Source organism: Echeneis naucrates, chromosome 19 (genome assembly GCF_900963305.1).
Source record: "Echeneis naucrates chromosome 19, fEcheNa1.1, whole genome shotgun sequence".
Lineage (NCBI taxonomy): Eukaryota > Metazoa > Chordata > Actinopteri > Carangiformes > Echeneidae > Echeneis > Echeneis naucrates.
This window is the reverse complement of record NC_042529.1, coordinates 9783901-9926588: the sequence shown is the minus strand read 5'-3', so window position 1 is coordinate 9926588 and position 142688 is coordinate 9783901. Positions and strand designations below refer to the sequence as shown.

General features: G+C 40.8%; 9 protein-coding genes and 1 non-coding gene across 13 annotated transcripts in view; 6 read left to right on the top strand and 4 right to left on the bottom strand.

The window, feature by feature from the left end:
- Positions 1–20956: 20956 nt before the first annotated feature.
- Positions 20957–21028, bottom strand: trnae-cuc (transfer RNA glutamic acid (anticodon CUC)). The gene has a single exon. It is a non-coding gene; the product is annotated as a tRNA-Glu (tRNA).
- Positions 21029–26756: 5728 nt separating this feature from the next.
- Positions 26757–30209, bottom strand: sbk1 (SH3 domain binding kinase 1). Its single transcript, XM_029528391.1, has 3 exons — positions 30056–30209; positions 29083–29285; positions 26757–28570 (listed from the first exon to the last, which is right to left on the bottom strand). Exons 1-3 carry the CDS (start codon positions 30207–30209, stop codon positions 27743–27745), a joined length of 1185 nt encoding a protein of 394 aa, XP_029384251.1. The 3' UTR covers positions 26757–27742.
- Positions 30210–40967: 10758 nt separating this feature from the next.
- Positions 40968–45015, top strand: LOC115059704 (retinol dehydrogenase 13). Of its 2 annotated transcripts, none has more exons than XM_029527345.1 (7): positions 40968–41119; positions 42061–42179; positions 42295–42450; positions 42543–42644; positions 42787–42999; positions 43145–43246; positions 44345–45015. In XM_029527345.1, exons 1-7 carry the CDS (start codon positions 41055–41057, stop codon positions 44602–44604), a joined length of 1017 nt encoding a protein of 338 aa, XP_029383205.1. In that variant the 5' UTR covers positions 40968–41054; the 3' UTR covers positions 44605–45015. The 2 variants fall into 2 exon arrangements, with proteins under 2 accessions (XP_029383205.1, XP_029383204.1); XM_029527344.1 differs by having other exon boundaries at positions 42540–42644.
- Positions 45016–46057: 1042 nt separating this feature from the next.
- decr2 (2,4-dienoyl CoA reductase 2, peroxisomal) lies at positions 46058–50382 on the top strand. Of its 2 annotated transcripts, none has more exons than XM_029527841.1 (10): positions 46058–46201; positions 46685–46786; positions 46969–47037; positions 47728–47779; positions 47879–48014; positions 48447–48571; positions 48880–48973; positions 49052–49156; positions 49644–49832; positions 50060–50382. In XM_029527841.1, the coding sequence occupies exons 2-10, from the start codon at positions 46686–46688 to the stop codon at positions 50092–50094; spliced, it is 906 nt and encodes a 301-aa protein (XP_029383701.1). In that variant the 5' UTR covers positions 46058–46201; position 46685; the 3' UTR covers positions 50095–50382. The 2 variants fall into 2 exon arrangements, with proteins under 2 accessions (XP_029383701.1, XP_029383702.1); XM_029527842.1 differs by having other exon boundaries at positions 49644–49895.
- Positions 50383–51050: 668 nt separating this feature from the next.
- On the top strand, positions 51051–74727 carry rab11fip3 (RAB11 family interacting protein 3 (class II)). Its single transcript, XM_029527613.1, has 13 exons — positions 51051–54000; positions 59833–59926; positions 62167–62243; positions 65393–65565; positions 69092–69292; positions 72091–72126; positions 72237–72330; positions 72410–72654; positions 73151–73232; positions 73336–73473; positions 73589–73744; positions 73845–73985; positions 74065–74727. Exons 1-13 carry the CDS (start codon positions 52357–52359, stop codon positions 74176–74178), a joined length of 3195 nt encoding a protein of 1064 aa, XP_029383473.1. The 5' UTR covers positions 51051–52356; the 3' UTR covers positions 74179–74727.
- Positions 74728–78863: 4136 nt separating this feature from the next.
- Positions 78864–85918, top strand: telo2 (TEL2, telomere maintenance 2, homolog (S. cerevisiae)). Its single transcript, XM_029527673.1, has 21 exons — positions 78864–79006; positions 79323–79696; positions 79782–80059; positions 80166–80234; positions 80670–80817; positions 80915–81017; positions 81095–81163; positions 81242–81383; positions 81506–81642; positions 81734–81825; positions 82119–82205; positions 82283–82371; positions 82464–82555; positions 82725–82841; positions 82946–83017; positions 83119–83289; positions 83377–83465; positions 83565–83664; positions 83945–84009; positions 84284–84399; positions 84881–85918. The coding sequence occupies exons 2-21, from the start codon at positions 79356–79358 to the stop codon at positions 84997–84999; spliced, it is 2496 nt and encodes an 831-aa protein (XP_029383533.1). The 5' UTR covers positions 78864–79006; positions 79323–79355; the 3' UTR covers positions 85000–85918.
- Positions 85919–86282: 364 nt separating this feature from the next.
- ift140 (intraflagellar transport 140 homolog (Chlamydomonas)) lies at positions 86283–107299 on the top strand. 2 transcript variants are annotated; one of them, XM_029527907.1, is made up of 30 exons: positions 86283–86410; positions 86828–86991; positions 87126–87347; positions 87507–87628; positions 87745–87875; positions 88420–88595; positions 88738–88829; positions 88903–89009; positions 89223–89365; positions 89482–89685; positions 89802–89874; positions 89968–90059; positions 90183–90310; positions 90428–90545; positions 90694–90815; positions 90912–91044; positions 91254–91385; positions 91966–92210; positions 102654–102831; positions 103322–103512; positions 103617–103712; positions 103820–103952; positions 104105–104248; positions 104374–104502; positions 104685–104867; positions 104969–105172; positions 105385–105597; positions 105823–105986; positions 106136–106277; positions 106410–107299. In XM_029527907.1, the coding sequence occupies exons 2-30, from the start codon at positions 86845–86847 to the stop codon at positions 106587–106589; spliced, it is 4344 nt and encodes a 1447-aa protein (XP_029383767.1). In that variant the 5' UTR covers positions 86283–86410; positions 86828–86844; the 3' UTR covers positions 106590–107299. The 2 variants fall into 2 exon arrangements, with proteins under 2 accessions (XP_029383767.1, XP_029383768.1); XM_029527908.1 differs by lacking the exons at positions 86283–86410; positions 86828–86991; positions 87126–87347 and having other exon boundaries at positions 87544–87628; positions 87731–87875.
- tmem204 (transmembrane protein 204) lies at positions 92927–101835 on the bottom strand. Its single transcript, XM_029527909.1, has 3 exons — positions 100574–101835; positions 99874–100029; positions 92927–95740 (listed from the first exon to the last, which is right to left on the bottom strand). Exons 1-3 carry the CDS (start codon positions 100851–100853, stop codon positions 95496–95498), a joined length of 681 nt encoding a protein of 226 aa, XP_029383769.1. The 5' UTR covers positions 100854–101835; the 3' UTR covers positions 92927–95495.
- Positions 107300–119585: 12286 nt separating the features above from the next.
- metrn (meteorin, glial cell differentiation regulator) lies at positions 119586–125202 on the bottom strand. Its single transcript, XM_029527784.1, has 4 exons — positions 124931–125202; positions 123616–124049; positions 122121–122180; positions 119586–121502 (listed from the first exon to the last, which is right to left on the bottom strand). Exons 1-4 carry the CDS (start codon positions 125035–125037, stop codon positions 121189–121191), a joined length of 915 nt encoding a protein of 304 aa, XP_029383644.1. The 5' UTR covers positions 125038–125202; the 3' UTR covers positions 119586–121188.
- Positions 125203–139583: 14381 nt separating this feature from the next.
- The window catches only part of stub1 (STIP1 homology and U-Box containing protein 1), a 5578-nt gene continuing 2473 nt past the window's right edge, over positions 139584–142688 (top strand). The window contains exons 1-6 of the mRNA XM_029527579.1: positions 139584–139706; positions 140510–140725; positions 140908–141106; positions 142078–142243; positions 142397–142472; positions 142581–142637. Of these exons, the coding sequence (XP_029383439.1) occupies positions 140612–140725; positions 140908–141106; positions 142078–142243; positions 142397–142472; positions 142581–142637 (612 nt within the window). The 5' untranslated portion in view covers positions 139584–139706; positions 140510–140611. The remainder of the gene's footprint in view (positions 139707–140509; positions 140726–140907; positions 141107–142077; positions 142244–142396; positions 142473–142580; positions 142638–142688) is intronic.

Sequence of the window (142688 nt, the reverse complement as noted above, 5' to 3'; positions counted from 1 at the left end):
GTAACTGAGGAGAGGCTGAACTGACCTAAACCTAAGATGACACCCCATTAATCAGCAGTGACAGAGCTTTATGTTAAACAAGTGACGGTTCCTTTGCCTGTGAAGAATTTGCACTTATGAAATTCTCAGCATTTTCTGAAGTGGTCTATTGTTTTTTACTTAAAGATCACATTAAATGAGCCGGCTGTGCAAAAAAAAAAAAAAGAAGCATCCAACTCAGCACAACACACAGGAAGTAAATTTCTACTTGGACAAACGTGCTGTCATGTGACTAGTTTGATGGCAGTTAAGAGCGTGACAGTGATTGGACATGAGCACTGAGTCATTGTGTTGGAAGTGAAGGCAGCCAGCATCATCTCTGACTAAGTCATGAGATGAATTTTCAGCAGCGGCAGTCGAAGGATGGGGAGGATGTTTTCACCCTTTGAGACTATGTGACTAACTTTGAGACAGATCAAATACAGGAGAGGGGGCAGTTCAGTATCACAGAACTTCCTGCCCCACCATCCACACGGCACATGGCACAGCACATTTCCTTCAGGTGTCCTTGTGGAGAACATTTCTGAAATCCTGAGCCCGGCTCGCCTCAAAGTTTCTATCTTTTAAAAGGAAGTTTTTCTATGTCACTGTCCCCAAGTGCTTTCTCAGTTGTGATTGGGCACTAAATAAATAACAGTTGGCTAGACTTGGATTGTGCTGTATGCTACTGATACCTTTTGTTTGGATTGATGACTCCATAGTTTCCACTTTCAGTCCTTTAAAGATTTCAAAGAAATAAAATGCATATAAAGTGAGATGGAGGTTTATCATTGTCACAGGGAACTTGTTGTTAAGATTTGGCTGGTCTTTCTTCCTATGAGATTTGTTTGCAGTCGTGGGATTTATTATTTTTTTTGTTATTCTTTTTAACTGCTGAGCCAACTTGTGACTCCATGACCTGGACCTTGATGACATTGCCCAACCGAAATGACAGTCATTGCTGATCTTTTGCACTTCCTGCGTATAAATACACAATTCCCTATCTTCAGCTAACTCACATCAGTGCACACTGCTGACCTGGTGTGCCTCAAGCTCATTTTTCACCTCATTAGCCCGGACAAACAGACAAACTGGGACACCAAAGCAGGTTGGTGTATATGTGTGTGTGTGTGTGTGTGTGTGTGTGTGTGTGTGTGTATGTGTATATATACGTACGTACGTACACAAAGACCATGGATCATGGAATAAAAAGGGCAACATAGCCATGTTTGTGTGTGTGTGTGTGTATGTGTGTGTGTAAGAAATCCCAACTACATGTGTCGATATATGACTGCATATATGTTCTAACCAGGAGATGAGGGCATGGTTAGACACTGGTGAATAATATGGGCAGGACTGATTTCTCCTCTCTCCCTCCCTCCCCCTTATTCTCTCTCTTTCTCACTCTGTTCCTTCCTCTCTGTCTTGCAGGCACAGAGGAAGCTTTCTCCTGCTTTTCCTTTTTTTTTTTTTTTTTTTTCAAGAAAGCACAGAAAGAACCTCATCAGCATTCAACATGCATCGCCAGCTCTCTGCATCCAATCACGTGCATTTAGAGTGCGTGTTTATGTGCGTGTGTGTCTGTGGATAATGGGTGCATGTGTTGATGGAAGGAGAGAGACAGCGACAGACAGGGAGAATCCCCTCGTGTTCCCTGTGAATGCCCAAGGTCATGTACAGGCACCCGTGAACACATCCAAGACAGACACCAGGTGTGAGGCAGTGATGCTATCTGAGGTCAGAGTGCAGGATTAATGTGCGGGATTTTATTTTAGTTTATTTTTAATTCATATAGATTAATGTCACCAAATGCTTCACCAATCTGCTTCTGGTTGACCAGATGTGAGTTGGATTATTGATCTAAAGTGATGCTTCAGCTCAGTTCTCATCATCAGCAGAGCTTCGGCAGCTCAGTCGGAGCTTGTTTTGACAGTATCAACATCCTCGGCTGACTATTCCCGATCCATCCCCAGGTTAACTGCTGAGAGGCGATGAGAGGTAGGAGAGCAGGAGCTTGGCCACAAGTCAATTTCTCAGAGAGATTGCAGTCATGTTTGATACCCAGTTCCCATGGCAACCAGTAACCATGATGAACCTGACCTACATATGTGCTCTATGTACACAAACAGGCGCTAAACCATCTGTTACTGGTGCGTTGTAAAGCAGCTTGTGGGGACTGTGAGTGGCTGCTGAATGTCTATCACAGATTGTAAGAACAAACAGCAGAGCCAGGAGCTGCTCACCGTTTCTGAGAAGCTGTCATTGAGTTGAGTCAACAAAGGCTGCAAGTCATATTAAGACAAAAAGCCATTCTCTGTTTACAAAAGCCGCTGTAAAACATAACACTAATATTATAAGTCTGTTGACTTCTGATTTGTGATGAGATGGCAACACTTGCAATTTAAGAAGCACAACAATTGGCTATTATAAAGTGGATGCATCTATTTATCTCCAGTGCTATTTGAGTAGGTGGTTTGATAGTAAACTGAGAAGACCACAAACTGCAATGGAAACATGGGCACATTCAAAACAAAACAAGTTATATGTCTTATAAATTAAATAGTTTCAGAGCATTTATAAAAGCACTCTGTCAGGCCAGAGGCATGGCCCCCAGCCATCTCCACAATGTGTCTCCTCAGGATGAATTGTAATAACTTTGGTGGCCAGCTAACTTTTCTGCTAATACCACCATCAAGTCGACATTTTAATTTGTCCAATACTTTGGTTTATGACCAAATTCCTGCAAACACTAATGGCATGCTCAGCAGCCTCAGGGTTACTTTGTGTCTAATGCAAATAAGTACATTTTAGCCTGCTGACACACTAAGCTAAGGCGGAACATTGTGATAAAGCCTAAACAGTTACTGCATCCTTTTGGTCTATTTCAATCTCTTTACAGACACCTATAGACTATTTCTTATTTGTCAAAAGATGCATCTGATGATATATTTTTCTGACATCTGGCTGTGGATGGCTTTTGTGACACCATCCATCACTTACACAGTGACCAGCAGAGAAAATTACAAAGTAGAGTCTGCTGATAGATTTCCAATAGCTGATATATGAAGGGATGGAGATCAAACTGAATCTGAGCGGGAGTTCAAGTGTCAGGATTTATGACCAAATAGAAATATGTGATATTGTTGACATGATGATTTAGAAGGACTGGGTGTCCATGCTTTGTTGTGACACTTAACATATGTCATGTGAAGGAAATATTTCACACTCACACATGACACATCACAACACTGTGCAAATATGAGACTTGGCTATAGCACAGATGTTCCCAATTTCCTTGTCAGAACTTGTCATTGCTCTGCAAGATAAAGGACAAAAGCAGGACAAAAACAGGTTTAAATGAAAATATTTATATGTTTTAACATATGCATCGGTGTACAGTTGTTCAGTCGGCTGACTGAAATCAGTGTGTGAGTGTTGAGAGTGAACCTGTGGGATAACAAAGTGGTGATGGTGCTATAATGCTCAGCACAGCCAAGGGGAACTACAGATTTAATTCTCTGCGGTTTAATCACAATGAGCGACCTCTTTCACATTCAAAGAGTTATATAACCCATTATTAACATAACAAAAATATTTAGTAGGCCTATAGCGGCTTTAAATAGAGCAGTCTCTGTTTGGTTGAATGGTTCACCACTCTGTGTGTACCTGCAGCTGTAACCTACGGATGGGGGCATCATGTAGCCATATATTTAGAATAACTTTTGGACCTTCTGCACTCTTCGCCCCCTTTTCTCCTTTTCTCTGCATTCTCTTTCCTTCAAGATGTTCTTGCTCTCTCTCCTGGGTGCGCTGTATTCCAAAATAGCTGTTAATTCTCCTCTTTGTCTTGCTCTTTTCTACTGCTCTGCTCTCCCCTCCATGTTTCATCGATTTCGCCGAGACAGGGCAGGGGACAGTGTTCCCCTGTCGGGCATTCTGGGTAATAAATCTAATTCCTGTCTACATGTGGCGGCTCATGGGAAGGTTCTGGCCCACTTTTCACCCAGACAAATATATCCTCAAAATGGAGGAAAGTGGGCCAAAAAAAAAGTAGCGTAGATGTGCAGCTGAATAGTGTGCTGGCTAAAACCGGGCTAGTTCTTTTATCGAATTAAGATTCAGTCATCAAATCATAACAATGTGGTTTGCTATTATCACTCTAGGATTTAATACTTGTTTCTTAAATCACCAGTAAAAAGTCCCTTCATACACAATACTTTTAGAACATTGTCTTCATTATCACAATCTCACTATATTCAGATATTAATAACTCATTCTCATGGAAAACTGCCCTTGTCCAGTTTTGTGAAGTTAGTGTTTGCACTGCAAAGGACAAGAGCTGATGTGTCACCCATTTATTCATTAAATAGTTGACCCACCTCAAAATGTTTCCATGGATACCCGGGAATCTGCAGCTGAAATACCCAATGAGGTGCCGTAAATAAGTAGTTTCCTTATATCATCTGATTTTGAATCAAAAAATGTAATTGGATGTTGAATTTTCTATTACTGGAGCATTGTGGCTCCTCATATCTTGCACATTTTCTTAGATTATAAAGGTGTGTATGTAACTGAATATTGAAAAGGTTAAAGGTTAAAAAACATTGTTTTCTGCACTTTCTTGGTCTATCTTTTAATGATAAGCTTAGTTTTCTTAGACCTTTCCTCCCACCTTCCTCTCTCATTTCTATCCATCATTAATAAGTGGGAAAGAACTGCCTCAGTCTATGTCTCGTGGGACAAAATAAATTAAATTGTGGAACAGAGATCAACATCATCACATAAGCAGCTGTTCTGCTGACAATTAAGCCGAAAAGAGTAAAGCTCACAGATTTCTACGAGTGTATACAGAAAGCTGTATCTGATTTAAAAAAAAAAAACAAAACACAACAAAACAAAACAACCCACTGTACTGCACTGATTGGAAAGTCAGATTGGAGATGAAAGTGCACTTTGGCACAGCAAAGTGAAATATCCTTGTCAGATTCAGTTATGTAAAAGTGGAGTGTGCTGCAGAGCACCAACTGCCCAAAACAGTTCCTTTCTCTACAGCAGGTTGCTTCCAATTATCTCCTGAGAACAGGAAATTTTTTTTTTGTGCTCCACGTAGAAACTGCATTTTGTTTACACAGGGCTAACTCTCTTAATTGAAGCTTAGACGAGACTAGACATGCAGATTCAAATGTGAATTTATTTATTTATTTTTACACTACACTCAGTGAGACACTTTTGTCCTGCAGCTTAAGCATTAGCTGAGTATCAGTGTGGCTTTGCGCCATAATTGCAGATCTTCACCTTTGTTTTCTCTTCTTCCAGGAGCTAGTTTTATATCTTGGGCAGTTCAGCTGCCGCTGCCCTGGAAATCTCTCTGCGTGAATGCTTCATGATAATTAAAAATGGAATTTATAGTCTGGAGAGCAACCATTTCTGGGGGTTCATTAATTTTTAATGGTTTTCCAGAATGGGAATGTGGGATATTATGTAAGATAATATACCATAATTTGGACGTCACAGCACAAACAGCAATAGGTGTCACTTTGTCAGTAAGTTTACTCTTGTTTGAAAGTACATTCTTAAGACTGTAAAATCTTAATTTGTCTGCATTTTGACCTCAAGAAAAAAAAAACAAAACAAAACAATACCATGACAGTCCCAGCATGTCAGAACTGTCTTCATGAAGAAATGTTGGGTATGGTTTCATTTTAGATACAGTCCATTTCCTCACAGCTGCCCACAGGAGACTGTTTCTCCTGGCACGGAGTCTGCAGACACAGCGTCATGCCTGCTGATGCTCTATGTATGAGCAGCTAGCACAATTAGCCTGGAAAGCTTCCTCTCTCCCTGAAGTGCTTTCTTTCATTCTTTCATCCCCCAGTTTGCAACATGAGCGAGCTATTTTTGACTGGCTCACCACTGATGAATACCAAAAAAAACAAAACAACAAAAAAAACAAAACAAAACGAATGGAGACGACCTTCTTTGTTTTTCACCCTGAGCGGAAGGCGAGTTGCTTCACTTGGCAACCGTTTTAATCACATTGGAAAGACTTCTTTCCTTTTGTATCTTTCTTTCTTCTCGTGCACATTGTTTTTCATACGGTTGTCATAGTTTTCCTTCAGATTTACCACCTCACTTTAAACTACAGTTTGATATCATTGGCTTGGAGTGTGACTTTGCATACATAAATACAAGTTTTGTGCAGAAATGTAATTGTGGACGCAATTTGGATTTGCAGTCCTCATGCATACAAATACATAAATGCTCTAACATTTACATATTTAGTCTGTCGAGGGGGAAAATACTCAGTGCTTTTGGACCAGGATATGAAGAAATGTTTTTCCAACCGTTCCCCAACAAACTCATTCACACTTTTTTCTTGACGTAAACCTCTGGACGCATCCATAAAATATGTGTCCTGTCTTTGTCATGCCACAAATCTCAGTGTCTTCAGTGGTGAGGAGAATGCTGATGTAGCATAATAAGTCATTAATTTACTGCAGCTGTTTTAAAATCCTCTGAAAACCTTTGTGTGATGATGGACCAGCATGTAAAAAAGACACTGCTCCGGGCTAGGCCTGGAATCGATTGTTGAGTCTAACTCTACTGCTCTGGTGACAGGGGTCCTGATTGTTCACCACCCTGGGATTTGTTCACAGCTGTAACTGGGATAGGCTGCTGATGTTTTTGTAGTCTGCAAGGTCACAGGCTCACAAGCCGTTTACTCGTCTGCATATTCAATCACCGCTGCTTAATGAGTTGTACAAATTTAATCATGTAGAGGGTTGTTTAGTTCACCATCAGGTCCTCATTAGATTGTTAGACGACTCGGGACTCATTTCACTGCTGCCAACCACGCAACCCTTCCCTATGAATACACAGAAATATAGCCCCAAATTTAAAAAAAAAACAAAACAAAACAAAACTGATAATTATGGTCTCAGTAGAGGATGTCATTGTTAATCTCACAGGCACACACAGGCTGGAGATAATTGTACATCAATCACCCTGATCTTTTAAACATATTTGTCATCCCCTTCACTCTGTGCATTATTTTTATGGCTGCCTTGTTATTTCTATGCAGCATTTTCTCTTGAAACCGAAAACATACCAGCGCAATGACTTTATGTGTTTATACCATTGCCTGCAGTAAAAACTGCCTCTGCATATGCAACTAGCTTTTTCCTGACATATACTTCTTATGAATTCAGCCAAGTGGTTTGCATTAAATTGCTGAACTTCTCTCACGATGCTCATATTTTGTTAAGCAAAGCCATCACCTCCCAGTCCATTCTATCATGTCTCACTGCCTGGTGGTGCTGTTTATTTATTTAAGTCTTCGCTAAAAAGGCAAAGTTCCTCCGGGAACACAGGCTGCTGTCTGCGTCTATGTCTTGCGTGTTTGCATAAGTGCTTGTGTGGATGAGTGCCGGTGTCCAGAGAATGGACATGAAATATTCACTGGTAAATGTGTGTTTTTATTAATGCCAATGCAAACACAGATGTGGAGATTTATTTTTATTTTTTTACACAGAATTAATGAAAGCCAGAATTTGTGACAATATCTAATTACAGCTCACCATTTTCTTGCACTCGTTCATGTATATTCACTTTTCAGCCTAAATTTTCAGGTCTTGGATGTTAAAACTTTCCACTTCTACTAATCCGTCTGTCCATCCATCCATCCATCCATCCATCCATCTACTCACAGACTAGTCTGTACTTAGTTTCCATGGCAACTGGCTGATTAGCGCCACCCAGGCGTCCTTTCCCTCAGCGACATTCAACTCCCCTTAGGGGTTCCCAAATGCTCCCCGGCCACAGCGAGCCCTCAGAGAGTGCAAGATGGTGCCCCAACTGTTTGCACCTGTGCTCTCAGAGAAGATCCATCGTTGAGAGCAGCACTATCCTGTTTTTAGCCACAGAGGAGGTTCAGAATGATGGCAGATGAGAAAATTACGCAGCCAGTTATTAGAAATCTTTGTCATCACAACAGTCTCATTGACAAAAGAAAGCTATTTCTTTACACTCTCCAGGCCCGAGCTGCAGCTGAATATACTTTCTCATTGTTGTAATATTAGGCAAAGGCAAAACCTCTTGTGTGTGTGCACAATAGGCTTATGGTGCTTTATACATAATGCGGTGAGCATTAGTGAGCTGACAGCCCAGTTTGGTGACTACAGGGCTAATCGAAGAGACTTGACAGTGTTAATGACTGTGTATCACACTGTTCACAGAATCTGGCAGTGAAGTAAATACAAACACCACACAAATCTCTACAAGTCATCATTTTGATATGAGTAATTGGCAAACTGATGGACTGCTCCAACTCGTGCCTGGAGAGAAAGACTGTTAATTGTATCTAAGCAGACCCACGGAACAATAAAAGAAACCAGAGAAGCTTAGTTAGGCAGCCGCACTTCAACAGAGAAGTACACCTGACACGTCCTCATCTTTGAAATCTTTTGTCTTCAGCTAAAAAATGCATTGTGGATGTATCTGTGGTATTGATACCCACACAATGTCTTGTTTTGAGTGTGATAATAATATCAAGTGGATTGATACCAAATATGTAGCTGTGTTTTCATTACTCATGCTGCACCACGATGTGCATGTGATGAGGCAATAAGAAGGCAACAGTAAATGGAAATGCCTAATAAAAATGATTTTATAGCCTATTAATGTCCATTTATCTCCCAATTTATGTTATATTTCTCTGCTTTTGAAAATAAAATCTGAGAGTAGAGATTTCTTAGGCAAATGTATGGCCGGCATCCCCACCTCCAGTAAGTTGCGGGGAAATGTCCTGCTCCATCTCTTATGCAGTGAGAGAGCCTTAAGCCACTCTCTGAGGCTGCGTTTTGGGTTACCAGGTCATCACTAACTGCTGGGCCTCCTGACTTTTCAATCTCATCACCCCTTTATCACTTTGCCTCTCCTGCTGCTCTTCACATGTGGCCTTATCTACTGCCCCAACAGCCTGATTGGGCCAAGGTCAGACAGGGACAGTGAAGTGGGACCATGAACCACACAGCCGGGTCAGTTTACACACAGACTCCTGCACTGAGGGATGAGGCTACTCACTGCATAAGGGAAATCACTTGTCCAGTAGAGTTACACTGAACTACAGATGAAGATCTGGTGATCCCACAGTGGGAGACGTGTGTGTGTGTGTAGGTGTGCGCACAGTGGGAGGAGGGCTGAGTATTTAATGCATAGCTGTATTTTCCAATGATGCAGTGTCTGTTATTGCTTGCTTACCTTCTGGATTATCACTTAAACATTATTCTCTTTTGGTACATAAACCAGCAAAATCAATTACAATCATTCCTGCAATTTCACATGATGTATGAAAACCACATTTGCATATTGACCAATGTCAATATTGACATTACCACATTTCAAACGGCACATATCACAAATATGTCGGCCTATTTCATCTTCACAGACGTATGTGATTCCATCACATATGTCCTGATTGTATTTATAGTCTCTCTTCAGAATCAGCGCCAGGATGAAGTCTGCCAATGACAGATGGCACTTCCACAGCTAGTAAGCCACAGCTTTTTATTAAAGAGAGTGGCATAAACAGCAAAGACTGAGAGATAAAAAGCTGAAAAAAAGCACATGAGAAAGAAAATATATTTGGTATAAGCTGCCGAATAAATCCAAATGCTGTAAGGCAGAATAAAACAAATACTTTTTTTCTTGCAATATATAAAGAAATGAATAAATAAAACAAAGACTTGAGGTTTCAGTCATAGATTCAACGCTCTGAGGGTCATATTTACAGTCAAATTCTCCCTGTTGATCCTTTTAACTACCATTGATTGAGTGTCCAGCTCCCTGTTTAGATTTTCCTGGCAATTGTGCAGAGGATAGGGTTTTTTTTGGGTCGTCTTTGAATAACTGCCAGTTTAGATGCAATCCATCTTTAGCAGTCGAGACAGGGGCATCTCTGACGCTGGTGATGATGTAAGACCTTCAGTGGGCTATGACTCTGAGGACCCATCACTTTGGCAGAGACGGCAATATGAAAATAACCCTTCATACAGGTTTATATTAAATACCTATAAATGACTATAAGTTAGATTTATTTTCGCTCCCATTTCATCCCAAGATTTCAGAAAATATTTAAGTTATTGCTTCCTTCAGCTGTTTTCATAATGGCAAATTAAAATACCTCACCATTTAGAGGCTGCAACTTCCTGCCTTCACTGCCTCTGTTTCTTGAAATGGTTTGTCCTTTGAAGATAAGAGAGACACAGCTAATGAGAGATAAGTCCCTGAGCAATAATAGCGGACCAGACTTCAGGATCAGGGTTGAGCTCCCTCTCTGCTTCAGTCATCAACTTCCAGCTTCCTTGACATTTAGCAGTAAAAATCATTTTTCATGTGATTTTTAAAACTGCATTGGAATACACATTACTCTTGTCATCTTGAAAGCAGTTCTACTGAATATGCATCCAACCCACGCTAATTGGATGGTTTCTCAAATATCTCTGTTTTTGAGATGGGGGCCAATCCGGGATGGATGAATTTATATTTATATCCCACTAGTTTGTCACTGAGAATTTTGAATATGTTATGCATCTTAACTTCTACATCTGTTAAATTGTGCCTGACTCTGTTCAAGAAATATATATTTTTTTCTGATTCAGCTCCTCTAAGCCCACATTTGTTTGCTTTCAGGACAAATCATCCCACCATGCTCGAGGCTCTGCATAGAATTGGAAACACACAATGTTATTTAAAAAAATTGGCTCGAAGACTCGAACTGGTATCAGAAGCAAAATATTTGATCAGTTTCCTTCAAGTACAGTATAACTGTGTAATTGACTGTACGTACAGATGGCACAAAGGAAAAATACACAATATGTACAATATCCATATCGTTTCACCTCTCCTTTCCCATCCTTTCTAGTTACTTTTAACCGTCCTCTTCATACTCCTGCCCCACTCTGCTTCTTCCTCCTTCTCCATTACCCGTATTACTTTTGCCCTATTCAGCCCCATTTCTTCTCTCCACACTCCACATAACTGCCTTCATGGATGAGGGTGCATCACAAAAAAAAAAAACACCCCCCCAAGGATCTTTAAGTAGGTCTGACGTAGCTGCATGAGAAGAATGACGCAGATGTATTCATAAGAGTAGGTGGTGTAGTCCTGAGGAGAGAAGCAGACAGGGGGAGGAGGCATTCGAAAGGGAAACAGGACACTGAGTAAGAAGGCAGGGAGAGGAGTGAGAAATTAAAGGAGACAAGGCAATGGGAGGGGAAAGGGTGGCGACTAAGGGAGACAGATGAAGAGGGGGAATGTGATAGGGGACAGATTGATGAATGGATGTTTATGCATGCCATGGTGAGGCAAATGTCAATTTACTACACTAAGCAAGTGTTTCGAATTGAAGTGATGTTTAGAGCGAAGTTGGAAGGGGATCATCTTGGATTTATAGCTGTCCCTTGTTTCATCTTCAAATCCCTACTGAGTCTGAAAACCACCAAAATAAACTCAGCTAACGACACTTTTACACTTTTATAGTGATTTCATTTCAAATAACTCCAAAACAAGAAAAGTTGCACTAAAAACAGCTGTTGTATCAGAAGCATCACACTTGACCAATTCAGCTTACAAGGTTTTTGTCAATTTTTCCTCAAAGTACTCTGGTTTCCTCCGTGTTGTCCATATTGTCCGCAGGTCCGCAGGTCTGAGTGTGAGTGGTTGTTGCCTTTGATGGACTGGTGACCCCGCCCTCACCCAGTGTAAGCTGGGATTGGCTCCAACCCTCACCCCCAAACAAGTGGTAGAAGATGAATGAATTAAGTCGTATTTCCATCAACTGGGAAAATGTATTTCATCATTCTTTCTACCAGCTCTCTACGTCAATATCTGGCTTCCCTGTGTTCACCAGTCACTCGCTGTCTCTCTATATTTTCATGCAGAATAGAGAGATTGGCCCTGAGCTTCTTCACTGAAAAGTGGTTGGTTTTGACTCTTAAGGAGACTTTGATGGTGTGAAACCAAGCAGTAAGTAATTTAGTTGTGAGCTGGACAATTACACAATGAGCTGGAAGTTACCGTAAGATAAATGTAAAGCCCAGGAAGGCTGCAGGTAATTCTCTCTACAGTATTCAATAAAAACGACTCAGTGTTTTCACATTGTTGCTTTATGCGCTGTAGTTGACAAAATATGAATTAAAGCCTCTGTAATGTCAAATACGCTGGCCTTATAGCAGCGAAAGGCTTCATTACAGGTGACACCTCCTGCTGAGTTTGTTTGAGAGCACAGTGAGCAAAAAGAAAAGGCTCCAGTTAAATCAATTTCCATGATGAGAGAGTGTGTGTTGCGAATTACATTGAAATATGCCTATTCAAACAGAACCAAAGTGAATGAAGCACAAGCCTGTTTAGACACGAATAACTGCAACACAATGAATGCAGCCGTGTTCTGTAATAGGTCTTATACCCAGGAATGCTTGTAATAATATAGTGGACATTCAGCAGCCCGGTTCCTGCGTTTTATGTCTGTGTGTCTGAGCATGAAACAGCCTTGTTATTTTATTTTCCCAGGACAGTTTGTCTTGATAAAGCATACATTTATTTTCACAGAAGCTTCTTAAACAGAGTGAGTTTGATTTCAAGAAGAAGGGATTTGGTGGTGAGCTACTTGTGAGACTTGTGAGACAGCTAGTTCATATCTTCTATTAAAAACTGACATTCACAGAAATACTCATTACTTGTATTTTTAGCTGATTTTGCTAATGATACTGAGCATATTGAGTTTATTTTGTTCATATATCCAGTCACATCCAAACAATGTATTTTCGCCCACCAGAGTTTTAGACAGGATTTTAGAAATACTAAGCCCCCTTTCATTTGTTGCTAAAATATCCAGTGCCTTGTAAGTTACCTGCACCCAAAAGTTAGGTACAGTGGTTAGCATCCTTACACTCAGCAGATACTGATAAGATACAGTTTTTCATGCTCCTCAGGGCTTGGACTAATGAACCCTGTACTTTGATGAATTAACAGACCAATGCTCTTTGAGAAGGTGCAAAGAGCACATCCTGAGATGAATGTGATCCAGAACGTGAGCTGCTGCCTGGAACAGCCTGTGTAAACAGAATGGCTGTGTGCAGAGCTGTTGTACACTCTCTGTGACTCTGTGCCGGGAACGCTGACATGTGTAACTAAGTTATTTATAAGGTTTAGCTAATGATGAGGAGGATGATTGCAGCAAAGTGCCACAGTGTTTCACTCCGTCCAAAACAGAAGTGTGGCAGATTCACTGGGATGGCATGAAAACACAGTTTTTCAACAGAGCTAATCGGTCAAGTGTCAAATGATATTACTCACGTCAAGTATATTGTATGATATGGCATTCAAAAATAACACCTGGGTATAAAAGCTGGATGCATGCAAAGGAAGGCAAAAAGGAAAAACATTATGAAGCAGTGGACGCAGAGGATACGGATGGGATCTTGGAACTTTTGTCATCCTTGAATATGGTTATATTCATCAGATTCATTCATCTCATTCATAAGGAACAAGATATAAACTTTTATCAGGGTAAAGAGATAAAAAAAAGTTGAATAATGCACAAACATTGTGAATTGATGTAAATTAATAAAAAGAAATCATAGTGCATTACTAGAATCATTTTAATTTTGTTATTTGTAATCGTGAGCATGATTTGTTGTTGTTGTGTGAAACGGAAAATAAACCACATTAATCTAATGCAGTTGGCCATGTTGGCAAAGAAGGATTGTATGCAGACTCTTCAGCTTAACAAACCCTCATTTGTATATTTTTTTTCTGACAAGAAAAGAAAATGATCCTTCACCACAGAAAAATGGTGATATATAAAAAGGCTGTCGTATCAAAGCGTTTCTCCTGTGGTGACGACAAACATTTGGTGGAAGCATCACAGTAGAAAACGTTCTCGGGATTATAATCACCACAATGAAATGCATAGATCTGTGCAGGACAAAAGGGAGATGCCCCTGGCAGACATCACTTCTGATTCCATTTATCACACACACTTATCCAAAACAGTGGCTCCTACAGCAGCGCGGAGGGTTTACAGAGAGGAAGCTTGTTGGCTACCTTTTGTTTGCTGCTAGGCAACCTCAACTTTAAAGCTGTTGATTGGTGTGTGTGTGTGTGTGTGTGTGTGTGTGTGTGTGTGCATGATGTGTTTATCCTTCTTTCTCAAAGCTTTATTTCCTGTCTTTGAGTTTCATAATGGTGAACATTCACTTGATGGTTCTTCGAAATGCTACATCCTTCCAAACTGTTTTCAGATGAGCACCGCCTTAAATGTTTGCAGCCGGGGCCGCTTTTAACTTCCAAATGACTCCCCTGCATTGCCCCATCTGTTTTGATTTTTCGATTCACGAAGACTCTGCCAGTTTGGTCGGACAAGCCAAAGTACTTTAAGAATGATTAAATTTTAAACTCTTTTTCCTGTTGCTAACCATTGTACAATGTCAGCAGCCCAGCTTTCAAGAAATGCTTACATAATGTGACAAAATTTAATCAACTACTGAGTGTGTTGTGTAACAAGCTTACTCCAGAAGCTCAGAACATATTCTAATTATATTGAGGCCACCTGATCCCAATATAGAGGGCATAATGGGTCACTTGATACATAATCAGATGCAGTTAATATACTTTATTTTTGTCGCATTGACTGAGCTCCTCCCTGTTGCAGACAGCTCAGGCCTGTTGGAGTTTACGTAAAGAAATCAACATGTTAATCCAGCAAAGTGAAATTTAACATTAGGTTAGATGTTAACATGTTTGGTTACCAACAGTGGACTGAAAGATTAAGGGTTAAAACTGTAGGAGCAACATCATACAGAAGATGTTTTCAGTTTTCAGCTGTAGGTAACTAACTACATACCGTTTCCATCATTACAATCGTGTTACTGTTACAGACAGTAACAATTATATGGGACCTGTTATCGTATTTGACTTTATTAACCTGTTGTCAAAGACAGCTCCCTCAGCTTAAGAGGAGCTGCAAAGGTTTTTTTTTTTTTTCAAGATAGACAAGTCAAATAAATACAGTTTATTACTACAGTGCTTTTAAGTCTCCATTTATAGAACTACTACTTCTGCAAAACTGTTCCATCTTCCCAAACAGACACCAAGCGGCACAGACAACTAATGAAATATATTTGAATACATTTCTATGAAGAAGTGAGCTGCAATAATTTTGATTATCCGCTTTCTGAGGCATCAATTCAGTTCAGTTCACTGCCAGTGTACTACAGGTTGCACATGACCAAAAAATACTCTTGATAAAAATTCTTGCTCATGCAACATATGCGATAAATTTGGATTTGCATGTTAAACACTTTTTAACCTGAATACAAAGTCTTTTACAAACAGATATAGACACAGACTGTGAGTCCACACAAGGGAAATGCAGACAGCAGAAGTCATCTCTTGAAAGAGGTTATCACTCGTTATACCATGTATATCTATTTATATGTTAACAGGTACTTGCGGATCTTGTAGCATATCTGTGTTTCCAACTTACTCAGAAGCTCAGAAACCATGGAAATCATTTTTATTTCTATTCCATGATTCTTCAAACAATGTCAAATGCTGGCACTTACATTAGCCACGATTTCACTGGCTGACAGCAGCCTCAAGCCTCTACGGTGTCAAGCAGAGTGAAGGAGGAGGCCACAGAAGTGTGGAAATCTCACTTCCTTCCACCAAAGTAAGCTTCAGACTCTTAGGCTTTGACTGGTGCCAGCTTCCATCACAACACTTTAGGGCATTTATCAGAGGCTACATTTCAAGACAATAACATGTCTGACAAAGGTTATAAATTATGTAGGTAAATATTGAATTGTTAATAGTAAACATAAAGCAGGTTGAAGGGTATATATGCCTGCATACATGAATAATTCAATGTCAATGAGCTAATCAAAACAGTGATTCCAAATCTGGGTATTTTTTAATCTTATCTATCTTTTAATTCATCGGTTAAAAAAAAAAAAAAAAAGGCCTCTTTTGTACAGAAAACATGCCAGAGTTGAAATTGTTAAAATACCCTCAGAAGAAAACTATTAATATCTCCACCTCCTCAAGGGCTTCAGCTCAATGCAGATGCATCTAGGGGAGAGAGTCAGAGTCACACTGGTCTTCAGGACAACTATTTCTGCTTGGCTTTTCTGGGATTTAAGACTTTCTTTGTTTTCCAGCAAATAGATTACATTTTTTAGGGGGCATGTTTCCCCTGCTTGATGATAAAGCTTGATTTTAAACATTTACGTTTAAATTACATTATTGCCAGATTCCACTTATATCTAAAATATTAACTCTCCATTACCAAAGAAAAACAGCCCTACTTTTGTGTTGGTTTATTTTGCAATGTTGCTGCTGATTGATTTTGCTTATATTTCTCAACCATAAGGGAATAAATAATATTTCAATTTACCTAAAAAAAAAACAACAACTGAGAAATGAACAAAAAAAGACAGAAACAGCAACACTTAATTCTTCTTGGCTATTAATTCATGCTTTTATGGTGCAAATTTTATAGCTAAGAGGACCCTTCAATTAAATATTTCAAGGCAACTCAAGAGCCTGATTAAGAGCCTGAATCTGTAAGTATTAATATATGAATTTATTAGTCTTTAACAACCAACAAACCTTTCATTTGGTTCACTTTATTGTAAAGCTTTAACTTAAAAATCAACATTTAAACTATTTGTTTATAGATTTACAGTACTCAGTAACGTTAGCCCGTTGCTCATCCAAAGTATTTTCACAGCTTGTCAGTGAAAGACAGTAATTAACTGGACACGCTCTCACTCTGATAAGTATTATTTCTCATTGTGTTGAGCAGCGATATGGAGATGAATTAAGTGTGAAGCCTGAGTGCTGGTTTGATGGCAAACAAGTTGAAAATGAGGCAGAGAAATTACCTTCCCTCTGGGTCTGAATATCGCAGATATGAGGGGAAGAAAGAGCATCACATAATCACTCTTGCTCTTTGTGCACTGTCTCTTGCCTGTTTGCTGCAAAACTTGATGATTGATGATTTGATGAATGCAATTTTTGACATTTCTGCTCTGAGATCAGATTCAAGGGATCTTTACCTTCAATTGACCCTCAGCACCTGAGGGGACCGTCAGCTCACTTTAATGATGTGGTACCGTTGAAGCATTGCTTACAATTTCATAATTAATGAGATGGTCTATGGAGCCATGTATTTTTAGTGTTAATGCAGATAATTAGCTTCCTCTTTTTCTCTCTTTTTCCCGCTGCTTTGAGTCAGCGGGTCATGTCTTTAAGATATTCTCCAAGCTGCTTCTTTTTGCAAAGCATCTCATCTTCTTTCATGATCTATTATTTCCTACGGGAAATGGACAGCTCTCCAAGTAGAAATCTTGTTTTTCTCGGTAAAAGCCAATTCATGAGAATTGTTTTAATCATCTCTTGAAAGCCAGCAATGTTTGCCATCACCCCAATCAAACCTGTCTCCTTTACAGAAACCAAGATTACAGGTTGCTCCGAGAGAGCCAGAGTGGTGTGAAGCTGTCGGGAGTGAAATCAGTAAGTGTGTTTCGCTTCTCCAGTACATTCACAGAGGTGTAAATATGACTCACTTCGGTCACAACCTGTGGAGCATAAACATACGTCAAACCTTTTCTCTTCTAAGTTATTTACAGCCACAGAAGCCTCTGAATCTGTCTGGATCTGAACCATGTCAGTGCAGCAGGCGTACAATTCACTATGCAGTAGCACATATTATCGTTATTTTATAGTACAGTGTAGTTTATTATTTTGTATAACAGTGTTAATATTATTCCTGCAACTACTTCCTGTAGTAGCCAGATCAAAAATAATCATCTCTGGCTCCTCTAAGTTCAACTATCTCCCGCTAAACCACCTCATCATGCACAAAGTCTGAGGCATCTTCATCTCGATCGAGACAAACGAACCTGCCTGGTTGTTAAAAATAGGTTAGCAAGTTTAGTTAGCCCCCATCTTTACCCCCAACCCAGTTCTGCCTTCCCTCAGCATAGAAAATGTAATTCATGTATTCATCGCCTTACGATTGGACAGTTATAATTTGAGCCTCCTATAATCTGCATTAACCTCATCTGCTTCTCTTTCTCTCTTTCCTTTATTTAAGAATCCAATTTAAGATCATTTTGAAAAAAAGTGCTGTCTTCTATCACCTTATTGTGTGGCACTAAATATGACAACAAATCCCTCTTGTATGTGCCATGGTCACACCTAAAACCAACCACATCGCCCTCATACTACTGTATGCCTCAGCTGTGCGAGGTCACAGGCTTTTATTTCCAATTCCCTCTGATGGATCTGCATTATTGCATACTTCCTGTAGCCATTTCAGATTAAAAGCCCTCTGGTGTTTTCGTGGGCAGACAAGCTGACAGAGCTTCTATTGCCGATGTGCTGCAGTGCACCGATGTGCCATACGTGGTCCAGCTGCAGGTTTTATACCCAGTGTTATCAAATCTAACTGCTCAATATGACCATGACAAATGTAACTTTATGAAATTCCAATGCCATCTACTCTGACTATGGTCCTCTTGCACAAGTGTGCCACACAGGAACTGAATAGATTCATTCTTCTGCGTTGGGTCATCACTGCTCGAATCACCTGCTACATACAGGACCGACTTTATTCCCAGAGAGTCTCAGGTGCACGCATGCATGGCTGGTGGCAGTGCCATGGGTGTTGAATCTTTCGCATCAACACTGAGGCTTTGTGATGTCTGTCGGCGCAGTAAGCAAGCACTGTGCGGGAAAAAAAGGCCAGCCGTTGTTGACACCAAGAAGGCTGGCTTACTTTTTCCAATCAGATCACTTCAGCAACTTCAGGCAACACAGCTGCTTGCAATTTAGGAAGCAGGTTTTTTATTTTGGTAAGAAATGTTAAGGTACAGAGCTGAGGACAAATAAAAACCCATTTAATATTTCCCCAAGATCAAAGGTACCAGTTATATCAGTTCTTTGGTTCAAAGCTGCACAGCTAATTGTTAATAAAAGCACCTTTCACTAAAATATATGGAGGGGCCATGTTTACTGACTTTTTTCACTTTTCCAAGAAAATATCGGATCCTGACTGCAAATACATAATTACACTAGAACAAATTCACCTCAATTTACAGGGAATGCTGCTGAATTCTCACCAACTGAACGTTCCCAGTGTTTCTTGGGGTCAAGCTGTTTGAGCTGTCTGCGTTACCTCACATCCACAGATCACAGATTTGAGACTTTTGAGCTGATACATGACAGGGCAGGGAAAGCACAAATCCCATGAGAAGTCTGAAGAATGCTTTGCTCCTTTACTCATGTATTCATTTACTCAACTCGGTAGTAGCTTCTCAAGAGTTTGCTTCTTGTGTCCTGCAGTGTAAAAGCTCTCTTATGATGTTTTTTTATGTCTTCTTTGCAAAGCTCCTGCATAATATCATTTACATCTCATAAAAAATGTGTACGGCTTCTATGCCGGATCATAATTTCCTTGTCCAGAGATAGGAATATTTCTCCTTCCGACTGTGGTTTAGGTCTTGCCTGGCAGGTTGAAAGGATCTTTTCTCCAGCAGCAGAAATAAGTTGCTCAGAATTTTCTTCACTAATTAAGGACACTTTAAGATTAAGGACAAAGATACAGATTTTTGGGGAACAGGCCAAAAGAGCAACTCATTTCACATTCTCTTGTTCTCTATAGCTAAGAATCTGGGGGTGATGAGTGAGCTCCTTGTGGGTTGTATTTATAACAGATCGCATGCATTCTGATGATGAAGTACTTGGGTTCATTTAGCTGCTGACTCTGGAACAGTCTTATCCTGGTGTTTCCAATGGGCACCTCGCTTGAAACTTGACGCAAACCTATTTTTTTATATTGCTTTTACTAAGATACTTTTATCTAGAAACCCTTTCTTGTTGTATAGAAATACTGTAAACAAACCCACTCGTGGAAAATGTGAACTGTTGTAGCTACAGTGCTTTAAAACGGCCCAGCTGTGGAAGTAAACATTTTAAAACTGGCTTCCTTAAAGAGAGTTGGTGTGTCTGTATCGAAACACGGGAAATTATGAATCCCTCCCTGTCTTGGCCAACTAAACTGCCATTTAGATGGTTCGGTCAAGACAATGCAGGAAATCATTTCCACCATGTCCAGCTGGTTTTCTGTGCTGCTACAAATTCTGGTGGACGTGAATCATCTCTGCTGAGCCTCAAGCAGTAATTCTTCTGTCACAGCTGCATCTCTTGTTTCCCCACTTGTTACCGAAAGTCATTAGCAGATAATTGAAAGTAACGACACTGATTATGAGAAGCGCTTGAAAAGCATCCCTGGGGTCTTTGCAATTTACAAGCTGGCAATGACACGCAGAAAACGCTATTGTCGACCCGAATCCATAAGGAGTCTGTGCTGTTTACAGACAATAACAAAGTTTTGCTCTATGATTAATGATTATGTCCTGTTTTAGCATATCTTCCGTCTCTGTTTCACCAATGCTGACCTCAGATTTTACTTTTACTTGGCGTTGAAATAAATAAAAATAAATAAAAAAATGGAAAAATACAATACCACATTTCAGATAAATGCATGCATTTTGTATACACTGTAAGGAATGTTGCCATCCTCTGTTAAGATGGAAGCATTCCTTACATTGGAGTGATCATTTCATTGTGTATGTGATGAGAATGGTATCCATTTTATCTAAGAATTAAAGCAAATAAGCACAAGTTTTAACTCCAGAATGTCAAATTATTGTTTTAAAGTGAGGACATTTTTATGTAATTATCTATTCAAATACGGAACAGTGACTCTTCTTCAGAAGACAAAGGAAAAGGAAACTGTCAGGGCAGTATGTCAATGTAAATGTGTGCAAACTTCAGATTATCCTTTATTGGTTCCTCGCTGGGGGATAAAATGTTCCCTGACCGGGAATCGAACCCGGGCCGCGGCGGTGAGAGCGCCGAATCCTAACCACTAGACCACCAGGGACACTGTCCTGCAGTGCGAAATCCATCCAAGATGCCGCTGGTCTGAATGATGTTTTCTTCTAGTTTACAAGCAGGAACATTTTGAGTGGCTGTTGCAATTTTTGGAGCATGAATTAAAATTGCTATGGTTTTCTTAAGACATAAGTTTATATTGTTATATTTTTTATACTGGCAGAATTAAATTTTTTAATTACATTTTTAATTACATTTTGAAACATCAGTTTAATTCACACAGAGATGACAAAAACAGACCACAAATAACAGACAAAAAAAAAAAAAAACAAACATTTTGTTTGCGATTAATATAAAACTTTATCTCTGATGTTTTTGAAGAAAAGCTCTAAAGTAAAGTTCCTGTCCTGTAATATTTCACATATTTCTTTGAAGTAATTTTTTTTTCTCTGATGTTTTTGTCTGCTTTTTCTTGTCATTCAACTTAATGTTTCAAATATAGATTCAAACATTGTCTGGTACGTGGAAAATATTTCTGTTAAAAAAACACGGTAGATTTGTCCTTTTGGGTGGGGATACAGATTTGGAAGAACTGAAGCATAGGAAATAACAGATGTTGGTGGGTGGCACATGAAGGTCTCGTGACAGCAGACAGTGAACATTCAGGCTTCAAACTGCAGGAAGAATTTCTGCTCCGAAGGAATAAGTAGAACAAAGAATATGAATATGAAGCTCGTAGTTTTCATTTAGAGCCTCCTAGAGTCTCTTGAGTCTGAACAACAAAAAATCTTCATGATTAATATTCAAGTGTGTTGTTTTTTGTGGCCATCTGAGCATATTACAAATTCAATGAACAGACTAGTTTCTCAAAATCAGTTTTACATGAAATTTCCACAGTTTTAATCTTGAGGTGTTTATTTCAGGATTCCTTTAACTATAATGAAACATTATTCCATAATGCACCTAAAATCTTTCTAAAATGCTACACACATGCTACACAAAAACTGCTTCTTAGATTGTGATAGATTATATTTTGTGGGTCATTTTTTTCATTTTTGGTATTAGGTAGACTGGAACAGTTTCAATGTCAGACCGTCTTTCTGTTAGATTTGGACCTTACTTTGAATATTTTGGTGTGTTTGTGGCACAGGAGGAAAGATCAGGATTTTACAACACAAACATTCATGGCTCACACATATGAAACATGAGTATCACATCCAATTTGATCAGAATCTATGTGCTGGTCAGAAGGTGATCAGATTTGTTATGTATCATTCACTGAGGATCAGAGCATACTGTAATTATTGAGATATTTAATAATTACAGTATGTCTCAGCCTGGAGATATTTAAAAAAAGTATCAAAAATTATTTTATTACATTTGAGAAATAAACACATCTGGATCTTAAGTCACAGTGTATAGCGTGCTCATACATGGCTACACACTGCTGTTGTGCTAATGGTAGCTGCTGGATATGTGTTTGTGTGGAGGAAGCCGGTTGTTTGTGAAGTAGAGGTATGTTAAAATGCAACACAAACAGCCTCCACTGGTTTAATGAGCCATCTGTACTGGAGACAGAAAATCCACTCCAACATAAAGAACAAAATGTTTCAGAAGGATAAACCTAAACAAAAAACACACGAGTGAATATTCAGAAAGTGCTTGTATCGTGCCCCCGCAGCAAGAAATGTGGCGCAGGTTTCTAAAACAAGAACAAAAATTCTGATCTCTTCTAAACCAAGACCTTCTCAGTTGCTATAGCAATGGTGGCAGACGACCACACTCTGTCTGAGAGTTTATGTCTGGCATGGAAAATATTTTGTGGCACACCTCAGCCAACACACATACATACAGTACATAAAATAGGTAACTGACTGAGTACAGGTTTGGAGTGACCTAAAAACAGCCCACATTAGTGATCAACAAAGGTTGTTTTCTTATGACTCCTGTGATTTTTTTTTTTCCCTCCAAGCTCTCCAGCTGGGATCAGATAATATTTCACATGTCAGCTGAGTGTGGATCTGACAGAACCTGGAACATCCCTTCACTGATAACCCCTGCTGAGATCACTATCACTATCTGAGTTTCCAACTTTGGAATCTCCGACAGCATTTCCAGCGTTATGCCTGCAGCTGTTTTGCCGAATGCATCAGGGACGGAAGACTCAGTTCACGGTGGATCAGACAGCTTCAGAGTGATTCATCTGTAGGTGCAGAGGCAGGAAGCTGAGGTGATGCAGGAGGTTTAATACTGTACAATATGTTCCCTGTGGTGTTAGAATGAGCAGAAAATAATATTACTCCGCAGTCTGCAACTTAGACAGCTTAAAAATATCAGCTGCCTTTGTTTACTATGCATTTGCTTCATCTGTGCTTGTTTGTCCTTTCACACAGCTGAATTTCCACTGAAGAAGGGAAAGACAGAGCAGCTGCATATCTTATTTATCCACCAGGAAGAATGAAATGTCCAGTAAGTACATGACAGGGATCTCAAATCTATCCTCATCTTCTTTGTCTCTACTACGGTTATTTTAAAGGTGGTGACAGGCTGCTCCATGTACAGCCAGATGTTTGGAGCTGACCACTTACTGTCCATGATTTAAAGACGCACACATCTTTTATTCCTTTTCTTTTTAAATGTACTGCAAATACACCTGAATCACTGAATTAATTGTTCTCCAAGTTCACGTTCATTCATAAACCCAAGTGGCACTACAGGCATTTGATGATCAGCCTTTCTGTCTGACATTTCACGCTGTGAGTTTTGATCATGGGGGGGTTGTGAGGGTTCGTCTGGTGCTTACATGTAATTTTATCCAAATAATACATCATCGTAATCACCTGAAAGCTGGTTATAGATGTTTGAGATGTGCTGACATGGATTGGGACATAAAGTGGTCTCTCCCTGTGTCACACATTCGTCTCATGTTGCCAACATTAGCCCTTGCTGAGAGAGCATAACTGAGACGGATTTAACACTTGATCTTGTAGAGACAGCTGCATCCTGGGAGATCACTTTCCTAGTTGCCCGTGCTCCTGGACCACTTACTGAATGAAGGCTTAAAATCCAACTTCCTTCAGTCCTGGGAATCAATACAGTTTAGCTGGTGGTATTTTAAAAGGGTGAGGAATAATCCAGTAGCTGCTTCTTTGCTGGGCCAGTTAGAATTTTTTTTCTTCATAACCCAATAGGTTTCTAGCCATTTGGATTGTTAAGGAATAAATGCGGCAGTAAAGTGTCAACATGTCTTTGTATTTTAGATGACAAGGTACTTTCTAATTAAGCGTGACCTGTGATGACTGCCTCCTCTGGAATCTTCCATTTTATCAGCTGACCACTTGACTTAACACAATATACATTGCCACCAGGCTGTTAAAGCCCTTTAAGGGTAGAGAGCATACTATCACAAAGGACAAGCTTCCACTTGATACACAAGCCCTGCATGTCACGGTTGACCTTTCCTTTCTCTTGCACTGTCCGGACTGATTAGATTTTCTCTGTGAGAGCTACACCACAGCTTACCGCCACTGTCTAAACTCAGCCTGATAACAACTTGAGCAAACTCATCCACTCTGACACAATAGCTGAAATGCAGTCAGAAGGGCCGGTGGACTCATTACTACGCTCATCCTCACTGCCACATCCTAACCGCCCTTGAACTCATTCACCCTTTGAAGGCAGGAGATAATTCCTTTCTACAGATGTGTTAATTGGGCTTTCAGAAGGAAATCGGCATATTAAAGTAGTCTGGGGGCTCGCTGCTGAAGCAGACCGAAGACTCACAAAATCACATGTGATTCAAGCTGACCTTCATTTAATGTGCAGTCCAGGGACCATACAAAGCTGGGCTGATCTAGCTTTGCCAACACTGGGAGAGTAAGATTCCATCACTGTATTTCCAACTACCCACAGAAACACCCAGGAGCCACGGCATGGTGCATGAATTTATTTTCACATATATTAACATTTTGTTCATTTTTCTTTCTTTGTTTTTGTTAAAGACACAATACACATAGTATTTACATTAGATTCTACAACAACACTTGCTGGCAGGAGACAGTTTGATAATTGTAAAAGGATAAACTGGACGAGGAAGGCTATTCTCTAGAGTTTCAATAAAACATTATATAATTTGACACCTTATCATTAAACAGTTCCTGTTATAATGCTCTATGAAAAACAAATAGGAACACTGATAGCAGTCTAATGATTATAATGGATATGATGTAGAATAAGCTGTCTGATGCTGTGAAGTTGGGGGCTAAATGTGCCAATACGGTTAGTTATGGTGCATCATATAAAGTGAAACAAATGATCCGCCCTATTGTGTTGTGTTATGCCACACATGGCTATGCTATGTTTCACTGGGTTAAGTTGCGCTAACTTGTGTTACTGGATCTGTTACTGCACATGAACTGAGGAGCCATCTAATCGCTGCCTCCTTGGAGTAAGGCAGGGCTGATTCACACGCCACTACAATCTTCTGATGAATCACCTTTTGACAAATGCTCTGAGGCAGCAACATCTCTGTGTACAATACATCCCCCTGACAAAGGCTTCAGCCTTAATCAGGTCACCTTTACACAATAAAGAGTGAGGCTGAAAAGACACAAGGAAAATGATGAAGGACCATCATCAGCTTCAATTATGCAGGACCAGAAGGAATAAAGACTTTAGTTTATAAGTTGGCTCATAAACTACAAGAAAATGTGTTTATGCAGAAATAGGCTCAGAATAATAAACTCAGCAACTATCATGAGAATCTGTGGGTGACCTGGGAGGGGGGTCAGTGGCCTCATTTCATTTTACTCAATTATACTTGATGATCAAGACAAGGACAAAAACCACTAGTACTGTCACTATAAACAAACCCACATTCACACACACACACACACACACCTGACCAACACGATAACAAAGCAATTGAAGCAGGAAAAAGTATTGGTAATGAGCATGCATTGAACCGTACACACTGATCACCGAGTGCTTCTTGGATGCTTTCATAATTATCGGTATCTCGTCAGAGGCTGAAGCTGGAGCTGTGTGTTGGTCGGGATCAATCAGGAGCAGAGCATAATTGGCTGACACAAAGGCAATTCCTGCAGACAAAAAACACACACCTGGGTTATGCTATTCATATGACACATTTGGTTGGCTTCCCAGAGACAGACAGGAAGATTAAATTAAAGGAGAGCACAGGGGGTACAGCAACATGTTCTGAGCAGTTGGGATTGTGTGTTTAATGTTGCATTTCAATAATCAAATATTGAAACACTCTTTATGATGCTGAGAAAATTAATTTGTACACTGTCGACCTGCTAAGCAGCTCTGAGCTTTTACTGATTGAATGGAGAAACAATGGGTTGCACTCACTGGCAACATTTACATACAATGATTACACAAAGAGACTGGATGTTTCTCATGACAAGGTTATAGAGACGGGATTATGTGCCAATTAGTGATATCTGTTTACCAATTTGGGTAAAAAAAAAACTTGGTCCAGTTCAAATAAAACACGAAGCAGTAAAGAAACACTGAGAATAGTTAACTGCTACCATGTTATATACTATGATCATACGTCTATTTTTCCTTTCTTGGTAGTGGTAGACTGTACATTCTTTCATATTTTGGTGCTACATACAGTGCGTTGCTCCGACAGTAAAGGTAAAACCCTCGAACCCACTTTCCCTGTCGTAGAAAATTAGTACAGCTACATAGTTGAACTACCTGATATAACAGAACACTTCTAGAAATATCAAAGTATTTACAATAAAGAGTCACAATTTTCTCCTCCTTTACAAAAACCTTGTGCTTTAGCTTTTGAAACACACACATACATGTCCAAACACACACTAGGTAGAAAAGAAACAGCAACCTTTGTTCCGTTACCCTTTCCACTCAGAAAATGTACAATCCCTGCGTTACATTAGAAATGAATCTCAGTAAGAGCAGTTGAGACATGGCATATTTGTTTTCAGCCAATCAATTATTTCTGATTCATAAATGATGGACAGGAAGTGACCCACTGAAGTGTCATGAGGAGGTGTCTATCACTGAAGATCTCTAGCCTGCATGAAAAGACGTCTCATACAAACTGCTACATTAAGCTTTTTTTTCTTTTTGTCTTTTTTTCCTTAACACTTTAACACTTCTTTTTTTTTTTTTTTAAGTCAAGGACAAATTTTAATGCACTGGAAGTTGGCGGACAAATGCAGTTGCGTAGATTGCTCTCAGATCACCAGCCTCTGACTGAACAGCATCACCTGATCAGGTGACGTTTTGGCCTCCCTGGAGCTTGGAGTTGAAAAAGAATCAACACTGAAGTAAAGCGACGTGGATTAATGAGTGAGAAAAGACAAAATTTGTTTTCACGAAGTGGTTCATTATAGAATCATTAGCACCACCACAGTGTATGAGCAGAAAGTACAAATGTCTGGATGGCAGAATGAGCTGCTGAGAGGAGCATCATCAGTGGACTGTGAAACTCGTGGCTGCGCGTGGCTGCGCGTGGCTGCCCAGATTAGGAAGCAGTCTTTGGTCACAAAACAAAACTTAAACAGCAAGTGTCAATGATTAGCTGTCCAAGTGTGTCCCGCTTGTTGATGTGACTGTTTCCACAGCGGTGGATGTGATCCTGAGCTTTTCTTTAATAGTTAAAGTAGATCTTTTTCATCTGAGTGTCTCTGATACTTATTAACACAGGTTCACAGTTTGTTATTCCTGTGACGAGCCATCTGAGTTCCAAGCTCGGGCATTTGTCTGGTCACACACAGATTTCGATAGCAGTTGCCATCACCATCTGGCTTTTGTTCTTGTCTCGGCCTGGAGACTGGTGCTGTCCAGACTCTTCTCTGGGCAACAATGGGTCAGATAAGACACTTCGCTTGAGCGGGGCTGGGCGAAGGCAGGATGTTCCTGGAGGGGTGGAGGGCTCAGGGTGCCGATGGGAGGAACGTGATGAAGTGGAAGATGAGGAAGATGTGCAACTGCCAGTACACACTCCCGAGCTTGACCTCTCACCCCTCTTGGCTCGGCAAGATGCCCTGCGCCTGAGCTCACTGACCAACTCATATTTGACAAAACAGAAGACATCCTTGACTCCACATCGCTTTTCTGGCTCAGCAGCGAGCAGCCTCTGAAACATGCGCAATGCATCATCAGTGAATCTGCGCCACTGAGACGGGTAAGTTCCCACAGGACACCCTGCTTTCTGCCAGCGCCGAAACTCCTCGTAGAAGGCGTCAGCGGGCAATGCTGCCTCCCAGGGGAAATTGCCCGTCAGCATGCAGAAGACCAGCACCCCAAATGCCCACACATCAAGGCTGGTCGTCACAAGGAAGCCTTCAGCACGATTGGCGCGGCAGACCTCTGGTGCCGTGTAGGGAATGGTACCGCTCACCCGTTTCACACGGCAGCCCACACGCCTAGTCATGCCAAAGTCTGCCAGCTTAATGCGGCGGCACTCTCGGTCAAACAAGAGCACATTCTCAGGTTTGACATCCCGATGTACAAGGTTTTTACTGTGCATGAAGTCCAAGGCCAAGCCCAGTTGTTGCATGCAGCGTTTGACCATTTCCTCTGGCAGACCCACCTAAGAAAAGAACAGAGTGGAGCAAGCAACAGAAAGAGTTGGGAGACAGAGAGAGAGAGAAAAACTTTGAGTTCTATTAACACCGACAAGCAGGTACAGTACGCTGTGTAGGAGGTGAGACCATAGGAGGCGATACAAGAAAAACCAGCTTCATGATGATTTGACAATGCTGCTTAAAAGAATACATGATGATTGCTGAACTGAAACGACAAATGACATTAAACAATCAAAAGTGATAAACCTTTCCAAAAAGGAAAACTAAAACAAAAGATTCTACGTTCTCATTTTCAATGAGTCTTCAGATGATCTTTAAATCAAGCACTCCCAGCACATCAACTGGAATAGCGCTAAGGCAAAGTAAGAGCTGTGCACACAGAGAAAAGCAGGACAAAGATGAGACTCCCATCCCACGAGAGCTTGTTAAAACCGCCTTGTCCGAACATGGCGGCTGATTGGAGCAACTCTGGCTGAGTGAGGATGGTGATTGGTGGAGGCAAGGATGATAACGTTACCTGTGGGGGGATGATGTCAAAAAGGTCGCCTGCGGGGGCATATTCCTGTCCAAACACATAGCTGTCCTCTGTCTCAAAAAGTACGTCGAGGACTTTGATGATGAAAGGGCTGCAGCTAAGTGAGCCCGTTAGACTGTATTCCCGCAGGAAACTCTTCAGCTTCGTCTTGTTCTTAGTAACAAACTTCAGCGCCATTTTGGTGCCTACAAAAATCAGACAGAAATATACAGAACACATGAGCCGACATCTTTATCCCTGGTGTATTAGATCTGTATATATGATATTACATCAAGTGCCTGGGAACCAAGTTACTTTTTACAATTGGAAATTTCCCTAACCCTAACCCTAACCCTAACCCAAATTTCATCAAATAAAGACTTCAAAAATGAATTTGGAAGTATTTCCTGATACTCTTCATTCATGAATCACCCAGCCCTGTGTCTCTTCATTCATGTAACACATACGCACTGAGTGAATGTCACCTCCATTACACATGTTCAACCATCCTCTCATGATAATAGCTCCAGAAATACAGGGGCTCTTTAGTGTGCACACAGCACTCTTAATCTCCATTGCCCTGTCAGCCTCTCAGACTCCCTCTGCACTACTCTATAATGCTTAGTTATACAGCTTTCAGTCTGAGCCAGCAAGCTCTCTAACCTTGATTTTCTTAAATCTGAGGATTAAACAGTAGTCCCCCCAAAAAAAAAAAAATCCTTAACAAACCCTTTTAACTGCGCTGAAATTAATTTCTTGGCACAATGCCTCACGTCTTTATAACATACTGATCTGTTCTAGCTGGTTGTTGTCAGCTGTGAGGCATGCTAGCATAATATGCATGTTGAGATCAGAACAATCTGTTTTATTACATTTCCTTTTCACATTTATGCTTGACTGATAAATGATGAAAAAGGAGTTGACAGTCCAGACACAATAGACAGGGTCATACAGACAGGAACCTTAACCAGCTCACCCTGCGTTCTGTGTGCCACCAGGTCCACCTTGCCGTACGTGCCCTTCCCCAGCTCACGGATGTGCTCATACTGTTTGGCTACATCTGCTGCCGACAGAGATGTAATGGCCAGGGCCTGCATGTCCTCCACTGGCACCCCTCCACAGTAGCCCATTTTGGATGTAGGGGAGCCCCCGCCACTGCCCACCCGTCCTAGCCCAGATGGAGAAAGAGACAGGCTCGCCTTGACGCTGTGGGGCAGACTGAATAAGGAGAACAAAGCTTAGAGTCATCTTTTAATCTGCTGTGATATTAGCAGGTGATATAAATTTTATGTGTTAATGTGTTTATGACTGAATGCTCATCAGTATCTTTTCATCTCCTGGCACATATCCATATATCCTTGTCTGCACAGGATGTCTCAGTTGGGGGCTAAAATCACAGAAGCTTTAACAGACTTACATTTCCATACAATCACTTCAGGGAGGACATCAATGGCAGGAAATACTTTCAGTAAATGTACTGTACTTTCTGCCGTCCCTCTAGATCACTCTGGCAAGCTTGCAGATATAGTCTCAGACAGCACTTACTGGCAGACAGCTATGGGAAAATTATTATGACCAGGTAGAGGACTAACAAATGGAGGGAGCTGACAGCTTCAAGGTATTTACATGCTGAAAAGGCAAGTCACATAACATCTGTGAACTCACTGAGGTGATCATGCATATACATTTTCTATACAATAGAAACAATCAGCATGAGTGTATGAAAAGAGTTCCCTCAGTTTGATTTCAGTCAGATTGCTGAAGTTTTTAAAAAGAATACAGCAACAGAAAAGTTGCTGATTTTCATAAGTGCCAAGTTTGAAATAGGTCAAACTGATCCTAGGAGGCAAAAAATGCAGTTTTAATTGCAAGTTCAGATGGAGTCAGCCACACTTCCCGCATCAACCGACAACGAATTAAAAATCAGATGAGTGACTGTGCACGCGATCCTCTGTCACAGTGTTTGAGCAACATTAAAGGAAATGAAAACGATTGAACAAACAGAACAAAACTGACCTTAGCGATAAAATGAACCGGATCACACTAATGATCCTACCCACTGTCTCTCTCCAACACACTGTCCATACACACACAATGAAATGTAATCATCCAATCATGCACTGCACACACACACATATCCTCTAATAGGCACTAAATCAGCACAAACAGTTTTGCTGATGGCCTCCTTCATCCATCATTCAACAGCAACTTTTTTGGTCTTTGTTCCCTGCAGTGCAACACCTAAACAAGAGCAACTCAAAACTGTGTGTGTGTGTGCCCACTGTTTGACACACTTTGTGGGGAATTAATGCACAGTAGATAATGTATATGTAATGAAAACATGGAACAGGAAGTTGTTCATTCTGAAGGTGTAGAGGTTCCTATCTTGTGGGAAGAGTGTGATAAAAATAGCTATTAGACAGTGAAAGCTAAAATAGGATTCGACCATTTGCAGCCTTGTGTTCTTGGCTCAGCACTCTTTGTCGAAGAAAACCAACAACAACAAAAAAAGCAAAAAAACAACAGCAACAAAACAAAACACTGCAAATAGAAAGACTGCCCTGTGTACTGTATGTATCTCTGCAGATCACACTTTTCTTGATTTTATCACAAGTATGGTGTTGGTTATATAAGAGAACATGAATATTGTAGCCTACTCATACTGACCGTGCCCACTGTATAGCCTTCAGCAAGTCAACAAAAAAGTTGATCACTATCCAGACCAGTCTGTGGTCCAGGTTTGGTGATTAAACATTTAAAAAAGACAGACAGATACACTGGAAGCACATTTCCTCTGATCGCCCGCCTTCGCAGGGCCCCATAACCTCTATCAGAGAGAGCGAAGGGATTGCTTGTTTACTGGCACTCCTTCCAGTCGGTTCCATGGGTAGAGTGTGCAGCACTCTAATATGGATCTTAATCACGTTACTCAGCTCCCCCAAAGACAAAAGCAGTGCTTTGCACTCATTTCCTTTGCAGAACTGGCTTAAGAGTCCTGAAAATGTGATGAGTGGTTGGGAGGATGCTCTCTGCAGCTGCAATGACGCTGTAAATGTGATCCAAAAACTGCAGTGTAGCGAATCTCAGGTGTGGAGATGAAGTTATGAGGTTTCTGGGAGATGATTGTGTGCTAGTGTTATGCATGAGTGTATGGGAGGAAAGTTGGAGAGGAGGGGTGGTCTGGTGTATCATTCGCACTGGGATAGTCTATCAAAGGCCCTTTGTGTTCCCACCCCTGAGAGGGAGCAGCTGTGAGCCTCGCACAACTCAGCTCTCGTGCTCAACCAAAGCCACATGCCTCACTGATCTCCCAAGCTGCCCTCTGCTCCTGTCCTCTTGGGCGGCTGAAGACATGTTAAGACAAACATCGTCCACATACTGATGAACATCTGGCTTCAGACACTTTTTAATGTGTGCGGCTTTTTTATTCAGTCCAACTCATTATTGAACATCAAACCCTGAAAAAAAAAAAAAAAAAACAGCTTCCTCAGCTGCCGGCTAATTCTTGAATAGTGTTGTTGTTGTTGTTGTTTTTTTTTTTACTGTTCTTCTGGTAAGACCTTCCCTGTGGTTAGTTCAGTTTTGGAAATTTTCATGCTTTAATTATGATTATCTGGATTTCAAATAATGACATCCAATGAGATTTCATTACATCAATAAACTCAAATACAAAGTGCAGAAATAAGGTTCATCTAAAAAAAAGCTTTTTTACTAATTCCTGAAAATAATAGATACAAACATTTCACTCAGCAGTAACAATCTGTTCTTTCTGTCACTAATTGCCCCAAAAATACAGATCTGCAACTGTGCTCCATTTAGCAGTTACTCAATTGAGATGAGTACATTCCCAGTATAACCCAATTAAAACCTGTTTGGTCCCAGAAAAAAAATAAAAACACTGTTTTATGTTCCAACTACCACTCTGTCTGGCTGACTCCATGTGTCCCTGCATGAGATTAAACTGCAAAAGCAGCTGACCTTCTCTTCTATAAACGCTTTGCTAGAAATGAGAGCAGAGATGAACTCTGTGATGCCACTGGCAGCCACTTGTCTTGTGGCAGGCAGGCTGTCTCTTTCCAGCCTTAGGGTGTGCTCTTGCTATGTTCTTTATTCTGCATGTTCCCGGCCTCTGAATGTGAGGGTTGCATTTGTAAGTGGACGTCTTCAGCTGGCACTTTTGTCTCATGTCAGAGACGCAGTCAGCTTTTCGAGCCATGCTCTTGGCTGTAATGAGAACCATATTGATTAGTTCACAACTATTGGATATATTGCGATGAATCTTTGTACTCATGGGTGAAGTCTATGAACTTTCTCTTCTTCTCACTGTTCCACTAGCATCAGCATGTGGTCAACTTTTGCCCTTATCCTTTGAAACATTGCAACATGTGTGCGAAAAGCCAAAAGATTGGTTCTTAAATGATGCAGCTAAATAACTTCATTGAACTCCATTTCCTCTAGTGCCACCAGAGATAACTTTTCTTGATTTTAACAAAATGTGTCCCAAACAGTTGGATAAATTGTCATGAACGTGGACCTCAGAAATTCATGTTAGTAAATGATCTCTTAATGATCCTGTTAGTCAAGCACTACCTCTGCTATACCTTGGGATTAGTGCTGCTGTTTCCATCGTATGGTGGCAAATGTGGTAAAAATTGTATCTGCTGAAGATAAGCTTGTGAGCATTGTCATTCTTAGCATGCTGGGGCTGTCATTAATCTCAAAGCACTCTCTTTCTTCACATTTAAAATCATTCAAGGATAATTTCAATAGCAAGGACTGCTCTCTGCAGACTAATAACAATTAGGTTAACAGTCCATTGCCAAAGGAAACCAGAGCCTGCAAATGGCCAAAAATGATCTTTCACAGCATCATGTGACTCATCAGCGACAACAATTGTGTATTCAGTGAGCTATTGTGATATGTGATACAAATGCAATGAACTGTGACATGTCATTGATTACCACATACAGACTTTAAAGAGGTGAGGTTCAACCCTGAATACAGAGTCTCATCTCAGAAATGAGTTGTGTAAAGGCTTAAAATTTAGGTATTCAAGTTCATATTGCACCTTCATTCAAGTTTGATGAGAGCCAGCAGTTTTGCACTCAGGTTTTGTTCACTTTAGTCCGTTCTCCTACCCTCTCTCTCTCATCTGTTGCTGAAAATGTAAACAAGGAACTAATGAAAGAAATAAATAGATTGCTGAGCCGGCCTCACGTCTCTACCTCTCTCTAGCTGCTTTGCTCTTGGCAGAAGAGTCATTAGGGTGAGGGCTGATCTCCTGTGTCCAATTTACTGTCAAAATGCCCGATCTGTCTGGCCCCCAGGTCAAAGTGAAACCAGTGAGTGAAATATAATGTGACGGACTGTGTCTCTCAAAATAAACCAGCCGTATGTATAGACACACATATACAGTGGAAAATGTGTATGTTCTGTGTCCGTCGCCCTATTGTCTCAGTTTGGACATGTGAAAGACAAAACAAATGGCTGTGTTCCAAAACAAATCAGTCATCCATCATTCAATCAAAATGGGTTACACCATGACAGCCCATGGCATCCAATGAATACTGTTCCCTACACATGCCTAAAAAAGTTCAATCACCTTCCTCAGTGGTACAGATCAAAACTGCCAGTAAGTTGGTGGGCTTAGTGCTCCCTTCAACACGAGGTGGGAGACTGCTCCTGCTGTGCTGTGATGGGTGAACCTGCAGCCCAGGCCACGGACACTCGCTTTGACAAATCACCTCCACTCATCCGTACCTGGCTGCCTGCAGGGAAGACGCCTGCTGGGACCGAGTGCTCTGTAACCCTTCCTGATTTGTCTCACCTCTACTCCCCAGCACATCCTCCTTTGCTCTCTCCTTTGTCTCTCTCTCGACTGTAGGACACATACCCCAAGGAGCTACAGCACACTGAAAGGTCCTGGCCTCTGCCAGCCTCTGGCTTCCTGCTGGAATGACCCACGATCCCGGAATGGGTAACCCAAGGTTAAATGGATTCAACAAAGACTGAGAATATGAGATTATTTGAGGGAGGTGATTTCACAAGGGCATTTAGAATGATGTCAACAACAAATGACAATCAAGGAAAAAATGGGTACAATGATGAATAAAATTGAAATACAGAATATGAAGTACAGAGGGGTCCTTCAGTATTGAGGATGAAGGCTTTGATATTAGACTCCAGCTCATCTGATTGTAAATGATAATCATAATAAATGTCATCTTCACCGTCATTGTAATCATGTCCTGCAGAAAATCATTGGACAGTGAAGTATCACTGCAATAGGATATCCAGGGAACATACTGTACCTAACCCCCACTATCACAACCCAGTAGCCTCAAGTTCCAGTAGGAAATCTTCATGTTGTGTGTGTGTGAGAGAGAGAGAGAGCTGGGAGGAGAGGGGGGTTGGGGTCCAATGAGACTGAACTGAAGCATCCCTCTGTTTGTACCACATGCTATAGACTGTGCCCCTTTGATGTAAAATACATGGGGAGATGCGCCTCTAATATGGGCTCAGTAAAATGGGGTCTAAATGGGGGTGTGGCTAAATGATGTAACAACACTGCTATGAGGACCAATTCAACCCTCCACTTCAAGCCAAGCTAACAGTACATGGTCTTTAACCACAATCAGCGCACTAATGCTGATTGCAGAAGCTGCGTTCACCCCCCCTCCCCCACAACCACCACAGAAAAGCCTCTCCCAGTCAAATGTAACTTTGCTTTAATTGTTGTGTTGAAGGGTATTACCCATCCCTTCGAGAGAAAGTGTGAGATACTGAAACCAAAAAATAGCATGCATAGTGTACAGAAATCAAGCACGAACTAAATAGAATAGAATAGCTGAAAGTTAATGACCATGACAGGTCAAATACAAAACATATGACACAATTAACACAAGCATAAATGCAAACCGCATGCAGTGTATGCTGCTATTCATACCATCATCACATCCACACAGGCTGTATGTAGCCTGAGTGAGATATCTGTGCCGTTCCAAAGACTTTTGGACAAGCAAGTAAATAACACTTCTTGTGTCCTAATTGAGTGTTTGCATCCCCTCTTTTCTGTGGCAGACATCTTTTCCTGTTGCAGCTCAGTCTGTTTTCCTTTTATTTTGGCAATTGTCTCTGTAAAACTGTAGCCTATTGCTGATCTCCATTTATCTGAGTTTTGTGGCAGTGTGAAGATGGGTTTTTTGGTGTTGGAGTGGCTTCTATAAAACCTTTTATTCTGCAGATGACCCCTCTGTTTGCATTAACAACTATCTTTGTTCTACTACTACTACTTTGTTCTGTGAGCTGTGGTTTGGACATGTATTTGGATGTACGCTACGTTTTGATTAAGGAAAAACAGGTCCTATTTAGACTGAGTTTAATGCTTAAATGTTTCTGTCATATAGGAGGTGTCCGATGATCATTTCCTGAAATTATAATTCCCATTGTTTATGCAACATTGGGAGCATTCTGTCTGTGTTTCACAGCGATAGCATTGCACATCACTTGATTCAGGTAGAGCTCTGAATGACACAGATGTTGCCATCACTGATCCAGCCCACACCAACACAATGTTTGTGACAAAAGGACTGTGCTGGACCCTGCCTTGTTCCATTTAGAGTCCATTACCAGCCTCCCGGCTTTGCTCGATCAAGTCAGCTGCTCATTTAAATGCATTAGACGGCATTAAGGATGAGATATCACCTGTCTGCCCTGGACAAAGTATAAAAGGGCCATTAAAGCTGGAGGGCCCCGGATGCCCTCGCATCCATCAGGCACAGACTGAATCACAAAAGCAGAGTTGGAAACAAATAGGTCCTGATATCACGAATAATGTGGGGGGAAATAGAAATGAAGCTGCAGCTCAGTCATGAACACTAGTTGGAGTTAATCATAGGCCGATGGTAAATAAAGCTGTAGAGCTCTATAATGACACACGTTTGTCTGTGAGCACTGACTGTTTAGACTGGGCCAAAGTTCAGACGTTAAATTAGCCTCTTTCTGTATTTCTTTGCAGGCCACGGTATCATGTAGGTTGACCCGGTTTCGGCCACCCCAGGGTGCACCTAGGTGTTACTCACTCACCTGCTGGCGACCTGTCTCTCTCCCCCATGGTCCTGCATCCGCTCGGCGAGCAGAGCTGCTGCGCTCCGCTCGGGCTGACCAGGAGACGGACGGACGGCTCTCCTCCTTTCAAGGAAGTTATCGATCAGTAATAGATGCGGAGAAAACTGTCGACCCTTCAAGAAAAAAACAAAACAAAACAAAACAAAAACAACCCCACCCCCCCACCCTCCCCCCCAAAAACCAAAACAAAACAAAAACTGGAGCTCGCAGTCTCACAGTTGACCAAAGCCTGGCTGTGGTCCGTCGCTCCGCTTTGCTTGCTGCCCGCCCAGGATGATGCTTCCTGCCTAGTTTGTGGAGATGCTCTGCAGTTTGTGTGACTTTGTTAGGAGGCGGATGGATGATATCAAAGCATCATCTGATGCTGGATGCTGAGATGAGGACGCAGGCTGGGATCCCTCCTCTGAGCGCCCACCATCTCACACTGCCAGGCAGCCGGAGGAGGGTGCGTGTTTATCTGTCGCTCCTCCAGCGGTCCGCATGACCCACTTCAGCAGCACACACACTGAGCCCAGCCCATTCATTCACATCCACGCTGATCCTTCAGCGAAGCTCTAGTCTCTGCAGTCTGCATGGACACCATCTACATGTTCCCTCTAAACTCAGCGGCGCGTCCTGCCCTCCGCTGGTCCAGGGGGACTCGGTGGGTTGAGGTGGGGGGTTGGTCTGAGATGTTGCTCCTCTGCTGGTCCTACCAGTCAGCTCCTTCATTGTTCACCGTCTCCACCCTCTGGCAAACTAATACGCTCACGTGTCCCGGGTCCTAGTGCCTGGACTCTGCCATCCATCCTCCATCCATCCCCCATCCATCAGCAGTTTTACTGTTGATTCATGCGCTGAAGGAACAAGCTGCTCCTCTCTTGCATAATTCAGCAGCTTATGGCCCCAAGTTCTTCAAACAGTGACTTTGCCAACTGTCCTTAGGCTGTTAGGTAAGACTTTCAATTAATTCATTGCCCTGGTGCCTCCCCTTTACTGTACATGTTTATCCACAGGACTCCTGCCAGGCATGTTTGCCAACCAGAACAGATTGGACTAAGAAAACAGCATCAACATAACAAGGATAACCTCAGTGCTTCATCACAGAGGACAGCTGATGGAGTGAGTGAGTGAGTGTGTTTGGAGAGGTGAAATGATTGGAAGCTTGCTTTTAAATTGAAAAAATAAAAAAAAAATCAATAATGTGGACTGTGTTGAATTTCACTCAGTCTTTTTTATGTTACTTTCTGCCACTGAACTCCCCTCAAACCCCAAATGTCCTATGATAAATACACCAGGGAATCACTTCTTTTTTATTTTGCCTGTGTTTACCTTTTCTGTCTATAACTATATTTTACTTTCTCTTTTCCTCAGATTGATCCCACCCTTGGGCTCAAAATCTAGAGCAAAACATCAGCTATCCTTTTAAATCAGTCCCAGTTCAGTGAGAGAAGATTAATATATCCTGAAAGCAGGTATAGGACAATATGGGCTTTCAGTTTGGCTAAACAAAACCATTTGACCTGGGGTGTTTTTATCAGTGTTGTGGATACATGTGGATATTAAATAGCTTAATCTTTAGCACCTCTAAGGCATTAAGGTGTCTCACACACAAAATATCAATGAGGCAGAGAGAGTTGCCTTCGGGTTATTTTGGCAACAGGGCTGTCATAAATCATAGGGAGGGTCAAGGGCTGTGGACTGACAGGAGAGAACACCGAGGGTCAAACACACCAGGACAACACGCCTCTGAGCTGTGAACAAATAGAGCAGGGCTGCTCCTCCTGCTATTCCCCTCTCATCCTCACTTATTTCTCAGATACCAGACTCATTTCCTAGTTTCTACTTTTTATGTGTCACCTCAAGTTTTCCACCTCTTGTTGCGAGAGGGTGGCCTTGTTTTTTCACTGTTCTCATATTTCTCTTCATGTGGAGTTTGCCCCGTTACTTTGTGTCCTGGCTGACCTATAAATTGCAGTGTCATAGTGAAGGTACATTTACATAGTGCCTCCATCTGCTCTGTTTGCAGAGTTGGGATAAAATCTACAATGTCATTAAGAGATAAACCTAATGACATTTTTGATGGTACATGCTGAGTCATTAAAATGTGATACAGAAACTGGGAATATCAGACAAACAGGAGGGAGCAACCAAAAGACATTTCAGTGTTAATTCAGATTTGATACTAACTGAACACGTCTGCAACAACGTGTTAGTGAGAATATGTATCTCACCCTAATAACTGTGAAAATGCTTCCAATAGACGGTCAAACTGAACCCTTGCAAGAATTTCCCAAACATTTGCTTTCACAGCAGGTAATTATAAACTTTAAACAGAATATTCAGAGATTTTTCACTCTGAAAAACATGCGGTGCATTTAAGCTGACAAATGTGGAAGTATTAAATTAAAAATAAACTGCTCATGTACAAAGATATACACCCCACCTTCACACCTCCAGGCACTGGTCCACTTTAGCTCCTTCTTCCCTCTGCTGCTTTCACTTTCCCAATTTCACCTGGCTTCCGAATGCTTGAAAGACTTTCTGACTGCAGTCTCAACAGTGGAGCCATTTCACATCTTTTTTCTTTATTTAATCCAAAAACAGAAAAAGCCACATCACCCTCTCCCACTGAATATAGTCATCTCTTCCTCTGCAGACTCCTCCAATAACACCCCCAATATATCACCTTGGCTCTTTTCATATTATGTTTGCATGGCATTTTTATCTTATTCCAATATGCCCATTTGCATTGCCCTATTTTTTCAGAATATGGCAGATGTGCTGTATTTTCTTTAACTAATTACACCTCCATACATCGTTGTCAGAATAAACTGTAAATATGTTTATCATATTGTTATGATAAGCCAGCTCACCTATTATATGGCACCATTCAGACATGGGGTGTTTTACAGAGCCATAGACATGTAAAAAGTATTTTTATAATGAAGGCAATCAAGAAAGAAAACTGAAGTTTAAACATACATATAAATAAAGATGGTGGAGCAAATGATAATACTTTCAATGTTTTGATCCTGCAAAAAATGCCACAGACATGCTGAGGGTGTGGATGCTTTGTATAAGTAATTAGGAAGTGTTTTCATGCCTTTTAGTCCTAGACCTAAAGGAGGATTTTAATATGTATAATTTCACACACAGGAAGCCAAAGCAGTGATTTAATGGGACTGCTGTGATGTGCTCCACTTTCTTGGTGTTGGTGAGGACTCAGGCGGCAGCAGTCAGGTCGAGATGGAGCTGTGGAGTTTTATATATACGTATATATGTTATATATATATATATATATATATATATATATATATATATATATATATATATATATATATATATATATATATATATATATATATATATATAACATATATACATATATATATATATATATATATAACAGTCTAACCCTTTGAAAATAAAAATATGAACAAATCTTCCTGCATCCTATTCAGACAAAAGCACTTTTAGTTCTCTTTCTTTTTTTAGGGAGATTGGGGGCTGAATTTGTCTTTATGTGGTAGTTGAGTCACATACGGTTACCCACAAAAACAAACACAAACGCCTCGTGGCAATATTAAACACACACACACACACACACACACACAGGCACACAAGTATAAGCTATTGCTTGTGTGAGAAGTTTTCATATACAGCCACATTGTAGAGGACGGTTTAAAAGTATGACTACATTTCCCATAAGGCCGTTGTTCTATCTGCGCTTTGCGGTTGGTCAGGACTGGTTGATGACGGGAAAACTATGCGCGCCTAACCTTGTGTGCTGTCAGATGAGCTTTTGAAACACCGGTAGATAATTTTGATCGTGAAGATTAAACATTGGTAAACATTTTTCCGGAGACATGAACAGATACATTTTACCGGTCTCTGTTATCGGGACAGTGGTCGGAAGTGCCGTTTTAATCAAGTGAGTAGACCCCCGCACACAGCCACTGTCATCACGTAGCTGTGTATTTTACACTGCATGTATGTGCTAATGAAAATATGTTGAACACATCAGCATCTAAAAGTTAAATACACACAACCCTGTTAAATTTATCCGATTTAATTCATTTAACTGTAGTACTGGAGTGAAATGTACATTTTGGTCTAATATTGCCAAGTTACTAACCCAGGAGTATTTTGTCCTCCAGTACGAGGACATGAAGCTGCAACTGAACGTTTCAGTAAATACTCTGTTATGGCTTTAGTCATTTATATTGTATTTTGTATATTCTTGATGGACGTGTTTGTTGTTGTGTGCCCTGTTGGGCAAAGACCCATGAGCTCAGCTTTATATTTTTTCTCAAATGAACGAGGTCCTTGTACTGGACTGAATAAATTCTTATGGTGTGTTTTGTTCATCCATTTCATCAGTAAAGCATGAGTGAACCTGAGTTCTGTTAAATCAAGTTTAGACTGAAACAAAGTAAAGAATGCTAAAAATGAGCTCTTTGTCCCCTAAACCTGCTTCTCCTCCCATTTGTGCGATGAACAGTATCCCTCTTGTGGAATATTAAATTGTCCTCAGTTTGATATGTGGTAGGTTGATAAGACACATTATAAACCACACGCAAATTATGTTAAAGGAAAAATATAAATCCCAAATTAGTGATTCAACTATATTTTGGCAGAGACTGGGCTGATCACACCTTTGCTCAGGTTGAGAATTAGGTGACATCAACTTGATGTTGTATCTAATGAGATAGTTATTGAAATCACAGATAGAGGGAATTATGTGTCAGTTAATATTGGGCTGTTCTATTGTGCTACTCACCCTCAATGTCACTGAACTACTTGGATTTGATGTTGATTCAGGAGTTTTTGTAATATTTGCCTAAATAACCAAGCACTGAATTTTATTCATAGGAACCAGGTGACGGGAGGCCGATGTCCTAGCAAGGCTACCATTGCTGGAAAGACTGTAGTTATTACAGGAGCTAACACGGGCATCGGGAAGGAGACTGCCCAAGAGCTGGCCAAGAGAGGTGCGCAGGAAATCTAATGTCACTCTCATTTGGTGCAAAAAAGCACAATATAAAAACCCAAAAGCATCTAATTTGCTTTTGCTGATAAACTCCTTTAATTATTCTCCCATATTAGGGGGTCGGATCATTATGGGATGTCGGGACATGGAGAAATGTGAGGCAGCTGCAAAGGAAATACGAGGAAAGACTCTGAATCCTCATGTTTATGCACATCACCTCGACCTGGCCTCATTGAAATCTGTTCGAGAGTTTGCAGAGAGGGTCAAAAAAGGTGAGGAAGCAAAACATTACCATGTCCATAATAATAGAGATTAAGCTGTCTGATGCAATTTGTTGAATGTGACCTCTACTGTTTTACAGAAGAGCAGACAGTGGATGTGCTGATAAACAACGCAGGGGTCATGAGGTGTCCAGCCTGGAAGACAGAAGATGGCTTCGACATGCAGTTTGGGGTTAATCACTTAGGTACTAGAATGAAACAACACGCCGACATTAGTGTTTGCTTTTCAAGATATTTATAAAAAAAATACATTAAACTATCCTTAATATTACATAAACTCCCTAACTCCATCACTACCTGATTTTGATAGTTTCTTTCTTCCTCCAGGCCACTTCTTGTTGACAAATCTTCTGCTGGATAAGTTGAAAGAGTCCGCCCCCAGCAGAGTGATCAACCTGGCCTCACTCGCCCACCTTGTTGGAAAGATTGACTTTGAGGACTTGAACTGGGAGAAGAAGAAGTTTGATACCAAGCAGGCGTATTGTCAGAGCAAGCTTGCCAATGTTCTGTTCACCAGAGAGCTCGCCAAGCGATTACAAGGCAAGTCTACTGGCTGTTGCATATGTGGGCATGTGTGGGAGGGAGTGTGACCGGGGTTCTTGTTTGTAATTGGCCATTGGATATATATTTTTAAACAATGGAGGGTGCGTATGTGTATGTTTGTGTGTGCGTGTGTTTTTAACAGGCACAGGAGTCACGGTGAATGCTGTACACCCAGGCGTTGTTGCCACGGAGCTTGGGAGGCACACCGGCCTGCACCAATCACACTTCTCCAGCTCTGTGCTCAGTGAGTATCTTACTTCCTTATTGTACTCTGAAATGAGAGTAATCAGTAAATCCTGTCAGGTTTTGCTTACCCAATGTAAATACAGCAATAAGCTCAGGCTGCACAGACTTGGATATTTGTCTGTACAGCCTCAGTCAACTTCTTCCATTCTTTTTTTATAAATAGGCAGAACTCAAGAAATAATAAGCAGATTTCTGTTTTCAAAATTTCTTACCAACAAAATATTCAACTGAAAATTTGAAAAATTAACTTAGTTTTGTGACTGTGCTTAATGGTCGTGGAGTAAGTGTTCAGATCCATCTCCTGTGTGACCACACTGTGAGAAAACCACTCTATTACATGAGTCCTGTCATGGAAAATATTTTTTTTTATTAAAGTACTAGTATATTAATAAAAAGTACTTGAAGTATAGTAAAACCACAAAATTATTACATATTTTATTATTAGATCATTATTAATAATGCACAGATGAGTAAAATATCTTTTACTGTTGTAGCTGGATGAAGTCCAGCCTCAGATATTTAATTATGTTGTATACTTGTGTATTGAATAGTTTATAATCCTCATGTAAATGTTAATAATCAGAGGCTTTCTATGTAAAATAGTAATGTGTGAAATTATTACTGAACCAAACTAGTGAAATGAATTAATTTAAAACAAAATGGACGTGTTTAAATGAGATCTAATCTCCCCAGTATCCCAGTGCCACAGCTTCTCTGTAATTGTTCTGTGAATTTTCTTTTCTTTTTTTTTTTCTTTTACGCTGCAATAATCTGTGATTATTATGTTTTTAATTACAAGATATGCTCTGGGGTAATAAACCTTCTGCACTGGAAGTGGGCTTGTTTGGTATTGAGATAATTTACAATCAGTGAAGAAAATAATAACAATCCATAATACAGCATGTGTGATTTGCATATGATGCACCTCCATGAATGTGTTCCATTTTTTCATACAACACAGTGTGGCTCCAAACTGTACTTGAGTTTGAACTTTATGTTGGTTGAATCATTTAATGACGTATTTTAATGAACTTCAACATTAAACTGTCAAGCCTCTGTAAACTTTAACCCCTGCCTACTCTACAACACTCCACAGGTCCATTTTTCTCCCTGTTGGTGAAGAGCCCAGAACTTGGGGCCCAGCCCAGCATCTACCTGGCCGTGTCTGAAGAGATGGAAGGTGTTACAGGATGTTACTATGATGTCATGACAGAAAAGGAACCGGCACCTCAGGCCCTCGATGAGGAGGTAGCTCAAAAGCTGTGGGAGGTCAGCAGCAGGCTAGTGGGCCTGGAGGACAAAGGACAGGCCGGCAAGTCAAACCCTCCAGCAAAAGGCCAGAGCAAAGCTGCATAAAGTGCAAAAACATGGACAGAGCATAGGAGCAACTATCAGTGCTGTGGGGCTTTAGGTCTCTTCTTTCCTCTGGACCAGAAAAAGATAATGGACATCCATGACTTGAGCTATGTCATGCTAATTGCAACAGTTAGCGGAGTCTGTGATTCTGGTTGTGTATATAATGGCAGGCTCTTGTACGTGCCTTTATGTTCCTGCATCAGGACCACTTCTTTAACCCTGTACAACAAGCAGCCTTTGACATGGGACTCCTTTTCTGAACATGGCTGTGTATGCATTGAAAGACTTAATAAAACTGTAAATGAAAACTTGACATGTAATTGCACCCTGACTTCAGTACACTTTTCTGATTGAGCCTTACTTGGTCTGTTATGGTCAGTAACTCATGTTGACTCATGGTTAGCTGCAACATTGGACATTGATCATTTAATGATTGAATTAGTTTGTTTTGTTGAGTCTAAGGCTTTTCTCTATTTGTTTTCCTGTTGCATAGTCCTTGCAAGTAAAAAAGTTACACAGTCTTGCATCCCTTGATTCACTGAAACATATTAACATGAACAGACATTTATATCAGAAGGCACTCTTCAACATCACTGCAGCCTCACATTCATACTGAGCGCAAGGTGTTTTCATAGATAATTCAGACTGAAAAAGCAGCCACATAGTGCCATCTGGCTGTTAGGCTTTAAAATGGTTGGGAGCTAATCCACATCAAACCATTTAATAGAAGCGCTTGATCGAAGATTCCTTATTTTTCTGTGTATATTAGGTCTGAGCGTTTTCATAGTTTAGAATGTTTTAGATTATTATTATTCTTTTTATTGTCACGTCACTCAAGTTAAATCTGAGGTTAAACAGCCTTCATGTGCACTACAAGGCAAAATCAAATAAATAAAGTTACAAAGTGCCCATCTTACATTTCTGATCCTCTCAGGCATGTATCAGAGGATAAAATCCACCTAATATCCCCAAAGTCTTTGAGGGATCCATTGCATAGGGCTTTTTCCAACAGTAAATCCCAGAGTACAGATCAATATGGACCACTCCCTGCTCCAATGCACACAGATCAGCCTCAAACCTGAAACCTTATCCCTCAGATCGTCTATTTCAGTGTTAGTTTACCGGAAAGCAGATTTGCTGGAGCCATCCTATAAGATGATAGGTACTGGAGACGAGCTGCAGGATTTTCCTGTGCTCCCTGGGCCGAAAAGACATTGTCAGTCCCTTGAGCATGTTGGTGTCTGATATCCTTTCTCTCTCTGGCATGATTCAGATCAATCCTGACCTTTAAAGTTTTGGACTCGCACTAATTGCTGAGTTTAAAGCTGTTTCTTTTTTGTATTTTTTCATATATCTTATGTTAAACAAATGAGAGACAATGCTGTTCTTGAACGCACGCATTCACACACGCCTCCAAGAAGGACTTTATTACCCATAATGCACCACGGAAGGACGTCGAAAACATAAGTGTCCAAAGTACTAATTCTGTCCTGAAGGAACAAAAAACGACTTATGGCTGAAGAATAATCTAAAGGAGCCTCCATAGAGTAGACAAGGGCTTCGTGTGCAGAGAAAAGCAACGTGTTTTCTTCAGCAGGTAAAACGACATGAGCCTATAATTTTACGTTGACTGTAACTCAACTTCTCCTGCAGCGCTTTTAATAAGCGTCACTTCATTGAAGTTCACTCTGTCATAACATCAAAGTCTGCTAATGTAGCATGTACTGCTAATATGTAACAAGTTTTATATCCCTGCCACAATTCTAATACTATTTGGAATGATTTGGTGAGTAAGAACGCAATAATCAGAGCATAATATTCTCTATTATGTGGAAAAATGCAAAGAGCAAACAAGTAGATTGTTACGAATGATTACTGAAACATTCAAAATCAGCCTTTTAAGAAATATCCAGCAGTAACATTTAAACTAAACACGAGTGGCTAGTTCCAGGCTCATGCTCTGTTATACTCTGTGTTCTTTTCTCTGACTCTCATATTTACACACCAGTAAATTTCTGGATTTACAGAATTAGGTTACAGTAATACCAATGTGGTTGTAACGGTTTTATATGTTTAACAGCATGGCAGGTCTGCAGATAAAGGGAGAGCTGGTACCTGAGGACGTTGGCACAGATGACTGTTTGACTTCATACGTGCACATATACAGTCCAGATTTACTAAAGTATGTGTGAAAACATAACTGATTAACTTTGCCTCACCGTCATTGGTTGATTTACTGGGTTTCACACAACTGTCTGTATTTGGCATTGTGTATATTATTTGTAGATCCCTTTTTGTGGAGTTGTCATTCTATGAGGGTAGCAGTATGGGGTGACCGTTGAGGATTTGCACTTAATTTTTCAGGGATCAGGTTGCTTTCATCACAGGTGGAGGATCTGGAATTGGACTCAGAATAGCAGAAATCTTCATGAGGTGAGAGAGTGCTTTATTTGTGCATACCACGACAATTATTTCACAAGTAAATTTGCTATGTTTTGCACCCCTCATCCATTAATTGAAAGGAATGAAACTGCAATATGTACAGTAAACTTTGTGTTAGAATTATGTCATCAATAGTCTAAAATTCATGAGGGAGGTAGGAAGTAGATAAACCTTACACCTGCATGTTGAGTAATCTGATTATCAGTTTTATCATTTTGTGTGTGTCCGTATGTGGCAAAGGTGAAAAGGTTAAAGGTTTTGTAGTGATCCTGTCTATTCAAGTATATATATTCATAAAAAAAAACAGTCCAATTAAGAAAAATAAGGAAAAAAAAATCGAAACCTATTTTTCCAATTTTTTTTCCTGAATTTGCTGTTTGTCAAATATCATTCATCTTAAATATATTGTTTTTTCTCAAGACAAAATGTAGCACTAAAACTAAGAATTCAGCAGAAAAAAATCTTATGTGACATAAATGGGGCTAGTTCTTCCAGCTCTGTAAAGCTGGTAGCCAAATATGCGGATAGGAAGATCATCCTTAACACTTGACTTTCTACCCCGTTTCAAGTTATCAGCTCTTGTCTTCCTCATCTTGTCATAACTTAAAAAACCACCTCTGTCTCAGAGTTAGCGTCACTTATATGCTGGTATTCATATTCATTCTCTACTCTTTCTCTCAGGCACGGCTGTGACACAGTTATTGCCAGCAGGAACTTGGACAAACTGAAAGAGGTTTTATGCTCAGCATCAAAAATACGTAAAGCTATGCATTAATCCATGACTCAATCTTAATATGGTGGTCTCATGTGATATGACTTTGTGCCTCTCTAGGTAGCTAAAAAGCTGTCAGCTGTGACAGGACGCCGCTGCCTCCCTTTGTGTATAGATGTGAGGCAGCCTGAGAGCATTGCAACAGCTGTGGATGAGACACTGAAAGAGCTGGGCCAGATAGACATCCTCATTAACAGTATGTGACCTCTCATGCATAGTTATTTAAAAAAAAAAAAAAAAAGGTGTTTGTGCTGGTGTTTTGTGGTGTGAACCACTAACCCTTCTGGAATGCATCCTGCTAAGTTGGGCAAAATTACATTTTAAGATATCTGTAAGTTGAATAGTTAGAAAATGTACTTTGAACTAAGGTCAAGTGTGAAATGTTTAGGTTTAATCATCAACTTTTCTGTCGTGCATCTATGTTTATCTGTCTTTGCCCACTACTCCCTGTGACAAGTGGTTACATCACTACATGTTATTACATAATCAAACGTTTGCCCATATCCCTACTGAGTTGATGTACTTAATGGAATTGTAGAAGCACCAAAATATTAAGAATGCATTAAAGAAATCCAACTCCAACTATAACTGTGGTCTTGGTCAGAATCATAATTCTGTTTTTATACAGATGCTGCTGGAAACTTCCTCTGCCCAGCTTCAGCCCTCTCCTTCAATGCCTTTAAGACAGTGATGGAGATTGATACAATGGGTACTTTCAACACCAGCAAGGTGGTTTACGAGAAGTGGTTTAAGGTGCATTGGACTTATCATCTGTCTGCATAGCTAAATATTTATTAAGTTAAAGTTTCGGAATGATTATATTGTGTAGTGCTATACAGTGCGTAATTGATAATATGGTATGTACAAGAGGAAAGTTGGATCATTGATCAATAATATGATTCATTTTGTGCAATTCACCCCAATGACCAAAAGAGGGCAGTGAAGATCACAGATCACTGAGTGGCACATTGCAGCGAAATGGCATCAAGCAAGAGTAATGGCAGCTTAGTCTCCATGATGCTGATTTCATTTGAAATCTCTCTCCTTAATTCTGTGTGTAGGATCATGGTGGCAACATAGTTAACATATCTGCAACACTGGGATACAAGGGGCAGGCCCTCCAGGTGCATGCTGGCTCTGCAAAGGCTGCTAATGGTGAGAGCATTTCTGGTGTTATATAACCGATTTATAAATGAGTATCTAACAACTCTATGTTCCCTTTGCTGTCCCCAGATGCCATGACTAAGCACCTGGCAGTGGAGTGGGGGCCAAGTGGGGTGAGAGTCAATGCTGTGGCTCCAGGTCCTATCTCTGGCACAGAGGGATTCCGCAGATTGGGTAAACACAATGTTCACTCAATGGATAATTCAGTGCTTGTATGTTAAACAACCAGTTCTGTGAAGTATGACAGCTCAACCGAATTAAAGTGATGGAAAATAATGTGATGCAAATTTGCATTTGTTAGGAAGGTATCCATTGAGCTGAATTAGTCCGAACACATTAATGTTGAATTTGAGCGTGAAACCTAGTAAGCAACATAGAAATACAAATCTAATCAATAAACAATAGATACATTTGATAAACAGCAGATATATGCCTGACACAGTGAGTAATATCTTCAAATATTAGCTGATTTTAACAAAAAATTTATTCAAGTAATTAAACATAATAGATAAATGGTTGAAATGCACATTTGCAAAGAACAGTGCAAATGTAACTTAATGCAAAAGCAACCTTAACATTGACAGTTTAATTGGTTGTAAAATATACTATTTATATAATATTTGTTAGAACAACACATTTTCTATTTTACTTTTAAAATCAGGTGGTCCCACAGGGGAAGCTGTTGGTGCCTTCCAGTCCATTCCTTTACAGCGGGCAGGGAACAAGACAGAGATGGCCCACTGCACCCTCTTCTTGGCCAGCCGGGCATCCTCCTATGTGACTGGAACCATCCTGGTAGCTGATGGCGGGGCATGGTTGACTTCTGCTAATGATGTCTCCATGCTGTTGGGTATAGCCTCCTCTAAATCTGCTAAACTCTGATCAGGGTCACTCCTGTCCTCCTCCTGGCCAGGTGTGTAGGAGGAGGTATAGATTGAGGTCCTCTTGGACAGACTGTATGACTGAGAATGAAGAGATTGTGTAGTGGATGGTGTCTTATCAAAGTTTAAGAGATTGTTTAAATGCCAAGAATGTAATACGCTTACTAATCCACTTGTATTTCTTATTGTCTTTCAGGTTATTGGTCATCTGAAAAGAAAAGAGACAAATAAATGCTGAAAACAAAAGATTAATTTAAGGAACACTTGCAACTGATGTCCTACAGGTGTTTGTGGTGTATTTCACCCATTGCTGTCTTAAGAGCTTACTAGAAAAGTTAAACACTAACATAATGGACTTTCTATATTATATGTTTCAAATCTTAGTAGTGGAACTAATTGTATATTAATTCAGGGATCACTACCCACTACAGTGCTGTGTATTATAATCATGCATTTCCTGTATAGATGTGTATTGCTTGGCAGCTCTCATTTCTTAATAAATCTTTTGTATTTGGTTAATGATGCCTGTAGTTTGCGTTTACAATTGCAAGCCATTTTTGTTTTGTTTGTTAATTAAACAAAGATGCAACTTCCTTGGCTATTGAAACAGATATGACCGTCCAAATGTATTTGCTTCAAATTTTCTTGTGGACTACAGAATATATAAAAAATTTAAAATCCCATGACCCATCCCCATCAAAAAGAATTAGAAGGAGCTCTTTGGATTTTCACTTGCAGCACATGAACGCCACTAACTCACTAAAGTAAGTCAGATGGGGGCGCCAAAACATTACAATTGCATCCACTAAAATAATTTTCTCCAAATGATAAATCGCCCCCATTAGTTGCCTCTCAGTATGATGTTGCTCATACATGTTAGACCATAAAGAAGAAAAACAAATTGAGAGTTGATCAGATGGCTTCACAGAGCACACCCCCCTGCTGAAGCGTCAATGGGCAGCTGAAAACCCCCCTTCGCACCTATTAGCTGAACTTTGACCTCTGCTAACCTCAAACACCTTCATTGCGCTGACATACATGTGATTGTTTTAAATAGTTTACAGACATCATAAGATGACATCTGATCGCTGCCATAAAGCCAATGATACTGCGGGTGTCTTGTACGCTTGCGTGAAACGTCAGTGGTGTGTATGCGGCTGGAGGAGGAGGAGAGGCGGAGGATGGGACACTGCTGATGCTGATGCGAGAGCTTTCGGTGTCTGTGATGTGACCACCATCGGTGGACTGACTGACCACATAATGGACCTCATCGGTCTAAATTAACACCCGTTTTCGTTTTCTTGTGGATTTCGACGGGAGTGATGTGTTTTTTGGACGGGAATAAGAGAGGAATTTGAAGCCTCGCCTCGTCGCTCGCCTGGCCTGTCCTGTGGCTGACACAGGTGGACTGCTGCTGGAAAACGGCATCAAACTGGAGACGCAATATTGGACCATCACGGAGGCGACACATCTCGTACCTGCCCCACGTAATCCGGAATATTGACTCTGAAACATTTGGTTTAGTTTTCTCTGAGGAGGAGGAGGGGGTGGGCCGTTTGGTGTGTTAGCTAGCTAATAGGCTAATTTCGCTAGCTAGTCAGTTAGCAGCCTCTCTGGCCAATGGCACGAAAGGAGCGAGATGCTCGAAGGAGGAGTTAACGCTAGTTGCTAGCAAAGATTCATTTGAGACAAGCCAGTCGACAATATATAGAGTGAACCCTGAGGACTAGAAAGAAATTTACCATGAGCCATACAGGTCGAAGTTAATTCACGTTTGAGTGACGCCGGTCTGACAGGTTTTTTTCCGCCGCACTTCTCCTGGGCTAATTAGCTTGCGATGGATGAAATGAGTTAATCGGCTAAAAGAAAGCTAATGTTGACAAACACTGCTGCCTTAACGCTTTAACTTGTGTTCTTTAAACGGCTTCGTTACCGGAGCTTGTTTTTAGCTGTGTTTGTCGGTTCAGCCCGGAGACTTCATTTGGGGGAATTTAGCAGCTTTCAGGCCGAGGTGAAGCATGTTGGCGGTGGATGAGCTGAATCTGGAACATTTGGCAACAACCAGGAGCGGATCTGCCATGACAGAGAGGGACATAGTGAGTCATAACACACCTACATCAGTGCTATTTTCTCCAGAGAATTAATATGACTTTTGAGTTTAGATAAGACTGGAGGAAGTGGCAATAGTAAGTACAACCACTGTTAATCTATTGCTTGTCTGACATAGTTTATTTAACCAACCTACCCTCTTGTAATTATCCCCACTGTCTTACCTTTTTGTGGTTATTTATGAAATGTCAATATCTGGCCGCATTTCTTAAATATTAGAGCTAAGCGATGCTTGTAGGGATTTAACACATTTAAGATTTCACGGGCAATGTGTGATGCCATTTAAAAACATGGCATTAAAGTCGAAGAGCTGGCTCTTGACTACAGCAGTGAGATAAGAGTCACCAGCTTTCCCACGTTTGTGAAGGTGAACATTTAATATAAATGGAACCAACAGTCCTGTCTGGCCCTTTGGGGCACACGCAGTGGGAGTCAGACCAGCCATTTCCTGTTGGGTTTCACACACTGGATTCAGACAATCTCTGTCAAAACAAGAGTGGCCAAACAGGTTTGGATTTCAGAGACAGAGACCAGAATGAAACATCCCAAGCAAGCAGCGAGGCAAACGTTTTCCAGGACAAGTCGGGGGAGTTGGGTAACCTCATAAATATCTCAGATTTTTCTTGTGGGGATTTGCATTTTGAGGCTGATCGGTTTTCAACCTCGGAATCCTCTCTTCAAAATACTCATCTAGAGGAATTGTCCTATAAAGAAAAAACAGAGGGAACTGATGAAATCAGTGACTGTACTTTATCCTGGCTATTTTCTCCAAATGTCACTGATACAGTTGGAAAAAACTTTGCCTTTGAGGAACTGAATCTACCGCAGGAGGCCCTTCTTGACGACTCAAATGGCTCCAGGAGTCAGGCTGGGCTAGTGAGTCTCGGTATGCCTATCTCGCCATCAAAGATTACCACAAGGAATTCACAGATCGACACAATGGATCCATTTTTGTTGGTAGATCTCCTCTCAAATGACCCTCCTTGTCCCATCCCAGAGTCCTCAGGTGAATTCAACCCACAGGGTGTCAGTGAGGAGCTGGTAGATCTATCAGAACACGAGCAGGCAGGTCTCCCTCCCTCACAGAACAGGGGGACTTTGTCACCTGAAACTGGAGACAAAGGTTTATTCCCTGATCAAGTGACTGATCTGCCTGTAACCAGTAGCACTATCCTGCAAGGTTTGCCTGAGAATTGCATCTCGCAAAACCACATCAGCACGACAGTGGACTGTTTGGAAGGATCTGTGCCTTTGTTGGATTTAGAGGTACCAGATTGTGATAGCAGTCTGGGCCTCTGCCCAGTCAGTCCTGCCTCTGATATCTGTACAGGTGTGCTGTTACATTTATCAGCAGAGGAGTCAGAGGTGGGGGGTTTGGGAGCTGCTGTAATTAGAAATCTGACTTCAGAGCAACATGGTGAGAAGGGCTCATTGGCACTGGATTTGTCAGCTGAACCTTCATCACTGACAGTGCCTCTGGAAGAAGATGCCTTTACTGAGGGTGATTTCACCAGTGAAAGTTACAGTGTGGAGAATGTATCTAAGGATTTGATGGAAGACAAAATTTGTTCTGAAGCCAAAAACCAGGGCAATGAAACAATGGCTTTGGATCTGTGCTTGACTGCTGACGAGGTCCATGATCAGGAAACTTGGGATTTGAAACCACAGGCAGGCGTGCATGGTGAACGTGTTCCTGATCCAACAACTGAACAGAAAGAAGAGGAGAAGGTGATAGACTTTAACCAGCTGGCCATACCAGATTGTCATGAAGATACCCCATTTGATTTTTCAGTTCAGGACTTGAACACTTCTCCTGAGGCTGGATGGACTAGTGAGCAAACCGTGGAGACAATTTCCCTCTCTAAGATGGTGGTAGATGACTCACTGCCAATGGTTTCAGCTGTGAACACAAGGGAGGAAGATGTCTCTCCGCTAAAAGCTGTATTCGATGCATTAGATCAAGACGGAGATGGCTTTGTTCGCATTGAGGAGTTTATGGAGTTTGCTGCTGCCTATGGGGCTGATCAGGTGAGATCCCTTGTTTTTTTTCTGTTGATTTCCCTGTTGCAAGCTGGCAGCCACTGAGTAATGCATGCTGAGAACAGGGTTGTGTAAAACCATATAAGACTCCATATATGTGAATAATTTCTTATCTATTTTATGCTCAGCCTCTGAGAGCTTTTTGCCAAGAGTCTGCCTTATTCAGTAAATTAAAATAAACTTGTCCCAGTGTTTCCAGTTGGTTCAAGATTTAAATCTGTTTATTGTTTGATTTTTTGTCAGTGTATCAGTCTAGGGTAGTCGTTTTAATTGATAGTTAATGTGATAGATCCAAAATGTTCATGTAGAGACTAGCATTGTGGTTGATTTATATTGACTTTAATATTAGTTTAAATGTCTTCATGATCTGAATCAGGTTTATGCCATCCTGATATCCAATGCGGCAGAGGTAACATGACCCCAGCTTGAGTGTTACGCTGTTTCCCGCAAAGCAGCTCTCACAACTCCATGTAATAGAATTGGCTAATGCCGCTGTGTATTGTTAAAACCACGCCTGGATTAGTTGTCATCTGTATTTGGTGCACGTTCAAGAGCTTGGATTTGGGTAATGGTCGAGATAAATCTGTCAAGCATATTGGCTGTAATAAATTCTGTCAGGACTGGAACCCCTCCATTTGTCAGATGACAAGCACTCATCTTCCAATTTGCATATCCTGTGGTTTGGGGATTATCTCCTGTGAAATGGCTGATGTCTCCCTCAACCCATGACACACACCCATTTGTTCTATCTGCCTGGCACCAGGAATTTAACTTAAATTTTTCAAGGCAAAATTTGAATTGCTTACAGGTCAAGAGATAATGCAAACCCCCCAACTACCACACACACACCAAAAAAGGGTATTGAGAAGATTAAGGTGTCGGTCTCATCTACAAAGTATAAAAAACTGGCACAGATCTCACATGCTACTGACACATGCTAATATCTTTCCAGTTAGACATGTTTGTTTCAACTTTTTACAATAATCAGACTGAGCTTCAACAAGTGATCACAGCATATGCAATGCCCCAGTGAGCTTTTTCAACATATTAACTCTATTTAGGATACCACAAAACAAATGTTGTCACATTGTATATTTTTTATTTTCATTTTTAAGACTTTTGCTGGTTAGTTTAATACTAACCAGGGAATTAAAAAAAATTCATAAACTCTATACATGGCCTTTGGATGTGCATGGGTACTATACACATAGTGTGGTGCTGGCTCTCTAATGCTTTTTAATCCCTTCTCTCCCAGCTCAATGCCCCTCTATTGCCCCTCATCTGCCCCGTGTCTAGCCGTAGATATCTGTGGCTCCCCATGCAGGGAATTGTGAAGGATTAAGAGTAAAATGTATTTTCCTGAGTCAGAGGGACTTCATGGTTTGTGTGCTATCCACTAACTCCCAATGACCTTGTTTTCAGGGACAAAGTGGGGCTTTTGTCATGTTAACTCTAATGTAAATCAATTCCACCTGTTGTGTGGCCAGGCAGAGCTAAAAGTAACACATTTGTGTGACACTGGAAAGTGATTTTATTTCATAGGTGTGGTCTGTTTTTTGTTATTGCATGTACTTAATCTCTCAAGTATTAAGATTCCAGCTGCTTCCTTAGCCCTCAGCTTCTTGAAGGTTTCTTTGGGAGAGCTAATCAGATTCTTCAGGTTGATTACTTTTGCATTTTTCTTTTAGTTTAACTATCAGATATGAGCAGGCGCCAATATATGCCCTTCCAGGAAACTCCTCTCAGATTTCTGTCCTTCCATGATCAGAGACAGACTGTGGCTTTGGCACGTTTGCCTTTTTCATTCGTAATAAGCAAGCGAGCAGGCAGCAGACAGACTTATCATCAGACTTTTTGGAATGTCATATAATGCCTGTAACCTTTAAGTAGATATGGCCTCCATTATCTGAAATCAAGGATCTGTGGGGAAGCCAGGTCTGATTTAACTAGACAAACACCCAATGCGATTGATTCGTGGTTTGGGTAGAAATTGCTTCTCTCTTAATTTATCAGTTTGGAAAACATGTCCTAATGTGTTTTCCATATTTGAATAAACTTCACCCTGACATGTTCTTGTGTTTCGGTCTAATGGAGATAAAGGTGGTTTGAATAGGTTCTACACCTGAGCGGCTCTGATTAGTGAAATTTGACAGTGGACCATTGTGGAAACACATGCATTTTAGTCTCTACAGTCTCTTTCTCTGTACTGACCCAAATGAACATCCAATGGTAATATATAATTTTGCTTGTAGTAATTAGAGGTTTAAGGGCAAAGCTCGGAATCCCATATGGAGTTTTATCAGATGGAATAATTTGTTGGTACAATAGACACATTTTGATATACTGTATAGTAAATTTTTCTTTTGTTTACAAGTTTAATTGATTTATTATTATTATTATTATTATTCTTTCAGCCATGCTTTTAAGTAACCTTTGTGTTTGTATTTATATTATAGCAGCTGGATTGTGTTGTTGATAGTGGTTGAGGACGACAGGCAGGCCTTGCATATGGACATCTTTGCAAATGTCCTAGCAGCCTGATTAAGACATCAGGAAGGTATTCATGAGATATTTGCATGTTTGTTCACCTGGTGCTTGTATGCTAGCATGCAAATGTTTACTTCAGAATTATTCCAGGATATGATAGTGACTATGTACATGTGACACACACACACACACACAGTGCATTGTGTGTGGTTTAAATATGAGCATTATATAGAATCGTGAAGCAGAACTGACTCTTCTACGGAAACACCATCCCACAATCTGAGTTCATATATTCCCCTCTGAATTTCCAATGTTTATTCTTTAGTTATAATAATTCACTAGTGACTCTACAGCTTTTCCGCATGAAACATAGTTGTCAAAATAACAATTATTGAATTGATTTTAATAATTGAGGGTTGATATGTAGCCTGTACCAATGAATGTCATGAAGCCATCTCATTTAATATCGTTTAGTGGTATATTTTTATTTTATATGTTTTTGAACTGGGTGAGGAAAACAGTGTTTGTTAGGTATGCGGATATGACCCTTTAAAACCTTTTGATTTAAAAACAGAAATAAAATGCTCTAATAAAATGCTCTGCTTTCAGGTCAAGCAGAATGACCTGAAAGCATGGACTATTTCTGTGAAATTAGTCACTGAAAAGCTCCCTCCACTTCTGGTTTTGACCCTGATTCACAAAGCCATACTGAACTGCATTGTGGTTGGGTCTCCCTTGTTCATTGTCACTCCCATTTGCTTTACCCAGCCTCCCACCCCTTACCCGCTGCTTTTTGTGCTGCCCCTCTAATCCTCAATGGAATGTCCCATGCCCTGAATCGTCCCCTTCTTGACTTCACTTAGTGTACATGTACTTTAACATTTTATATTCAAACACCATTCTGCCCTTTTTGTCCTCTTCTGGAAACCACTGGCCTTATGATTACGATTATGAGAGTTTTGTTTTCGGAGCTATTGTGAAATTCCCCTCCAGGCAAGAGTTTCACCAAAGAGTGGTGTTCTCCATGGGGTTATGCACAACAGTGGTCTATGTGGAGGCGGTCAGGCGTTGCACAGCAATGATTAGACACAAATAGAGGAAACAGAAAAACCACACGGCTTTCACTGCTAAGCAATACAACAGCGTTCCATTAGCAGTTAGTTTTTTCGCAGCTTCACTGATGTCTCTCCGTGCTGTGCGTGTTGGATGAAACAATGCACATTACTAATGCCAAGGATAACATTTTAAATTAACTGTTACAGTGATTGAGCCAAAAATTAACACCAAAGAGACATGTACTTGTCTCCTTAGTGGCAAATTTGGTAAATTACTTTACACCCATTTATTTAAATATTTCTTTTGTATAAAGTTTTTCAATAAATAGGTGTTGACTGCTGGTAGTTTGCCAGTACAACAGCTGTTCAAAGGCTTTCCCAGGATCCTGGGGCAAAATAACAACTGAACTGAAATCAAAATCACCTTTGGTTTTTAGGCAAGACCAAGGAATAGCCTAGAGGCTCTGCTCACAAGTCCTGAGGGGCCTGGCACTGCTGCACAGACTGAAAAACTCAGGTATAGGCCGCAGATATATCACATTATCACATTACAGTACATTTTGACTTATCCGTTTACTTTGACTGTAAAAGTCCTTAGAGTTAGTTAATTGTACTGTCAGATTTTTACTGCAGACAAATTACTAGTACTATTTCACTCCTCATCCTAACCATTTAGCTAAAATGCCATCTTAGACCACAAACATTCAGTTACACCTCAGTTTTCTCACCTAATTCAGCAGAGGTGTCTCTGAACAGATTCATATATCCTGTAATGCGCCATAGTGAAACAACAAAATGTAAGTATTTCTTTAAATGCAATACCCACAGATTTCTTTTAACAAGACCCTGCATCTTTGTATATAGCAAATCTACTGTGTGGAAATGTTTTACCATAGCAGAGATGGGAATGGGATGTACCTTGATTCCACATGCTAAACTTAACATTACAGTGTAAACCACCATTCAGCAAAATCAGCCACTCCCCTCCTCTGGCTAAATACAGCTGGGTTTAATTCACCAAACTCAGCTTGTAAGCCACGGGTTGTCAGAGGCAGTTTATTAGGCGTTTCAGCCCTCTCAGCCTGCTGAGTCGGAGCTCAGCAATGGTAAGGAGATCAAGTTGTTTTTAAGTGTAAGCGATATAAAAAGTTTGGAAGAGGGAAGCTGCGCAGAGAATGAAACTCACTGTAAAATGTTCATGTTGTGTGCTTCCTTTCTTAAGGAATAAGTGACCTAAAACCACAGAAACCACACCTAACATCCTCTCATGCTCCCTCCCAGCTAATTTTGTCAGTGATACTGGCCTGAAATTATGTTGTAATAATGGGTTAGTATAATGTTTGTGATGGATGAGATTTGGCTTAAGCTATCATTTATTTTAAATAGATGTCAAATTCTCAACTCCACCAATAATTTTGAAAATAGAAGCATATAGGATTTAGGAACCAGTTTGCTGAAGAGTAAAACATTAACCACCCCAATATGGCAAGGTCATGTACAGGTGAAGACTCAGTAGGATGAAATTAGATTTAATTTTACATACATTAAGGATAGGAACCAACATCACACTGTTGTTTGTTTGTGTGTGTGTGTCTCTCTCTCTCTCTCTCTATATATATATATATATAATCAATCTGAGGTCCTCTGATTCCTGAAGCAGTGTCTCTTGTTGCCAGGGTAACTGACTGTGGGAACATACTGTATGTAGGTGCGCTTATGTAACCCAACTTGAGTGCAGCAGCCTGTCTCTGCAAAAAATGCTATATTGCTTTACATTCTGAATGAATTTTGGCTGTCGTCTAGTAAAAATCTGTTATTTGAGAAACACAACCTCAGTTTTTTTCCCTTGTTGTTTTAAGATATGCCGAGTATGAAGACAGGGCCCTTGGTACTCTCTAAAATCCTTGTGAAGTCACTATTCAGCAAAATCCAGTCCAAAGCAAAAGTTGCTTTTCTTCTTCTATAAGTGTTTTATTGGTGGCTTTTTGCTGCTGTAATCAAAAGTTGATGATCTTCTGCAGCCAAACTGTCATGTGAATGAAGTGAACTTGGGAATTAGGTCTAAGTAGTTTTGAGTTCAGATAAAGTACTGCTTTGTTCTTCTGCCTGTATTTTCCTTTCCACTGAAGTTAGTAATCAAACATTATTTTTCCCTGTAAAACTTCCCCTTACATCATCTATTACATCATCCAGGCAACCCAAATGATAGGGTTATGGAAGGGTTTCTATTGCCAAGTTGAAATCAGTTATTAATTTTATGGTCATTTTAATTTTTCAGGTGAAGGATCTGACCAAATTTTTGGATCCCAGTGGTTTGGGAGTGATCAGCTTTGAAGACTTCCACCGAGGAATTTCTGCAATTAGCAATGGAAGTGAGTCAAATTCACTTGGATAATATTGCATGTGTGTCTGTTCACATATTTTTTATATTCTCCACGTGTTATTGTAAGTAACCACATTTATTTTTCCATTTAAACTTGATCAAGTCTCACCTTTTTGTGGCCCAAATACAGCAGTTTTTTTTAGACTGAAGATTCAGCATTCAGTGATTTGTGAAGCTTATCTTTTAAAAATATGTGGACATAATCTGCCATAATCTTGCATGCGTCATGTGCAACAAATGTGATGGTTTTGTTTCTTTAACTATTTTGCTACTCTGCTTACAGATCTAATTGGTTGTATTTACATTTTTAATACTATTTCAATATTATGCAACTTATGAAATTAAATTTGAAATAATTTCCTTGGTCACAACAGTGAGTGAAAGATGCACAATGGTTTGATTGATACACAACACTGACTGTGTTGACACTGTAAAGGTTGTGGTGATGTCATTTCAGTAGTGCATTGTTTGCCATGATCCAACCAGTGTATTGATTTGTGGAAGTCTTTCCCAAGGCTTTCTGGGTTGCACAGCTCTGGTTACTCAGACCATTAATAAGTCATGCACTGGAAAGCATGAGCACAGACACATGGGCTGATTGGCGAGGACTCTGAGCAGGAGTGGCAGAGTGATGGGGTTTGGACAGAGTCCTATTCACCTAAATTATTTACTATCTTCTTTTTGCCCTGTCCTCTCTGCTTTTCCCCCTCTTGTGAAAAGTTGGAACTCAGTGCTCTCAGATTGATAAAACGTAGACATATTAACAAGTCAGCAAAGCACACCCTAATTTAGATCATTTTTGGACTGTTTGTGTGTGGAAAGGGTTGCTTTTTAATAAGGATAGGAAGGCCAACTATAGAAATGTTTGATCCTCTGCAGTGACTCTGACATGTCAGGAACAATAAAAATACAAAACAGAAAGTATCTGTGTCCTCTGATATTTTGAGATTATGCCCTGAAGAGTGTAGGTGTGTGGAAACAAACTAGATGCTCCTGCACAGCCCCATTTAGTTCAGACTCATTTCACTCAAATGGCCAAATGCAGGTATCGAAGCTCAATCTGTTGAACTCGACCAATGGGAGCAAAGCCTTGAGTCTTCTGGCAGCTTTAGAGAATGCTGTTTGTATTCAGTTCTCCCAGTGGGGTGCTCTTCACAGCTCTGTTTACTAGATAATGGCTGATGGATGTCCAGCTTGTTGGTCTGTCTCAGGTTGCATTACTTTTCTGAAGGCCCTTTCAACAGAGGCCTGTATTGACATTTAAATTCGCTATGGGCTGCTTCTTGTCCTTTTTTATTGTTTTATGTTGGCCACATCTGTCTAATGTTACAGACTTTGAAATTCAGCGTGTAAACGTTACATAATGTTTATTGTCACATCATCCTGAACTTACTGGCTGTAAATATGACAACTAGGACACAAAGTCTTGAATGTCCTGATTATATATTTGAGCGAACACATTACAAGCATGCATATCTCGTTGCCAAATATTAATATTTGCAGGCTGTGTGTTAATGGAGTAACATGTATTTCTTTAAATCATGTGACAGAATATTTAATACAGATATGAGAGAATTTAAAATAATTAAATCCTGACGCAAAAATATATTCTGTGTCAGGCCAAATTAGCATTTTAAATAAACAATCCAAGTAACATTATTTTCATTTAATTCAAAATGCAAATCTAAATTAGAAATAGCACCTGCTATTATTAAATAAGACCATACCTGTGTCAACTGTATGTGAAAATTTTTCTGACAGACTCATGATCATTTGAGGCATTTCAGAAGAAAATGCTCACTGCATCGTGAAATTGAATTTCAGGATTTGTGCTTTTGACAACATGAATGCATATTTGATTATGAAAAATGAATATCGACTTTCAGGCATTAATTTTAAATTATTATCTTTTCATTATTAGTTAAATAATACACGAGAAAGAGTAAAGTTTGTCTCTAATAATTTGTTTCTCCGTGAATGAGAGAGGGAATGAATACTTTTCTTGGTGCTGTTTATTTTACTCTATAGAGCCCATTGACTTCAGTTTCGCTGTTGACCTGTTTCATATACCTGCTGCCCTCTTTCTTCTATTTACATGACAGCTTTGTTTGTTCATGGACGTTAGTACTGTATACACCAGCCTTGTGTTTGTGAAGCCTTCCTTGCTGTTTGACTACATGTGTTTATTGTGCAGACATTAAACCGGTCTTTTTGCTTTCATATCTGCAGGTCCAGAGCCACAACTTTACAATGTAAACTATAGTCCTGGGGATGGAGCTGTGGGCTGTCCAGAGGAGTACGATGAGGTGAGGTGCTGCCCTTATATCTCAGCCTCTTTCTATTTGTGTTAGTGGCCCAGTTGTTGTGCCCTCAGTTCCCACTGGTGCACCCAACAGGACAGTGTGAGGGTTACAGACTGACCTCTCTGTGCACGCTCACTCATCCCACTGTAATTCGCTGGTTGGTTTGGAGAGCTATCATTAACTCTCTGTGAATACTCCACAGACTGAAACACCCTGGTTTGGCTGACACTAAATAGCATCTGGCAAAGCTAAGCTTTTGAGTATTCTTTGACAAACATTGGATTACATTGAATGTGCTAGAGTTTTTACGTGTGTAGCTTCATATTTTTACAGTTGCAATCGGCATATTTGGAATTCCTCTCTCCTCCTGGGCATGCAACTTGTATATTTAACCATCATTGTTGCTGGCCTCCGCAAAATTGGTGTTTTTGCTGTTGTGTGCAATCCAAGCACTTGCCGGCCTATGGTGGTTGTTTTTGTGATGCATACTGCTTTGTCTTAGCACCCTCTCTTGGTGTTGTTTACAAGTGCAGGGGCATGTACTTCTGTCAAAAATGCAAATGGATTTCTCCCCTCTTCAATCCATTTTACTGCCTTTGTGTTCTGCATGAGTTTATAATTCATGCAGAACACAAAGGCAGGTCTTGCTATAATGGAGCATTCATGCATTATAAATGACAGAGCACCATGAGGACTAGAGGAAGAAAATTTAATAATTAAATTTTTTAATTTAATAATTATAGCAACAATAATACAAAGTTATTCTACTTGCCATTTGGTCTGGATATAGAATAAGTATGTAGCATGTGAGGCACCTGGGCTGTCAATTTTCAGTGGTGAACGCCAAATAAAGAATCCAACAGATCAAATAATCCTTTCTGTACTTTATTCCTGCAAGAGGAAGACTGTCTACCAACAGAGGGAGGGAGTGTGCTAAGAGAGAGTGTCAGCGTGAGAAAATCACACGTGTATTTATAGGGTTACACAGACCAGGTGCAGAAAAATGAAAATGAATCAACAAAAGATGTGTTCACCCCCTAACTTAAGGCCAGTTTACACACTAGTACACCACTATGACTGGGGTCAGTGAAGTTATCTGATCAAAAAACACTCATTTGCAACAGGAAATGTTTGACACCAACAAAAAGCACAGAGAATACTTCCATGGTTGAATGCAATAACACAAGGCTAACTTTATTAATATGAAAATTTCCACTACACATCTTATCAGTATTCAAATATAAAATGCATCAATTTTGGGTCATTTTTCTTTTGTCCAAAAAATTCATGGTTTTGTTTGGATTTCTTCTCACACTTTTATTTCGATAGTGTTTGTACATCATTGTTTTGTCGTGCAGTTACATAAAAATAAATGAATTTATGGAAAAAAAAAAAAAAAAAAAAAAGGGAAAACGCTCCAACCAAATATAGGTGTTTCTAATAATGGAATATTAAACTTCAGTCTGAACTAAGAGGGTGATATAACTGGTCATTCATATATAATATATTTATACAAAAAGTGTTCCAGCTACGATAGCTGCTGTTTACTGGAACCAACGAGTAGAGTTAGAGGGAAGTTTGTACATGTTTGAAGTCGTCGCCACACCTGTGTCCTTTGCCTTGTTTTTCCCTTGGGTTTCTCTCTCTCAATGGCTGTGCTGTTCCAGTCCTGTTTGCTTTCAAAACAGGCAAGGTAAGGCTGGGTAACTGCAGCTGGGCATTAGAAAAGAGCAAAGCCCCATCTCTGCTATTTTTCTCCTACTAAATATTTTTTTACTGCTGCTGGTTTCACGTTTAAGTCTAACATTTTAATTCATAAATAGAAACACAACATCAGTAAAAGCCTTTCCATTTACAACTAATATTATTGTCTGCGGCTTACACCACCTCTGAGTTTTACAGCTTAACAACATTGTTTGTTTTCTGTTGGCACACAGCCACAGTTATACAGGCTGTTATGATGTACAATATTACCCTCATTCATGATGCAGTCGGACATATTTAGAACATGGCTTAATGATTTATACTGTCCCATTGGGCTGGGAAGTGAAGCTCCCAGGAGCCAAGAAAGATTTAAGTTATTCAGCTGATCGTTTGCTGTTGTAACTCTGGGCTGAAAGCTGGCAGCAGTTCATTAAGCAGTACAGCTGACTTCTGTTACTCTTTGGACTTTGACTCTGTCTCCACCCCTCTGGCCACCCAGCGGATCTGTACAAGGTGTTACAGTGTTTCCATTTTTTCCAACGTACTCCCACTCCCTCTGAGTGACAGTGAGGAAGCTCTAGGTATTACCAGGCTCTCATGGCAGGCCAGCGTTCCTGTCACTGAGACTTGACAGAGAGAATGCTACTGGGCACGGTGGATAGCTCTCTGGGGCTTGTGTCTCCCGATGCTTCTTATATAATGGTATGTTGGTTTTCCTGAACTCCCTTTTTTCATCGCTGTGTCAGGGTTCTGATACCTGATAACATGGCTCTAGTTGCTGATAGAATTACATTTTTTTCTGCTGGCATGTCTGTCTGTGGATTTTGTTTTGAACATTTGGAATCTCTTTCTGGGAAAGCCTTTAGCTTACTCTTTTTTTTTGGGGGGGGGGACTTGTTGCTTTGATGTGTTGATGCAGCAGGTTGTGATTGGAACAGACATCTGAATCATAGCAGACTCTGTTTATGATGCTTCGTCTTGTTATTGGTGTAATTGGTATCACTACCAACTGGCCAGACCTGAAGACTGAAAACAGATCATTTTTGAAATAGCTGCTGTTTTTGTCTTTATTGAAAAAACAGGTTTGTTGTAATGTTTCTTTGTTTCATTACCTTTAAGAAAGGAAACCAGTTTTCAACAGATATTTAGTTAGTTTTTTGGAGACACTGTTAAAATTATGTTAAAAGTTATGTTACAGCTGGTTGAGCATCGGCTTGCTGTTTGTACAGTATTGTTTTATTATAGCAAATCTTTCTGAAGCTGTTGTATTATCCTTTATGTAAGGAAAGAATATCACAAAATACAGATTATACTGAATTCTCTCTGGTAAGTATAGAGCCTTCATTTGCATTCATGCACTGCTTTTAGCTCTATTCATATCAATATGGATTTGCAATATTAAATCAATCTCTAATCTGACCCTTCCTGCTCTTTTTCTTTTACTACAGCAAAATGAGGTGACTGACAGTGCATACCTGGGCTCTGAGAGCACATACAGTGAATGTGAGACTTTCACTGATGAGGACACAGGGGCCCTCGTACCCCCTGAGATGCATGAGGATGTGGAGACGGACAGCGGCATTGAGGCCACACTGCATGATCCAGAGGACGGCGGAAATAGGTCAGTATAAATTTCACCCTCAGCTTACCAAAAGCACAACGTCGATTATAGCTTATGTGCTCAAAATTCCTTAACACATATATACTCTATTGTGCATTTGAGAATGAGAAGGTTAGTTTTGAACCTGACTGTCATGCATCACAAATAGTAATGGAGACAGAATTTACGTTAGATTTGTACAAATTTTCAGCTTAGTGTTAGCCTTGGAGTTACTCTGCACTGACCTTTCACACAGACCACATGGTTTACAAGTCTTGTGTGCCCAGTGCTGGATCCCTCAGGTTCTATTTGGGTCACCAGACAGGCAGATTAAAAGGAAGCTACAACTTTACTGACACAGTGTGTGCAATATTCAGCGGTTTTATTTTTTACTTTTTTTCCTGAACTGTTCTTAAAATCCAGCCGCTCATGTACTCATGTCATACATTGTTACAGGCAGTTTGAGACATTTCCCATAATCACCAGGGTCATTCGCTGTTGATGTTTTCTTTGAGGCTGAACAGGAAAAGCTCATTCAGAGATAACTTTAAATTTGCACTGTGAAAATGTGAGAAACTTTGAGCACGAATTCCTTCCACCACTTTTCACCGTTGACAGTATCTTAGTGGCTTATCATTTGTATGGTCTGAGAAGAGACTGAGATCTACTCATCCTCTCTGAATTCTCAGGTTAGCATAACCTGTAATGATTTGAGTAAGTGAAATATTTTCCTTGACTTTTTTTTTTTTTTTTTTTGGGGGGGGGTCAAAACAATGTTTGCTTATCATATGTTCTTATGTCTTGTGGTTGCTTTTGATGATGTTGGATTTTTCTTTTCTGTGCGATTACATTGGAAAATACCCAGTAATTTGAGCTGTCATCAGCACAGCTTGGTCAAAGCTGTCAAAATAGTAAGAACTATGCTTCTTACTCACGCCTTCTGCATTGCAAATGTCTTGCAAATTGTGTGGTTGGTGTGATCAGCATCTCCTACTGACACGGCTGTTTGTCTGTGCTACATGCTGGAGTTGGTTTTTCAATAGCTGAAATAGCCGAAAAGAAATCATGGCTCTCTTTGGTAAGGTGTTGGATTTTAATTCATACTAACTCAAATACAGTATTAGTGTATTATGACTCGTTTGAATGGCCAGTAGACATGATTATGGATTGAGCAAACAGTAGTTTTTGAATCTGTTTAAGGTGTGAAGGGTCAACAGATACACAATGATGGAGCCTATTGATAACTGATTTCACTTCATTTCATTTTATTACTGCTTCAATATTGAGAAAATACTGCTTTAGTTTTCATATTTGGAAAAATAAACCGATAGTATACATAATGATCGCAGTATGCTGTATTTGTAATGTTTTTCCTTGAATATAAGTGTATTGTGGTTTGATCAGTTTTGCTTTATTCTGAAAGAAGGGTAGCTGCTGCAGATGAGGTCCATGTATCTGCACAGTTTTCACGCTGATAGTATTGAAGGCAAACACTAGGAAGGAAATGCAAAGCAGTCAGACCTTTGCTGACTGTGTGACCTGTCTGTCCGGCTTGATGACGGGTTGGAATAGTCTGCCTGACATGGATGTTTTTGGACTTCCCACTCTGTGATTGAGCCTTGAATTCCAGGAAGTGTTGAGTTTGCTTTTTTTTTTTTGTTTTCCCTTTTTTCCCTAGTCTTTGTCATGGGCTAATCTGATCTGATTCTCCTTTCGACTCACTCATAAACATTGCCTTGCTACGTCAGCTGCTCACTGGAATGTAACACTCATACTGCTGGACTCTATGATCGTTATTTTCACTCATCTCAGCAGTATGTTTACTAAAACCTTGGAACCTCTTTGTTGACTTGCCTCTGAGAATGAAAACCCACTCTGATTTTTCATTGATCTTGCCTGTACAATCATAATATTCCTCACTGTCAAATCTGTCAAATAAAGGGGTTTAAAAGTGAGAAAGAATTTGCTATTTACATTGAATGTGAGAAGCACCAAGTCCAGGGACGAAACAAAAGTTTTTCCAAGCGGCCAGGTTAGCCAAATGAACACTTGCTGCAGCCTATGTAGCTGTTCTGAGAATATGCACTGGACTGGGGATTAGGAATCTAACAGGATTAGCCTCCCCCACTCCCCCACCCCCTCTGTTTTACCCTTGTGTCCCTGCACACATTTGGTCCTTGGAAGGTCAGCAGGACTGTCTGTTGACCGTTGCTTAGCCTCAAATCTGATTAACCCACTCCCTCAGTCAACCCTTTCTGGTACAGCCTCAAATCTTTTGGGTGACACAGACGATGCACCATCGATCATGTGGCTCTTTAGATTGGCAACTCATTAGGACCACCAGACCTGACCATTTTTAAAGCCTGGATCCCCTTTTATTTTTTTTTTTACTCTCCAAACAGGAGAGTTTCAGTTTTGTTTTAAATTGGTTTAACCTGTGAAATTTCAGGATTCCACTCTGGTTGTCTGGGGTTTTAACTCCAGTTGCTCCACGGCTTTCACGCCAGAGCAGTGGAGGGCGTTTAAAGATGCGTTCCCTCTCTTCACCATCACTTAATGTGAGGGACCTCAATATGGGGCCAAGTAATAAGAACCTGAGTAAAGGGTAAGTGACTTCAAAACGATTGTCTGATTAAATGAGACTGAGGAATGTCAAGAGGCTTTTGCAAAGTTGGACAGTTTTGTAATTTCAGATTATGGAACTGTAAATAAAAGTGATGTTTTAGGTTTGAATTAGACAAATGGACTGCATTTTGTTGTAAACCCCTAAAATGGGCTTTGTCTCTCTCTGCTGAGAAAGCAAACCTTCGTGCTGATTTGGACATCCTCGTCCTGTGTTGATTTAAGACTTCTAACACATCCTGGTGGACAACGGGAAAGGCTAGTTTTCCTGTTGTCCAGCAGGATGATCAAGGGGTTCTTTTATCATTATCAATTTCAAATTGTGTAAAATAACTTGCCAGTTATAAAAATTGCACACAGTATAGTCAAGCCTGACCCACATCAGACCTTGTGAAAGCTCCTCTGACGTCTTGCCGTCATGGTTTTGCATTACCAGCGAGTCACAAAACATTTTGTTTCTGCCAAAGTGGCCTTTGGGATTAATGTGAATTAACAGATTAGCTTTGAAGACAGTGCTTGTTGAAGATGTCCAGACTGATTTTCTTCCCGCGGGGAAGATTAATTATACATTTGTGGGATTTACAGTAGGCTTTTAATTATTTCTGTGCTTCTGGGTCCTACACCCCAATCCTAAACCAGCCTTTTTAGGGCTTGCTACCCAGATACTGTGGCTCATATTTTGCTCTACTAAATAACTCTCTAAATACTCTAAATAAATGCATGTTTGGTTTGGCTCAGATTGTGGTTTCCTAAATGGATAGTTAGGATCGTATTTATATCGAGTGGGTCATCCATTTTTATTCTTTCTAAATCTGACATATTTTTCCCTATTTTTGGTTCTGACCTAATTTAACGCCACTGTTTTTGTTTACCCAAGTAAACAAACACAGACTACCACAGTAATCCATTCTTATGTCTCCCTCAGGTTTTCCCTGAACTCTGAGCTCCATAACCACTCCCTGGTGACAGTAATTGGTGGAGAGGAGGAGCACTTTGAGGACTTTGGGGAAAGCAATACCTCAGAGTTGCTACTGGAAAGCAGCGTGGAGGGGACGGAGGGGGAGGGCGACTCCTCTCTAATGCAGCCCCTTGAGCAGGTCAATGGCTCCTCACTTCTGTCTCCCAGGTATGAGCTTCTCCTCCCTGCACACCACCCAGTTTTGACTAATTCTGGAGAACAAAAATATCAAACCATTTTACATTTGTTGTGCAAGAGATTTTCAAGAATAACATAATTCTCCTTGCGAAATGAGAGCCCCCAGAGGATATTTAACTCATGTAAAGATGAATCTAATTTGCAGCAGGGCATCAGCTTAGTTTTTATCACTTCTTCCTGGGATGTATGAGACACTGTTGCAGCCGCACTGTCCAGGACCAATTGTTTCAGTGTACATTCTTCAGAGAATGTTTTTTTTTTTTTTTTGAACGAACACTGAGGTCAAAGACTGATAAGAATTGCCTGCAGATGTCCTTTACACTCCTGAGTCCTTTGCTTGTTGAAGGGGAAGATAAAAGGAATGAATACAAAGTTCATTTAGGCAGACTTACTCTTTCTGCTGTTAAGATATTGAAAAAGTGGATGTTGGTAAAGATTCTCCTCCAAAGTTGCTAAAGAGCATTTTCTCTCAATCTAAATGTTTACTTATCAAGTGAGGAGTCTGTTGCCAAGTGTTCTGGGACAGGCATAAGGTGGATGTTTTGTTGTGATGAGTAGAAGACAAACACCTAACAAGTTTTGCCTTGAGCTTTTGGAGTACAGCTACAGGCTGACTCTTTAATACCATAACATAGCCATGCACATAAACTCCTCTTTATGGCACAATAGATATGTGTTGAAGCGTCCAGTGTTGCTTTTCTCAGTCATCTCTTTCCTCCCTCCTCTTCTGTTGTCATCATTATCTTCTTGAGTTTACTTGGGTTCATCCACCTGCCCCTCTCTCTCTCTCCCTGCTTCCTGTTTGCTTCTTCTACTTACCGTATGAGTAAAAGCATAAAAAGCTCCAAAAATAATACTTAAAATAAATTGATTACAAATTGATTATATGTAATATGATTTTTGGATTTTAATTGAAAAGACAACATCACATAGTTAAGCGCATATCTGCCAGTTTGTTATGGTGAAAAAAAACAAAAAACAACAGAAAACTGCAACCCACAAACTTCACCCACTCAGTGTGAATGCGTCACCCTGTTTTGAGCCATTCCTGCTCACTGTTGGCACACATAGCTGTGCTGCCTACACACACCCCCTTATTTATCTATCTGCATATCACAGCACTTCGACTACATCATTGCAGCATTTTTAATCACAACCTTCATGCAGTCAGTAAACAGTGATAACAATGCACACGACCACCAAGTAACATTATATCAAACTCTGTAACGTAACGCAGCATTTTTGCCTACATTAACAGGAACCTGTGCCAGTTTGTTACATAATTCAGACGTGACTTGATTCCAGAATGAACAATGACATGAGGAGACAAACTCCGAACAAAGAAATACGCAACCATTGTTTTCATATCTGTTTGAAAAATAGTACGAGTATCACAGGTTGTCTGAGTTCCTGGCAGAATACAGTAGAATGTTTAGTTCCAGGGAAAGAAATTTTAACGGCACTGAAGAGAGATCAGTACATTCTTTATCCCAGAATGTTTTGTTTCTGTCCAGAAAACAAATCACAAACACACCAACCACACTGCACAGCCTGTTTCACATCTCCCTCCCACTGAAGCCTTTACTCTTTCAAACTTTTCTGTGGATTTCACCAACACCACCTGCAAGCCCAGAAGTGTCCCCTTTCACTTCAGTGCACTGACAGCTCCTCCCTCCCTCGCCCTTCTTGTCCATCACTGACCACTTCCTCCTCCTCTTCCTCCTTGTTTACTCTTTCTAGTGTACCTGCTCCTCTCCCTGACTGCTTTCAGAGCTTCCTCAGGGAGGAGGCGCTGGACTTTTTCTGTAGCCAGTGTCACAAACAAATAAGTCGTCTCGAGGACCTCTCCACTCGCCTCAATTTCCTTGAGATGACTAGGTAACACATCATTCACAACCCACTCCGATTGTAAGCTGTGTGGATGTGTTTGCAGTGCTGAATAGATAGAGTATTGCGCATGGTTTCATAATGTTTGCATGCTGTGTTGGACTGGCAACAACATGGTGTGTGTTTCTTTATGTTAGCATTTAGAAATTATTCATAGAAAAATTCACTTCAAATTCAAAGGCAATGTTGCGCTTCATACATTGCAGCAACCATGTCCTTCCATTTTCATCACCTGCAAAAATTATCATTTTCCAGTTGACCATAATGACTTTCACATGAATAGATCTATTGTACATGTGTAGTTAATTATAATGTGGTTGTAGAACTCTAAAATGATAACTTGTGTGTATCACAGGTGAGTGGTGTCTATTTCATTATCTTCATGCTTCATTTAAGTTAAAAATGCCAGCTTGTAGTGGAGTGATGCTTGTCCAAGAACCTGCTTTTAATCAGAACAAAGTTGCTGATCCAAGATTATACACCATTGGCTGCATTACAGAAACTTACCAACTCTCAAATCCTATTGCACTTTTTTTCACCTCTTTACCAAACTGTTCAACTCATAATTAACTAAAAGAGTATTTAAAAACTTTCTTTAATGCAGTCTATTAGAGCTCTGTGACTTAAAACAAATCCTAGATTAGTATATGTATAGCTTCATACATGCTGCTTGTTTGTGTAGATTGCTGTGATGTGTGAACATTTCCGAGCTTTGTCTAGCAAGTGTAGAAATGAACTCTTCTTGCTTCTTGTTCCTTGAATGAGATTCTTCTGCTGTCAAAGAAAGGGCTGGGGTGGATAAGAAGACCACCAGGAGATGACATCTGTCCTTAACCCTTTTTCTCTTCCTGACCATTTTCCTGTTTTGTTTTCCCATCCAGTGCTGGTAAGAGGCTGTCAAGCAAGAAAGTAGCAAGGTAAGCAAAATTTTTTTCTCAAAACTTCGGTAGGAAAGATGTAATAAATATTTGTTTGACATTAGAAAACAAGTTTATCAAATGCCAACTACTTTCCTGTCCATGCACAGACATCTGCTTCAGAACAGCTCAATGACTCTGGACACAATGAGCGACCTAACGAGAGATATCCTGGAGCTTGCTGACAATGACATCACAGACAAGGTGAGAAAGTTAACTGAGTACAGACACACCAGTAATGCAACACTTGCTTTGCTAACCATGAAATGTATATTTTTCAAAGGTGCTCCTTCTTGAACGTCGCGTGGCGGAGCTAGAGAAAGAGTCTGAGGCGTCAGGGGAGCAGCATGCTCGTCTACGCCAGGAGAACCTTCAGCTGGTGCACAGAGCAAATGCCTTAGAGGAGCAACTGAAGGAGCAGGAGCTCCGTGCTGATGAACAACTACAGCAAGAGACTCGTCGCCACAAGGAAGCTCTGAGTAAGCTGGAGAGGGAGAGGGGGCTGGAGCTGGAAAACCTTCAGGCCAGGTGAGCTAATGTGTAAAGACCTGACTTTTTGTAAATATCTTTATTGACAACGTGAAAATAAAAATATATTTATTTACCATACAACAGATCAATTTATGTTGTAATTTATATTTATCCCTACCACCTGGTTAATTGTATAAGCCATCAGCCATTGAAATGTTCTTGATAATAGGCTTCACTATCAATTTAAATGAATGTAACACATCGGTGTGTGATTTCCTAATAGTTTTTAAAGTATTTTTTTGTATTTGATTATATGGTTCATTAAAACACATTTGTTCATTTTAACACCAGTGTCTGACACACAGTTTAGAGGAGTAGTGCTTCCATACTACCACCCACTGGCATTTGTCTGCCACTGAACATACGCTGTCTTTATATGGTACCACGCTGTCAGCCATTACCAAATTATGCAGCGATAGCAGCTGTTACTTTGTGGTTGCACTGCAGGTTTTTGGCTTGAGTGAGTACAAGATGTATCATCTTTCTTTCTCAGGATGCAGCAAATGGATGAGGAGAACAGCGAGCTGCGGTCCTGTGTCCCCTGTCTACGAGCAAACATCGAGCGACTAGAGGAGGTGAGTGCAATGAAAAAAATATGCTGGTTTACTTTTCCTTCCTTTGGTTCATACAGAATCTTTTTCATGAGTACCATGTCTTTTTTTTTTTTTTTCGTTCCAGGAGAAGAAGAAGCTGCAGGATGAGACAGAAGTCATGTCAGACAGACTGAATGAAGAGACAGAGTCCCGCAGGAAGATGGCTGACAAGCTGAGCCACGAGCGCCACCAGAGCCAAAAGGAGAAAGAATGCACACAGGAGGTGGAGCAGGTTTCCTTATGTTCAATATCACAACGCAGTGTAAAGTTGCACAGCTTATGACCCATCCATATAACTAATGACTTTCCTAACTAATGTCTCTTAATTTCTTACACAGCTAATTGAAGACCTACGTAAACAGCTTGAGCACTTACAGCTCTACAAGTTGGAAGCTGAAGCAAAGAGAGGGCGGTCACCCAGTGCAGGGCTGCAGGAGTACCAGACCCGCACCCGCGAAGCTGAGCTGGAGCAAGAGATCAAACGACTCAAACAGGTAGCACAAAAATTCTGACTTTTCTTTATTTCTATTCCTCTTTACCTAATATTAGCAACATTTTCTGATGCTGTCACATTGAAATGATGGACCTTTCTAGGACAACCGCAGCTTGAAAGAGCAGAATGACGAGCTAAATGGCCAGATTATCAACCTGAGCATCCAGGGAGCTAAAAACCTGATGTCGGCCTCCTTCTCCGACTCCCTGGCAGCTGAGATCAACTCTGTGTCTCGTGCAGAGGTAACTGTTCATCTTAGAATTTGAACTCCAGTAGACAGTTCTTTTTTAACTTCACTGACCTGTATGTCCATGTTTCCAGCTGATGGAAGCTATTCACAAACAGGAGGAGATAAACTACAGACTCCAGGACTACATCGACAAAATCATTGTGGCCATCATGGAGTCCAACCCCTCTATCCTAGAAGTCAAATAGACACCTTGCACCCATTTGGAGTGACTGCCCAGTGTGTTAAAAACATATTGAAGACTTGGCTAAAAGAAAACTACCACGAGAGGATAGAAAAATATTCAGACATCAGATTGATAGAAAAAAAAAAACAATACACTCAAGTAACCCTCTCAACCCCCCACCTCACAAAAAAAGGGAAGAATTTAAGATTTCTAAGAAGTCTGTGGCTGTCAGTGATAAAAATAAGCTATTTTCAGTTAGCTATCCCCTGAGTCTGTACTTATTTATGAGTTGTGTGTGTTAACCCTCCTAAAAACACTTGGGTTCTGGTGACTTCCATGTATTTGGCTAGAGGGACCTGAGACTCCCCCTGTGAGAGGAGTGAATGCGAAAATGCGTGTAAGAAGTCAGTATCATTCAGAGTAGAAATCTACCAAATCCCTCTCCAAAAACAGCGTCAATGTTTGATTGAGCTAAAATAAAAAAAATAAATAAATAAAAAAAAAAGACCAGAAAATCTAACCTTAAGGCCTTAAATGAAAGGTGATTAAAGGATACATTCATGCTAGATACCACACAAGCCTCCGTTCAGCCAGTGGGCTGTGACGTCCTGGTCTGAGCTGAGTCATGTCATAATCACAGAGAGAAATCCCTATGAAGCTCTGGTCAGGAGACAAGTTGAGTTTGTCTATAAGAATTAAAAACTTGCTGTGCTGCTTACCAGGCCCTATAACAGTGTTCAATTGTCTTTCCAGTGAACCCAAGTGAGGGACATTTCTAGTGAATGAGAAATGCCCAGAGTGTAGTGTGTATGTGAGGTGTGGGTTTGTTTGTTTGTTTGTTTTTGTTTGTTTTTTTTTCTTTATGCTCTGAGTTACAAAAGGTTTTGAAAAGCTTGGTGACAATAGAAAGTGTCAAAAGAATGACACAGTCGTTCTTGAACGTCTCAGTCTCCCAAATGAAGGAACTGACTGGCTTATGATGTGCTTCATTTCATTTATTTTTACGATGAAACAGGGTCCCGGAGATCAGGTGGGCTGTAGACCTCAAGTGGGGAAATCACTACATTTCCCATCACTCCCTGGCACAAATAATAGTTATTTCCAACTTATTTCACTAAATGTAGACTGACTGAAAGTAACAGCCACGCTATAGCCACTTTGTCACTTTGTAAACTCTCTAGACACTTGAATTAAGCATGATGGGAAACTGATGAGTGATTCTGGGAATTGTAGTATAATTTTAAGTACAGCCCGCCTGACCCCAGTGTTCTCTTGCTGAGTGAAAGTGACAGAGAGCTGATTCAGGTTACACCCCCCCCTCCTCCTTTTTTTTTTTTTTTTTTTTTTTTAAATCTGCACAAGGGATGTATGGTCAGTAAAAATGTAACTCAGACTGAGAAATACTGACACTCAAGAGGTTGTGTGTGAAGAATGGAATAGTTGTACTTTGCACTAAGGTTTGTTTTGATTTCTTTATTGTTGTTATTAAACTGTTAATTGTGAAGGGATCAAATGTTTGAAAAATTGAAGATCTATCAAACCCCGCGTGAAGAAGATAGCACACTGGGTTAGTTGCTATAGACAGCAATGAGGGCTGGTTTTATGCTGTAGGCTTCCCCTCACATGCTGAAGAAGAAGAACACCACACTAATGCCATTATTGGAAATATTCAAGAATATCACTGATTTTTGGCCAGATTTCTTTTTTCCTGATCTGCAAAATATTGAAGCGCAATGGCAGACTGGGGTAGCAATAATGCTTTGAAAGAAAGTGGACATTGGTGGAAGGCAGATGAAAACAAACCTGCTCTTTATTTCAACTTCTGTGTTGTTGTTGTTTTTTGTTTGTTTGTTTGTTTTTTTTGTTTTTGTCTCGGACTGTGCACCCTAAATACCTTTTGGACATTTCTCTCTGATTCAGAAACTGAACATAAGTGTTGGATTTACCTGCCAGATATCTTTATGGATTCGTAGCAGAAGTCAAGTGGGGAATTGGATTTATATTTGTTTTGTCCAAACAGAATGGCGTTAGGCACCTGTATGCTGAGAAGAATTATTTTTCACCCTGTTCACCTCTCTAAATCTTATCTCACTGCTCTTCTTCACCTGCCACTCCATGGAAAATGGCCTTGGATGTAAATGACTTGTATATGTAAAGTTTTTTCTACACTCATTCTAGATTCTAGGTATTTTTATAGCCAGAAAAGAGCATTTCTTGTCTTAATCTGAGAAAAAGCTGCCTGTATTCTTCTCTAGCATGTAGCGTGTACAGTATCTTTTTCTTTTTTTTAAATCACATGCAGATATTTATTCATCATTCAACACAGACAACTCCCACTCTGTGATCTGTTCTGCTGAAAATATATTTGTACATTCTTGAATTCACAAAGGGAGATCAATAATTCACAGTGAATGAATTTGTGGGAGAATTTATGGAACATTTACACATTTAAAGCAAAGGTATCGTCTTTGGCTCAGCCTCCATTGTGTGAAACGGCTTGAATATGAGCTTCTCAGAGTGGTTGTTTGTTGAGGTCGCCACACTCTTCCATAATGCTGATGTGGCTTTGGCCTCTTCATAGTTGTGCTTTTAGATCTGTAGCAGAGTCTACAGTATCTACTGTTGTCTTCCCAGATGGAGTCAGGTACTGCATGGAAACTCCGATTTTTCTTGTATTATCAGTTGTTTGACCTATGTTTTGACTGACAAATCATATGCTATAATATCATCAGTGCAGTTGTAGGTTGTGAGACCTCATCATGTCAGCACATGACACCTAAAACCTCATATCTTGGCTTGCTGAGTTCAGTGACCTCTCTTTAGATCTAATGGGAGGTTTACGGATTTAATGCATCATTTTTGTAGAGCAATGAATCATTTATGCTTCATAAAGAGGAAACAGAATGACCCCTGAACACAACAGGCTGCATATCAGTAAATTCTCCCCCGACTTCATGTTTTGTTGTCAGCTTTCGACTGAGAGTTTGAGAACTCACACAACTGGCAACAGTCAGTAGACGACAGGTGAGACCGCAGAGCTGAAGGTGATTGCACTTTAACCCTGATCCAATTTCTGCATTTAACTCCTGCTTTCAAAAAGACCAAAGACAAACATTTGAACCTAAACTGATCATTTTATCTATCAGAGTCTGTGACAATGCTTTTGGTAAGACTTTTCCTGTTGGAATAAATCACAAATTGACAGAGACTCAGCTTTCCCTGAAAAAACTGGCCTGCTAGTCTAACACTGTGCCTCTGTGTCTCAAACCTTGCCTGTAAACTAACCTGATGATGAGCCCTGGGAAAATCACTGACAACATGTGTGTCAGTTTGTTAAATTTAAGAACTCTCAAGTGTAAATATCAATTGTCATTTTTGTGAATTTCTTTTCTCTCACACACTCACTTCCAGTGTCCAAAGAAAGTTTGCTCAAGGCACAAACATCACTACTGGAGTAGTGCATGGCTTGCCATTATGTGACATGGGAAGATAAGAAGAGAATATTGTAGAAAAGAGAAATTGTAAAAGTAAAATTTATTCCTATTTTCAAAAATAAATGTATAAATTATAACAGTATTGGTTACAGCTGTATATTATTTTTGAAGATCCCCAAATGATCTAATCTTAATTGTTACTGGGGAGATATAATTTCTGTCATTGTAAAAAGAGAAAATTTAAAGGTAAGCAGTGAAAGTAAGATTAGGAAAATAAATGAAATAAAATGATCCTGTGTTGGTTGTTTCTTTTTTTCTTTTTTTTTTTTTACCTTACAGATTTTAGAACTTTACATTTAACGTGTCATACTGTGGTGTTAACCCATTTCCTTTGTTATGACTGGGAGGAACTGACATGCTCATGTAATTTTTCAATTGATATTACAAAGGATTTGAGTCCAGATGCAGTTGTAGGATCACTGCTGTTCTATCTGACAGAGATTGTTTTACACCAAGGTAAGAGTCTGTTTCTGTTCCCTAATGTGGTTTGTGAACATCTTGCACATGAGCAGATATCATAGGAGCATTGTTCCTCAGCCAACCCTGGTATTGGTTGTGTTGAGTGTCTGTTATACTCATCACTATGATGAAAATAAACCAATACACTTAATGCCCAGCCATGATTCTGTAGTTGAGACCTGAAATGAATAGGTGGAGCTAGTTCTCAATGGCAGTCATGTGGATAAAGGTGTGCTATAAAAAGACAATTTTCTGTCATAAAATGTATTGATCAGACTAGACAGGAGAGTAGAAGACTAGAGAAAAGGCTTTAAAAAAAATAATATATATATATATATTATCCAGACCTTTCTAATGACCCAAAATTCATAAGGAAAACTGTTTCCTCTTATTAGCAATCTAATTATATTGAAAAGTTGTATTTAGGTTATTAAAGAATCATTTCAACTGAGGCTTGTATAATATATCCTACACAATGGCGATATTATGTATTCCCCTATCACTCGCTATAATATTCAGTTCAGGACAGTTCGCATTTTGGTATTAATAGTGCTTTTTGTGTGCGATTATCATATCTTGCTTAAATCACCATTCGACAATCAGTCAATCGATGCATAAAGATATAAACTGTAGAGGATATCACAACATAAAGCAGTGTTACAAAAACAGTGGTCTTCTTGAATGCAGCCTGTATACGGAACCTTCTGTCTCCCGCTCGCTCAGCACGAACATATTTTTGAGTAACACGAGCGGAGCCAAATGAGGCGGCGGGTTGTGACACCGTGAAACTGAAGTGACAGCTAAACATTTCACCTCAGACACAGACAGACACACGCTTTACGTCCTGGCAGCAGTCACCGTCTACATCCTGCTGCCTTCGGTCAGGAAAATGTCCGGGTACGGTTCAGTTTACAGACTGAAGGACGGATCCAACTCACTCCACTCACTGCATGTTTATTTATTGTTGTTGACGTGTTCTGTGTTTTCATCTCTCCACTTCGATAAAAGCGATGCATTTAATGAATCTTACGGCGAATTTACCTGGAGATTATTACTTTTATCACAAGTGAAGGACCTAAGGGTTTTGTTATTATATGCATTATTGAAATGTGCTTACTACACTAATGGTTATTCCGAATGAGCGTCAGTTTTATGTGTTGAGATGACTGTCTTCATATAAGCTTTTATTATCTTCTTATTTCTTTGTGTTTAGCTTGTAAAGCCACCAGTGAATCATTTCTCCAGGATGGAGGCCCCCCCTGCAGACACTGAGGTCCGGCTCATGGTGGCCCAATGTTTGCGGACACTTGGTTCATCTACAGATGACAAAGATGTCACTGCTGCTCTTCAGACACTCTGTTCTTACTTGGACGAAGGGCCTGAGAGTGGACCCACTTCAGTCCAGCGGGCTGAGTTCAGAAGGGCTCACTACACCCGCACCCTGCAGTTCCTCATCCACAACATCCAGGCAGACTGGGTGCACAACCTCACAGCAGCCCGGCGCACAGAGTTATGGGATGGCCTGTTCCTCCGCGGCCCTCCAGACCAGGCACTGCTGGTGCTGACGGAGGGAATTGGAGCGCTAAAGTGGGTGCTGCAGCAGGAGGGATGTGAAACATGGTTACCGTTTTGTCCGTCCATTAAATTCTCTGTTGTTGTCTCTTTTCTGTAGACCCAGCATAAATCTGGACCACCTGGTCAGCATCACTGAGAGGTTCCTTCAGAGTGGTCGTCTTGTAGACATGCTGTGGTCGTACTGTCTCGGGGCAGCCGTCTCTGATTCCCCCCAGCTTCGAGAGACTCTGCTGGGGCGTATCGTGGCGCTGCCGGACATCACCGCAAACAGGTTACAGCTCAACAACAAGCCTCTGTTTCTGCCTCAGCAGTACTACCCTTTACTTGCCAATGAGATGCTCACTGCGCTTGAGCGGACTTGCCAGGCCCTTAAAGGTGAGGGAACATATGTTCAGCCAACAAATATGAAAGATTTGATTACAGTGTATTATCTATCAGTACAAACTGTATTTCTTCAATTCTTTGTTTATGTGTGTGACAGATGGAACAGATTGCTCATTAACTTTTGTGGCTCAAACTCTTGGAAAAGTGTGTATGCAGGGCCACAGCGGTGAGTTCGTTAACTGTGTACAAAAAATCCAAAGTGTAGCACCTTATATTTTTCCATTGTGTGTCCTAATTATATTGCCCCACTCACACCTTTGGCTTTATGGGTAACTCCATTAGGTCCATCGGTGGAACCTGTGGTATTATTGTTTATATTCTGGCCTAACAACCAGAATAGGAGAAAAGAATAATTATCAGTAGTTGAAGCCAATGTTCTTTCAACTATCATAAAAAAATGTTTGATAACATTTGATAAGAATAACTATTATCCGTGAAATCCGGTACCAGTTAGAGCATAGGGAAAGAGTACATTTTTGGGGAATTGTCAGGTAATGTTTTGCTTTCACTGGTTCTATAAGAAAAGAATGGACCTCTGGTCATATATCAGAGTGACACAGAATACCTTTATGTCTTCTTCTGTTTTTTTTCACCCCTGTAGATGTGGTTCTGGCTGTTATAGCTCCTCGGCTGTCTGCCTCCACACGCTCCGACATGGTGTGGCAGAGGGTTTGCTGGAAGCTACTGGAGAATGTTCCACAGGGGTGGATAGAGAGTGTGCTCATTGGATTGGTCAAGGCTGTCACAGGGTAGGGTGGTTATAGTTTCACTCACACGTGAGAGCCAGCACTTTTCCTGCCTTTCATGATCCAAATCTCTTGCCTTTTTTTTTTTTTTTTTAATCAGACCTGAAGCCTTTGGTCGGATAATTGGGAATCTAGTGCTAACAAATAAAAAGGCCCAGTTTGTCATCACTCACAAACTGCTGTTACTACAGTACAAGTATGAGGTAGGAAGAGAGTGCAGGATGTGACAGTAAATTTTGTGTGTAATACCTAAATGTGATATGAAACGTGTTTTCCCCAGACTCGAGTCTTGAGAATTGTTCTGGGATATCTTGCAGCAGACAGAGAGCGAAGGCCACTTCTTTTACAAGTGAGTAAACGGTATGCTCACAATGATATCAAGTTAAATCGACTGATTATTTTACTTGTGTTTGTGTATGTTTTTCAGGTGTTGCGTTCTGTGTGCCAGGCCTGGGCTAACCCCAGTGCAGTGAAACACACACCTCTAGAGCAGCAGTTGTATGTTAGCAAGGCCTTACTGCTGAGTGTGAGCCTGCTCAGAGACTCTGAGCTGCAGGAGGTACGCTCAGGTACGCTGAGAACTTGTGTTAACCATTCATCTCCAAAATAGGGTCCATATGTTTTCACTTTGTACCAGCAGCAGCCACAATGTGTCCATATTATTGTTTCTCCTCTCCATCTGTTTTCTCAGAGTTAATGCAGTGCATGCTGGGTGGCATGCAGAGCCACCTGGACAGCAGTGTGGTGCATATCAGGCGTTTGGGTATGGTGGTGGGAGAGTGCCTGAGCTCCCGCATAGATAACAATGGAGCCAAGCTCAAATTTGAGGTAGAGCAACTGCATAGTTACCAAAACACTTTTGAACTGCATTCTGTGATTAGACATGTCTGAATTAGCATTGTGTCGCATTATGTTGTAGTATGATCAGGATGAGGAAACTCAAGAGCTGCTTTATCTCATGCACCCTGTCACAAGCAATGAGCCTGAGCCTGAGCCTGAGCCTGTAAATAGGTGGGTATTATACACTGCTGTAACTCTTACTTGAAGATTTGCTTGAAATATTGTCTAAAAAGGGAAATGGCAAACTACTCTACCACTATGTTGCAATAAAAAGTATATTTTTCTTCATCGTTTGAATGATATTTTACAGTTGAAATGTAAAATTCGCAGTCCGTTAAAGAAAAAATCATTCATTCATTCTTTTTTTTCTTTTTTTTACTGAAAGAAGAATGTGGAAAATTGCACACCCTAGTGTGTGCATAGAGGTATTCATTTGTTGTTCAAATCTGACCTGTTCTCTGCAGAGTCAATAATGGAGTGACATCTACATCATCTCAAAATGAACCAGAACCTCAGCCTTCAGAGACTTATCCAGGTTCTGACCTTGATAGGTGAGCATAAGTAACATTTTGGTTTGTTAAGGAGGAATTATAGTTTATTGTTAACCACAAACCTATTATTGATCCAGTGATGATGAGTTTACTCCATATGATATGTCTGGAGACCAGGAGATCAGTCAAGCATCCCCACCTCGTTACCTACGCGACTGCCTGGAAAGTATGGCTTCTCAGATCTAATGTCTCAGTTGCTTTTGGGTGTTGTGGCTAACTGACTAACTGCAATATTTTATTATCTGGCAATCCACGCAGCTTTAATGACGTCAGAAGATCCGGTGCGTGTGGAGCTCAGTTTGAAAGCTGCTGAGGGTTTGGTGAGGAAGAATGTTTTTACAGCTAAAGAGGTATGACAGCAACATGAAAATACTTTTCATAAAATACATGAAAATAGCTCCACAGGACATTGATTTCATCATTTCTCATTGACGGCACCTTATTCCTTTCAGGGCATTAATTTTCTTTAAGAAAATATTATCAATCACTTTTCATATTTACTTGTTTTGCCATTTTCAGATCAGTGTCCAAATGACCAAAGTGCTTCTTCACATTGAGGACAAATACAACATAAATGGCTTCCTGGTGTACAGACAGACAACAATGGTGGCTCTCACTGTCACGGACTGTATCCCTGTATGATCTTCTACCTGACTCACCAATATGAAACTTTACCTCTTTGTGTGTTCATTTCTGTCCATTCTGTCCTTCTAACAATGTGTCTTTATGATATTTTATAGGTGTCTCAGTATTTGACCACAGAGTTTTACTCTTTGAATTACAGTCTTCGCCAGCGACTGGATATTTTGGAGGTGAGAACTTCTCCACATCTGACAATGGCTGTGCCTGAAAGAATTGATCTCTTTTGATTATTGCCAGTGGTGTGTTCATGGGGCTGCTCTTGTTTTCTTAGGTACTTGCTCTGGCAGCTCAGGAGCTCTCCAAACCAATCACTGAAAAGAGTGATCTGTCAATTGGCATTGCTGCCAGCACTGATTTGACTCCTTCTCCTGGTGACAACCCAGTCCACTGGCGGGAGGTAGTCGAGAAGCGGATTCAAAGCAAGACCAAACGCCTCAGTAAGGTATTGGAACTAAACAGACATTTTCATCTGTCTTTTCAGCATTAAAGTAAAAGGCTTAATCCTCAGCTCTACCCTGATTTCTCACAGGGTGCCAAGCCTCCAGCTAAGGCCAGCCCAAACCGCTTTGCACCCGTCGCTGGACACTTTTTTTTCCCGTTGCTCAGGAATTACGACAAGTAAGCATGTTATTTCCTGCAAATTTTAAAGATCACCATGTATATTTCCTTAAGTTTATGCACTATCAAAGATGATATGCTCTGAAATGTGCCTGCCAGGCCTCAAGTGACCTTTGACCTCTTGGGCAGTGACCACTTGGTCCTGGGAAGGTTGATCCACACCCTCGGCCTCTTCATGCATCTGGCAGTCAATGCACCGGTAGTTATTAAGCTGTCCACAATAGAATGAGCTGTTGATGTGGCTGATTCAACAAGCTTGATATCAACATAAATGCACCGATATGTTAGGTTTAACTCTTCATACAGTCATACTGTGTATAGATCTTTTAAAAGTTTATCTAATCAAGTTAAACATGACAGACACACATACTCTATTTTACTCAGCTAGAGCTGTTTAGATGATTAAGTTCAATTTATCAGTATGTCTTGATGTTACGTTGCCCAACCCCAGATTTTTTTTTTTTTTCCCCCTGACTCAGATAGCTTCACAGATGGGTCGTGCATTGCTAGACTTTGTGTGGGCAGTGCGCTACCATGTTGATCAGTGAGTATAATGCTTGTTTTCTTAGCGTAAATTAATGAAGTAACTGTCAATCTGAAACTCATTTCCGGCCATTAAATACATTAAAGTGTAGTATTCCAGCTCCTGACCCGAGTTTATATGTATGTTTATTGTAGCATTCTTTTCTAAGCAGCATGTTTTGTCACTCGGCCACTCTTGAATAACCACAGTTAGATAAGAAAAAAACAATAGACACGAAGGGGCCATAAGGTCTGAATGTGTTGTTTCATTGACCTGAATTATTTCTGTGCTAAAGGATGGTGAGACGAGGCGTCCTCTTCGCTGTCTGCTCTGCATTTCTGAGCATGCCCAGTCAAAATCTGCTGGTGGATCTCAGTGCTCAGCTTTTTGAGACCAGAACTTGGCTGTCAGGTAAAGAACACTCTGCAAGCAAATAAGTTGAAATGAGAAATCTGTGGTTTTCCTCATGGAACCTGCACATAGTATCAGCGAGTTTTTAAAAAAGCAATGGATATATTTCGTTTAACTCCATTTAAAAAGTGAAAGTTAGGTAGAGAATCTGTTCAAGCTCCAATTTATTAAACTTTAAACATTCGAGTAATTTAGAATTTGGGTACAAATAAAGCAAGTAGCGTATACATAACTAAAAATAGATTGACTCTAAAACACGTTTCTTGTAAATGGACTTGCACCTGCATAAAGTAATTCTGTCAGGGATGTGTCCTCAGTTGCACATATACATGGACACACAAACACATACATCACACCCATACACAGCTGGACTGAACATTTCTGGGAAGTAGATGTGGAACCAGGATGTCCTGTACTACACAGACTGTTGTGTGACGTAATTGGCTCATCAGCTCGTCATTTGTTTTGTTTGTGTGCACAGATGTGGCTGACGGAGACCCTGATGCTGATTGCCGTAGTCTGGCTGCACAGAGTCTCGTGCTGCTGGACAGGAGTTTAAAGAAACAGCTGCAAGATCCACAAGAACTTAATATGGAATAAGGAGCCCAAGACTGAACAATGAAATACCGTATGTCTCTGTATGTGTGGTGGGTTTTACCCTCCCTGCACCTACACACTGGTCCACACAGACTCTTGAGTTTGGAAGTCAATGGAAATGATGGTCTGGATATTTGCTTGCAAGGGGGTCTGGACTTGGGCTAATAGATGACCCTGGACACTGAAGGATGTCCTTTTAGCTCCAGAGCTGCCTGCTGCAGGTGTGGTAGAAATATTTTCATATACGGAAACACAGTCAAGCAGAGGAAAAGGAGGGCACATGTCCTTCCAGATCTTTTTATTTTTTTTTTTTTGAAATGTCTCTTTGACACACACGCACACACGCATACCATGTCAGTGGAGTCAAATAAGTGATGCCATTCTTGTCCATAAATAAAATGTTCTTGAGGAGGAAATCATTTTTACCTTTTTCCTGCAACGACACATCTTGCCGCACTGGTCATTTGTTTGCAAAGGACATCCTGTGAATATTCGCATGCATGCACATTTTAACAAGTAATAGAAATATGATTACTTCTTCATCTTGACATAAAGACATAAGTAAAATGTGTTTCCATCCCATCCATTCCCAAACAAACTTTTGAATTATATGTTTTCTGGAGTTTATTAGTAATGACCTTGACCTAATCGCCCTGACATTTTTATACTAGTACTGCCCCTGAATATTGTCCTTAATTTATTAAATAAGGTTGTAAGCACCACAGAAGATAATCATATGTGTAGACCTAACCAAGAAGCAGTGAATAGATTATGCAAAATATTCACAAAATGAAAATTAGTTCACTGGATCACTCGACAGGTATTAGGACTACCCAGGTTTATGGAATTAAATAAAAGATTAATAAAATCTTCTGGTACACGTACTTGTTGGCTGGGTTAAATTCTTAATGCAGTTAAAACACTTGACAAGCTCTGTAAAAACCAGGAAACACCAGGGGATATTAAATACATTTAAATTTGTTCATTAAAGTCTAACGTCATTAAAATATGAATGGCCCATGATTTATTTTATAAAATTTTACATTTAATTGTTTATTTGTTAGGAGTTAAATATAAAATCTTTAACAAGTTGAACATTTCATAACTCAATTATGCTAAAGCAAAATTTGGCATGTTTTCTCAGGTCTAACCCTCAACATTTCCAATATTTTATTCATTGTATTTATTAAATTCTCCCTTCCTCGACTACCACTTCGGCTACCTTCGGTCTTTTACGTAGCTCCGCCCTCTGTCCGCCTCCGAAGGTTGTCAGGGGCAACTGTGAGAGACGCTTTATGCTCAGACTGCAGGCTGCTCAACAACACTGGAAGTTTAGCTCAGTTTTGATTTTTAAAGGTCTTTGGAGTCTAGAAACTATTTGAACTGACTTAAAGCTGAAGAAACCATAAGTCAGGTGAGTGTAGAGACAGTTTTAATGAGCGTTTAACGCCATTGTACGTCAGCTATTAATGCTAGCCTTGCCTAGCTTACTTAGCTAAGCTAATGTTAGTAGCTAAAGCTAACCAAACCGTCTGTCCTATAATAGCTTAACGTTATGTTATGTTAACTAACAGTGCCAACTATTACAGTGAATTTACATCTTAATCACAGTCTATATTGTTAAGGAGCACTGATGAAGAAACTGTCGCTAGCCAAGCTAAAGCAAAATAATAAATTGTGAATCATTGAAGACTCTTTTGGGTTACAATCTAGTTAACTAGTTAGTAATTGTAGGGTTCATTAAACCAGACATCTACAGGGAAGAGTAGGTCCACAGCCAATTTTAGTATTGTAAGATCCATCCAGCTGATATCTCCTCTGTTGTATTCAGAGAGGAGCACTGGAGACATGGCGGTGTATTTCGATCACCGTATTGAGGCTCCTGAAAGCAGTGCTGTACCCTCTCAGTTGACCTGGCACTCGGCTATTCCTGTTCTTGCTGTGGCCTCAAGCAGCCCAACCACCGGTGGCAATGTAGACCTCTACCTGCACCAGGTAAACACTATGCTCTGAAGATGCCTTCTGCCCGAGAAAGAGCTCTCATATTCACACTGTGTGAATATTAGTAATTAAGCACACCTCACACATTTTGCATCCTTCAACCTCCCCCCCCCCTGTTTATTTCGTAGGGGGAGTATGTGGAGAGTTGCCATGTAGAATGTCAACACCAGCCTACAGTGCTCCGCTGGCATCCCACAAAGCCAGTAATAGCAATAGGCTGGGAGAATGGAGAGGTAAAGTTGCTGACACACCCCTCCGGAGATCAGACTATCCTCCCCAGCACACATAAAGCCTGTATCACGCTGATGGAGTGGAGCAGCTCTGGTAGCCGCCTGGTAAGCGGGGACCAGGTGAGTGTGTTGCAGTGGAAACAAATTCAATTTTTTTATCTACATACTCATGTATTCATAGCCTCCCAATATACGGTCAATAGATGTCAACTATTGCCAACAAACTTGACTTGACTTCTTAATGCCCAGCATATACATTGTGCACATATTTGTTGACAGACTGGAGGACTAGCAGTGTGGAAGGTAGATGCAAGAGGGAAACTTCAAGGAAACTATCTGGGGAAACATGAATTCAACAAACCTTTAACTTGCTGCATCTTCAGGCCTACTTCACCAGGAGAGTAAGTATTCAATTTTTTCTTATTTTCCTCAGAAAATAATAAGCTTACACTGAAAACACTATGTTATTAGTATGTTCTCTCGAAATGCCGTCTTATTGATAGAACTCCTATTACAGTGATGTGGCAATGCTAGCACGGGCATCAGTGGGTGGAGATGAGAGTGCTTTAGATATGTTCAGCTGGAAGGGAGCACCCCTCAAAATGGGCCCACAGGAAGGGCTTGCTTTCTTTGTCAGCACTGTAGATGGTGAGTTTGTCTTTTGTTGTTTGAAATCTGTATTTTACGTCAATTCTTGTTGTTGATTTTAAATGTACCATTTCTTCTTCAAGACTTCAACAGTGTCCGTGACCAACAATTTCCAGCAATAATATCTCTGGTAGACAGTGCATATTGGCACGTAACAACAAAAATAATTTTTTTTTTTTGGCTGCTGTGTTTATATATTTCAATGATGGTTTCTAACTATAGTGATATGTTCCATCACAACAAAACATTAAACACAAAAAATGTCTACCATAAATTTAGAGAGTGTCGGGAGGGTATAAAAAGTTTGAAGGAGCTATTTACAAGTATGCATTTGCTATTACTCCATAGCCAGTGTCACAAGTGTTTTGAAAAAATACAATACATGTCAAAATGTGTTTTTTACTGACATAGTTGTGATTAGGCCTGTTAGAAACTCCAAACAAAATGAATCTGAAACTCGACCTGATCTATTTTGATTTAAAATCCTAATAAATAGAATTTATAAAAAAAAAAAAATCTTTAACCCTGTGTCCCCTGTATAAAGGTAAGGTCCTCAGTGTGGATGAGCAGTGTAAGACTAGCACACTTCTTAGTGTGGAGGGTTCCATTAAGAAACTGTTCTACCATGAGAAGAGAGAGGTACTCGCTGTGATCACAGAGACCATGATGCTGTCACAATACACTCTGGGATCTGAGGGAAGTGCCCAGATGTTCATGAAGGTGAGTTAGGGTTACTAAGATAAGATAATTGAGGACACAATTATTTCAGTTTTATTGAAATTGTAATTGTGATGGCTGATGTTCATGCATGTAGATCACTATAAATGAGAAAAAAAATTATGATTTATATTTGTCATGACAGGTGAAGTTGAGCAGCAAGTCTGGGCAGAATGTAGACATTGTCTGGACAGACAACGGCCTCCTTATAACAGCCACAGGGGAACAGGTTATCAGGTATATTGTTTGTACAAACACACACAGATATACCTTTGAAGCCAGTATAATGTTCAGTCACTCTGTTCTCTAGGCTTTGGGACCTAGAGCGAGATGACAACTATGTTTTGTCACTGGATGAGATGCTGGGGTTCGAGAGAGGAGAGATCATAAACTGTGTTTCATACTGTGCAGGCAAAGGTGACAGCGAAATTCATTTTTCTATCTTCTAAGTTGTAAGCGAGAAAGTGCTGTTTTTTGTGCACATTCCTGTTGATTTGCAGATGATTTTCAGATGCTATATTTCATCATATTCTCTAGACTGGATAAGAACACATAAGAACACATATCACATTGTTGCTCGTGTTTGGAGATTTGTTGCCCATATACAGTATAAAATTGTGGCTTTTTCAGAAATCCTGGCAGCTGGCACCAGCCATGGGCGCATTGCATTGTGGAGGATGGTGGCCCAGCCAGGAAGTAGTAGTTGTGACACCAAGGCCCAGTGGAAGTTACAGACCCCCACTGAAATACAAGGAAACGTCACTCAGCTTCAGGTACTGTAGCATTTATAAGAAACAACCTTGTTCACATAAATGAATATCAAACACTTGCCATGAAAAAATAGGGAATATATGCCTATGTGAAAGCTCACTCAGACCTTGCATTTCAGTGGGGTTCCAGCCTCAATTTGCTGGCAGCAAACAACTCAGACACAGTCCTGATCCTGTGTGAACATGTGATGTCAGCCCACTTCAGCCAACAGGTGGCAGCCATGCAGCTTACCCCAACCCAGCTCAGCATCACCAATTTTAAAACAGGAGTGAACCTTGCTCTGCAGTCTGATGTGCACATCAAGGGAGTGTGTGTGATTAAGGTAAGAATGAAAGGAATTTGGTGGCAGAAAGCATTACTTCATAGTTTAACTGTTGTTAACATATACAAATTTTAACCATTATCATGGTAACAACAGGTTTATTGTCATACCAACAGGACTCAGTGACAGTGTGGAATGGCAAGCAGATCACTGTGTATGAGCTCTCTGGGACAGTTCTACGTAATACAGGTGCAACAGAGTGACACTGAGAGACTGCCTGAATTTCTGTCTTTCCTTTCTGTTCCTCTCCTAATTCTACCTTCTCTCTCACTGATTTTTCAGGATCATTTCCCTGCGACTCCCATGTAGTAGCTGTACATGGCGAGAACCTCTACACGGTAGAACCTAACAGGGTACAGATCCGCACTCCACAGGTGTGTTTACCCATTTTGAATGCGCTATCCAGTATTATTATTGTTAATTATGCAGGAATGTGAGAAATATTTGAATGTTCATCTCATAAAACCCCCCCTCCAAAACTATTGTGAATTTTTTAGGGCACTGTAAAACAACTGCTGAACTTTACCAAGGCAGAAGGCAACCCCATGCTACTCAGTGTGTGCCAGTCTTACCTAGTTGTTGGAACAGACACAGCCCACATTAGAGTCTTTGACCTCTCCCGAAGGTATGACATTAATATAGATGTCACTTCCCTTTGTTGAAAAGTAGTATAAAGAAGCTAGCATACATGTATTGGCAAAACTTATGTTTTATCCATACTTGTCCAACATGTGTCTTTAAGAGATGCCAAAGCTCACTGCAGCGCTAAGAACCTGTCTGAACAGATCCCTAATCTGGGAGCCCTGAGCTCAGTGAAGTGTAATGCCAACGGCAGCCAAGTCAGCATCCTCATCTCTCAGGTGAATGTACAACATGTAAAAGTCACACTTTAATAGTCACACTTTTTTAAAATGGGTTTTTCAAAAATTAGAAATGATTTTATTTGGGGAATTTTCATCTAGCCCGATGTAAAATTTTTCCTAACTGAATATGATAATTTCCTCTCAGGTTAATGGGCGACGTGATCACAAAGTGTACTTCTATGATGTTGAGATGGACAGTGTGACATACTTCGACTTCTTCATTGGCAGACCGTCCAGTGGTATCTCACATCCTGAGGACAGCGAAAGGTAAATGAACTTGCTTTTGTCTGTATTTGGATTCATCCCTTATGGAGTTTTCTCCCCTGAGTGTTTTATGCTCTGTATTACCTATTTGTGTTTTAGGCAGCAGTTTCAGGGGACAGAGCTCAGTGGTCGCTGTCCCCTGTCTCACTTCTGGGATGAGAGTGAACCCCGTCTTTTTGTTTGTGAGACGGCGCCAATCAGCTTTGAATCTTCAACTAGTTACTTGGATATGGTAAACGGTGTTATTTTAACACTCAAAATTTGGAATTAAAACTGCTGATCATTTGGATTTCTCTGGGGACTGCCTGTGATAAAAAATATATTCTTACATATACATATACGGGACCTTTTTTGTGTAAAGGTCCCTTGATAACCAGTCAGAAGGGGATTATTAAGTAAATGTAAAGCAACTTGAAAGTTTGTTGTCTTCATTCTGTTCAGGTGGACGTGTCAGTGGTGACGCTCTTTTGTACCCAGGAGCATGGGCTACTCCTACAAGATTGCTACCCCAAACCAGGAGGCTTGCAGGCCCTTCTTGCTCTGGATGTGCCCTACTATTATTTCAGCTGCAAGGTGAATCTGCAGAATAATGTTCTCTGTGCATGCTGTCTCTTCATTGGGATGGGGTTTCATTCAGGCTTGTTTCAGTCCTGGGGAAACCTTCAATATATTCCTTGTGTTTTTATTTGTTCCCATCACTCTTCTGATGTCATATTCTTTGTTTTTGGTCTAACACACCCCAGTTATTGTTTTGGAGGGGTGGTGTCTTTCGACCTGAAGTAAGTATCTGTCCCCTGCAATATATTCTGAAAGCTTCAGTATTTGTGCCACCAAATTCCCAAAAACTATGGCTGTGTATGCCTTGTGCTGCATTGAAGAGAAAATAAAAAATACTGACTCTCCAAAGTCAGCACCACAAGAGTTTCCCTATAAAATATCGAGAGCTCGGTGATTTGTGTCTAGTTCCTAATGTTTGTGTTGACAAATAGACTTGTTCTGTGATGTTATGGCGATGCTTTGTGTTATACCTATTCCCTTGATTCTGTGTTTTTCCCAGGATTTAGCATTTTACATTTTTGTGATCACACTAGACAACCTGCTCTCTGTCAACTGGTGCCTATTATTTACATCCTGTTGCTCTATTCCTCCTCAGCCTGGAGAGAGGGATCCAGGGTCAACAGAATTTTTAGCTACAACATCACCGCCTACAACCCAGACCCAGCCATCAAGAGGGACACCTGGCCAGCTTCCCTCTATGGTGTCCAGGCGAGCTCTCAGGGACTTTGTGGGCCTGGAGAACAGTGAGAAGGCCACCCGGGATGCCATGCTCAACTTCAGTTTCTACCTGACCATCGGCAATATGGATGAAGCCTTCAAGTCTATCAAGCTCATCAAAAGGTAGGGAGTCAATATGTGCATGTCATTATTGCAGAATGATCCCTGTAGGCACATCCCCCTGTTAGATACCTATTGTAATAGTCCTTTCCACACAGAACTTTAGCTTATTGTTACTCCTGCCTTGACCCTTCTCAGAATGGTCTGCAACAAAGTAGCAGTTGTGCTTAGAATGGGAGATTATTGCCACTTGCTTCCCTCACCTCTCAATTCACTCAACACATTTTAACAATTCAACACACACAAAATTAGCACAATAGTTTTGTAGCCTTGATTCTTACATCCTTCTTCGAACTCTTACAGATAATGGTTTTTGTTTTGGTTTTAATGTATCCTTAAACATTTTTAACTTTTTAGATCAGGCACTTGACAGCTAATTGAGGAAATATACCATATTAATATATCTGCTTTGGAAAGGTGTCATACATTTTAGATACTTAATTAAAATGCATAATTACATAAAACATTGCTCTAAACTTAGCAGTTTGCTTCTAAGTTTGATACTGCTCAAATTACAGCCACCAAAGCCAAACTTTTTTTGTTTAGGTAAGTGCATGAAATAGATTTTTAAACACAGGACATGATTAAGGACTTTTTCTGTGTCTGTGCGGAGGGAAGGAACTCTTCAATGTGTATATGTGCAACCGTTTCTGTTAGTGTGTTGGTATGTGCTGAGGGGATGTACATTTCTAAACACACTGTGACTCACACACACTCACAAGGTCTCCCTACCACTTCAGTCCAAAAGAAATGCCTTCTCCATTCTTGCAAACATTGGGTCAGGTCACTAAAAGTGCACTGAATCATGTATTCCCTGTAATTCTGAATTCTTTAGTAGTAGTAGTGGTGTCACTTTTGCACATACAGACATTATACAAAGGTGAAAATAAAACAAACAAATGGGGAAAAAAACATCCCACTGGCCGGATATTCCAAAGAATTTAATAGGCCCGATGACAGCTTTACTAAGTTCCACATTGATGGCTATTTTTACTGTGGCTACTTCAAAAAAAGTCAGTATTGTGTTCGATTCCCGCAAATCTCCACCCACAGGAATATGCATTTCCTGCAACAATAACCTGTATCATCTGGGAGTTGTCTCTATGGTACTCAAATTGACTAATGTTCTCTATTTCAGCAGTCGGACCTATTTCATCCAGTACATATATTTTAGGCCATATAATAACAGGTCTGTTGGAGACACTAGAGATATAACACCAATATCACACATGCACCCTAAACGGTCAGTTTACAGAAATCACAGACATTTAAGTAATCAATGTGTATGTGTGTGTAGCAAGATCCAAAAAGTCCAACAGTCAGAACAGACTTTACAGCAAAATGTCATCAGGCTTGTCCCTGAATGTTCTGAGTGGATTAGAGAAAATGTTGAATGAAAAATGTCTTAATTTATTTAATCCAGAACCCAGATATTCTCAGTGTGAATGTGCTTCTGTCTTGCAAGGCAGATAAAGGCTGGAAGAGCTTTATTCAGTCAAAACTGCTATTTCCTTTCATTCATGTTGTCCTTGACTTAAACTGAGGTTATCAGCCCATACGAACATAAGCTTTCTCTTAATGTCCTTTTGTTATTGTGTTTGCTATTTAACAGCAAAACACACCTGAGGAAGTGTTTTGGTTGAAGCAGAGACAGATGTACGGATATTCTTGACATCGCAATTAGGTGTAGTTGACAACTATCATACTCTCAGTTTATGCCATTTGTCAAGTACGCCATTCACTGCATACAGTCATTACAGTTCTCCAATTTTAGCACATAATTTAAAGAAACTAGTATCATCTAAATATTGAGAATGGTACTATTTAAGTCCTCTCATATAATTCATCCAATGGTCTCACTGATTATTAATTGAGGGTTAATTTTGAAGTAGGATTTCTGCATTTCAAATGTTGAAATATGTACGTATGTGCAGCACTTTTCTTTATTCAATTTCTTTGTATTATATGTTGCAGGTCAATATTCTCACTATATACTTTCAAAGTAATCTTAAAAGATCTTGAGAGTGAAACATAGATGTTCATTGGGTCATCATGTCTTAGAAAAAATATGTGAAGACATTTTTAAAGAAGTTCTCTATTGTCAATTTTTCAGGAGTAGAGGAAACCAAAAGAGCAAAAGCAGCAACCACTGTGAATATTATCCAATGAATTTATTGACTTTATATGATATATTATTATTTTAATGTACCCCTATGTTTGGCAACGTGGAACACACACAGATTGCCTGGAGTTATTTGTAGATGTATGATATGGTCACAATTATACTACTTATGATGCAACTATTTTTTACACAATTATATTAATTTAAGTATATAGTATGTACCACAAGCGAGCAAAAATTCATATAGAGAGCATCGTGAAACATTTATGTGGTGATTATTATAATATGTAAATGTGTATGCCATCTCACAATGAAGTACGTAACTTAATGCCAATGTTACTATAAATTTAACAAGTGCTTTTTAAAAATCCATTCACATAAATAAATTGCCAAGTCACTTGAATTTTTTATTTTTCTTTTTTCAAGTGGAAAATTATTTTTGTCATTGTGACTGCGAATGAAAATGTTACCTTTTTTTTAACATTTGCATTGCAAATATCCATCCTGATGGCTTTTTTTGAAATATGAAATTGTTACCACTGATTTGTACAAGTGAAACCAAAAGGTTTGTTGAGGTGGACTCTTCTCCTTTTATCATGTTAGTTTACATCTACCTTACCCATATAAAATTAATATTAATATGTATTAAAATTGTAATAAGCCGTAAAAGAATGAAAACAATTATGAGGTATTCTGGTATTATATTTTCAACATCTTTCATGATGTCCAATTTATAATTACACAGGTGGCCATTTAATAAGTGCACATATAACAAAATAGGTCAAGTTCCAGCTTGATCTTTACATAAGAATGATGTTTCATAATTGATAGTCCTAGTCCAAATTCTATGTTTTAGCTAATGATTAGTACACCCATTATGAATAAATGAAACATCATAGTTTTTTAATATGTTTGGAACTTAAGGACTGCTTTATAGATTCATCTTTAATGTGTGACTTTTGCTCACAAGGCAGCAGAATTATTCTGATATCTCTGTTTGTGGTGAAAGGAGTTTTGAAATATAGAGTTCTACAATTACAGGTACATGTTAGTCCAGTCACTGTAAAAGTCTTCTTCCCTCGAGAGTCACCTTTGAAGCTCCAGCTGGAGTAGTAGTGTGTGCAGTCCCCATCAGTTCATTGGCTCAGCTCATGAGGTCACATGGCTCAACAAGGTGATTCCACATAGTCATTGTCTAGACGTGGGTGGAGAGAGGTTGCCAGTGAGCGACTGATGATGATAACCCGAGGTGCAAGGCAGTCATCACGGCGGTGTAAAATGTTCCATATAAGCATAGCTGCAGCCAGTGTGGCCAGCAGGCAAGCCATTATGTCCAAGTAGCAGGAGTAGGACAGGTGTGTGTAGGGCCCAATCCTGTAGAAAGTCACAAGTCCAATCACCAGCACAAAACCTGTGAGTGACAGAGAGACAAGCAATGTTCACCATCTTTTTTAGATGCGTCTGCCAGCGTGCTCATAAGTTTTGCCAAATTTGGTCACAAACTGAGATACTGGACAAATTAAAATGACTTTGCGTGGCACTAGGAAAAAACATATGTTGTCATTAATGTCACTAAAATGAATGATCATGTGTGATATTCATTTTTTTAACCTAAAATTTCATCACAGTCTATCTATGGCCTTTTTTTTTTTCTTTTTTTTTTTTTTACCTGATTTAGCCTTCTAAGACCTTGCATTCTCATATGAGGATATTACAATTTGGCTTCTTTTTGCCATTGTACTTAATTTTGCTTAACGTAGACCTGTGAGCCTCATTTGCGGACACTTGTCTCTGTCATCTTGTGTTTACCAAAGCACAGAAAAAAGATTTGTGTACAATCAGAATAGTCCCACCAACATGCATACCTAATAAAAGCTTGGTTCTCATGATGGTAATATGCAGCAATTGGCATTTCCCCATTGTTGGGAAAATAAAGGAATTGTAGTTAAATTGAACATATAGGTAAAGCTAATGTAGCTTTTTGTGGCCCATTTAGATATCCATCCCTTTTGCCTTGTATTTCAGTTCAGCAGGAGCTCTGTGTGGGTCCTTTGAATATGGAAAACAATTTCCTCTGAGGAAGAACTTCTATGATCTTAAGATCAAAGTTCTCAACAGTGTAAATATATAGAGCATGATTGTATTCGGAGAACCCTTTGAGAACTTTTATCTCCTGATTTCTTTGATTCACAATAGTTGGAGTCACGCAATGAGGAAAAAGTAAAAAGTCAAAGCCCTAAATTCCATGCTGTTTCTTTGATCTTAACTTTGTTCTATCAAGACTCTAAGAGTCTCCATTGTCTGCACCTTTCCTCATTCTTTACCATTAGAGGTGTGGATAAAAGTCCACACTGATTCATACATTCCTTAGAAGGCTTTTTTGCCACATTCAAGAGTAGTCATTAGCAGTAGTTCCTCAATAATGCATATCTGAGATCTCATTCACAGTGGTTTAAATACAGGGACCAAAAATAATCACTGGAAATAGGGATGGTGGAGTTTTAGGATATGAATCAATCAATTTCCTGAAGCAGTCAAAGGCACCAGGAGGGGAGGTTAATTTATATTTCTTTCTCTACCTTTACAGTAAGATGGTGTCATTGTTATAACTGAGGATGTGAACGATTCTATCTGTGTATCATTGCGTGTCTACCTCACTGTGTACACATAAGAATGCAACTGTTTGCTTAATCTGTTCATGTTTAACCTGTCTGGCTCCATATCCAAGAAAATGAATAATCTCCTGTTCAGGTTCCAGCCAGGGTGGGCTGTGTGAACCTCTTTTCTGGCATAGACCTATCTTTCAGATTTCCTTCCCTTTCCTCCTCTTTCCATCCTTCCTTCCTTCCCTCCTCTCCACACCCAAAGCTTCGAGGTTAATATATTTGTTGGACATTTGACATGATCTGTCAGAGAAAACTAAACAAGTCTTATCTAAAGGCCATGTCTTGAAAATTTATTGAAGTGGTTTGTTTTCCTTCCAGTTACTAATGTCTGGATGTATTCTTAAAATTTGCAATAGAGTCCCTCAATGTCTTTCTCAAACTATTTTCAACCCCTGAATTATCAGCAATCGCTTGAGCCACAGCCATAAGACGGAATCTCTACTGAACTAGATTTAACAGAGCTGAGACCCAAATTTACTCTCTATTCCTTCTTTAAAAGAATAAAGTGATAGAATTAACTGCTTCTCAGAGCAATATGACCTTCATTTGTCACATTTGACAGATGAGAGCGGTGTCCATTCAGAAAACACATTCCAGTATTGTCTCCAGAGGTGAAATGGCCAATATTGTGCTTTCAGTCTTGACCTGCCAACACTGCTGAAATATCACTGAATGGAACTGGATATTGTTATTCCACACTCTGCTTGCAATAGCAGAGCATTTTGGCATGTCTGAAAATGAAAACATTTCCCATAAAGAGGGTGAGGGGTAAAAATAGCTCATTCACTGGCTCAGTTTGTTTGAGGGGGTTAAAGCAGGTATCGTTAATAGATTACTAAACAGAACAGTACAGACAAATATGATTACCCCCACTCATAAAATTAGACCCTTTCAGTTGAATTTAGGTAAATTGGGTAAAGGAAAGCCGTTGTCCATGTCTTTTATTCATTCATCTTCTACTGCTTATCCATTTCCGAGTCACTGGGAGTGCTGGAGCCAATCCCAGCTCACACTGGGCAAGGGCGAGATACACCCTGGACAGGTTGCCAGTCCATCACAGGGCTGATGTCTTTGGACGCTGGGAAGAAACCCATATATGCACGGAGAGAACATGCAAATTCCGCACAGAATAGCCCCATGCCTGGGAACCAAACCCACAACCTTCTTACTGTGGGGCAACAGCACTAACCCCTATGTCACCATGCTTCCTCCATGTCTTTAAAAATAATGAATTTTAGGACAATAGATCATATTTTACAAAAAATAACAATTAGTTCCAATAGTGAAAAGCAGCCCTTTTTTTGGCCCAAAACAAACGCTGCCATTTCTTTTCAGACGTGGTGCGGAAATAGCTGAGCGTAATGGGCCAAAGATGTTCATCTTTGGACTGGAATATATGAATCACTGTTGATTCAATTCCTGCATTATTTATCCCCCAAATTTTCCTTGCCACAGCAAATTTTTGTGGTCAGTTACATTTGGTGAGTCGTGTCTCCCTTATAATCGCTACAACTTCAGTGATCCCTTACGGTCTCATTCTATCTTGCTAAGTCTAAGTTTCAGTTTGTACAATACATTAGTCTTTTTGATCCACATGTTGATCCAGTGAAACCGAATTAAGCACGCTTGTGTCTCCACCATAACATTTTTACAAGGGTAATAATTTATGAATTTGGGACTAATTTCAATTATATCAGTTTGGCTCTTATATCAGTATTCCTTTGTGTGTGTGTTTTCAGTTGGCAACATTCTGCAAAGACACATGTCATTTTGCTTCTTTGCCATGTTTGTAGTGTTGTCTAATATTGGAAAATACAGTAACGTTGGGTGGGTCTCAATCCCTTTTTATCAAGATCTTAGACAAAGTCCTTATCCCTGCTGCACTGATACATGCTAATGATAAACAGAAGGTTTTATTTTCTGCTGCTCTTAGACATTTTGTAAACATAGACTTAAAGTGAGTTCAGCTTATCTAGATGGAGGCAATTCCCACCCTGCAGTGATGTGTATCACAGGACGTTTCTTTACCAAAACACACTGTAAACACACAATCACAACACACACACATACACAGACGAAAATGCATGCGCTTAATCCCTCCTACCAGTGCAGACACAAACACATAGCCCTTGTCGAAACTATCTTTCCCGTCCATAGCCCCCTCCCTTCTTTTTCCTTCTTCGGCTTGGCGGTTTGCATAACAGGTAGTCACAGACATTTCCTCGTCCTGAGCAGGGATATCCTGGCGCCTGACAGTCGCTCCCTGGCTCACTGCAACTCTGGCCCATGGATTCTGGACTGGGACTAAATTTAGACCCAGAAAAGACCCCCTTCATTCCACTGTTCTACAATGATACCAAGTGGCTGAGCGACCACTGCACACTGAACAAACTTCCTCAGTAGGGCCACTGGGACAGGCAATGCCAGCCAACTCTTTAAAGTGGCACAGTGGGATGGATGGATGTGTGGGGGAGAAAGCTTTTGTTACCCAGACTGCATTAAGCCATGTCCCAATAGAATGGCTCTCTTTCAGTTTTCTGTTTTCCCAGTTTCATCTCTCTCAGTTAGGCTGCTCTCTTAGTTCACGTGGTGTTTGTACTGTCCCTTTTAGAGAACATCAAAATACAGATTGAATGAACTTATACGTTTTTCTTTTTTCATGTGTTTCATGTAGGATTTGCTCCTCACAAATTGGTGTTCCACCAGAGAGCATGTGAACTTTTCTCTACAGCGTCAATATTTCTCTCGCTCTGTCACACTGATGTAATATGCATACATTTTGGATAGGATAATTCAGCAGAGATGTCCTCATCAGGCGTATCTCTCTTCTGATGCAAAGCAATTTAACCAAACAAGCTGCAGGAACACTGATACTCACTGGCTAGCTGGAAGAGTGCAGCGATGGCTTCCTCCCACCACTGTGATTCCTGTGTGATGAAAGGCAGCTCCATCAGGCCTAGAAGGAATATCAGCTGACCGGCTGTCAGGGCCACCGTCGCCATCAGGTTGCATGCTCGCATCATGTCAAACTGCACTTGAGAGAGCATAAGAAGAGCTGTGTCATATTTCCTGCTAAATGATCTTAATTCCTTCATATCAAGTTGGAATCAGAAATCCTGATCTTAAAAGATTTTTTGATAATATGTCTGCAACAGAAAAAGTACCATACTACAGAGTTTTAGGAAGGTGATGTCAACATGACCACTATTTTATCATGAATGGTGAGTCATGTCTTTGTTGCTGTCCATTGTGCCAAAATAAAGCTGGTGAGTGGACATTTTTGAATGAGAATTTCTCAATGGAGCTAAGGGAAAGATCTGTCCCAACTGTCACTGTGTCCTTAAATTCATCCAAATTCATCCGTATTGACAACGTTATTGCCAAGAAATACAGGGCTGGCTGCCATGGACTAATATTTTCACACACATTAGTAGACGAATTTCGGTATTTTGGTTTTGACGTATACTGAATAATCTCTCACATCAAATCAATCACTCAACACATCCAATAAGAAAATTACACACATGAATAACACTGTTACAGATAAACTTGAAGTCTAAATTAAAGTAAAAACTTACATTTGACAGTGCTGCGGGATTCTTGGTAGCCTGCATGCTCAGACCCCCATTCAATACTTTCACACTGCCTCTGTGTCCCTTGCCCTCTTTTCCCATTCTGGATGTCATCACGACCCCTTTCCCCCCCAGTGGGGCACATCCTCCATAGTCCCACACTCCGCTTGCGTCCGTCCTCCAGGGCTTGCAGGACCCAGCTTGGGGTGAAAGCTGCAACATTGTTTAAGACCAGGGACAGCAGGGCTACTGCCACCGCTGCCGCCACCAGCCTCTGCACGGCCATGCGACACCTGCCACCCGCCACCTCGCCCCCTCCCTCGTGTCCGTCCTCCAAACCCGGTTCTTCCTCAATGTCCTGCCCGATCCCGTCTATCTCTTCAGGGGCAGTAGCACCACCAGTGCTCAGGGCCCCCTGGCTCCTCTCCTCCTCCAGCTGTTAGCTTTTGCTGTCCCAGCTCACACAGAGGTGGACTTGGCAAGAGTGTTTTCTTGAGGCTTAGCTAAAGAACATCTCCATTCATCCTCATTCAGGATTTTGTTGTTGTTGTGGCAGATCCTCAGCCCTCCTCCTCAGACAGCACTGCAGGTATGCCGGGATTAATCCAACTGGCACCTAGGTCCATTCCACTGACTCCGGCTGGCTGCAGCTTGACTCTTGGACTCTTCGTGCTTTATCCCTGTTTTTCTCTCTATACGTTGTCTTTTCCTTGTGCTTTCTTCAGTGCTTTGGTTATTGCACTGGTCGGGCTTCTGCATGTGCAGCTGGCGTTTCTGTGTGCACAGTAGATTGTTTTCTTCTTTCTTTTTCTTCGGTCACTTCAAATTGCCTTCATATTGATGCAAAGATAGTGTTGATTCTGTTGACAGTGTTACTAGGAGCTGAGTTAGTGGCTTCGCCTAAGCTTACCAAGACTGTCTCTGAACAAGAAGACTCCCCACTGCCTGACTGGAACAAGGAGTCCTCTAACCCAGCTCCCTCTACTTCTGCCTCCCTCTCTCTCTCTCACTCTCGCTGTTTCTCTGCAAATCCTGGAGGTCAGAGTTGAAATATGGGGGAGTTGCTGTTCGTTATATTCCAAGGCACCAGTTCACAAATGTTGCAAGCTCTCAACGGCCACCTCCTTCACGATCACTTTAAATGCATGTGTTTGTCTGTGTGTCATTGTGTGACAGAATGTCCAAAAGACGCCTGTTAGACGTCACTGTTGTGTACTCTTTTGTCTGGAGCCCAGGGGGCGTTCGCCAAATCTCTCTCTCTCGTGTGCAACAAACATATTGGCCACTGAAGTCAGCCAGCAACAGGATGCGCTTCCTGAGAGGAAAAGAGGATGGGAAGAGAGGCCAAATGTAGACCTGCTCCTTCTCTTGTCTTTCCTTTTCTGGCTCTCTAAATCTAGCTGCTCTGTGAGCTGCAGTCTTGTGTCTCACTTTTTGCTTTCAGTTGATCTTCTGTGACCATGTACAGCAAGATATTGGCTGATACTTACTACCCTTGCTTTCTTTTACTTTACTTGGCATCCAATCCCCCCCTTAAAGCAGGGCCCCCAAAGATTTGGGGTATTTCCTGTTGCCTAACTTTAGTAAACAGCCCACATCTGTATCAGCTAAAGCAAGGAGGGGGCGGGGGGGGGACACAAATAGAGACCAGATGGCTATGGAATCTCACATTTGGAAATGAAGGGAAAGAAAAGGGGCTGGAGGGGTTGATTTACGTCAGCAAGACAAAAGAAGAAAGGAAAAAAAGCACAAAACCACACCTCTTTGCATGACTGTCCCTCCTCATCAGAGTTTCTAATATAGATGGCTTGTGGTGAATTTTTATTAAGATAATGATAAAAATTTAAATTTGTCCTGACGCACAAGCGGTGTTGAGAGTAACAAACAAGGAAATGTACAGTAGACCAGGGTATTATTAATATTGTGTTACCATTTTTACATTCTTACTAAGGGTTTGGACCCAAGATGTAAACTCTAAACCTGACCAAAAATGAAATCAATGTAACACATGCTAGATGAATACAGTGCATGTGTACGCCATTCCTTTGTCGCCCTTGCAAACAAGCCATTTTTTGTTTCTTTGTAGTAAAGTGGTCTGGGAAAACATGGCACGGATGTGTGTGAAAACCTGTCGCCTGGATGTGGCACGTGTGTGCCTTGGGAATATGGGAAACGCCAGGGCAGCAAAAGCACTGAAGGAGGCGGAGGTAGAGCCTGAACAAGAGGCCCAAGTGGCAATGCTGGCCATTCAGCTTGGCATGCTGGTAAGATATTCAAGTATTCAAGTGATCACTAACTGATGGGAGATGTTTCACTCAATCAAGCTAACTGAGCTGCTTGTACAAAATTTTCTCTTCATGATTGATTGATTTCTTTCATGGAAATGAGATACGGTTTTAGCGTTCTACTTACAGGCTTAAATAAACCTTCAAATTTGCATGACACCCTTTTTAGAGTGGGAAAGTATAACTCCTGACATGAAAAAAATCATCTATTAAAAAGCCGAGAAAATAGCAAGAGTCAGTGTTCCATTTGAAAAAAGATGAGGCCTGCCGAAAAAAAAAAAAACAATCCACATAGAGGATATTTTTCTCAGTTCTTCAGATATAACTGTATTTCAACATAATACCACATCCTTTAGCTGTAAATAACATGTTCTCTTTTTAGGTTGAAGCATTTCACCACACAAAGACCAAGGGACTTTCCGAGCCAAAAGCATTTATCTTTCCATCATCTTTTCCTGTCTTCCAACAGGAAGATGCCGAAAAGTTGTACAAGAGCTGTCAACGCTATGACCTGCTGAACAATTTCTACCAGGCTTCTGGCCAATGGCAGCAAGCATTAGAGACAGCTGAAATCCATGATCGCATCCATCTGCGTACCACCTACTACAGTTACGCCAAATACCTGGAATCTATGGGTGATAAAACCCTGGCTCTTGCATAGTAAGACACAATCTGCCATGGCCCTATGTTCATGATGCAGTAGTTTGGTAATATATCTTTAAATTTATCCTGGGAACAAAGTCTGATTGTCATTTATGTTGCAGTTATGAGAACTCAGACACACACAGGACTGAAGTTCCCAGAATGCTCCAGGATGATACATCATCTCTTGAGATCTATGTAAATAAAATGAAGGACAAGTAAGTCTAAACTTCTCTTGGTGGTAAAAACTTTGTCATCTAAGGACAATTCATGTATTAATACAAAGGTGCACTTAAACATCTGTCCTATCACTTTATAAATCCAGGAACATCTACAAGTGGTGGGCCCAGTACCTTGAGAGCCAGTCAGACATGGATTCAGCACTTCACTTTTATCAGTGTGCTCAAGATTACCTTTCTCTGGTTAGAGTCCACTGTTACATGGGGAACATACAGAAGGTGACTCCATGTAGTAAAATTTTTGTGTTAAGTGTTTTAAAGTGACACACATATCTCTCTTTTATTTTAATTATGATATAGTGTGTTTTTAAGTTGAGGGCTAACCAAAATTCCTTAAAGTCAACACTACAGATAATTTATTTGTCTGCCAGGCATCTGAGATCGCCAATGAAACAGGTGATAGAGCAGCATCATACCACCTAGCCAGACACTATGAGGGTCATGATGATATCAAACAGGCTGTCCACTTCTACACACGAGCCCAGGCTTACAACAATGCCATACGGCTTTGTAAGGTAAATGCTCTGTTGTGTACTTCATCCCTGTACTTTCAAGTCAGTTTTTTTTATTCGCCATGATGTTCAAAGAAAAGAAAAGACATTGTACTTTCTGGACTCTCTTTCTTATTGTGTCTGAACAGGAGAACGGTCTGGATGATCAGCTGATGAACTTGGCTCTGCTCAGTAACCCAGAGGACATGATGGAGGCTGCCTGTTATTATGAGGAAAAAGACACCCATATGGACCGAGCTGTTGCACTTTACCACAAGGTCAATAACAAATGTTTCGTTTTTCTGAATCAGTTAGATTTTGCTTGGATTGATGCATTCTCAGTCAGTCCACAAGGGGATATTACTGCACCATATATTTAAACTGAACTATGTTGCTGGGTGAAGAAAGAGGTGTTTTCCCCTATTAAGGCTGTATATTTTTGTTATTCTCTCCATTGTAGGCTGGTTACGTCTCCAAAGCTCTTGAATTGGCTTTTACCACCCAACAATTCTCTGCTCTTCAGCTCATTGCTGATGATCTAAATGAGAACTCAGACCCAGCCCTCCTGGCCCGCTGCTCTGACTTCTTCATCACACATTCCCAGTATGAAAAGGCTGTTGATTTACTTGTAGCAGCCAAGAAGGTACCAGTGTGTGGCCGATTGTTATCTATAAATGGAAGTACCAGTTCAAACAGGCGCATTACTATGTGTGTCTTTATTTTTCTGCTTGTACCTGTACCCAGTATCATCAAGCCTTGGAGCTGTGTGTGACCCAGAACTTGACCATCACAGACGAGCTGGCTGAGAGAATGACAGTCACTGACTCCAAAGATTTGTCTGAAGAGGCCCGCAAGGAGGTGCTGGAAAGGATAGCTGACTGCTGCATGCGTCAGGGAAATTACCACCTGGCTACCAAGAAATATACACAAGCGGGCAACAAGCTCAAGGTATGGCTGTAGTGTGAAGTAAACATTATTATACCATATATTCTTGGCAAGTTTGGAATATCTAGCAGAAATCTAGGTGAGAGCCCATCAGTTGTGTCACATGCAATCAGCAATATCTGCTATACAGAAAAATACAAATACCCAACCGTAACCATAACACTTAGGTTCAAGTTTGACCGTGTTAAATGTTATCTTCTTTTTTTTTTATATAGGCTATGAGAGCACTCCTCAAGTCAGGCGACACAGAGAAAATAGTTTTCTTTGCCAACGTTTGCCGTCAGAAGGAGCTTTTCATCATGGCTGCCAACTACCTGCAGTCTCTGGACTGGCGGAAAAATCCAGAGATCGTGAAGACTATCATTGGTTTCTACACGAAAGGCAGAGCTCCAGACCTGCTTGGTGGCTTCTATGAAGCCTGTGCTCAGGTAAAAATAAATGCAGTAAGCAAAAAAAAAAAGAATAAACAAATTACTCCAAATAACACAGTAGGCTTGTTTTTTGTTGTAGTGCTTGTTGTAGTTTATGGTGTTCTTTCTTAATTCTTAATGATAATAACTAGTGTCTTTAACTTAATGTTTTCAGACAATTTATAAAGCTGAAATATTGAAAAAACAAATAGGGATTTTTTTTTTTTTTTTTTGCTTATGAAGGTTGAGATTGATGATTACCAAAACTATGAGAAGGCTCTAGATGCATTGACTGAGGCTGCCAAGTGTTTTTCAAAAGTGAGGGACTCAACTGGAAAACAGGAAGCAAGAATGGCTGACCTGCAGCATAAGATCACCCTCATTAAAAAATTTGTCCACTTGCGCAGGTAAGAACATTACTTTTCCTTTTTCTTTTTTTCTTTTCTTTTTTATCTATGCCAGTACCTCTTATTGGTTAGTTTTGCATAAAAAGTTTTCCTTTTTTTGGATTTAATCTGAGGTTTGATTTTGACGGTCCTTATCCATCCCTCTGCAGGATATATGCAGAAGATGCTGGCGAGGCGGTGCGGTTATGTGAAGCCTTGCTGGAGGAGCCAGAGTTGGACCCTGCTGTCAGGATTGGAGATGCATTTGGTTTTTTGGTGGAACACCACTGTCAGCAAGGAAACTTCCAAGTGGTAACTGTTATTTTACTCTGCAGTTGCAAAGTGCAATGACAATTGATTAAAAAGAGAGAAAGAGTATGTCTGCATCCAGACAGAGAAAGTATTAAACTGAAGTATGACTCTTGACACGTCTTTCCTGTTTAGGCCTATCGTAAGCTGGAGGAGCTCCAGAAACTGTTGCCATCACAGAATGTCAGATACTACATCAGCCAGGCCAGTGTACAGGCCCTGCAGAAAGAAATGGGAACTCAAATGGATTCTGGTGACCATAGGCTACATGAAAAAGAGGATGATGAAGTTGAGGAGGACTTGAATTTAGCCTGAACTAGTCTCGCTGATAATTTTATATCATGTTAAATCATGTTAAAAATAGAGATTTTTTTTAAAAGTTATTTGTTTTCTTTGTGTGTATGAGGAGTTTGTATTTTTTCAACCACATGAATGCAAGTCTACACTTTGTCAGATGAAGAGGGGCAGTGAAGGTGCTCCTGAAAGCGGCAAGAGGTAAAGCAACAAACTAAAACATGGTTAAAACGACTACATGAACTGGTTGTAATATACAAATAGAAGGGCCTTAAATATTTTACGGGGCAAGTGCTATGGGGTGAAGACAGAAAAATGACATCAGATAAAAGTATTTTTTGACCTGCAAAACATTGAAATACATATGTAATTTGCAGCTTGTAATTCGTGGAAAGTCAACAGGAGGCTCTGATTGTAGAGCTGGGATGTATCAGTGGCCATTTAAAATAGAGGTACGATCTAATGCAGAGACATTGCATTGATATCGACTGTATATAAATTATGCACAAATAGACAAGATTTAGGATACATTTTTCGCGGATAGACGACCACTGTTGTCCTCAACATAGTAAAGGATTTTTGTTTGGTTTTTAAAGTGAGATTTATCTCCTAATTAAACGTTTTACAGGCATTTGCCATGATTGTTAATATGTTAATATTCTCTCAATTCTGAAAAGAATTTGTAGCTATTTTTGATAACTTTAAGCTAAATTCTTCTTGAAATTATATTGTCAAATGATACACTCCACTGTTTCTATGAATTGTAAAATTCCTACAATAAAACATAATCATCAAGCATTGTTTGACATTAAAAGTTTTATATACTCCTGATAAACTGTAGTAGAACAAACATATATTTAAACTATTTAGTTTTCCAAATATGAATGTTCCGATCCCCGTCAGCCCATAGCAATTATTTAACCACAACAGTCATTGTTACTGCTAATGCACACTGTCCATACCAATCTTGAAATTATTTACTCTTTCCAAAACAAAGAAATCAATTTTAAGATCATACTTGCAGAGGTCAGCAGTTGCTGTGGTTGTGGTCACAAGAGGGCGGTGTTCTCAATGACATTCAATATGTACTGGCTGTTATTCATTTTACAGGAGAAAGGCCGAAGCTCGGCCTGCTTGCTGTCTGTCAGGTTGAAGCAATAGGCCTGAAAAACACATACGTAAACATTAACGTCATAGTCTGAGGTCGCCTTACAGTGTTTTTGTCTGATACATCAGGCTGCGGTCCAAACGAAGCCAACTGTTGATGCTCAAATTCTCAACAGGATTAGTTTCAGTTTGATGGTGAAGGTTTACAGTGGCAAATGTGGTGCTGTTATTACTAAATAAACATTAAACTGAAGTATCAAATGGAGAACAAATGGGAGAGAGAGAGAGAGAGAGAAAAACAGCTTGTTGGTTGTGTTTTTACACCATGGCAACATCTTGTTGGTGGATACAGTGAGCTCCATAACTTGGCAGGTTCTGAATGAAGACGGACTCTCAGCACCAGTCCACTTCAGACAACCATCAGGAGCTACTTCAAGCTCTGACAGAGGAAAATGTAAGCAAACTATATGGTCTTGTTAGCACTAATGGTTACTTTCTTATTGTCAAGCTAAGCTAAAAGAAAAGTTTGCAAAATTGTCCACAAAAACTCCTCAATCCGCAAGTGGAGGCTACTATATTAAAGAGTAGATGATAATGTAATAATATTATAGGCCATGTATACTATCAAAATGCTTCTAAGAGGTAAACTTCTGTAAAGTCATAGAGGCATGGTCAACATAGGTGATAGTTGATCTCTCTTCACCTTAGCACCAACTACAAGAAAAGAGTGAATGCCTACTTACCAAAGTGGGCTCAAACACAGATCTATCCTGCAGGCTGGTCCAGAGTGAAGAGGAAAAACTGAAGGTATGGTCAATGAAATGCATTAAAGGGTTAAGTGTATGTATTCTGTATGGCACCAGAGGGATTTGTTTTCTCTCTCATCTTTCAGGAACTTTTGGAGGAGAAAATTCAGACCAGCAAGATTAGAGGAGACATTTGAGCTGAAAAACAAAAGGGAAAGTAAGTGCAGGTTAACTCTACGACCCCACATATATTGTGATCCCAAATCCCTAAGGTTGTTTTTCTGCACTTAATTCATATACTAAATAAAGACACTGTGATAGCGGGCCTTGAGACGGAGCTAAACAAGCCATCGGGGCAACTTCAGTCAGCTGATGCTCATCTGAAAGTGGGAGAAAAGAGCAATGAAGATTTGAAAGAAAAGCATGCAGCTCTTAAGGAGAGCTACCTGATGCTGGCTGAGGCCCACAACAATGAGCTGGCCAGGACTGAGGAGCCGAGTGCTGAGCTGCAGGTCCCTCCCAAGGCAGCTGGAGGAGCAGCAGAGTGTCGGGACTACCACCCACGGCCTTCATGGAGAGCTGGACAGGGTACAGGCCTTGATCAGCCACATGCCAGAGTCAAGGTGAGAAGCAGTTTTGATTGTGTTTCCTGACACACTACTTTAATAGAATCATTCATGCCATCAAAATAGAAGCCCAGCCAATGCTGAGACTCATACAGCTCCAACATAAGCAGAACATGCTGGTCAAAATTTCCTGTTTTTCCAATCAGTGCCAAAAGATTTACCTCAGAGTGCAAAGCTGTAACATATTCCTCATGATTTTCTGTGTTTTACTTGCAAAGAAAGCCTTCTTAGCACACAATCAAAGTCTTTTGGGTCCAGTAAAAAGATTTTATGTAAGATATTTTCTTTGGGCTTGTGACAGATTTTCTTTTTGGGTTAAACTCAAATCTTCAAAGTTGAATATTTTCACTATTTGTCTGAAATGGTAGGTTCAGTTTTAAGTCACTCTATGAACAGCCTGAAGATCTGGCAGCACTTGACAACTAGTAAAAAAAACAATGGAAAGAATGGTGAGTAGTTTTGGATGGCCAATGGCCCTTATAGCTTTAGCATGTATCAGTAAACCATTCTTAGATCTACGTACAGTTTCAGTAGCTGTTTCTTAAACTGTGTCTTCTGTTGAGAGAAAGCTTTTTGGAAACCAGAATGAGATGAAAGTCATCGTGGAAAAAATGAAGAACAGTCATGTTGAACAGCAGAAGAAACTGGAGGAGAGAGTGTGAGGGGCCATTTCATGTTTGTAATTTCCTGCTGCACGAGCTGAATTAAGATGAGACATCATTATCTTTCCATTTCCAGTCATCAAACAGCCAAACCCCTCTCAGGATGTATGACCCAGTGTTCATCCCACATGCATTTGCTCTGTGGCTCACTCTTTGATTTCTGCTCTGGTTTTAGTCACTGTGTGTGTGTGTGTGATGTGGTCTCTTTGCTTCCTCCTGTGATGTGGCTGGCTGTGTGGTTGAGCCTGTGTTTGGACAGCAGGGTGGCTATGGGTAAAGAGAACCAGGAGAACCAGAGGGCCATCCATAAGCGGAAGCTATCAGAGCAGAGCGCTGTGAAGAGGAACAGTCACACATACTGATTTACAGGACAGTGGCGAAGTTGTTGCAGATGCTCTCACTGTTGTGCAGCTTCTTAACGAAGGTTGTAATAGTGTCAAAGCAGCTTAAATATGTGGAAATGTGTTCAAATAGAGATGTGTCAAGCCAAGCGAAGTAAGCAGAAGAGCAGAACTCAAAGCTGCAGCTCTAAGTCAAAGAGCTGAGAGGAATAGCGTGTCAGGCTAGTCTGCTATATAAAGGACATAACTGTGAGTAGGAGTGAACTAAAGTGTTGGATAAAGTCAGACGTGACGATCTCCGGAGTCCTTTAACGTCCTCTCGTCTCTTTCATTTGTGCATCTTCTCACCCAGGTGGTAAGAGCCCTTCAGTGGGAACTAAGATGAGAGCCTTTATGGAAAGTATGCTGCAGGATGTGCGTTCATCCTACAGGGTCAGGGAGGAACAGCTTGCTCCTGCAAGAAGAGGCTACAGAAGATCTCCAGCATCCACCACAGCCTGCTTATTGCATACAGGTAATATTCCCATCTTCTTAAATGCCAGCATTTAGACTGATTAAAGGACATTATTCAAATCTCATGAAATGACAAAGAACAATAATGTAATAATGAATCTTTTCTTCCCTGTTTGTTACTCTCCACACCAAGCAATGCAATTCTGCCAAAAAGTTATAAGCTATTACTGAACTATTTAGAAAACAGATAGGAGCATATAGCTTTTACTTTTGAGGATTTCTTTCTGCTGTGGTTTAGCCACGTCTGCAGTGCTGATTGTTGACAATAAGAAAATATAGATTACCACCAGGCTCATATTAACAGATGTTTTCAGGGCTCAAAGAGGCCAGATCTTGGCCAAACTGGAGAGTGGCGTTGGCCTTGGGCCTCCAAACAGGAGAGCTTGGAGAAGGAGCACGTCCAACTCATCACCAGAGCTGCAGTTGCTGAGACGTGGGTGTTGGACCTTCAGGACTTCATCAACAACCACCTGGACAGGTCAGGAAGACACTTAATGTGCAAGGCATATAATGTTGCCTTTCAGAGAAGTGTTACATTAGACTACTACATGCAGGTATAAAGAGATCACACATCTCAATGACACAATGGGTTAAAGGAGACAGCTCCTCATTCGGAAAACTGGAATCTGAAGCTGAATCCATTTGCATAATATTTTAATTTATAAATCTCACATGTGTGAAATAATCTGAAAGTTAAATTCCAGTCACGCAGCATTTATTTCTCTGCGTCATTGATTGTGTGCTACTTCATACTTCTGCTTATTCAGTTGGATTTATATCCAAATGAATAAGCAGTTTTGAAGCATTTTACCATCCTGTGTTTTACATCACTAGGTGGTGCTGCTCATTCTGTTGGTTTTCTATATAAACCCCCCCAAAGAAAGCCTTGAGAAAAAAATGCCTGGAATGTTTGTAAAGCTTATGTCAATTTCATGAGCTTCGGAGAAGAAAGCGCAGTGACAATGAGGGGTCACCCTGGTGCGAATAATGTCATTACATGTTACCCAGACGCGTACACGCCTGTGAATACTTTCCCTCAGTGCTGCGCTGAGAACTGTGGCACAAACAAGCCGGGCTTTTTCCAGAATGAAGGTTCATATTTATAACCCCACTGATGGGTTGAATGGGCAACTATTCACTTTAATCCTTAAAGCGTGAAAGGGTCTGCTCATTTTTCCAAGCATGGTTTGGGGACTGGGTTTCCTGTTGGGGGTAATGGCTGACATAACTTTAGACATAGACAGTAAACATATGTCAAAAAGCTACATGTTGTTTATGTTTGAGCTATATGTTGAAAAAAGTTGAAGCAAAATTACTCAGGGGAATGCTGGGAAAAGTGGAGGAGATGGAAAGCGTCATATGCATGTCACCCCAATCTCCCTTTCAGGGGGCATGCCAGCCATGGGAGGGGGTAGCAGGGGTGTGAAAGTTTGAGAGGAATGGGAAGTGGGATTTTGTTAGTGGTGTATTACACTCCCAGGGCCCTGGGAAAAGAGGTGGGGGGTGTTCAGTTTGGGTCCCTGCCAACATAGTCACTGTGCCAAAGCGTTTGGGTGCTGGGGACCACTCCTCTCAACGGCAGATCTGTGGGAAAATTAAAGCCAGGTTGTGCTATGCTTCACCACCAACAAAGACAGGGAGGGGATGTGTCTGCAGAGGCCTCTGCAAATTTGTTACAAATACTATATATAACCAGAGTAAACAAACACCGTAGTACAGGAGTTCATCTGGTTCATCACAGTTGGTCCCCAAGGAAATAAGTCACCGTTTTAGTCCTACAAATGTGGCAAAAGAGGATATAATCAAAATGGTAGTTTTGCTATTTACAGTAACATTAAAAGTGTCATTTAGATCATATGCTGTTATCCTAACAACTGTGAAAACAGAATACTTCACCAGCTTAAGACGGGCCGCCATGATGTAATGCAAAGTAATATAGATAAGAATTCATTCAACTGTATTCTGGAGACAGTCATATGAAATTTTCTGGAAAATATAGTGCAATAAGTCACACATCACATAAATTTTTTGTGTCTCTCCCAATATATTGGAACACTCTGACAACAAACGCACACAGCCATCAAATCTGTTAAATATTTACATCAGTCACAGCCTTATGTCGGGCACATACGTGAGTTGCAATTACAGTTATACAGTTATGATTAAAATTTTTTATATCTTGTGTTCAAGTTGCATTCTGTCTTCCAGTGTAATACCATCTGCATCATATGAAAGTTCATCCTTAAGAAACACAAATGTTACATTTACACGACCACTTTCACAACAGAACTGTTGCAGCTCATCCTGTAATATTGTGTTAGTTTGTGTATAGTGTTGCACTTGTTGGAATTACATGTCCAGAACTTGTCAGATACTGTACATTACATATTATAAATTGAGTCTATTTTTCTGAAAGGTTGTGTAAGTTCCAGAGAAACTATGCTCATATCAGGCTCTAACCTCCACAATCAATTGCTTTGCTATAGTCTTTTAGATTTTCTTTTCCTATTTTTCTTTGTGTTCTTTTAATAATTTGGAATTGAAAACTGCTATCAACTATTACTGTATTACATAATAGCATGTAACACTTGTCAGATAAATTCTAATCATTTTTAAGCCCTTCTATTCTCCTAGGCTTCACTAGAAACCTGTATAGTAAGACCCTGACCCAATCAACTGCGAGTAAACATTTGATGCTTTCTCCTCTTTCATCTGCTCTGTTGTTACCTAAGGCCCTGATTTGTCTTGTGCCCAGCAAAGGGAGAAAAAGGTTGGATGAATGTGTTGCTCTGAGGATGGGAAGCAGGGTGGAGCGATTCAGAGGAAGTACCTCACATGGCCTGCGATGGGCCGCTCATCAAGAGGCCCTTTGTTTTAGGAGGTTAATGCCTAATTGATACAGGCTTAATGAGAGCGGGCTGTGTGTACAGAGTGTGTGAGCCGGGGGCTGGGCGGCCCTGCCATAATTGGAATGGACAAGCCTTGTGTGGAGGAGTGCACAGGGAAAGGATTTATGGGAACACAAGGAAAGGAGAGAGAGAGTGGGAACCATGAAGAAATGAAGAAAAGGTGACACTGAGTAAGAGGAATGTGGAGACAGTGGGATAGGAATCTGATGTGAAAGTCAAAGTATTGCAAGATGTTGAGAAAGAAATGCAAATACAATGGAAAAGTGAGCAGGGAGTTCCCATTGATGTTTACATCAAGCTCCTCCCATGGCCATCATATGTACAAGATGCATTTTTAACTTAATCCATATGGCATTTGGACTGTATCAATGATAGGAACAATCAAAAACATTGTTTTGTGTTGGATATTATAGAGGAAAATGCAAAAACACTAACATAAACGGTCTGTAGCTCTGTTTTATGAGGCACCTGTCTTTTCTTTTCTGATGAGCTGTCTTTTCGCCCCCTCTTTCAGTCTGACAGTCTCAGACTATTCATGCAAGAGTGCCCGGCTTCCCTCCAGACAAGCTTTCAGTATGAAGGCTGAAGAGGCATTAAGAGGGAGGAGGGACGGGGCAAGAGAAGGGAGCAGAGAGGAACCGTGCACTTCAGAAAACCTTGAAGAATTAGCGCTGAAAGCTATGGAGATTCTGGGTGGCTATGAGCGAGGAAAAAAAAGAATGAAAAGAAGGAAAAAAAACTAGAAAGGGGATCAGTGTGTATAATTATAAAAGATAAGTGGGGGAAACAATGAAAATTTGATTCTCTGGGGTCAGGGTTAACAGAGTGAGCCACTAAAGGTAAAAAAGTGATGAAAATGGAGTGTGGAAAAGAGACTAGAATATAGGGTGAGAAAAGAGGGGAGGAAGAGTTACAGTAAGGGTGAGAAAGACAGGGGAGGGAGGCAGCTTGATGAACAAGAGCCAGTGAAAATGAGGCTGAGTGTCGGTGAGGGAAGGAGAGAGGGACAGACAATCTGCTTTCCCACACTCGGCTGGTTCCCACAGTGGACCCGGCTAATCCCTGTCTTAATTGGGGGAGAATTCCAGCGCACATGTTCCCCTGGAATGAGCGGAGAGCGAAGGGAGAGGAAAGCTTCGGGAGCTACTGACACATCAGACAGGCCACAGCGGCTGGGCTGATGCACAATGTGCCAGTGCACTTTGTCAGAATCTAAACATACAGCCTGACTGTCAGCACGTCTGATGCATTATTGGCTTCACAAGTTTCTCTGCTGCTTTTTTTTTTTTTTTTTTTTCGTTTTCACCCAATCCAACATGAAAAGTGGAGAAGCCACTTAGTGTTGTCACATTTCACCGTGACTGAAGAACTTGAATTTGGTTTGCTTATGTTAAAGAGTCCCACAGTCTGCACTATCACACACTGCTGAAGACTCAGTTTGCACACTTTCCAAACAGAAACTGACATCTGGAGCTTTTTTAGCAGCATGTGCTCAGGCTTTAAAATATTTGTCTCATGATAATTGATTCTTCATTGGTGAATTGAATTTTATTTGTGGCGCTTAAAGCATTTAAAATCGTTTATAAATGGCATTTAACATGGACATTGTTGCCATAACACAAGAAATATTTCTTTCCTTGACTGTATTGCAGTTGAATCAGAGGTTTCAGTGGTGAGTATATCAAAACCACAATCACACTATTACCTACAAATCTGATATTGTTTTGATGATTTAAATCCAAAGTGAAACCCTTTTTGGTCTTAGTTTCATGTACTTCTCTTTAGACTCAAAGGAACCCAACAAGTGTCACATTAGACCAGAATGCAATATGTCAGCAACATATTTTAAGAAATAATAATTAAGAACGTGAGCATGTATTGATTATGTCTTCCAAAAAATATATCAATGAGTATATTTGTTCTAAATATTAATAAATGAAACCCGCAAAATTAACATGATACCAAGTATTATCACCTTTTCACATACTTTGCAGCACGGTGCAACAGGAGTATCTGTTCACTAATCTTGCCCCAAAGGTGAGGATTTCAGGAAAAAAAAAAAATGCAAGGAGATACTAGTAACATAACAAAACACTGTGAGTGGCAGTTTCGTTCCTGCCTACCTCTTTCCTTAATAAACATCTTGAACAATAGGCACCGTACATGTCTCTGAGGAGGTAACCTAAAACAACTGCTCTGAGGAGAAGAACAAACAGGTGGAAGAAAGGAGGCGGGGCTGTGCTATAGTACAGAAGGATTATGGGAAAACAGAGGTGGGTGGCAGGTAGGGAGAGGACAACTGAACTGATCTGTCCAGGAACTTTTTGCTCTTTGTGTGGGCAAGTTTTTGTTGGTGAACCCTAATCCTGGTGGTTAATTGGCAGCGTTGGAGAGCCCCTTCAAAGACAGCTGTGCTACCCAGTAGACTCTCAGTCTGGTGCTGAGTATCCAGGGGGATGACCTCACCACATGACGAGTCCGTGTAATGTCATCCTCTAATAAGGAGTTTGGCGTAGAGATGAGAATTTTGTCCTAAGAGGAAATGTTCTATAAGAAATAATCATACAATGATCATGAATGTTTAAAATATTAATGAAGATTTAACTGTTTTGCGAAACGTGGGGCTGTGCCTCCTCATTTATCCAGAAATATCGCAACCGCTACTGATGATGAATTATGTTCACATTTTTGACAGGCATTTATGATGTCCAGAGGATGAATCTGTCACACAATGTCGATCCCTTCATGTGAGCCTTTTTCCCCACTTCCTGCCGCAGTGGATGTCTGTAAACAGCCTTATTAGAGTGTGATGTCAGCGTTGGGAGGTTTTTGTGGTCGTACCCCCTGCGGGCGATGTCAGCCCCGGGATGCAGTGGGGAGATGGCAGCTGTGGCGAGCTCAAACGGAGGGGTAGAGAGCGGGCCTTCGTTGGAGGGGGTCGCAATTCACTCCTTCTGTCTTTCCTTACAATACTTTTTTTTTTGGCGGGAAAGCAGCAAAGACGTTTGTTTGACCCAACTTGTGTTTCTTTGCGGGACCCCCTCCCTGAGAAAAGTGCCGCCCGCCTCCACACTCATACACCATGTCCACCCTGTCTTGATTGATTTTCAGTGTGCATTTTGGAAGGGATTACAGCCATCTGCAGGCTCTTGAGGAACAAAGGAGGCTCCTCGCTCTCCTCCCTTCAGCACTTCAGAGGGATAACATGGCCAGATAAACATGCTCTTGCACCGCTCTACACTTGTTCTCTATTCTGCCTTGACCTCTCAACCCAACCAAACTGCCCACTCCATTCTGGGGCTGACCACGTTTTTCTCTCCCTCTGTCGCTCTGCTCAGTGAAAAGAGGTTACTTTTTCCACATCATTCGCTGCCAATTGCTGACCACACAAAGATCAGTATGAGTTTGTGCCTTTACAAAACTTCCCCTGCTCTGAGGTGGGTAAAATAGAAGCATGTCTTGAAGTGTGCTGTTTGGTTGCTGGTCTGAGGATTAGTGCATAACCAGTGATCATGTTCTCAGACCTGAGCATTGACAGTTTCCATTTGTGAATCATCACTCCCAGCTGTGCGAGAGTGTTATGGGAACCAGAAATCGTCAGCTGGGGCCCTGGGATGCCAAAGTGTGGCCATGAGTGTCATGCTCGCTCTCAGCTGGTGCTGAGCTGATGGAGAGGCAGCAGGATGCACAACCACTGAAGTCTGGTTGCATGGAGTTGGGTAACCGGGAGCTGTTTATGGGGAAAATAAACCCTGATGAAATCCACAGCTGTTTCTGCATCACTCCTCACTAATTTGGTTTATGCAGAAACTGCACTGACACGGCCTCGATATATCTTTGCTTTGTGACCTTGGGCTAAATCCACATGCATCATATTCACAGAAACTCCGAGAACTTTAAATAATAGGTCTCGAAAGATAAGATTTGTATATTGCATGACAACCTAGGATTGTTGTGTCTCTTCCTGAAGTGTTTGACGGACAGTTGGAATGTAAACTGCCAAAGCACAGACCGAACATGACCAGTGTGAGAGGAGGGCAGCAGAAAGCCCACAGAGATCCAGTCATTTAGGACCAGCAGGTTGGTTCTGGATAAAGGTTAAATATTTGATATTTGTGTCTGTCAGAGCATCGCAACCACTGTTTTGGTCTTACACCAGCAGAACAACCAGCGGCTTGTGGCTCAAGCTGTTGGAAAGATTGAATCATGAAGCCACAAAAAAATCCCTATGTGCACACAAAGGGGGAAGAACCTCTTTTCAGATTTGTCTACAAACAAAAAAGGCATGATAGAAAAAAAAAGGACTTAAAATATTTATAGGCCTTCAGACTGTGGGAGGCATTTTGATGATTTGTAACAGTTATTGTCTCGTAGTTTTGAGCCTAATTTATGGAATCTGACTCTTTAAATAGTTGGACAACAGGGAGCACAGGACCTATGTGCTAGGTGGGGTGTTGTTGTGCTGGACTACAAGGGAGTGTCCAGCAGCACTTTGCCCCTTCTGCCCCTCTCATCTCTGGAGCTTTGTCTCTGGCCACTTCCCTCCAACTCCCCCAGGGACTGACGGAAGTCCACACCCAACTACTCTCCCATCGCTTCCGCTTCCACCTTCCTGAGTGTTTCCCGCTCTGCCATGTCCATACCTCACTCGAGCCACGCACAAGGACATAATAAAGAGAAGAGTTGGTTTGATGGAGGCGGAGAGTTTAATGCGTGCTTTCTACATTTTGCAAAGACCAATGAAAATCCTTCAGCACTGAGGAAGCACGTGTGCAAAATAATCAGTTGATTTCATTAATGAAATGCATTTTCAGGACCTTGATCAGACTTGACATAGATCATTTAAAATATTTTCCATTTCATTTTCATCATACTTGCTAAACCTTTTAGTTTAGCATGCGCAAGCCACATGACGTCGTGGCTGCATTGCTGTACATACTGCTCTTTCCAGGGGTTCATCCTGGGGTCACAAATAAAAGACAACAATGCAGGAAGTTGACATTTGTCAAAATGTCACATGATGTATTAGTTGAGGGAGTATAATTTGAGTGCTCTTTGTTTGGCTTATCAGTCCTGTAGCAGTAACCTCAGATGGACTGGGAAGGGTGGCAGTGGTGGTGGTTGAGGAGGGGGGACTGTGTAGAGGACTGAGCAGCTTGGGGCCCCCAGCTATGGGATGTTTTAAAGGAGCACTGAGGCAGTAAATAGCTGGGGAGGTTGGAGGTTCACTCACACAAACTACTGATGCAGTGGCAAGCCAATGTCAAGGTTTCTATGGGAGATAGCTGCTCAGACGTGGGAAGCATGTCGCGCTTTTGTGATTCTTTTCCATTTAACCTAAACACCATGTTAATTCCCCAGCTGCTCTTTTACTGCGTGCAGTAAATCTGAGATTTTACCAAAGTGTGTCCAGTACACGTTTATACAGAAAATTTAAGAAGGAGCAACAGGTGTTGAATTTATCAGGTCTGGTGATATGAGTGTTTATTAGCTACCTTCATCTGTTTGAGAGAAAACTGTACCATAGTCGGCCATGACAGGTAATGGTTATGTGATGCCATGAACAGGAAACACACTTCTTCTCCAGGCTGAATGGGAATGCCCGAGTCGACTCGAAAACAGACTGGGTTTGATTGTGCTCTCGTGCACACGTGGTCAGGATAAAGTTAGCGACTGTGTGGCACCTCGGCTCAACTAAGTCTGCCATGCTGCTCCCTTAATGACAATTTATTGCTTCCTGAATCCTGAAAATGGGAGGCTGAGGACAACGGAATTCCATCCACTGTTTTCTAACCTCCTTCTCTGTCCGAACGGCCTCTGGGTCCTAAACACTCCCTAAATCTCTTCGCCTTTTAGGCCCCCTCGCTCGCTCTGGCATTCCATTTGTTCTGAGCCTTCATGGATCTGATGCATGGGTACTTCAAGTGACTTATGTCTGAGAAAGGTTTACCACATTTGGAGCCACATACTCTAACGTAGGTTAAACATTTTTATGTGATGAGTGGACGGGTTATGGAGCACAGGGCAATACTGTTGAATGAAGAAGCCTTAAAGAATCGGTTCGAAGTGAATACACGAGAAAATAAATCCATCTAAAAACATAGCTGTTTTTTCTCACAGTATATTTTAATAACACAGACAAACATAAAAATAATCCACAATAGTGAGACACAGTTGTTTTTTTTCCACAGGCATTTTTTACGCCATTGTTTCTAGAATTTCTTATTCACATATTTACATTCACATTAATATTGACATAAATGCACATGAACTATAACAAGTACAGCAAAATGGCAGTGAACGCATTTAAGACATAACGCTTCAGCATATCATGGTATTTTGGTATGAACCCCTTCCCCTTGCTGATATAGTGCACATTACATATGAAATCATTTTACAGAAGAGAATTGTTTACATTAAATGCATATTTTATTTCTTGTGAGCGAGCCTTGTCCAGTGTAGTCATTTATTTTACCAACAAACTGGATTTCTCCATTTTCAATATACAAGACCATCTTCGCTTTCATGTTTCTTGCACAGGATAGCACTGGACTTCAGTTATGAATGGCTGTTGTCAGATGTCTAATGAAAATTTGATTTGTTTTACTCTATACCAAAAGTAACAGTAACACCAGGAGAGAGCAGTGAATGACCTGACAAGAGCCAAACCTGAAATAGCTTTGGCATTCATCTCCTACAACCGACGTCCTTTTAAATAATTCTGTTTCAATTCAAATGTAATCCGATTAGTGTAAATTATGTGTCATAAATTGTTTGCTACTATGAAATGTATCATATCCTACAAAGAGAATGAGTCTCCATTTCCTTTCAGAAACAAATCTCAGAGTTGGCTTAAATATGAAAGTGCTCTCAGCACTAAATTGATCTGTGAAATCTGCTTATCTTTCTGTTACTACTGTATGTGCTCACATTGACTGTACATATATTAAATTCTTACTCGCTCCACTATGCTACATATAGTTGCTTTTTTATTTGGTTTTCAGTGCTTGCAGCATCACACTTTCCAGATCATTCCCTTTACTTTATCAGTGCAAATATATATATTTTTTATATTTTTTTATGTGAGGACTTTTCCTATAATCTCCTTAGTAATAATAACACTGAGGATCACCCCAGTACAGGGGTAGCCAAAAAAACATATATCACCGACCCACGGCCAAAGATTTTCTGGACAAAAACACTGTGGCAAAAAAGGTAGCCTTAAACCAGAGCAACACTTTCCTGTCGTGTATCTTAACAGGACACCAGGTAATAGGCAGGAAGCTTTCTTTAGAACTTTCTATAAATGTTCCTGAGTTTCTAAGCAATGACTCTGAATAGGCCTGAATTTTAATGGCTTAACTTAATTTATCCCAAATTGAAAGCTTTTCAAAAGATTTTCTCTGAACTAGCATGGTGGCATCACTGTTTGTACAACTGTCCGATGCCAAATGCTGGTAATTTTCATTTCCACCATGTCTCACATGTCGCAGCTGCACCAGGTCTTTTGGACCAGGCGAGTGCATATTGCAGTGAAAAGGTGCTGGCAAAGACCATTTCACTGTTCATTCCTTGGGAATATCTGTCGGTGGCAACATTGACTGACAGTTGCGCATCGTAGATTCTTCCAAAACGTGGAACAGACAGGGCTGAGTTTGGCCAAGCATTGAGTACAGCCTCAACTCCGAGCGACAGATAAGCTGCTGCAGTTTTAGCTCAGTCTACAGGCAGTTCACAGGGGATTTGTTGGGCTGCTTTGGCTATAGTGTACGCTCGCAAGAAGTCCTTGTAGCGGGGGGCGCAGCCCAGCCAGGCCTCTCCGAAGTGGACCCGACCGGTGAAGAGGAAGCTGCCGGGTCCAGGCTTGACGCCACACTGTAGCAAAGTCCTGATCTCGCCCTTGCTGCTCAGGCGACTGTTGCCGGTGAACAGGGTGTACTTCTGACGAAACACTCGCGTGGCGCTGACCTTGATCACTGCTGCCCGTAAATTTTCATCTTCCTCCACTGACCGGATGTTGCCACGCACCACTGTGGATGAACAAAACTTTCAGGTTCATTTCTAGTTTATTTATGTTATTTTACAATATGCCCCTCTGACTAATGTTAACATTGGGTGCTTCTGTAGTTTTATCTTGGATCTGTTGGTTTGTCCTAATTTTTGATCCTATTTCAGTGAGTTCCTTTGTTCTATTCAATGAAAGTAAACTGTTGGAGGCCCAGCCTGGTCACGAATCCCTCTGACTTTCTGCTGGCTGAACTTCTCCTCAATCACAGGACAGCAGATGAACCCACCGCTCTCTCTCTAAAGGGGTGATCAGTCCACTACAGCGCCTCCTTTAGGGGTTCCTCTGTAAGTGGGATTCAGAGAGCTGCTCTTTCACCTTTAACCTTTGCACTTTAGTGAGGAGAGGATTTGCAGACCCTGGGGTGCTCTACATATAAACTAATTCAGCACAACTGATTAGTGGATTCTGACTTGAGATCCTAGAGCATTGCTGAAGGGACTTTTTGCCATTTGATCGTCTGGTTTAATATGCTAATCCTATCTGAAGTTGAGGGTGGGGCTGGTTTCAGTCATTTTATTCTTGATTTGCTACCTTTTACCTGCTTAAAGGCACAAAGTGGGTTAGTAAAAAGGTAACTCACCGAAGTCACTGGTGCACACAGCCATAAGAATCTCTGTGTTGTTGCAGGGTCTGCAGGCTTCTGGGGGGAGAAAACAACAGCAAAGAGGGGGAGAATCAGTTGGTGACCTCGCAGAACTTTCTATACTACTCAAAAGCACACATATGCTCATACTATACTGACCCTCTGGAAACCAAAGGCTGCATGCTCACACTGCATGCACAGGAATGTAAGATGTGAATCCCAACATACAGTCCTGTGCAAAGATGAGCGACAAAGGAGAGACAAAATCTCTCAATTGTAACAAACAGCTGCTACTTTTACAGTTGGCAGAGGAGAGCCATTGGAGCTTTAAGGTGCAAGGCTCATCGACCCCAGACGATTTAAAGGCCAAATGAAATTTCCCCCCCTAAAGCCTTTCAGGGTGTCCACAGTCACACCTCATCAAAGCCTAGATGGGGGCCAGGGAGAGGGAGTCACAAGGACTTCAAAGATTTTTAAATGAGCACAATCCCACGTCCTACAACATTCACAAATTTTCCAAAAGTATTGAAAATACAAAGTACCTTCCTAGAATCTGCAGCTGATTTTAAGAAATAAAGGATAAAAACCATTAAAGGACAAACCAAACCAGCAGAGCTCTAGTTGTCTGCCTTGACTGAATTGTGGCCAGACAAAAAGTCCTGGCATTTTTTAAAGTTCTCCTTGTGGTTCTTTGGAGGCCTCTTGCCCACCCCACACATTCTCCTCCTTAGTGAAAACCTCTTGATAAATGAGATTCCTTCCTCTCTAGTCCAGAGCAAACCCCCTCCAAACCTAATCAGTGTGTGCGTGGGGCAGATAGAGAGAGAGATGTTGGGGGGGGGGGGGGCATACTCCTACAGACAAGTCTCCCCACAGAGAGGCAGCTCAACAAAAGAGGGAGCATCTCAGCTGGGCAGAGGCCTCCCTGTTGCCTAGGTGACGGCAGTAATCCCAGAATACTCATGCGGCACCCATTCAAAGGGCTCTGGACTCTGGAGAAAGCCCCACATACTGTGCTTTTGTCTCCCCCCCCCACACACACACACACACTCCACAGCTCCCCGTCTCTTACTCCAAACCAGCACGCCTCTGGGGAAAGTTTGGCGACTTCCTCCTCTCTGCGCTCTGCGTGTTGTGCAGAGTCCAACCAGCCCACAGAGATCTGTTATGAATTATGAATCATCCACAAGGAGGGTTTTATGGTGTACAATATCAGAGCTGACGGAGTAAAACTTTTCATCTGCCAAACTTCTCAGGAAAGCAGAAAAAAAAAAAAAAGTGCGACCACAGTTGGGTAATTTTTCTAAAAGTTTCACATGACCAAGAAAGTCCCGGCTTTTCATGGACATCCATAAAGACAGGTGAATTTTCAGGTGTTCATTCCGCTGAACATAATCTCAGATTGTTTCTTCTTTACCTCATCTGTTTATTTAATTAATTAACCAGAAAACACAAATTCAAGAGTATCTATATTTAGGCCTCAGTGACTCACCTTCAGTGCTGATGGTGCTGGAGTCCAGTGACAGTCGAGCAGTCCAGTCCCCTCTGAGCTCATAGCGAAAGGAGGCGATCCTCCTGCTGATGTCCTGATGAGGTGTAGCTTGCAGGAACAGGGCCACCCTTTCCCCAGGCAGGCGACTGAAGCACCTCACCCTCGGTGGGGGAGAGGACAGCAGGCGGTCTCCTATCAGCAGCTCCAGGACCCCGTCTCTCTCCAGGTAGAGCTGCGCTCCGTGGAACTGCTCCGAGGGCTTGACGCAGGCTGTGATGAGGCCAGAGCTGCTGCCGCCGGGCCCCACCGCCACAGAGGGCAAGCGAGGTGAGAGGGTGAGGCGCAGGGCCCCCTTTGGATACAGCCAGTCCAGGGTGCCCTCGGAGCAGTGAAGGGAGATCTGCTCCACGCTGCCCTGCTGCTGGGACAACCCACTGTGAGAAGAAAAGAAGAGAGGGAGGCAAGTCTGAGTAAAGGCTTCACTATCATTTATCCAGTCCCTCACATCGCCATCATCACCATCATCATCACCATCATCACCACCATCACCATCATCACCATCATCACCATCATCATCATCACCATCACCATCACCATCATCGCCATCATCACCACCATCACCATCATCACCATCATCATCATCACCATCATCACCATCATCACCATCACCATCATCACCATCATCATCATCACCATCATCACCATCATCACCATCATCATCATCACCATCATCACCATCATCACCATCATCACCATCAGCAGCAATATCAGTGGATACTTCCCTGGAGTACACTGATTCACTGATGGATGGACTTAGCAGGTCTAACTGTGAAAACCACAGTTCACAGCCAAATGATTTAAATCATTTTATTGTGAACTAAAAAGAATTTAACCTGCAGCATTTGGAAAAGGCGCCGCCTGTTGGCAGCTCTGTGACAGCAGTGGCCCTTCACATTATCTTTGGGGTCCACTAAAAAAACCTAAATGTTTTAATTGTTATATTTGAATAATATGAGTGCGAACACTGCAAGAACAACGTGTTTCCTACTGTTATCAAAAGGAATCTGAGCGTGAGACTGTCCGGACTGTGGTCCTCCTGCAGACAGACAACCGGAGGAGCGATCACCTCAGCTCCACAAATATTTTACTGCGCCCTGACGGCTCGTCCCAACATGTTGCCTTCAAGGCAGCGTTGCCATTTAGTCCAAACACAAGCGCGCAAGTAAAACCTAAAATGAAGGAGCACCTGTAGCGTCTCTCATCTATTCGTTAAGCATCATGCAGGAACGGCACAGATAAGATTAGAAATACTCGCCTGCCTCTCCAGCTGCATTGATCCTCAGAGTAGTTCGAAAGAGCCAAATCACAAATGGCAAAAAGTAAAATCCACATTGCGTTAATCCAAACCCCCATAGCAGGCATTCTCCCCAGAGGTGCAACTTTTTTTGTTTTTAAGTCAGAAAAAAAGTATTCCAAACCTGCGATGTCTAAATCTCTAGAAAACAAATCTAATTCTATGTCTGTTCATCCCCATAGTTCAGCATCCTCTTACTCAGATGTGAGATAAGAGAACACCGCACAGCCAGATCCTGGTCGACTCTGTGCGTCCAGGAGCGCAGCCTGTGAAGTTATTCCCCCTCAGAAAAACTTCCCGGACCAATCAGAGGACGACCAGAGAAACTTTAAACCACTCACACAGGCCGGGGAGGAGGGGGGACGTCTGACCCGCGGAATGAGTAACTGTGTGCAAAGATAAGCCGAGTTACAATCCACTGTTGTGATGGACCTGTCTGCTTAGAAATGACTAATTAACGTCATTTAAAATCTGAGTTTAAAGGACCGCCCCACCCCTCCTCTTTCATTTTGCATCCGAGTTGTTTGTTTTTTTTTCTACCAGAAAAGTTTAATTCCAATGTAACCTTTAATTAATCATTTTAAGAGTCGTTATCCATGAGTGTGCAAATATCTTTCATTCAGATGTTAAAATGCAGGACAGAAGCTGGTGATTAGTATTTATGCGCTGAAGGTCCTCAAGCTCTCACAATGTACTTGAATAAGAACTGTGTTAGACCAGGATTTGGCTGCAAGCTAGTTGTGGTGTCACCAAGTACATAAGTTCAAACAGCCCCCAGTCCCCCGAGACAGATAAACATCAACTCTGCCTCCAGTGTCTGGCTCTGCTCACATCTAATTTCTGTCAATATCAAAATTTTGATCAACAAGGGTAAGATGTTTTTAATTAGAATGACTTTAAACAAATCAGTTAGAAGCATGTGTGCTTTCAGAGCGGAGTTATCTTACTTGTTTTCTTTGCTGTCCACTTTATTCTTAATAAATGTAAACACAAAGAAAGTCCCAATCCCTTTTTTAATATCTGAGATTCACTTGCTGAAAGTGAAAACTTTTCATGGATATGATGAATGTGCAACATCACACCGCCTTCATTCTGCAATGTTTTATTTCAACAACTCTAACCACTTAAAATGTTGCTTATCAGCACATTATTATATCTAAAAGAATAAATCAAATGATGGAAGAAAAATATGAAACATGTGACATGAAGCACAAGTCACAGTCCAATAATGCAAACCTGATTGTCAGGCCCTTTCATATACTATGGTGGTGGTGGTGATGATGATGATGAAGATTTTGTCTCCTGTGGTTGCCATGCCCTCTGCCCTTTACCCTACTGAGCTTTTCTTTCATGTTGTGGTATTTATAACCAAATCAAATATTCTTTTGTGGTAACACTGCCATGCAACTCCCTGAGCCAGTGACTTTCAGTGTATGTGTGTGTGTGTGTGCGTGATGAAAGTCTAGGCCTCTGATGGAGTTATGACAAGGCCTCAGACCAACACAAAGGCACATGTGCAGGAATCCAGCTGCTTTATTGTTTGCAGCAGGAGAGAGCTTTGTTTTCTGCATTTCAAAGCAGACGAGTTTAAAGCACGGCGCGACAGTGTGTGGGGGGGGGTCAGGGTGTGACCCAGTCAAAGAAAAATGATTATATTACTGTCTAAACTTAGCTACGGACTGTAGAAATATGTCAAAGCTACCACGCGTGCAGAGTGAAGTCAGACATGGACAGTTAAATTTCAACGCTGTCTGCCTCATCACTGTGTATGATTTCCTGCCCGTGGCCGCTAAAACAATATCCCACATTCTGTGTGACCCTGAACTACTGTCTTATTCAGCTTTCATGTGGATTGACAGTGCTCTTCACATCATACAGCTCAAACGGAGTGAGAATGGACTTATTTGATGTGGTCGGGCTGACTTTCATTCACTGAATTTTCACCACCAAAGAAGTCAATGATTGAGAGGTGGCCTCACACCATTCATCTTATTTTAAAGATGCACGTGCAGAGTATATGCCTCAGTCAGTGTGTGTGACATTATTGTGAGCGGGATGTTGCACTGACAGAATCAAAAGAGGAGAATGTTTTGAAAATGTTCTTACTTGCTTTATCTCAGAGAGTTAATTAATCCGCTCTCATCTTTTTACAGTACATTTGATCCGATTTCAAGTTATTACATTTATATTCGTTGTCTTAGAAGTTATATAATAAATACTATTCCAAAGATATGTGATGAAATTAGATGTGCTATGACATGTAATTATTAGTAAGTGTCAGAAGAACCTAATTTTAGACTACGAAAATGAAGAAATGATTAATTATGCTTCAGTGTGCTCACCTCCATTTAAAGATGACAGACCATCACATTTGCTTATTTTTGTTCTGCATCACATTTCTTTACCGTGTGTTTGCCCCCTTCGCTGTAAGCACTTAGCCAGATTCCCACCAAGCTTTGGCTCTGTGTGTTTGCTGCATTCTCACTGGCTCGCCAATTAGAGCGTTTTCAAACGGTGCTGCTGTACGCATACGAGAGTTTGCATGTATGTGCTATTGCTGTGTCTGTTTATCTGGTATACTGCATTGCCCTGTGTGTGGCTGTGTGCAAACAGAGAGGACGAAGAGGCAGTGTGGTGTTACTGGTGTTTATGGGACCTTGACAGTCTGGGTAACTTTCTCTTGTCATGTCTTCTCACTGTTTCGGCCTGAAAGAGACAGGCTGTGTCTCCTCTGTATGTTTATAGTGTTTACAAGGTTAAATGAATAGGAGCAATTTGGACATAGAAAAAACAGATGCATTCATTGTATGTTCGACCAAGTCGACGAGAACTTTTATAGGCCACATATGAAACCTTGGTACATTTTTTTATACAGAACATTAACATAACTGTCATTGTATTGTCAAATATTCTAGTTTAGGTGGTTAGTTATAAAATGGAATGTATTTTACAAATTTCAGCAGACGGTTTGATAATGCAGTTGTAAAAACTCAATATTATCACTTTAATTAGACAAAAGCAAAACGTGGCTGACATTTAAACAGTCACACTTTGCTCATTTAAAGGTATAACAATATGATGAATGAAATAAAAGGCTGGCGGGATTTTGAGGTTCAGTATTATTTAAATAAGTTTGGGGTAGCAGCTGAAACACCAGAGGACATCCTGACTGGGAGAGAATGAGATGCCCTCGTTCCCGGACTTTACAGCAGCTTCCCATGGCACGTCGGTGCTAATCCAGTTTTATCTGACATTGCTGCTGTTTGTTTTCCTCCACAGTGTCATCTATCTGCTAGTAATGAGATCTAAGACCTTGACAGAATGCTCTGATAATCAGCCTGTGTTCAGGCCGGCAGAAAATATGCCCTTCCCACCACAGGATTGTGCTGTGTCGTATGTTTTGCCTGTTTAGTTTGAGGATTGTCATGGGAAACGCATGTGTCACGAAGGGCAGTTGCTTCAGAAAAACCTTAATATCCTGAATTCAAGAGTGCATTCATGGATGAGAATCCCATTTTATAATGTTTATTTTTCTGAAAGCCTGAAAGCTGCTGAAGTGCAGAACATGCACTGATGTGTGGATGTGGATGTTGTCGCCATAATGGCAGTTATCCCTCCTCATTATTTACAATTATAACATAGTTGCGAGCTCCAGAGAGCATTATAGGTTCGAAAATGAAGGTGAAAAAAGATTCCATTGACGTGCTGGTAATGACATCAAAATTAATCTTGGAAGAAAAAAAATTAAACAAAACATCTCCCAGTCTGTGGGAGAAGGGCTCTCTGAACTACTTTACTGCGGTGTAGTTTTGTGCTGTGAGAGCAGTGAGGTGGGCTCTTTCCCATCTCCCCATGCAGGTGGAGAGGCTCCTGGTCGAATGGCGGCCAGAGACTGTGAGAAGAACCAACGCTAACAGCTCAGAACAACTCATGCTGATGCGATCCCCCATGAGAACTTCATGTGAAAACTGACACCTGCTCTCTCATTGCACTTTCTCAGGATCCTGATTGTGTATGTGTTTGTTTGTATAACAGTAAATTTCTCTTTGTGCCTCTCATCTTGGCTTGTGCAGCTTGTGTGACTGTGTATGTATGTGTGTGTTAGTGTAAAGCCCAGTGGGAAACTGAATACAAGTGGGCCCTATATCAGACAAACAGAGGCAGAGAGGGCTGATAGCAAACGCAGCTGGAGACGCGCAGAGACACCCTGAGAATGCTCTCTAATGCTTTTCTAAACATGTAATAGATCACTTAGCTGCAGTGTCACAATACTCTCATACGGCCCTTGTGTGTTTTAATCTTCTCCATCGGGACCCTGCCTAAGTTTTGCATGAAGATACGTCCTGAGTGTTGTAATTTTGAGTTGAATAGTCCCACGATTAAGTCAGAGTGACACAAATCACAGGAGATTTTGTTTGTGGCAGCTGGGATCAAGTCTCAGTTTAGACATTTCCTGCAGTAATCTCACATCTTCGGAGCAACTCTCATTTTTCTTGCGCTCTTACAGCTCACACATGGCCTTGTTTTAGTTAATCATCATCGTTTGTGTCTCTCTCTGTGACAAATTCATTTTTTAAAAAGTGCTTTAAAGATGTTCCTTTGAATCTTATTCATGACCCCACACTTGAGGAGTCCACTGTTTTTGGATCCAAGTATAACCTAATTATAGGGTCTGGGGTCAGAGGTCACAGCTGGGTGCCCTGGGGACTGGTCATTAGTAAAATGGAGGGAAGAGGCCACAGGTGTCTGCAAAGGAACTCATTGTGCGAAAGTACTCTATTATGGCTGAAGTTTTTAAATGCATCTCTTTCTCTCTACAGGTGTGACTGTTTATCTCCTTTAATATTCCTGCATTTTTGAACCACATTCATTTCAAAGGAAATCTTTACTGAAGCACATTCATCCAAATACTGGAAATTTGGAAGAACACATTTGTTTTCTAAAGTCACTAATTTCTTTGCAGATTAATAATTTAAATTCCAGTTACTACAATATCTGTTTTAAAATGATACATAATGAAAACTTAATGCATCAGTTATAATAAATAATAATAATCAAACACCTACATAATGAGTACTTTATTTTGAGCACTTTTACTTATGTACAAGTGAATACACAGTGAATTTATTTTTCAGTTTTTTTACTAACTTCCTCTGCGTGTGGATTCTAACCCTGAAAATGTTGGTGCTGACGAAGACAGCAAAGAACTCAAGATGTAATTATCCCATACTGCAGTCTCACTGTCAACTCAGTTCCTCACATACATCGAAACGTCAAACATTCAGTTTCCCTTTTTTCTTTTTCTTTCACTGAGTTCATGCCAAAATCCCCTCTGTTAACTACTGTGTCCCTACCTTGACTAAGCTGCTAAATCCGATCTCTTATCTTAGAGGACAATGATTGTGTCATTGAACTGAGACTAGCTTTACCCAAGGACAGTGTCAATACTGCAGCCAACCTTGATTCTCACATTCCTCAATGTTCAAAAACACGCAAGGGAATAGTTTAGCTCAAGGACAAACAGGCCAGTCTCTTTTTAAGTGGTTCTTCACACAACGCTGCCGCTGCCAACGCAAACGGTTTGACTTTTTGCAGTTGGTGCTTGATTGCGAGCAGAAGACAAGAATCAAAAGCCAAATGAAAACACTTCACAGTCACCGCAGAATGCACAGGAAGTTTCCTGCGGTAGATGAGGTTTCAGGGTAAATTTAGACTACAACGCATTAAATCAGTGCCACAGATTTTGATTGCAGTCAGATTTAAGCAGACATGCTGTGCCCCTTTATAAATACTACAATCCTTCATTAAAGTGTGGTAATGTGTGCAAAATCTGGCTCTGGAAATGATTTAGTCTGTTTTTGTTTGTTTCTTTGAGGATGGCATCTCCAGCCGCTTTCACTCTAAATTTATGACACCTAGCTACATCTCCCCGTCCCAGTATTTGTACTGGGAATTGTTGAGAATTGTTATGAGCCTTTGGCCTGCAGAGTGTTGTTAGAGCCCAGCTGGGGGTCAGACAGAGGTTCTCCGCTGTCTGTCTTGGCTGCTGGGCTTGCACCCCCACTCAGCCTCTAATTGGCTGAATCAATTTGGAGGGAAACCCAACAAGAAGCAGGATCCCTCCAAAATTCACAATAGGTATAGTGTTTTACATATGTCCACAGGAAAGACAGATGTTGCTGCTCTCGATCACATCCACATTTGAATACCCTTATTTAGATACAATGGGAGGGAATACAAAGGGACTATATTTTGGCGGTCTTGGCAGATGCATCATTTTGGCGGCCAAGACGAGTCTCGATCTTAAGGTTGTGTTGTGTTTGATCCCTGGTAATTTTAGCTGATGTGTGCCTCTGATGTGTATTGAATTTAAATAAATGTCAACTTTTTAGATGGTTTTAAAGTATAAGCTAATATAAAGTGACCCCTGCATGCCAGCTGACCACATCAGTCACACAGGTGGCGGGATCAGTTATTGTTAAACATGAAAATTAAAACTAATTCATATCCTAAAAATGTTCCTAAATATGTTAATATAATTTGATATGTTGATTTGATAACATTCTCTGTTGTAATTGAATTTGTCAAATTATATATTTTAACACTAACAAATAACCTTTTTAGAGGACACAAGAAATTTACAGCTGAAAAACTGAAAAAAAAAAAAAAAAAAGTGGATGGTCAGTTTCTTTTCTTTTGATGCACTCTATTTCATCCTCCCCTTCCTCCTCCTCCTCCTTCCTTGTGCTGCATCCTGCTCTGTGAACTGAGTTTGGTCAGTCTAGGCCATCCTTGGCTGTGCAGAATATAATTAGCCTGCCTGCACACAGACTTTAAACTTTAAACCCCCCTACAATGGCCCACTCACACAATAGACACATGCCAAAACTATGACCCCCTCGGCTATTTCCCCACGCATAAAAACTCCCTGTTCATCCTCGAAGCCTCCTAATTCCTGCTCACTCAGCAGAATAATGAGACTGATGAGATTACATTCACATATCACATTTCACATCATATCACAGAAATAACAAAGCTCTTAATAGGCGCTAAATCTAAGCAGTTACAGTGGAGATTTGAAATCTGGCCGGTGGTCAGTTACACTCGACATCACCTTGGTGTGTAAAGTTTCAGGTGATGTTGCAGCCTCAATGCTGCGTTTTTTCTTTTTTAACCAAGTGAAATTGATTCAATAAAAGAGCTAACAGTAGTTGAAAATGTTGCACATTGCTTAACAGTGACTAAATAAACAGCTTTAAGCAAGAGAGTAAGAGATAAGAAGTGACTATAGGGGCGACATTTTAGATTCATGTAGCAGTAATTCTACAAGAATATTAAGAAGAGAATTAGTTATCATTCTTTCAGCCTTAGCAGTAATCTAACCATCTTTACATTTCAGCCCCCAGATGACAATTAACGTTTCTGAATAGAGGCTCAGTGGGACCATAATTGTGCACCAAATCTGAATCCAAGGCGTCCTTTATCTTCTGCCATCTTTCATCAACTCCATTCAGATCCTTTGGTGACCTAGAGCTCCCTGAGCCTCTTTTGATCTAATTTTTTGAAAATGCTGTTGCGCGCGAGCCCTCTGCTCTCTCAGCACCTGCACTCCAGTGTCCTCCAGCTCATCAGTGGAACCTGTCTTTTGAAAATCTATACATCTGTTGCAAATGAGGTTGCCTTTGTTGGGGGAAAACCCTCGAGGGGACCGCCAAAATGTAGTGTCTCCCTGGCTCCATCACTGAGTAAGGCCCAACCCCCCAACTTCAACTTCTCGGACACACACCTCCTACTTCAGGGGGATCGTATCACCCATCCCTTCGGGTGTAATGGAGTGCAGCACTGGATGTTCACATGATAACAGGTGTATTTGAATGTGCACAATATGTGGATGTTTGTAGAGTTTTATCTTAATAAAGCGATGCTGAAATGTTTTTTTTTTATATTACTGAGTGTATTTGATTAACATTTAGCTGTATTTATTTGTCGTCTCTTTATTGTAAACAATACCTTTGTGGCATTTTTGAGGAAGTGGCCATTAAATCTTTTCTTCATGCTTTGAGGATAGTAAGAATTCTGAAAAGCAGAGAGGCGACAAATATTTATCCCACTGCTCCATGTGATTTTTCACTTTTTATTTTTTCCAGTTGACCCACGACTGATGAACAGAGGAAGCTGCTAGAAGGGAAAGAAGAGGCGAGACAAAACAGTCTGTCCTCTGACTGAGCGACTCTTCAATGAAGGTTATTTCTTTCTGCAGTGAACTGTGTCGTCCTGCAGAGAAGAGCAGACGAGTGAGAAACCACAGTACACACGGACATGGAAGCTTGCTGAATAACTAGAGCATGGAGTATAGTTCTGAATTGACACATTCATGCATACACACATATGCATGAGTCCAAATACTCTCAATGCCCCGTTCTTGTACACAGACACAGACACAGACACACAGCAATACATAGTCCCAGCTGAAGGATTTTGGGCCTATCTGCACATGTATGCAGGCTAATCAGGGCCTCTCCACAGGCAGAAAGCAAAGGGTCACTCAGGGTGAGTGACCCTTTGTGATGGAAATTTGGACGGCAGGCGTAGGAAAACAAAGCTAGAGACAAGACGCCCCAGAGACGACATACTTTACACATGAGATAACACACATCAGGCAGTTACAAAAAAAAACAAAAAAAAACCTTAAAATAGGATAACAAAGCCTTTCTCATTCATATTACTGATGAGGAGCCCCCTTGCAGTCACATTCATGAAATTATAAGAAAATATTTTTTTCTGTAGATTTAATTCTAAAAGCTGGTGTAAAAAACAGAAATAGCTTAATTGAGATTTGCAAAATGTGCGCATTTAAGGGTTAAAGTTGTTACATTGTGCACAGCAGAATGCATCGAGATCTTGCTAGACTTGAAAACAGGCTAATTTCCTCCAAGTTACGTAAAATAATTACAGCTATTTTATGTGCAGCTTTCTATATTATGCAAGGACATACAAACTATCCCACGTCAGCCTGGTCATCCCTCAGCACTGCAGCGCAGCACATATAGCTTTAACTGGGCATGTAGTGTATAGATCAGGGGCATCCAATGGAACCGCTGCGCCTCACTGAGAAATCACACAAAGATGGGATTTAATGGCCCCTTGATTGAGCGATCCTGAAAAGCCGACCTCTGACCCCCAGCCTTGACCCCTGGCAACCCCTCCCATCCTCCAGGGTCCAGTGCTTGTCATTGGTCATTTGTCAAACTCCTCACACTGATCTGATTACCGTCCAATTTGGGATCTGCCGACTACACACTTCTAGGATCAAGACAAGCTGCTTTCAGCAACTTTACATGACAACAAATAGCTGGATTGTTGCAGGAAGAGTAAAGGCGCGACTATTTGCTCCATTCAGGCCAGGGAGACGGCAAAAAGCTTCAGATGGATGGCAAAATCTGTATCTACTAATGAAGAACTGATGCAAATTAGATTTGTGCGAAAACTGTTCAAGAAGAAACAAGAAACTGTTGTTTTCCTACTGAATCATAGGTCAACAAAACAAAGATGACATAAACCAGATGAGGAGAATGACTGCATGTGCCATCATATGAATCATCCAACTAAATATGTCTGACATTGATCACATCCAAAACAAATAATTAACAGTCCACATACAGGAATCTTCTGTGTTCATCATTTAAATATGCCAGCATATTTTTGCTAACCCAAAGGAGCACAGTTGCAGTTACTTTGATGAACACTGATTATACGGTGTCATTTTTGATCTCCTCAAAAATGTCTTTGTCAAAATTAATCTTATATGTTCCAAAAACCCCACAGTGCCTTTCAAAATTTTGCATTTGATGCGTGAATTAAAACTGAAATTCTTTTATTTGTCTTATTTATTTGGAAATTACATTGTACAGGTAAATACAACATTCTGTTTTAGTAGTCTAGACAAAATTTTTAGAGTCACTGGTGAGTAAGACACACACACACACCCCCACACATATATCTGTGTGGGGGTGTGGGTACATGCATGTGTGTGTGACTGTTATTATTCTGACAGCTCTGAATGTCCTCTGCAAGGGACTCAGTCAGTCAAATATAACAAATGCCTTATCCTGTTCAGACCTGGGCACTGCACACACACACACACACACACACACACACACACACACATAATTAGCCCATACCTCATTATGTCTGCCTTAGCTCCTTGAATTGTGCTGAGCTGGGTGTGTCTGCGGTTGGAGCAGGGTGGGGTTTGGTGACCCTGGAGAGCTTGACCCGAGGGGACACTTGGGGAGGTGTGGGGGAGTAGAAGGGAGGACAGGGGGATGGGGTGTCCACATTCAGGGAGGGAAAGTAACTTTTAGGTTCCCCTACTGTTTCATTTCTCTCCTGTGAAGGTCCCCATTGATTTTCTGAGTGAAAAACACATTGATTAGTCATCTAATCAATTGAATGATCTTTACCAAGACAATTGCTTTTGAATTGATAATGCCATAAAATACAACTACAACAAAGCTTGTTACAATTATAATATGAGCTCAATCTTGTGTCGTGCAGCCTGCAATTAATAACAATCAGTTAACAAATATTGTTTCCATCTGGAATTAGCCATCAGTTTTACTAATGGTTAACCTTATTTTAAATGGTGATTGAGTACTGAAGGAGAGTTTCCCTCCGCATCCCTGATTTAGTGAGGCACAAGAGTTTTGATTTCCCTCCAAAACCTCTATTGTAAAACTTCTCCCCCTCCGCTTAGACAAGCTACTCAACAGCCGCCTCCACCCCCAGCCGTCACACATCAATCCATCGTGGTGTGTGGGTGTGTTTTGGTTAGTGGGGGTGTCTCAGCCAGAGTGCTGTTAACCCCCCAGGGTGTTAAGATTTTTGTACTAACACTACAAGTTTCCAAAACAAACTCTTTGATTTTGGTTTACCCAAGCTTCTTCACATCTAAACCCAACAGCAGTCGATTCCTGTAATGCCATTTATATCTTCTCTGAGAAAAAATTTAATGTATTAACTCTGTAGAGTTATGAACTTTTGCACATGGGAATGTTTAGTTCTTGCTGATCACAATATCTATTCATATCATGTGATGATTTGAAGGGGATTTTATTTGCATTTTAAAATGTGAATGCAGTAAATTCAACGCACAATTTGTTGGTGCTTTTGCGCTAATCTGTTTGTGTCTTTCTGCCTTTGAGGGCTGAATAAGTTCATGGAAGCATCATTTAAGAGGTAAGATGAGTCAGCCCTCCCCCTCTCTTTTGCCAGGAAGCTTAATCAGAGCTGCAGAGGTGTCTGAATGACCTCTGACCTTTTGGGTATCTCTGGCTTTTCTTTTACTCGCCTTTAGGTTATAGCATCAGGATATCCCTCATTTAACACTAAACCTCAAAGTCCCCTTCAGCAACCAGTGATTCAGACTTAAGGCATGTGCACATGAAAACACTTTTATCATCAGTTCACTGTAAATGATTACCAAACAACTGCAACCACAAATGAATAGACAAAAATAAACAGTTCTGCTGCATGGTTAGAAGTAAGAAGAAAGCTGAAAATTAGTGGACTGCAGCAGATGTGACTGCCACTCACAACCAGTGCAGATCACACGTGATGTTTATCCAATTAACTCATATCAAACAAATCGTAATGCAGACAAATACTGTCATTGTCAGTGGGAAATGGCACTAAAGGCAGTTTAAAAAAACTTAAATGAAGCAGAAAACGTGGAAAAAGTATTTTATTATTTATATTATAATGTAATCTCTGCTTTTCCACTAATTCATATTACATTATATAATAATAATAATAATAATAATAATAATAATAATAATAATAATAATAATAATAATAATAATAATATTTATCATCATTATAAATAAATAAATAAAGATACAACAGTGTTCTTATTCTGAATTCAAGTCAGTATTTTTGGACACACTAAGTTAAGCCCGGATACGTAAATGTGACCAACTTCTTCCTGTGCTTGTCACTGCTGAACTCACAGCAGAGTTGGATATGTCCCCTACAGACTGTTGACATACAGGACAGAGAAAACGAGCTTAGATCTGCTGTCTGTGAACAGTGAGATACAATGAATAGGTTTTGGTAAGACAGTAAAAAATTGGCAATAAACAATGCTTGTTTGAAGAGCTACAGACTTCACACTGGATGTTTTCCATTTGCACCCCATCTTTAATTATTAAAAGCTGTTCTGTGCTCAGTGGGGCCAAAAAGAGGCAGGTACAGCACAATATTTTCTACAGTGAATATGTGCATGTGGATTCTCAGACAATAGCTCAGCACACTTGATGGACAGTTTCAGTTTGTGTTCTGGCAAAACGATAGGTCATAGCTGTGAATGTAAATGTGTGACTGGTAGCTGTGCATTTTTGCACAGTTTTCTCTGGTGTCTCACGGTGATGGTTAATTACAGTGCGTAGTTAGACATATTTGTCTTTGTGAGTGAACTGGATATAAAAGAGCTGGCAAGTCAAAGTATTTGCAAACATTTTTGACAAATATTCAATGACATTCATGATTTATTCCCCATTTTCCCTCCATCCACATCTTCTGTCAGTTAAAGCAGAGGAATGGTTTTTGTTGCATTCAGAGCCACTTGAACAAACTGCAACAAGTCTATGTGCCTTTCCCTCTCCTCAAAATGAGCAAACCCACCAAACAAAGGGCCACCATTGTGGATAAATACTGCTTTTGTTTTACCCATTTGAACCTGAGGTTTCCCTTAACGCTGAGGAGAGCGTGTTCACGCTTTTTCTCCTTTCAGGGACTTTGGCGCTGAATAGCGGGCACCACTGCCAAATGGGAAAACGACTACACAGGCAGAAAGAAAGACCAGAATCAATCAGGAAGTGGCAGCTTTTCAGCTGTGCCAGAGGAGCTGGGCAACTTCCTGGTCTCGTTGCCAAGGTGACTGGAAGCTCAGCCAGCTGGTGCAGTGGGCAGCAGTTGGGTGTAATGGTGGGGGGGGTTGGCGAAGGCCGACGGTTAGGATATCTGACACGAGGAGCGGGTGGGGAGCTGGTGACAGAGGGAGATGCTGTTTAAATGTAAGCAAGCAGTTCTTCCAACATCATTCAAATGAACCATCACAATTTTTTTACTATGTTTCAAACAGTTTGCAAACAATTACATAATTTCCCCACTCTTTCCCGCCTTCTGGTTTCTACACACAATATGTGCCTTTTAGAAGACATTAAGATTTTAAATATTCTGAAAATAATATTATAAAATCAGCAGTCATGAGAAGAAGACTCTGGCACATATGGAGCAGATTCAAACTTTACTCATATAAATAATTATGTGGTTTGTATTAGACAGAACTTCCACTAAAATAGTGAAATAGGTTCAGGTCAGTGAAAATTGTGTGCCTACAGGATAATGTTGTTAGTTTTTTTTTTTTTTTTTTGTGGAAAATCTGAAATTGTAAAGGAATTAAAAAGGCTTATTTAATTTTATCTCAATGTCGATCTGTGCTGTTTAATTTGTTAAATACAAAACTGTTCATTCAGTGTGCTTTTTAAAGCTTGCAGTATTAGTGGTTATTCTCATCAGTCTCTGTCTATGATCTAAAACCCCACTTTTACATACTTTTAGTATGAAGCTAGGGCTTGCAGGGTAGGTGGGTGCTTTAGGAGGATCAGGGGACTGGGCTGGTGAAGCTAGGTAAACACAGCTGGGGACACACAGTGCTGGTGGGTCTGCAGCCCAGCGGCCCCCTTCACACATTTATCAGTGTGTTTGCTCAGGGGATGTGCCCTAATCTTCACACACTGATCTCTGAACGAAGCCTATGCAAGCTGCCAACAGGCTGGGATGAAAGTGACCCTGTCCACTGTCACAGCCTTGCTAATTCCTCCATGGTTCAACTTGAATGTTATTATTAAAATCCTCTGGGGTCATCGGTGGATTTATCTGTGTGGGGTTGAATCTCTCTGTGGGTGGGATGGCCCCAATAATACATACTAAACTCTTGATCGTAATCTGATGTTTCCCTCAACAAGACTCCAAGTGATGAAAAGATCATTGTTGTTGACTATCAGGCAAAAAAATTCTGTGACATTGAAAATATTCAAAATACTTTTGCCCATAAATCTTAGGTTTCTTTTTATTATCAAGTACAATTTTTTGTTGAATAAAGGGAGTGAAACCCGCTGTTTGATGACATTTTCCTAGTGTTTCAAATTTCAGGGTGTCTATCTATCTATCTGTCTGTCTGCCTACTTCAGTAAAGGCGCAAACTAGTGATAGTTTGGACATCTGCATAAAACCCTAAATAAGGAGCGCCATCTGTTGGTGTCTTTGCTTCTGCTCCGGTGTCCTCCCTTCAGACAGTGCAGGGAGTGAAGCTGTAAATTAAAAGATATATATCATGGTGCAGGTAAAGTAAATATTGTGTATTGTTTTGTGCACAGTGGGAAGTGTTATATTCAAACAGTTCTGGGACACTTACGTTAATGGAAAGTTCACTTTAAAGTATTTTTTTTTAGTACAGTCAGTCTTTCTTGGGTCATTGAGGGACATTGGTTAATTCAGAAACGAGAAGGTGGGGAAACGCGTCCTCTCGGCTTCCGTCAACGTCGCGTAAACACCTGACGTCAGCATAACAACAAGCTGTCATGATAACTTGTATAGGAGAAAAAATTATCGCTTAAGATTTGATCCCAAAGTATATAATATCCGTTTCCCCTGTATGTGAGAGCTTATCTATAAGGTAAGAACTGCAAACCGTGCACGTCAGATCAAACCCAAACTTACAGGAATAGCTAACAATATAATATAGACTGTGTAGCAGGTAAGCTAACCTAGCATTAGCCGTTCAGTGTTCTGAAAGGTGTAGCGGCATAGAGGTAAATGTCGGGATAAATGCTAAAAACACCTTTCAGGTAAGTCTTAGCCATAGCCCAAACTCCCCAACCACCTGCTCGTTGAATTTAGAAATTTGTGACCGCAGTTTGAGCACAATTGTCATCTTAGTAACGAACTGACCGGCGAAGCGTAAGTCGACAACATAGCTTCGTATGCTAGCCCGGCTAACTTGCTAACGTCTGAGCAGCGATCTCTTATTTGCTTTCATCTAAACTTAGCAACGGTGTCACGATGTGTTTGTGCCCGCTGCTGTAGCGTATTTAACTGACTTAAACGCCTGTTGGTTTCTAAGGTTGCATCTATACAACATTTGGCTACTATTGTGTAGCAGTGGTGGCGTGTTGGAGTTAAAGCCAGGCTCAAACGGATCGGATCGTTCGTGTGTACTGTTCTCTGGTGTCCGGCTAAGTAGCTCTGTCTCTTGTGTAGTTGACATTGATTTCTGTCATACTAATAGTTAAATCCCCGGCAGTGTAGCCTCCCCGCTGTGTCTCGCAGCTGTGCTTGAATTAAACGGGTCTCCCTCCGAGGACTGCACCTAATTCGCCCAAGACGCGCATTGCAGGTGCATCGCTGCAGTTGCATGTCTGTGATTGTTGACATAACTTCACATGCACTTTGTCTCTGGTGTGGTGTACTGACATCCAGGAGGGACAGGGCATTCTTGAACCTGTCAGTTAGCCAGCCGGAGAGACGGGGAACAGGATAGGGAAGCAGGGCGAGGCGGGCCCCGCGGAGCCGGCGGAGAAAATGGCCGGCAGCCCGGAGAAGAGTTCCACCGCGCTGGAGCTGAAAGAGCAGGGGAACCGGCTGTTCCTCTGCCGCAAGTACCAAGAGGCTGCTACGTGCTACAGCAAAGCCATCGTAAGGATCTGTCATTCCAGTTTACCTAGTACTAATACAGGAAACGCACCTTCTGTACCATAGCACATTAAAATATTGTCTTTAATGTCGGAATGGGATGGAATCACGTTCCTCTGAGTGTATTTCTTCAGTGCTGTAATGTTGCTGTAAATGTTTATTGTCTGGCATGTTGTGTCTCCCAGAATCGTAATCCATCAGTGGCAGTGTACTACACCAACAGGGCTCTTTGCCATGTGAAGCTGCAGCAGCATGACAAGGCTCTCGCAGATTGTAAGCGTGCACTGGAGCTGGACAGCCAGTCAGTTAAGGCCCATTTCTTTTTGGGCCAGTGTCATTTGGAGCTGGAAAACTATGATGAGGCCATCGGCAACCTGCAGAAAGGTGAGAACAATGTCCTCAAAGTGGGCAAAACCTTGTCTCTCACATGTTGCAAATACACTACTGTATTAATGATTATGTCTGTAAATTTGCCTCTCGTTAAGTCTATCATACTTTGATTTCTGTCGTCTTTGGTCTCGCTGCTGAAATGCTGATCTTAGAATCAACTGGTGACACTGCTCCAAGAAATTAAGCTCATTGGCTAATTAATGAATTATTTAAGTTGAAAATGTTTAATGATGGGCATCCTATAATTTGTTTACAGTCAGTCAACAACAATCAATTCAAAGATTTTAAATGACAGGCAGATCCAACTGGCATGAATTTCATTTTTCATCATGGCAACTCAATTCAATGTGAGTCAGCAGTGTTTATGGCCCTCACCTGCATATATGTACACCCAACTTCATCTTGGGATGCTCCTGATGAGTAGACGTATGGTGTCCTCAGGGGATCTCTTCTCAGACCTGGGTCAGGGCTGCAGTGAGCTTCTGGACCTGCCAGTTCTGGTGTTCTTTGGCAAATGCCAATTGAGCTGGATGGTGTTGGGCTGACATACACACCAGTATGCTGGTGGAGGTCATTTTGTCCAGGTCTGGCAGTGCTACTCCTGGTGCTCTACACACAAAGGGCAGGTACTAGTCCTGCTGCTGGGTTAATGGCCATCTATGGCATCAGCATTAATTCTATACAGAGTTTGGTCTAGACCTGCTCTATATGTAAAGTGCCTTGATGTAACTGTTATGAATTGGCTCTATATAAATAAACCTATTTGATTTGATTTATCAACCTGACAACATAGTTGCTCTGAAATCAGATTTGAAATCACATATTACAGTATGCTTTGTCAGGTGTTATAATTAGAATACGCAGAACAGTATGTCAAGATCAATATACTTACATGGCTTACATAATTTTATTTTATTTTTCTTATAGCTAATCACTGCTGCTGTATTGATGATTTTACTTTACAGCATATAACCTGGCGAAAGAACAGAGGTTGAATTTTGGGGATGACATCCCCAGCGCCCTGCGAATTGCCAAGAAGAAACGCTGGAACAGCATTGAGGAGAAGCGCATCAATCAAGAGAACGAGCTGCATGCTTATTTGACCAAACTCATACTGGCTGAGAAGGAAAGGTGAAGTTTGATAAAGGGGAGGCACTCACATATCCAGCATGCTTTTTTGACTGATAATTATGATCTTAATGAGTATTTCCAAGCACATAAATTAGTCTGTTGTGTAATTTGTGCTGTAATTTTTAATTAATAATTAATGACTGTGATTTTTAGAGAGCTAGAAGAATATAAAGAAAAGCAGGACGACAATCAAAATGGAGGCGATGCTGCTAAGGTTGCATCTAAGCACGTATGTTTTGAACCTATCTGGTTGCAGTTCATGCAACAAGTAAAGCCAGTAATTGTATACTGTGATTATATGTATTGCATGTAACATTTGGAAATGTGGCCTTCTTAGGACAAGTATCTGATGGACATGGATGAGCTCTTCTCACAAGTGGATGAGAAAAGAAAAGTAAGCAAGAAATTTCTATTCTTTGACTCAGTCATTTGTCATACAACCTTC

Excerpts from the sequence above, each read along its gene's own strand:
- metrn (XM_029527784.1), bottom strand. The coding sequence starts at position 125,037 with ATGCCTGCTATGGGGGTTTGGATTAACGCAATGTGGATTTTACTTTTT. Across the intron at positions 124,050-124,930 it reads CAATGCAGCTGGAGAGGCAG|TGGGTTGTCCCAGCAGCAGG; the intron begins GCGAGTATTTCT and ends TTCTTCTCACAG. Across the intron at positions 122,181-123,615 it reads CAGCACCATCAGCACTGAAG|AAGCCTGCAGACCCTGCAAC; the intron begins GTGAGTCACTGA and ends TTCTCCCCCCAG.
- decr2 (XM_029527841.1), top strand. The coding sequence starts at position 46,686 with ATGGCAGGTCTGCAGATAAAGGGAGAGCTGGTACCTGAGGACGTTGGC. Across the intron at positions 46,787-46,968 it reads TACAGTCCAGATTTACTAAA|GGATCAGGTTGCTTTCATCA; the intron begins GTATGTGTGAAA and ends TTAATTTTTCAG. Across the intron at positions 47,038-47,727 it reads ATAGCAGAAATCTTCATGAG|GCACGGCTGTGACACAGTTA; the intron begins GTGAGAGAGTGC and ends TCTTTCTCTCAG.
- LOC115059704 (XM_029527344.1), top strand. The coding sequence starts at position 41,055 with ATGAACAGATACATTTTACCGGTCTCTGTTATCGGGACAGTGGTCGGA. Across the intron at positions 42,180-42,294 it reads CCAAGAGCTGGCCAAGAGAG|GGGGTCGGATCATTATGGGA; the intron begins GTGCGCAGGAAA and ends CTCCCATATTAG. Across the intron at positions 42,451-42,539 it reads TGCAGAGAGGGTCAAAAAAG|AAGAGCAGACAGTGGATGTG; the intron begins GTGAGGAAGCAA and ends ACTGTTTTACAG.
- tmem204 (XM_029527909.1), bottom strand. The coding sequence starts at position 100,853 with ATGGCCGTGCAGAGGCTGGTGGCGGCAGCGGTGGCAGTAGCCCTGCTG. Across the intron at positions 100,030-100,573 it reads ATCCCGCAGCACTGTCAAAT|TGCAGTTTGACATGATGCGA; the intron begins GTAAGTTTTTAC and ends TGCTCTCTCAAG. Across the intron at positions 95,741-99,873 it reads TGCACTCTTCCAGCTAGCCA|GTTTTGTGCTGGTGATTGGA; the intron begins GTGAGTATCAGT and ends TGTCACTCACAG.
- rab11fip3 (XM_029527613.1), top strand. The coding sequence starts at position 52,357 with ATGGAACCAACAGTCCTGTCTGGCCCTTTGGGGCACACGCAGTGGGAG. Across the intron at positions 72,331-72,409 it reads ACAATGACATCACAGACAAG|GTGCTCCTTCTTGAACGTCG; the intron begins GTGAGAAAGTTA and ends TATTTTTCAAAG. Across the intron at positions 73,986-74,064 it reads ACTCTGTGTCTCGTGCAGAG|CTGATGGAAGCTATTCACAA; the intron begins GTAACTGTTCAT and ends CCATGTTTCCAG.
- ift140 (XM_029527907.1), top strand. The coding sequence starts at position 86,845 with ATGGCGGTGTATTTCGATCACCGTATTGAGGCTCCTGAAAGCAGTGCT. Across the intron at positions 89,875-89,967 it reads GACAGTTCTACGTAATACAG|GATCATTTCCCTGCGACTCC; the intron begins GTGCAACAGAGT and ends CTGATTTTTCAG. Across the intron at positions 103,953-104,104 it reads ACATGGGGAACATACAGAAG|GCATCTGAGATCGCCAATGA; the intron begins GTGACTCCATGT and ends TTTGTCTGCCAG.
- sbk1 (XM_029528391.1), bottom strand. The coding sequence starts at position 30,209 with ATGGGCTACTGTGGAGGGGTGCCAGTGGAGGACATGCAGGCCCTGGCC. Across the intron at positions 29,286-30,055 it reads GGTGGCACACAGAACGCAGG|GCACCAAAATGGCGCTGAAG; the intron begins GTGAGCTGGTTA and ends TGATTTTTGTAG. Across the intron at positions 28,571-29,082 it reads TTGACATCATCCCCCCACAG|GTGGGTCTGCCAGAGGAAAT; the intron begins GTAACGTTATCA and ends TTCTTTTCTTAG.
- telo2 (XM_029527673.1), top strand. The coding sequence starts at position 79,356 with ATGGAGGCCCCCCCTGCAGACACTGAGGTCCGGCTCATGGTGGCCCAA. Across the intron at positions 80,235-80,669 it reads GTGTATGCAGGGCCACAGCG|ATGTGGTTCTGGCTGTTATA; the intron begins GTGAGTTCGTTA and ends TCACCCCTGTAG. Across the intron at positions 80,818-80,914 it reads TTGGTCAAGGCTGTCACAGG|ACCTGAAGCCTTTGGTCGGA; the intron begins GTAGGGTGGTTA and ends TTTTTTAATCAG.